Below are 141880 nucleotides of genomic sequence, written 5' to 3'. Positions count from 1 at the left end.
GGGTGACACACTGGACCATGGCTGCTCTTGCTCTGCCCAGGGCTGGGGCTGCCCTCACTCTGGCAGCTTCTGGGGCCCCCTGGTCTGGAGCCTGGAGCTGGACAGTTTGTGATCTGTGCCTGCTTGTTCCAAGGCAAAGTGCTGCTTCTTTCCATAAGCATCAGGGATTCTTCTTGGAGTACCGGACTGGCCACAGAGGTTGGGGCAGAGCTGCTCAGCCACTTCTCTGTCACATGGATTGTCTGATCAATTTTACCATTTTCATAGTTTCATAGTTTCATAGTTTCATTCAGGGTTGGAAGGGACCACAAGGATCATCTAGTTCCAACCCCCCTGCCATGGGCAGGGACACCCCACACTAGAGCAGGCTGGACAGAGCCTCATCCAGCCTGCTCTTAAACACCCCCAGGGACGGGGCCTCGACCACCTCCCTTGACAACACGTTCCAGGGTTTCACCACTCTCATGGTGAAGAACCTCCTCCTCACATCTAGCCTGAATCTCCCCACCCCCAGCTTCATTCCATTCCCCCTAGTCCTGTCACTACCTGACATCCTGAGAAGTCCTTCCCCAGCCTTCCTGTAGGCCCCCTTCAGATACTGGAAGGCCACAATTAGGTCACCTCGGAGCCTTCTCTTCTGCAGACTGAACAGCCCCAGCTCCTTCAGTCTGTCCTCATAGGAGAGGTGCTCCAGCCCTCTGATCATCCTCATGGCCCTTCTCTGGACACCTTCCAGCACCTCCACATCCCTCTTGTAATAGGGGCTCCAGAACTGGACACAGTACTCCAGGTGGGGTCTCACCAGGGCTGAGTAGAGGGAGAGGATCACCTCCCTCGCCCTGCTGGCCACACTTCTCCTGATGCAGCCCAGGATCTGATTGGCTTTGCAGGCTGCAAGTGCACATTGAGAGCTCATGTTGAGCTTTTTGTCCACCAGCACCCCCAAGTCTCTCTCCTCAGGGCTACTTTCCAGCCAGTCCCTGCCCAGCCTGTATTTGTGCCTGGGATTGCCTCGACCCAGATGCAGGACCCTGCACTTGCTCTTATTGAACTTCCTGAGGTTGGCTTGTACCCACCTCTCCAGCCTGTCAAGGTCCCTCTGGATGGCCTCCCTTCCCTCCAGCGTGTCTGCTGCACCACACAGCTTGGTGTCATCAGCAAACTTGCTGAGGGTGCACTCAATGCCACTGTCCATGTCGCTGACAAAGATGTTGAACAAGACAGGTCCCAGGACTGATCCCTGAGGGACTCCACTTGTCACTGGCCTCCACTGGGACATGGAGCCATTGACAGCCACTCTTTGGGTGCGGCCATCAAGCCAGTTCCTTATCCATCTAGTGGTCCACCCATCAAACCCATGTGTCACCAGTTTGGAGACCAGGATGTGGTGTGGGACAGTGTCAAGGGCTTTGCTCAGGTCCAGGTAAACGACATCAGTTGCTCTCCCCTCATCTATTAATTTTGTCACCTGCTCATAGAAGGCCACCAGGTTGGTCAGGCAGGATTTGCCCTTGGCAAAGCCATGCTGACTGTTCCAAATCACCTCTTCACTATTCTTTTGAGCGAGTAGTGACTCCAGGAGGATCTGCTCCATGATCTTTCCAGGCACAGAGGTGAGACTGACTGGCCTGTAGTTCCCTGGTTCCTCCTTCTTACCCTTTTTGAAGATGGGGGCAATGTTTCCCCTTTTCCAGTCTGTGGGGACTTCACCAGACTGCCAGGACTTTTGAAATATAATAGAGAGGGGTTTAACAACCTCATCTGCCAGCTCTCTCAGTACCCGTGGGTGTACCCCGTCGGGTCCCATGGACTTGAACACTTTCAGGTTCTTCAGATGATCGCGAACCTGATCTGCACTTACAATGGGCAGTTCTTCCTCCCTGTCCCTGGCTTTGACTTCCATAACATCAGGAGTGTGGCTAGAGGCCCTTGCAGTGAAGACTGAGGTAAAGAAGTTATTAAGTACCTCAGCCTTTTCCTCATCACTTGTGACCATATCACCAGTTTCCTTTCTGAGGGGGCCCACACCTTCCCTAGTCTTCTTCTTCCCATTAATATACCTGTAAAAGTTCTTAGTGTTCCCTTTAATCTCCCTGGCTAGATTCAATTCAAACTCTGCTTTGGCTAATTTTGAATTATTTATTTGTAAGTCATCTGCAGTAACAAATATTTATATTGCCTCCTGACCAGCAACTATTTGCCCTTCCCTCTGATAAACTGCCAGCCCCCTGTGGCAGCTGATGTTAATGACCTTAACTTTGGAGCAATACTCCGGGATGGTGAAGAGCTCTCTGCAGTTCCCTCAGCAGCCTGCAGAGCATCGGTGTTATCTTCAGCTCTCCTCCGGAACTCTTCCACGTACACTTTTATCAAAAAGGAGACTGCGCAGGCCCCACAGAGGTCAAAGCTATTACAGATCTTTTCCACAAGCAGTGCTGCAAGTCTCCAAACACTTGGCAGCCCTCCAGGGAAACTCTGAACTTGCATTTTTCATAGTTGATCCAGTTTTGTCCAGCATCCCCCCAAAACCAGGGTGGAAAAGAACTTCCCAAAGCACCCAGGTCTGTCAAGCCAGGCTTGGTGACATGGCTGTTGTATTGTCCCTGTTGACCCTAGAGAGATAAATACATCTGGCCAAGTAATTCATGGGACTGGACAAGCAGAGGGCAAGCTAGGTGCAAGACATTTTAAAGCACAAAGGAATATTTGTTCAGCATCTTTTCAGGAGTCTGCTGAACCTGTATCAGTGCAGAGAGCCAGGGGGCTCAGGCAGACCTCGCAGTGCTGCTCTGAGACTCCAGGTTTGCAGCAGGATTTTGTGGCTCTCTCTTTACCTGTTTTCCCCTCACTTTGTGAGATGCTTCAGAAGGTCCCTTCAGGCACTTCTGGATTTAAATGATGTAAATAGTGGTGTCATCTGTATGCTGTGCTGAATTCTCATTCCACCTGCTGTCTCACTTGTCGGCACGGGTGTTAAATGAAAGCGGTTCCTGCACAAGCCAGAATGGCACCCTGCTAATAGCCTTTGTCCTGCAAACATCTATGATTTATGTCTGCCTCTGCTCCTGCCTCCTCGGTCCCAGCTGGGTGTGGGTCTGTAGGGATGCTGCAGAACGTGGCTGCGTATGACCAATAATGTCACCCTCATGCCTGCAACGGTTCTGAGGGATGATGTGAGAATGACATTGCCTGCAGCCTCTCTGTCTGAGCCAATTAAACAGAGAAATTAAACAATGTCTGACTCAATTAAAAAGAGAAATTAAACAATGTGACAAACAGGAGACAATGGAGACAAAGCTCACTGCTGAAGTACCTCTAAGGAAGGACACCAAGTACGTGTACAGCAGCCAGTGTCTGGCCACGGTGCTGCGGTGCCTTCCCTGGGTCTGTGCCGTTGCTTCACCAGGGAGTGGGAATCATCTCTGGGTGGGGATAGCAGCTGTACCTGCTCTGAACCCATTCCTCAGGAGACATCATCTCCTTGGTCTGGCCTCTTGGTGCCTCCTCTCCTATGCTGTCAGTGGAGTCCAGCAAAGCCCTTTCTGGGGCAGATTCTTCTGGCTTTGTGGGCTGGGTGCTTGCTGAGGAGTGCAGGAAGTGTGAGGAGCTCACAGGACTGACTCTGGCAGCCAGTGTCCCTCAGCCTGACATTGGTGTATGGTCAGACCATCTTCAGAGCCTCTGTTCGTAGCCACAAACATAGCATCCAGCTTAATGTATGCCAGGAATCAAGGAGCAGTTCCTCCAGTGAGCTCCTCTGTTTGGGTTGAGCAGCAGCACTTCTCTCCCAAAGACAACAATCCACCACTGGAACCTTAAAACCCCCACAGCACTCCCCACTTCTCCACTCAGGGAGAGGCTATCTAGAGAGAAGGACAAGCCCCTCATGGAGCCTTCCAAGGAGCAGCTGGAATGTAATTTCCCAATAACTTCAGGGAAAATGATAAATCAGCACCTTAAGTTCAGCTGTGCTTGGCTAAGTCAGTTTACAGCAGCTTGTGATGGTGTCTGATAATGCAGGTGTGGAAGCTGCTGCATTTCAAAGAGCCCAACACCTTCTCCACCTTGGGAAATGGTTAGTGAAGAACAGACAGCTTGGGCACTGGCACCAGAGCCACCGACAGGTCTGCCCACATGCTGGGCACAAGCTGGATACAAGCTCTAGGAAATCTCTATTAGTCTGTGTGGCAGGTGGCAGGATGCCTCTGCAGGCAGGAGCACCATACACTGCCACCACCAGCAATCAGGTGATGGGCAGGAGGTAGCCACCAGCAGTGACCAGGCAGCGTGGCTCTTGCTCCAAGTTCTGCTGGGACTCTCTGGCCCAGGACTCAGCAGGTCCTTTGGGTCTCAAAACCAGACAGGCAACTGGAACTCATCTGGCTCCTTTCAGCCCAAGGTGTGACTGTTGTTAAGACTGTAACAGGCACAGAGCAGGGTTCAGCACCCTTGGAGAGGAGAAATTGATGACCAGACCATCACAACTCCTCTCTGTGTACTGCAAACCTCAGGCTTCCCAGTCTATTGAGTGTCTTCTCTCCTAGTGGAAGCAGCTGAGCCCAGCCATGTCTCTGCTGTATCTAATTGGTGCTTTCAACTGTAAGTAAAGTGATCTACTAATCATTCTGATCTCTGCTCAGCTCTCTGATCTAGATGTTGTTCTCAGGTGCGTACAGTGACAGCGCAATTAATTAATGGCAAGTTTATAACTGTGCAGCTGCAGCATGCTCTACTTCACATTTGGAGTTCTACTAGGTGAGTTGCCAGGGTCTGTCATTAATTCTGGCAAAGAAGAGTGATCCAAAATACCACTCCTTGACCTTTTCAATTTCCCCAAGTCCACAAGCAGACTGAGCACCAGGGATGAGCTCCGGCTCCTCTGAGGGCTCCTGATGGCAGTGGGGCTGCAGCACTTGGCACCTAGACCTGGCTGGGGGCAAGGGGCTGAGCTGTGGATCAGCATTTCCTGGAGCTGTTTGATTATTTATGGGCAAGTGCTGTGAGAAGCACATCATCCAGCTCGCTGAGAAAGAGGAGAGTGTGGGAGAGCACCTCAGGGAATAACCCAAAGACCTCTGCTAGCATTAACTATTCTGTATCCTTCGGTTTGAAAGGGAATTAATTAAACCTTCTGCTGCTGGGTTTTGATCAGTCCCTGCTGCAGGACAAGATGAGACCTAGCAGAGGAGCAGGAGATCCTCCATTGTGCACTCTTCTCAAGTGGCTGGCAGCAAAGTAAAGCAGATGCATCACAAATGCGATTTGTTTCTGCTGCTCCTTTTGCTCGTCTGTTTTCCACAGCAGAGAGGTGACATTACACTTTAAACTCAGCACCAGAGTGGCTGGCAAGTTCTTGTGTTGTGGGCAGAGATCTGCATGGTCCTTATGGATGGGTTAGGACACGCTGTGGGGAAGGGCAGGAGAACCTGGTAGGTGAGGCCCCTGCCCAGCGCCAGCTGCAGCCCTGGGAGCTGTGGGAGCCAGCTCTGCCCTTCTTTTCTCTCTGACGTGCTCCACGAGCTGTCAAATCTTGCCAGGAGAGCCAGTGGACAAAAGAGCCTCGTCTGTATGTTTTGTCTCCCTTAGAACAAGGCAAATATTTCAGTATCTGTTGAAGAGTATTTGCATTTTTATGGATAAATTCAAGAAAAAAGGCACCACGCAATCCCAATTTGCATCCCTTATTTCCATAGAAACTACAGGAGCCTTGATTGCTTTCATGTGCTTTTGATGAAAATTGAGTGGGGTATCTTTATCCTGCCATAAGGTGGGAAGAAAAATTGGCATTCACAATAATATCTAATAGTTCAAAGGATACTTTTGCAAAACAACTTGCTGTGATTTATTAAACAAGTTGGTGGTTTTCAAATAACTGGGGGAAAAAAAAAACCCCACCACAAACAACCCAAAAACTTTCTAGCCAACTTGTTGCAGGCCTCTGCTGAACCATTGTGGATGAACAACTCTGTGTGTGGAAAGGGGATGGGTCCCTGCACATGAGTGCTGCGTGTGAGCTGATCCATGTGGCTCCCAGGACTCAGGCACTGGCAGGGAGCAAGGAGAGAGTTTGGGTTTCCTGATCTGGACAAATGCTTGTGGCTGTGGAAAAGTGCCCAGGCAGTGAATGCCAGACAAGTGTGAGCAGGTGGCTTTGTGGTGGGATCTGAGACTATCAGGGGATGAGGGGCAGCAGCATCTGGGTTGGGCTTCTGCTGCAGCACGGGGTTCTGCAGGCAGGACCTTGCCTGCTCACCCTGCCCGACCCTGCCCATCCTGCTCACCCTGCCTGCCTGCTCTGCCCAACTGCTGTCTCTTCCCCACCATGTCTCACCTCTCCTGTGTGTGTAAATACTGATTGGACTTTGAAAACAAACATTTTCCTCTTTTCCCCTCCTCTCTTTCATCCTGACAGCAGGCCCAGTACCGTTGCCAGCCCCGCTGGGCACTAGGCAGAGGCTGGGGGCTGCTGGTTCCCACCATGAGCAGTTGGAGCCAGATCTCAGCTGCTGATCCCGAGCAGGCCAGATCTGCTCTGCTTGTGCTGCTTGTCCTGACACAAGGCCATTTATATTTGATGGTGTTTGGATGAATTATGCACATAGGCACTAAGAGAAATTTAATGATGGGTTTCGTCGTCTTGTTTTTTTTCCCTCGTAGATTTCAGCCTTTGAATTAAGCACCAGTTCACCCTCAGTGCTGCAGGGGATGAAGGGAACATGCCAGGGCCTGCATCCATCAGAGCTGCCAAGCAAAGTTAACAAGTAAACAGTAATCGCCCACAATTATTGCCCATTATGTGCTCTCTTCACCTGAGATCACAGCGAAGCTGGAATGCGGAGCCACAGGAGGGGCTGGGTGGCAAGGAGCTGTCAAGATGAAATAACAGCAAAAAGACCTGTCAAGCACCAGCTCTGTGAAAGACCAAAATCCTCTCCTGATGGCCCCTCGGTGCAGCTACAAGAGCTACTTCTGTGTAATTATAAATTGTCTGCAGGGCTTATCTGAGAGGTTCAGAGTTGACATTACAATAATAGGGTGGGTGAGCTTTATTTAAGGGATAATGTTCCTGGCAGTGGTGTATACATGGCAATAAATGAGTGTGGCGGGTGATTAGCGCCAGCACTCAGCCTGCCTGGTCCATGGTCCCTGCTCGGTGGCCAGAGGAAAAGGAGCCTGGCAGGTCCCTGAGTGGCAGAGAGACCCCACAGGTCTGGTGGGGCTTCGTGTGCTGCGGCCAGAGGGTGCCAGGTGGCTCTGCATATGGCCCTGGGGCTCCATGGGTGGTTACAGGACTCCACATCTGGTCACAGAGGTTTCAACATGTGTGGCCGTGGGGCTCCACATGTGGCTGTGGGCCTGTGGATGCAGCCATGGGTCTCTGTGCGTGACCAGGGGCTCCATGCTGGAAAGGCTGAGGTGTGGGAACATGGGATGGGCAGAGAGGTGAGCTGGAGGATTCATGTCACCTCGCTCTGCACTTGGGCTGGTTCCACGTCTCTGTAAAGCTGTCTGCCTGGACAACCTTTATAGCCGGCATGGGGGCAAGGGTAATGTTTTGGTGTGGTTTGTCTGACCTGCTTTAGATCCTTACTTTAGGATGAACTGAATTGTTCTCGGAATTGCCTTTTCTCTCCTTTTGCTGTAAAAGCAGAAGGTGATGAGCTCAGATGTGGACCTGCAAATCAGGAGGGATTGATCCTGTTGGATGCTCACTTTGCCCAGCATTTTCTCAGTGTGTGTCTGCTTCTGCTTTATTTTAAAGATGAATTTTCTAAAGGAGTGGTTTTCTGCAGTGTTTCCATAGAAGTATGAGTTAGAAAGGGAAGGTGCTGAGAACAAGCCTGGCACCTGGGCAGTCAAGGTCACCTTTTGTTTCCTTGAGCCAGATTTGCCCTGAAGGTAGCATCTAAGCAATGTTTGACTCCCTGCCAGCCTTGGGCAAAGCACTTTCTCCTGTCTGTCTGCTCTCACCCTGCAGCCAAGGGACACGACATTGAGGATGGGGTGGTGGTGATGTGCTACTGTGAATCCAGCTGCTGCCGGGAGGATGTGCAGTGGCTCATCTGTCTGCAAGCATGACAAGGTGGGGCTGGCTGCCAGCTCTTCACCAGGGGCAGCCCCCACAGCCTGCGAACAGGAGCCGATACTTGAATCTGGCACTTTGCAGCAGAGCGTAAAGAAAATATATCCTGGTGGCTCCACAGTCTGTGCCCAAAGCCTCCACGGGAGCTCAGTGCCCGGAGGCAGCTGTGATGCTGTTGCTGCAGAACTTCGTGGGAGGGCAGCTCACGGTTGGAGCTTTGCTCGGGGCAGCAGCCCCCAGATCCCGCGTGTGAGCTGTCGGGGCGCAGTGAATGGCAGGGATCCGTTGCTGGTTTAAAGGGAAGGGAAATGTCCCTGCTCCTGCACTCTTCAGACGTGATGGGGCAGGCAGGCTTTCCACTGCCCCTGGGGCTGGGCAGTGCTAAAAAGGCGCCGTGCCTGCTCCCGGAGCTCTGATCCCATCCCCAGTCAGAAGGGGGCTGGTTTAGATCGGTGGAGCCGCCAGGCTGGTCCCCCTTCAGGGGCGTTACTGGTGATATTAACTGGAGGAGATTCTACAGAGTAAGTATTAGCCTTGTATTATGTAGAATTTTTAAGTGCTTCATTAATTTACAATTCCACATTTTATTAAATTAATTTGCATTTTAATGAAAAAAATAAGTGGATCCAGCTCTCTTCTTGGAGTAGCAATAATATGCAGCCCGTGTGTGCCTGAGCTGAGGGCGAGGCAATGCCATATTCCTGCCTCCCAGGGGCTTCTCCTGTGTGAGGGGCCTGCCGGGGGCCTGCTTTTCTCCCTCCCCATGTGAGACATCCCCTGGCCCTGCTGTGTCCCTGGGGAAGCTATGTGCAGGGGTCTGCAGTGCTGAGTAGGGTCTCCACCAAAGCATGGGGTGAAAGGCTGTAGGACAGTGCAGGGGCAGGATGTGATGATCCTGTCTTGCCACCAAAACCACCTCTTACTGTGGCCAATGTACAGCCTCGTCCTCCTGGGCACACATCTTGTGTCCCTGATGTCAGGCTCTTCTCATTCTCCAAGAAATAAAGACTGTGACAGCAGAGCACATCAAGATTGAAGAGCCTCTTTATCCCCTACCCTGAAGAAATTAAAGAGTTTAGCTGCAGGTAAAACAAAAACAGTCCTCACTGATGGGCACTCTGTGAAACGTGCTCCCTTCTGACTTGTGCCAGCCAGCAGCCCTGACAAGTGTCCTCAAAACTTAGCATATTCCTAACTGGGGGTTGCTGCTCTTCAGGGAGACTGACATCATGGCACCCTCTGAGTGGCAGGTACCCAACCTGGAGCGAGGCAGAGCATGCTTCAATAAAGCAAATATATTCAGAGATCATCCCAAAATCACTGGTGTCAAGCAGCTTGGCTGGTATTTAACATGTGATACAGGTGGTGATTTTCTCTGCAAGGTGGTTTGGTTTGCTTTTCCTAGAGAGGATTTCAGACATGGTTACAGCCAGGAAGGTAAAAAATAAGATAAATAGATCCATCAGCCTCTCTGCTTCTTGCCCTCAGATCAATAGGTGACATCTTTGGTGCCGCCACAAGCTCCTAAACTCTTCCCTGGCACACAGGTGTTTCCTTCAAGGTCCTTCTGTACTGTTTCAGAGAGTAATAATTTAATGATTCTATTCTTCAGAGCCTCACTAGGCTAAGTTGACTGAAAATGAGATGCTTTCCACCAAACCATCTTCACTTGCAGTCTCTTTTCACGTCACATTTGCTGTTAGTCTCACAGGCAGCACTCCTGTGTGTTCCTTTTCCTTTTTAGACAGGTTAATTTAATAAGCCTTTTAATTTATTATTTTTTTTTCCCCCTGATAGCATCCACAGGTCTGCTAAGAGAGCCTTGACTCCATTACCTCATGGCTTACACGCTGTGATGACTTCAGTAACTGCAAGCCATGAATGCAAATCTTCTAACCCACGCAGCTGGTGCCTGTGGGAGCTTCTGGACTCCAGGAACACACAAACTGTAGTTCCTGCAACTTAGCAGAGGAACACCAGAGGCATTGTGTGTGTGTGTGTGTGTGTGTGTGTGTGTAGGGGTGTTAGAAAGGAAAATCAAGCAATAAACATCCAGAGAAATGAGACATTGAAACATTCAAAGAAATTGATACCATGGAAAGAAATAAACGAGAGGATGAAATCTCTTCCTGCAATAAACTGTCCATTAGTTGGGCCATCAGCATAACCCTAATCTAAAGTTATGAGGATCCATTACAGATATAATCAAATACAATTTTCTATATTCCATGAATCAAAAGCACCACATGTATTAACAACCTAGTTTGTCTTTTTGTTCCTGCCTTCTCCTGGAACAGTGTATATCTGATTTCTTGTGTTATATTGCTCTGATGTCTGCTAAGGGCACCGTGCCCTAGAAATTCACATTAAATAACTGAGAGTGAGCACTAGAAATGAAAAAAGTGAAATACTATCTAGACAGCTGGAAGTAAAAATATGAAAAGTGTTGCACTTACAGAAGGAAAAAAAGCCTGTTTGTATGACTTGAATAGACAGTTTGGTATAAAGAGAAATTCCTCACCCGAGATCAGACGCACAGCTGAGCTGCAGCAGGCAGCCTGGGACGCTGCCATCCGCAGTGTGCCGAGGAGCAGCCCAGGCGCTGCCTTCAGAGAGCAGCGAGGGTGTGGGCATGGCTGTGGAACCTGCAGGAGCACAGAGATCCTACACTTGCTGGGCTGGTGACCGCTGCCATCCCAGGACAAGTCTTAGTTTCACAACCAGGCCTGTATCAGGCTTTTAATGGAGACACTGCAGACGGGGTGACCGCAGTCAGATGTGGGCTGCAGGCTGCTGATGTGTGCTCTGACACCAAAGGATGCTCCTACCATTTTCCAGGTCTTGAATTCCAGCTTGTCCATCCTTTCCCTTTGCTTTGCCAGTTTTCCATTCTTCCCTATGGACTGGGTTATCCTTCTTCAGAAGCCTGCTGCCAGGCCCTGCCTTACTGTCCTTGCCCCTGCTCAGAGAGGGACCTATGCATGGTGCAAATCCCATCCTGTCCAGGGCATGGACCTGTCCTAAGTCTGCCTGAAGTCTCTGGCTCTCAGTACCCACTTCACATCATCATCTTTTAAATACAGATATAACTGTAGCAGGAGTGGCTTCTGCAGGTTTCAGGAAGACCTGCACTGTCCATAGCTTCGGCATTGCCCTTGGCTCTGGACCCCTCAAGTCTGTGTGACCTGAAGAGGGGGCCCAACGCAGGGGTTTTTGGGGTGGGCAGCAATGTCAGCAGGAGCCTACCCTCTGAAGCCATCTGTCCTTGCCATGTCATCAATTATCCAGCTCTTCACTAATCCCATCTGGAAAAGAATAAATCTCTTCTGACTCCCTAGCCTACCCCATTGATTTATCTGCCTCAGTTGTCCGTAGGTGCCTGTCCATGAGAAGGGATGCTTTAAATTATTTGTCACTCAGGACCTCTATGCCATTTCCTGCAGTATTCTATACCCACTTCCACTGCTGCCCTGCATTATTTGGCTCTACACAACCTTTTGGGCAACACCCTGTAGGGAAGACAGCCTCCAGCAGAGCACTCTGGCACTGTTCTGTTACCAGTGCTCTGGGTTTGCCATGCCTGTGGCTCCATCAGCCAGATAGACCCAGAGGTATCAGTCAGTGTTCTTGCTCCTGGGAGCCATCGCACACCCCAGCTCCTGGCTCTTGCCCTTTGTGATGCTTCACCTTGTGATGTGCTATGGGCAGCTGCTGGGTCCCTGAGGGCAAGTGCCCCCTTCATGGGCTAGCTCTGCTCAGACAGCTCAGGTGAGACCTGGGAGAGGTTTTGTTGAGAGAAGCAGGAGCAGCAGTGGGTCTGTCACACCAGTGTGAGGGGCAGCTTTCAGGGCATGGGGCAGGCTTGGTGCTAAATTCCAGGGCAAGAAGAAAAAGGTTCTAAAGAATAACATTCTATTGGTAGTTAGGACAGGAGTTAGTGGCCCTGTAATCAGCCTGAGTCGATTAATGGATGTGCTGAGAGTCCCACTGCAGGGGATGGGCAGTGAAAGCCTGCTGAGGGCATTGAGTGGGAGAGGGATCGCAGCCCTTGGCTGAGTGGGAAGCTGTCAGCAGCAGAGATGAGAAGGAGAGGCAAGAAGGAATGAAACCCATGTTTGGATTTCTTTGCCCAAGAGCTGAGGATCAGCCAGATAATGAAGCAGTGAGTTCTGAGGCAAAGGAAGAGCCTGGGACATGGTTAGCTGCTCATTAGCAGCCAGAGACGTGCGAGCTCCCAGCACAGACACTTTGCTCTGGCCGAGCCTTTGCCGCCCCTGCAAGAAGGGCTGGCACTCTGCTCCCTGCGGCAGCAGCTCCAGCAGTGCTCCTGAGCGGCAGAGCAGCAGCTCTCAAGCTGCTGTGCTAAAGGCTTGAGAAATTAATTTTGCCTGTCAGAGATTCAGATGTGAGCGTGTGAGCCGAGGTTCAGCGAGGTGTGCGCTAACCCACCTGGCTGCGCTCCAGCTCCAGGGATGCTGCTCGCTGCAGGAAGGGGAAGGCCAACAAGTACCTGCCTGTGTAAGCTGGTATTGTCTCCCACATAAAACATGCCCTTAATTAATAGCTAGCATGAACCTAAGCCACTATCTCTGTTATCAATTTGTGGATGTGGTTGGATTGTCTGTCTCCCAGGACAGTAATATCCCTTCATCTTGCTGCAAATTGCTCGCAGCATCCTTCTATTACACAGGCTTAATGCTTGAAAAATAGAGATTTAATACTCCACTATATCAGACTAAGTGAGGTCAAAGCAATTCATATTCACGATCCCACAGAGCTCCTGACAGTGTTTCCTGCCAGAGATGTGGGTGTGGAGGCAGCAAACCGGGCAGCTCTGGCCCTGCTCTTGGCTGTCCTGCGCCGGCAGGGACCCTGACGGTCCCCGCAATGGGTCTGTGGGGGCCAGCCCTGGGAGGAGAGCGGGTGTGTGGGGAACACTGCTTGTGGGGAACTCTGCTGCCAGGCTGTGCCAGTCCCCCCAGCCCCTCGCTGCTGAGGCCCCCCTAGGGTTTTGCTGGTTTGTGTTTTCCCAGAGAGGTGCAGCAGCAGCAGCAGCAGCAGCTCATGTTTGTGTGTGCCAGAGCAGAGCACGCCACATTCCCACGGTGCTGCCTGCTCCCCAGGTGCTGGGTGTTGGTGTGGGTTTAATAAGCTGTTTGTTACTGAGTTGCAAGCCAGTTTCCTACCAATTGCCAATTGTCACCTTGCCTGCTGAACAGAGAGCCTGGGAGTAACGCATCCTGTAGTTACATGTTTATTTTTGTCCTGAAATGTATATATTTTGTGGGAAATGAATAGCTGCTGTGTGTGTGAGCCTTGAGGGTTTCCTCCCCAGCGAGAAAAGATTTATCTCCAGGGACGATGCGTATATTGCGAGGACACATCCCTTCTGCATTTGCTTTTATGTGTGTGCCAGGACATGGGTTCCACCTGCAACTCATGAGGAAATATCTAAGCCCGTAAAATAAATGGGAAGTTTAAGTTCAGAGGGATTTATGTGCAGAAATTAAACATGGGTTAGGAGAAATATCCCTTTCCCTTGCACAAACCCAGTGTAACAGACATAATTCTCCTGGTGTGAGCTGTGTAGACCTGGAGCTGCTTCCTGCCAAAATGAGCTGATAAACTGAGCCTTGCTGGCTGGACCTTGGGGTTAGGAGAGTCTTGCCTGAAGCCTTGGCTAGGGGAAATGGCCTTTAATGGCACAAACCAGGGTAGTCTCTGCAGCATGGAGGATCTGTGGCCACTCAGGGGGTCCCAGTGCAGGGGTTGCTCCCTGGCTTTCAGGCCAGCTGGGATATGAAAGTTCAGTCACCTGAGAGGGGACAAGACAGAGCTCAAAGATCCTAGGAGCAGACACAGCAGAGGAGGGGAAGTGCTGCTCTGGGAGACAGAAGGATTTTGTCTGCCTGTTTTCCATGGCTGTGTGTAAGGACTGTTGCAGTCAGGGGCTTCTGATAACTGGCCCCATCCTAAGGCTGTGACCACCCATGGGAGGCTGCTGCAGGAGGGTCATTTGCAGGGGTCCTGGGAGATAGAATAGAATAGAATAGAATAGAATAGAATAGAATAGAATAGAATAGAATAGAATAGAATAGAATAGAATAGAATCAACCAGGTTGGAAAAGACTTTTGAGATCATCAAGTCCAACCTATCATCCAACACTACCTAATCAACTAAACCATGGCACCAAGTGCCCCATCCAGTCTCTTCCTAAACACCTCCAGTGATGGTGACTCCACCACCTCCCTGGGCAGCCCATTCCAATGGCCAATCACTCTTTCTGTGAAGAAAGATGCCACTAGAGCTGGTTCTATCCCCATCTGCTGGCTGCAGCCCTGTTCTGGGATGCTGGAGGTGGTACTGCAAAGGCTCTGTGTGTCTTTCCTGGGCTTAAGGAGCTCCCTCTAAGGAAATTTGTCTTGGACCTTGGGAAAGAGGACCTCTGATGTCTATTTCTTCATTAGCAGAAAACAGAGGGAAGTTTTATATCCCTGCCTTCAATATACCTGCAGGAGTTTCAAGAAGCCTTTAAGAGAAAGAGACTGAAGATGGTCTGTATTTCAGACTCTATTTTACCTGGACAGAAGCTGTAGATTGTGTGGAAAGCCTGTACTTTGCTTTGACACTGGAACAGTAGGGTTTGGGAATCGTGGAGATGGATCGTGATGGAGAACTGTCAGGAGGTGACCTGAGCAGGAAGGCAGCCAGGGGGCTCTGCTACCTGCACTCCAGCCGCAGAGGAGCATGTCCCGCTGGGGAGCACCGGTGGCAGAGCAGGTGCCCTCCTGCTGGCTGCTGCACAAGCAGGGCTTGGCACTGGAAATGCTATGGGACACAGAAAGGGGTGGTGTCCAAGCCTGAGGAATTCTTAGAAGGAAACTGCTGTGCTAAAATTAACTGGCTGAGCTCACAGCAACGACTACAGAGACACCTGGATTACTGAAGCAGGGGTGGCTGCACAGAGCCACGGGGGTTCCCTGCTGGGACCAATCTCCTGGTGACCTTGGGTCACACAGACGCCGTAGTGAATGGCACCTCTTCAGTAGACGTCCCCAGTGAGGGAGCTGTCGGGAGCGTGTGGTGTTTCCTGGGGCACAGTGACACACAGAGGAGCGGTGACAGGCGGCTGCTTGCTCAGGGCAGTCTGACATAATGGAGCAGTTCGAGAGCACCTCCACTACAGAGGTCAGCGGTGACGCAGGAGGGATAATTCTTCATAGCAAGCTCCTTGTGTCCTACAACTCCTTCTGTAATGGACTAGCAAATTACCACGCTGTTTAAAAGGCACCAATTTATAACATTTTGATAACTGCATGCTCCTGAGGCTACATCATCTGTGCCTGTGGAGAGGATGCATGAGAGTGCTCCCCTCCCTGCAACGTGGGCATGGCCTTGTAGAGACACAGCCACATGTGTCCCTCTGCCTCCCCACCACCTTCCCCTTGGTGCAGAGCTCATCAGACAGGCTCCTGGAAAAGGCCTCTCCCCCTTAGGAACAGGCTTTGTCTCTCCTGTTCCATTTCATTTCAATGTGTTTCTGGTTTGGGGACCCTGCTGAGGTTCCAGAGCCCACCCACTCTGACTGTTTCATATCTCAGCTCCCTGGAGTCCCCACAGGCATTGTTCAGCTGGGCACACTTGGCAATTCCCCTGTCACAAGGGAATTACTTTAATCCCCAACAGGTGTCCAAGTGGTTACTCCCACAGAGGAACTGCAGTTACAGTGAAGTGGCAGAGATCACTGAATCATTCTGTCCTCAGTTACAAAGCCCCAGGGTCAGCAGGCAGCTGGTTTTAAGGTCTCTCCTTACCTCTTGATGGGAATGCACCTTGGGGCTCCATTGTATGTGCAGCTGCCATTGTGTCTCTGCTGTGTTTTGACTTTTTGACACATCTTGGTGTCCCATTTGCTGTGCTGCCCCTCTACTGCTGCTGTTGTGCACTGATGTCTCTTCTGCGTGGGAGGAACCTCCACTTCTGCCAAGAGGAATGTGAAGACCTGAGTGCCTGAAAGATTTGCATGGCACCATTCATCCCTGTTCAGTAAATAAGCCCTCACCCCACATCATGGCAGCAGGTAGGCCCTGTGCAATTTCCTCCAGCATAGCTGATGCTGATAGCAGAGCTGAAGTACTTGCTGTGTCCTAGCAGGAATGGAGCAGCAGGACTGGGGCACACTGGCATAGGGTCTGGGCAGCTGGCCAGCGTCCCCATCACAGGAATCATTAGCAGAGCAGAGGAAAGCACTGGCCAAGGCTGCTGCAGTGCTTGGGGTGATGAAGTGATGTAGGTTCCAGTGGCTCCAGCCCGAGCACTGGGCACTGTTCTTCCCTGCAGAGTGGGATGGAAGATTGCAGGGGGTGGGAGTGAAGTGGGAAACTGGGTGGCAGTGCTAGGCTTGGAGGGCACATCTTCTGGAGACTTTGATGCTGTGAAATGTACTAGGCTCCAGCAGCTCATCCTCCTGGGTGCAGACGTGTGCTGGGCTGCTGAGAGTCTTCACCATGCGCTGTGCCCAGGCCCATAGCCTGCAGCTGATGGGCACCTGAGTGCCAGCGTTGGCAGCACTGTGCTCCTGCGTTGGAACCGCAGCAAGACCTTCATTAACTGTCTGCTTTCCCTCTGGAGTGAGGAGACTGCAGCATGCAGCAGAGATGGGCCCAATTAATCGGATGGCTAGAAGTGGTTAATGCACCTTGGAGAAGCGTGGTTTAATTGGGAGTGATTATTATGTGCTGCTCCTATGTAAAGAGTGTGAGAATTAGCACTAATGACTCTGCTATGAACATGACTTTTAATTGCTGCATGGTTCTGTGATTTAAGTCCTTTTCTGGGAGTGCTTTTGTTTCCCAGAGCTTTGAGGGGGGATGCTGATTGCAATGACACACGGGGGACAAATGCGGTGCGTGCCAGAGAGTTGGGGCTGTCAGTCCTGCTTGTGCCAGATCTCAGGGGGGAGCCAAGGTCGGTGACTTGCCTTTGAAATCTACTGAGACTGTCTCTGTTTGCAGTGTGCTCAGGGAGAAGCATTCTGGGCTGGTGGCATCACCCAGACCCTGCCTCCTTGCTTGCTGCTGGCTCCCCATTTGACTGAAGGGTGCTTGCAGCAGTTGTGCCCACCAAGGCAAAAGCTGTTCTCTGCCTGGCAGTTTGGCATTGCCTTTCTCCCCACATCTCTGCTGATCCAGATGTGATCAGTAGGATTCCTCCTTCCCTTGCTGTGTGCAGGCAGCGGTGGAAGCAGCAGCACACGTGCTGCAGGCAGTGCTTTGTAGCTGCCATGTAGGCTGTGGGTGCTGTGGGACTAAAGCTGGTGGTGCTGGCTGTAGTGGCCAAGTTCCTGAGTGTCCCCTGTGTCCCTGTGCTCACCCAGGGAGCTAATAAACACCCACTGTAGGAAAGATGGAACATTCAGCCTAGAACCTGCAAAGAAGACAAAAAAAATAAGGGGGAACTTCCACCCACCTGAGCTGTAGGACACTCCCAGTTCACAGGCCACTTGCTGCAGTGTCTTTTACAGCCCCTTGGGATTTGCTGCCACACAGGAATGGAGCTTGCACAAGTGGTGAAGGCATGGCTTTGTAAAGGCATGGAAAATGCCTGCAGCAGATAAGATCCGAGGCTGTCACCAGCACAAACGTGTCTGTGCATTGTTTGCCTGTTTTCCAGGCTCCTGGGCAACCAACAGTTTTTCTATCCCTTTTTTTCCCTGTCCTGCAATGATCTTACACCAGAATCCTCCCTCCCAGCAGGAGCAGAATGCACTGCTGGGTATGGAGTGAAAAAAGAGGAAGTACAGGGGCAGAAAGTTTCTGTTGGGTGTAAACCAAACCAGTGCCCACTAAGTTCCCTCTGTGCCCTTGACCAGACCCTGCATGTGCTGGGGGGGTCAGGGGTGGATGTTCCTCCTTCCCCCAGAGATGGAGCTCAGCAGCTCCTTGGACCTGCAGCACTGTGTCCCAACCTGCCCCAGCTCCACCATGCCAAGCTCTGGGCAGAAGTGAAGTGGGGAAAGCAAGGTCTGATAGGACCCTAAGGTCCCTGTCTGTGCAGCTGATGGCTGCCTGTGGGGTTGCAGGGGCATCAGTGGAGCTGCTGGGAACCTTGCAGTTGCCCAGCACTGCAGATGTGTCCAGTGCTGCTGTGCCCCTGTTTGTTCACAAATTTGAGTGGAAACAGAAGGTGCTCTTTTGAAGTACAGATGCCTCTCACAAGTTCTGCAGTACATACTCTATTTGAACTTGCTTTACAAAGTGACCTGTAAGATTTAGTCCACTCCCTTTGATGTTAGATATCATTTCTTCCAATAACTCTTGTTTTAGCTGTTGCTTTAAATTAAGTAAATTCTCCACCTGCAGGGCTGATGACCAGCCCAGACTTTCCTCTTGCTCAGGGGAAGCAGGATGCAGATCCATGGAGCTCATGGCCCAGCTCTGAGGGAGCTGAGCCATGAACCCTGGAATTCTCCAAGCATTGTTTCAGCTCCAATCCAGCTTCCCAGGGAAGGTGGTTTGCCCTGGCTGTGGGGGATTATCTCCTAACTACATGCAGATTTTCCTCTTTAATTGATTTAAAGTTGTTAAAAGATGTTAATCCATAGTGGAGTCCTTGTAAAGAGGATCTCAGCAAGCAGTGCGCTTTTGCTGCAAAGTCTGAACTCACTGAGGCTGCAAGGGACAGCTCCTGCCTGGTTCCCCCAAACCTAGAAGAGCATTGTTGAAATGGCCCAGAACATGCTCTGTTCCCTGCACCTGAAGGGTGAGAAATGCTGAGTGTGGAGAGCCAGGGCTGCCTAAGTGTTCTGAGATCTGGCCAGAGGCAGTGAGCTCAGGAAGGTGCTCAAGGGAGGATCTCACTGCAGCCAAAATTGCATCAGAAGCATGGGGCTGGTGCAAGCAGAGGTGAGAGGCTGAAGCCAGAGAGGGTGGGCTTCCTGGATTCCCACTCCAGGGTGCCCATACTCTGAGCTTGCTGAGTTCCACCATTATCTCCAGCACTGTAAAGATCTGAAGTTCATATGTTGGCTCTCAAGACTCTCTTCTGCCTGAGATGCTTGGGGCACCTCCTTCTTTGGCCAGACTCCCAGTGCTGACATCGCCTTCTTTGCCTGAATCCGTTGATGACAGCACATAGATAATTAGGGAAGAAAGAGCTGGAGGGTGAGTGGAGGTGAGATGTGTGAACACCTGTTATCACCCTGCCAGGAGCAGCAGGACCAGGAAAAGGGAGGAGGGGGAGGCCCAAGGCTCTCTTTATTCATTGGCACACTGCCACCATGCCTTGGGCACTCCTTCTCCTGCTTGCAGCAGCCCCTGACCCCATGAGATAGGAAAGTGGTGTCTCATCTGTTTCCTTGGCAGCTTGGGTCCCACGGAGCAGCTGAGTGGCCTGTCCAGCAGAGGCTGAAATTACATGAACTGGGGTAGCAGCATGAAGTGCACAGTTGGGTGCTGGGGTGACCCAGGAAGAGACACCCTGATGAGGACAAGGGCACAAATTTCACCACCACCTGGCAGGTAACAACAGCCTGAGGAGGGGACTGGCACCAGCATGGTTGTTCTGCTTCTGTGTTTCAAATGTGTGTGCGGCAGATGATTTAGTGCAGAGGGCAAAAGGAGGGACAGAAGGAGGGGACATGGATCTGAAATGGTCCTTAGCTTTGTGTTTGTGCCACCTTTCAGGTCCTTTACAGGTTAGCACAGCCCTACCACTGGCCCAGCATCTGCCAGAGGAGCTGGGAGAGACACAACCTATAAATAATGAAGCCCAGGACATGCTAGGTAAATTTAAGCCCCAAAGGAAAAAGCCCATGGGGACTCATCATCTTCCTTGGCAGGCTCCACTCTGCACCTTGTGTTTCCCAAGCCGTTGCTTCCGTCTCCAGCAGCAATGCATGGCATGGGCACAGCCAGACAGCTGCTCACGATCGCAGGCAGTGCTCAGAGCAGCAGCTTTGCCAGGCAGAATTAAGCCCTGCTTTGCTTATTTATTCACTGCAGAGAAAAAGGAACTCCTGAAGCACTGCGAGGAGGAAGAAGGGGGGGAATGGGTGTGTGTGTGTGTGCAGGAGAAGTGGGAGGCAGCCCACAGCCCCACTGCTGAGTGGGATCCTCACATGTCAGCCAGAGAGGGCTGACGGGAGCTGGGGGAGCTCTGCCTGTCTCTCCTGCACGCAGCCTGAGCTCCAGCCTGAGGAGATGATTTTTTATTTAAGTGCCTTTGAAATGCACACAGAAGATCCCCCAGACCTGAGGCATCTTGACAGGCTGCTGCTGGGGGGAGTGCGGGCGAGGATGGTGAGGGGCTCTGCCTCCCAGCCAGGATGCGCTGGGGCTGAGGATGGGGTTCTGCACACCTGGGGTGGGTGAGAGGGTGTGGGGGTTAGTTATGCCTTGCAGCAGGGCATTCCCTTTGTTTGCTCCTGCTCCCATAGGGGAGGCACAGGTGATGCTGTGAGGGGTATGTCCTCCCTGCCAGTCAGCACCTCCTTCCAGTGGGCTCCAGAGAGCTCCAGGCTGTGCTGGGCTGTGGTGCTGCCAACATATCTTCTGCCTCTCTGCTCCGTATTTTTGCTTTTGGTTTAGGCTGCAGCTAGGGACCGAAGGTGCCCGTGAAAAGCAAAGGAGCCAGCCTGTATCCACTGCAGCCCCTGCTGGAGATTCCACTGAGAACAGCGTAACTCGGCTCCTTCTAATTGATCTCTCCACCACCGCCCCAGCTTCTGGACCCACCCTGGGTACGAGACAGAGCTTCGGGCTCCTTCGTTGTGCTCGTGGCAGCAGACTCAGATACTGATGGCCCCTGGCCGTGGTCCACAGCTGAGCTCTCCTCACGCCTCTGGAGATGGGAAGCTGTTGAGAGGGTCTCGCTCTGTATGGGATCGATCGGCATGCCCGGGCCCGTGTGCAGTGCAGGTGGGTGGCAGGAGGGCTGTTTTCAGGAGTCCTCATCAGTATAGGGGAAAGGTAGGCAGGCAAGAGGGGCGCAGCAGTCGAAGGTCACCGAGGGACGTGGCTAATTGCGCCTCCACGGCTGCCCTTCCCCAGCAGGTACTCCAAGTTTTCCATCAACAATCTCTCCATCAGCAGGGATTCCTTTCAAACCCTGTTTGCAGGAGCCCAGGCAGGGAAGCTGTAACCCGGGCACTGCCAGCCCAAGGGAGCAGAGGGGGCTGTTCTGCCGCGGGGGGAGGCTCGGAGCAGCGAGTTTGGCAGCGATCCGCAGGGTCCCAATCCAGTCCCACCGGCAGCCAGGGCAGGGCACTGGCAGGGCTGCTCCTTGGAGTGCACTTGCAAAGTGAGCTGATTTAATAAACACCAGGAGTGTTTTCCCAGGCCACATGCTGAGCTGTATTCAAAATACATTTGTACGAACATCAATTTTTAATGCAATTTATGCCAACTGTTGTTGCAAAAAGCAGCCGTTAACATGACATTAATTCAATCACTGGAAATACAGTACGTGCTGCTAAATGAAAACATGTTATTAGTCAATTAGATTAACTGGATGTAACTCTTCCAAACACAGTGTATTATGGTTGCTACATGGTTAATTACGCTGTGCAAATTGCATGGCAATAAGGCTTTAGCACTGGACACACGCAAGTAATGCACAAGCGGGAAGGGAAAGGAAAAGGAAGGGAAGGAAAGAGAAGGGAAAGGAAAGGGAAAGGGAAAGGAAAGGGAAGGGAAAGGGAAAGGGAAGAGAAAGGGAAGGAAAGGGAAGGGAAGGAAAGGAAAAGGAAAAGAAAGAGAAGGGAAAGGGAAGGGAAGGGAAAGGGAAAGGAAAGGGAAAGGGAAGGAAAAAGAAGGGAAGGAAAGGAAAGGGAAGGAAAGGGAAGGGAAAGGGAAGGAAAAGGAAGGGAAAGGGAAGGAAAGGGAAGGGAAAGGGAATGGAAAGGGAAAGGGAAGGAAAGGGAAGGGAAAGGGAAGGAAAGGGAAAGGGGAAGGAAAGGGAAGAGAAAGGGAAGGAAAGGGAAGGGAAGGAAAGGAAAAGGAAAAGAAAGAGAAGGGAAAGGAAAGGGAAAGGAAAGAGAAGGGAAGGGAAAGGAAAGGAAGGGAAAGGAAAGGAAACTAGCTTGCAATTCACAGCTGAACTCTGTGAAGTTATTTGAAACACACATACATACTTGCAAGCTTGAAGTAAAGAGAAGAATTGTGCTGATGTTACAGTGGGAGCAGGGCAATTTGTGAATGAGACAGGGAAGCCTTTGCTGTGAGATCACACATGTTCATGAGTGCTTTCACAGCAAGTTTTAATCTGCTTTTAACAGAGCATTTTAAAGAGAAATCCTCCTGGCCCTGCTGAGGGTCTCCCTGTGCAGGAGTCTCTCAGCACCCACACAAGTGATGACTCTGCTACCTCCTCCTAGTTTGTGTTTTAGGATGAGTTTGTGCCCACATGCAGGGAATTGTGCCAGACTTTGGCACCAGGAGCAGGCATGGTGCCTGGTAGCTGTGCGATGTGCCACAAGCACTCAGCCCCCTGCATGCCTCATGTGCCACCACAGACACTCCTCGCTGGGCAGACCTGCAGCTCTGATGCCCCTGGGAAGAGAGTGCTGTTGTTACAGGGAAGGACCCAGTTCAGATCTGCTCAGGTCCCAGCACAAGGTTGGTGGCATCCTTGGAGGAACAAAGTGCCCTCAGTTCACCAGGGAAAGAAGACAGAGTGGAGTGATGGATGAGTACAACACAAGGTGCAGCAGGAGCTGCTGTGCCCATGGGCTGCTGCAGCTGTGCAACACTGGCTGGGCAGGGTGGGTTAAGCCCCATTCATGGGTGTCTGTGCAGGGCTGAGGCACTTGGGCAGAACCAGGGGAGCAGTGGGAGATGCACATCAGACACGATGGGCACAGTCTTTTAGCCATGCCTGTGCAGACAGGCCTGTGCCAAGAGCAGTTACTGCACTGTGGTGTGTGGCTGCTGGGGCTGGATTGTGCAGATGTCACCATGGGGTGTGTGGAGAATCTGCTTGACTCTTGCAAGAGCCAGTCCGTGTCTGTGCACACAGTGACAGCATCTGTGTCCTCAGATCCCCGTGGTGCTGGGGAGGTGGCTGGGCTGGGAGGTGAGATGTGCCAGTGGTGGGCACCCCACTGCCCTGCAGCTCCCCACAGCCCCCAGCCCTACCAACGTGAGTGCTGCACTGGCAGCTCCAGCTCCAGCTCTTGGAGTGCCCACGGCTGTTCCCCAGCCCCAGGAGTACCCAAGGATGTGTGCTGGTGTTAGCAGTCTGCCAGGCATGGGCTGAGATTTAATCTGGCACAGGCGGGGGGCACGGTGTGGGAGCGAGTGGGTGCAGTGGAGGAGAGCTTATTGGTTTCACCGGGAGCCAGAAGGATCTGAGCAGCTCCTCACTGCCGGCCCAGACACACACCAGCGCTCTGCTGACTGAGCCAGCGCTGACAGGGAGAGGTGATAAAGCTCTTGGAGATATTCCCCTCTCATCTGTCTCGGGTAAAGCAGGGGAAGGCTGGAAACATCAGAGGAGGCAAAATGCAAAAGCAATGAACCGCTCCTGACTCTCACTGAAGGCAGAAGCTGGTCCGACATGACCACTGGCAACAGAAAGGCTTCTCATGGTTGTTGATTATTTAGTGGCTGCTTAAGGGGCTGGGGGAGAAAGAAATCAAAGCTCCTGCTGTTTGTGGGTTGATGAAAGGACTGCATGCTGCCCCTCTGCAGCCCTTGTTTACCACCAGCCCTTACCTGCTCCAGTACTTGGAGAAATTTCTGGCTGCTTGCTCAGAAATAAAAGGAGCTGAGAATCAATCATTTGTTTACATTGTATAACTTGTTGGGAATCAATTGGCTCCACATGTTGCAGATCTGATTGCATTTTGTTAGCGGTCACAGGGAATGGTTTTCCCCTGACATGCCTGTGTTCCTGGTTTCTCCAATGCATCAATTGTACCAAGCTTTTAGGATAATTGAGACTGAGCAACAATCCCCTTTATAAATATTAACTCTGATATGCTTGGGAAGCTCTGCCTCTCTTGGATGAATTTTTAACTAGCTTTTTAATCTATCGCCTCTCGTTAGAGCAGCAGCAAGAGAGTTTTGTGGTGCCTGTTTCTGTGGAGCTCCAAGAGAGCAGTGTCCCTGCAGAACCCCAGCTCCCAAGGCAGGGAGCCTTCTCCTGCCCTGACCATCTGGGACAGCCCCACAGAGCTAGTGGTTTCCCTTCTCCCTTCTCCCTTCTCCCTTCTCCCTTCTCCCTTCTCCCTTCTCCCTTCTCCCTTCTCCCTTCTCCCTTCTCCCTTCTCCCTTCTCCCTTCTCCCTTCTCCCTTCTCCCTTCTCCCTTCTCCCTTCTCCCTTCTCCCTTCTCCCTTCTCCCTTCTCCCTTCTCCCTTCTCCCTTCTCCCTTCTCCCTTCTCCCTTCTCCCTTCTCCCTTCTCCCTTCTCCCTTCTCCCTTCTCCCTTCTCCCTTCTCCCTTCTCCCTTCTCCCTTCTCCCTTCTCCCTTCTCCCTTCTCCCTTCTCCCTTCTCCCTTCTCCCTTCTCCCTTCTCCCTTCTCCCTTCTCCCTTCTCCCTTCTCCCTTCTCCCTTCTCCCTTCTCCCTTCTCCCTTCTCCCTTCTCCCTTCTCCCTTCTCCCTTCTCCCTTCTTCTCCCTTCTCCCTTCTCCCTTCTCCCTTCCTCCATTTCCTTCCACACTGCCATGACACAGGCTGGGAGGCAGCAGGGACTGAGAGCAGTCATGAGGAGAAGGTCTGGTTTCTGCCAAGGTGACTGCAGTGAAGGGGAGAATTTCTGTGTGGATATTTGGAAATTCTGTTAGGTGGTGCCTGGGAGAAGCAGAGCCAAGCAATGGGCAATGGGAGACCATCCCTGTGCCCAGCCCATCACAAACTGCCTCTCAAATGATGCAGCCATCTGAGAAGGCGGCCAACAGGGACGATCTTGTGGCACTGCCATGATCTGACAGCAAAAGGATGGCCTAGCTCCACTGGCAGAGATCATTGTGTGGCCAGTCCTTTGGTCATGCAGGGTGCTGGGTTCCTCTTGTCCCTTCTGAGCCCAGAACAAGCCTCAGGGCTCTACTGGGAGAGGCTGCTGGAGCCCCAGCTCTTCTGCTCAGGTCACCCTGCAGGGAGCTGAAGGCTTGGGAGCAGAGGACTGTCTTGGCAGCATGGCTATGCCCTGGTCTGGATGTGGCAGCAGGCAATTCATGTTCCTCTCCTCTCCATTCCTCCCTATTGCCACCATGGTGAGCTGGGACAGCCGTATGTGGATCTGAGTGGGGTGAAGGATGAGGAGCACTGGGTGTTGGGCTGTGGCAGGCTCTGGTGTGGGTGGGTGAGTGGTGGGATGAGGCTGGGGCAGGCTCTAGGGGCGATTGGGATGGACTTGTCTCTGCCAGAGGCTGCGGTGCAGCACTGGGACCCTCTTCCCTTTCCACTGGCATTTGTCCACCTGGTTCTACAAAGCCTCGGGTCAGAGTCCAACAGCTTGAGCCCGTTGCAACTGAACTGTTTCTGTTCCCCCACTATCAGATGTTGTCTTCTTTAATATCATCTGAAAGTCTGTCAAACTGTGTGTATTCTTGTGGAACCTCTGTGCAGGAAGAGACAAAAGGAATCAGGGATGCTGATAAAATGAAAGCCCTGCTTTACATTTCAAATACTTTAACAGATTTTTCTCTTCTTCTTTTCTTGGATCTTTAATAAAAGCTTTCACAAGACTTTTATTTTCAATGCTGATTGCTTGCTAAAGGAGGTATTTATGAGGAGGAAGAAGACTTTGCAGCCAGAGGGTGTCCCAAACCAGGCTCAGCATTCTGGGCACCTAATCAGCTGCATGCATTCCCTCCCCAGGAGGCAGGATAGTTCCAGGAGAGCCTGGGCATCACCTGCCACCGTTTGCCTAAGAGGTACCTGAGAATGCACCCTAGGAGACCTGCCTCTTCCCCAGCAGCAGCTGTTTCCCTCCAGTAAGTATGAAAATCCCAGCTTGTTCCCAAGGGCAGGAACTTTCTGCCAGACTCCAGAGGGTGAGCACTGCCAGGGAGGGTGGAAGACCCCTGGTGAACTCCAGAGCATTGTGATATGGGCAGCATTGGGTGAAATAGATGCCCCTGGGCACGTGATTGTGCTCCAGGGTATTTTTTTTTAACCATCTGTATCATGCCATGGATGCTATTAAATGTTCTGCCAGTCAGTGAAAGTGCAGCTTACTCAGAGGAGTATGCAGAAAAATGAGCACAAAAACTCCATTTGATGTTTTTGCAGACCCTGGCACAGCTTTGTCCGGGTCTGTGCTCTCTGCTGCTGCTGCCCAGCAGGGCTGGCAGTGGGCAGAGGCCATGTGGAGGACGCTCAGAGTGTCCTGCTATGAGTGCTTGACTCCCAGGCTGGTGGTTACTCGTTGCTGTCTGTCCCATAGGTGTCTGTGCCGGAGCTGGGGATGAAAAGATGGTTGCAGAGCTGCCCATGGGCCACCCCTCTGTGTGGCCATGTATGGCTGCTCACAGCCTTCACAGAATCACAGAACATTAGGGACTTCAAAACATCATCCAGTCCAACCCCGCTGTCAGAAGAGGATCACCTAGAGAAGGTCACACAGGAACACATCCAGGTGGGTTTTAAATGTCTCCAGAGAAAGAGACTCTTTGGGCAGCCTGCTCCAGGGCTCTGGAACCTTCACAGTGAAAGTTTTTCCTTCTGTTCCCATGGAACCTCCTCTGCTCCATTTTGCACCCATTGCCCCTTGTCCTATCATTGGACATCACTGAGCAGAGCCTGGCTCTATCCTCCTGACACTGCCCTTCACATCTTGTTTATAAACATGAATGAGGGCACCCCTCAGGCTCCTCTTCTCCAAGCTAAAGAGCCCCAGCTCCCTCAGTCTTTCCTCACAAGGGAGACGTTCCACTCCCTTCAGCATCTTTGTGGTTCTGAGCTGGATTCTTTCTCAGCCATATTTCAGCTCCTGGGGAGGGCAGGTCCTCTCCTGGCTACTTGGCGCGGCTGCAAAATGTAGTGGCAAAGCTAAAGCAAGCAGACTGTGGAGTGTCGCATTTCATTAGCGCTGTGTGGAGACAGGCTGTCAGAGCCACCAACGAGCTAGGGGCAAAGCCTGGGAGTGACAGCGCTGACGTCTGCGCCCGCCGCCAGGCTGTGCTGCGGGCAGGCGCCGGAGCGGGGCTGGCACCGGAGCGGGGCTGGCGCACCTCCGCTCGCTGCCAGCCCTGGTGACGAAGTGAGGAGCCGCGCAAGGGCCTTTATTTGAATTGCCAGGATAAATTAACTTCTAAAGCTGCGCCGAACAAAGTCTGAAAAGTCTGTGCCGCGAATCGGGGGCATGAATATTCAGGCGCATGCACTCAATTGAATTAGGTTGTTGCAAACATATTTGGAGGCAGCTGTTCATTTAATAATCAGAGATAATCACAGAAAGAGACGACCGGTTACTCCAGCTAAATTGCACGGTTAAAATTATAATTGTATAACTCTATCTCAGCAATTAGATTTAATAGCTGTGAAAAACCCAGCAGAACCCAGTTCTGAGGGAAAGCTGTGATTCTTTGAATGGGGGAGAGCCAAGGTCAGGCTGGGGCTGCCCCTGCACACAAGCAGCAGCATCGCCTGAGCCTCGCCCATTCCTGATCCTCCCCCACGAAGTGCAGAGGTGAGGCTTTGAGGGCCAGACAGTCCGGTGCTAAAGCCAGCCCAGGCAGGAGTTAATTTTCTTGGCATTTCCTGTCTTCATTACAGTATTTGTCCCAAGAACAGATTCATTCCCCTCATTCTTTCTGCCTTTCCAGCCTTTTGTCACGGGAATGCATTTCACGGGCCTGTAATGCCTGATACTTGCTCTGAGTTATAGCTGTGCCGCACGCTGCGCAAGTTTGGCTCTCTCAGTATTGCACGTTTTGATTCTACCCCTGCAGGCTATAAACAACCCAAATTACCTCTTTCTTTAGCTTCCAAGAGGACTAATCCCCTGTCTAGTGCTTTATCAGTCAGTTGAGAAAGAGTGAGACCAACCTGCCAATCCAAACAGAATATATTGAAAAAAAATCACATTATCACAGTGCAGAACCTTGTTGTAACTCGCTGAGCAGCTCAGCTGGTGGAAACTTGGTGCCATGGCCACCTCCATCACTGTGATGAGACCAGCAGAGGATCCAGCCACCCACCCACCCTTCACAGAGTCATAGAATCACGGAATCATAGAATCACAGAATGGTCTGGGCTGGAAGGTACCTCCAAAGGTCATCTAGTCCAACCCCCTCTGCAGTCAGCAGGGGCATCCTCAACTAGATCAGACCCTTGTCGAGCCCCACTTTGAATACCTTCATGGATAGGACCCCAAGCTGGGCAGCCTATTGCAGTGTTCCACCACCCACACAGTAGAGAACCTGTTCCTAACATCCAATCCAAATCTGTTCTTCTCTAGTTTGAAGCTGTTGTGCCTCATCCTGTTGCTGCAGGCTTTTGTAAATGGTCTCTCTTCATCCTTCTTCTAGGCCCCCTCCAGGTACTGGCAGGCTGCTATTAGGTCTCCCCAGAGCCTCCTCTACTCCAGGCTGAACAACCCCAGCTTCCTCAACCTCTCTTCACAGCCAAGGTACTCCACTGGCCTCTCCAAAGGCCCTGCACAAAGCAGGGAGGAGCTGTGGACAGCAGGGTTGGTGCTAGACCACTGGTAAGGACTCTGCTCAACATCACAAACCACAAGGTGATGATGGGTGCTGTGCTGCTGGTGGGCTTTCAGGATCCCTACACCTCCAGCTGGTGTTGAGCCCACCACGCATGACAGGAGCATGGGCAGGTGTGTGTGGTAGGGCCACACTGGTGATGTGCTCCATGGGGTGGGAGCTGCTCATCCTGGTTCAGGTCAGATTCATCAGAGCCAGGCTGACCCAAAGTGGTGCCCTCCAGCCTGTGGCAAGCAGCTCCTCAGGTGAGCTGAAGCTCCTCTCCAGCTCTGAGGCCAGCGTGGGCTGCTCCAAGGTTTAACGCTTTATTAGAAAATGAGAGGTTAGAGCATGTTCCATAGGAGAAGGAAATTTATTGTTGTCCTGGCCCTGCAGCAAAGCAAAACTCAAATAACCCGTGTGCAGGGAGGGCTATAAATCCCCCGTGGCAATCACACCACTAAAAGGATGGTGACAGCCACAGCAAAGTTTGGCCAGTTCATATTTCTCATATCTGAGTGAGAAAAATAGCAATATTTAAAATGCTATCTCTGCTGAGCTATACAAGGGGGAAAAAAAACCCAAACCTGTAACCCTTCTCAGTGCTCAGCTTTAGGAGGTGTAGGAATGCAGAGCAGTAGAGGGTTCTGAGGCCTCCTCATTTGCCCCCTCTGCAGCTGGACCTTGTTGCCATGTCCAGGGGGCAACAGATTCCCTGCCTGGCAGGTGGACCACCCTGGTCTGACCATTTTGTGAAAGGGAAGGCAGGAGAGCTTCAGAGACATCAGGCAGGTGAATGAACCACTGAAGGAGTGCAAGAAGCTGGTGTCACACCACTGTGACTGGGGCAGCAAAGGCTGGAATCTGATGTCATCCCCTACCCCACTGTGATCACCCCGAGGACAGGAATGGAGAGAGGTGGTGTTCTTCCTAGCTGGGGCTAATGCCTCTGCCCCTGGAGACAATCCTTGTCACACTAGGAGCTCTAAGTGTTTCTTCCATTTAATGACTTTAGAATGAGAAACTCCTGCTTTTTTGTTTCTATTTCCAGGTGGTGTTGTTTTGAAGTTATACTCCTCCACAGACTAAAGGTCCTTGGCTGACAGTCAGTAGGGAACACATAGCAAAGGAAGCATTTCAGACCCCAGGCGTTTCAAGCACATGTTTTTGTTGTGTGTTCTGGGTGGAAGGAGCAGAACTCATCAGTTCTTCCTCCTGTCCCCAAACTGCTCATGTTGCAGGCAAGCTGGGCAGAATCTGTCTGAGACACCCTGAGTGGGATGAATGTACCTGAAGGGGGGTACAGGAGAGCTGGGAAGGGAGATTTTGCAAGGGCTTATAGTGATAGGATGAGAGGCAATGGCTTTCAGCTGGAAGAGGGGAGATTTAGACTGGAGATTAAGAAGAAATTCTTTAGAGTGAGGGTGGTGAGGCACTGGAACAGGTTGCCCAGGGATGCCCTCTCCCTGGAAATCTTCAGGGCCAGTTTGGATGAGTCTTTGAGCAACCTGGTCTAATGGGAGCTGTCCCTGCCTCTGGCAGGGAGGTTGGAACTGTGTAATCTTTATGGTTTCTTCCAACCCAGACCATTCTATGATTTTATGAATCTATGAATGTCAGTAGAGATCCTGGGACACCCTGCTGGGGATGAAGCTCCTGGGCTGCTTTGGTCTAGCAGATTTGTTTTTAAACCATGATTTTCCATGGGCAGAGAGCGCAAGGCACAGAGGGCAGAGCAGGAGGGGATGCAGCCCAGAAAGCAAATCACATCCTGGGCTGCATCAAGAGAACCATAGCCAGCAGGTCGAAGGAGGTGATTCTCCTCCTCTACTCTGTTCTGGTGAGACCTCACCTGGAGTACTGCATCCACTTCTGGAGCCCCTAGTACAGGAATGATCTGGAGCTGCTGGAGGATGATCAGAGGGCTGGAGCTGCTCTCCTATGAGGACAGACTGAGGGAGTTGGGGTTGTTCAGTTTGGAGAAGAGAAGACACCAAGGAGACCTTATTGCGGCCTTCCAGTATCTGAAGGGGACCTACAAGAAAGCTGGGGAGGGACTTTTTAGGGTGTCAGGGAGTGACAGGACGGGGGGGAATGGAGCAAAATTAGAAATGGGTAGATTCAGACTGGATGTTAGAAAGAATTCTTCCCCGTGAGGGTGGTGAGACACTGGAACAGGTTGCCCAGGGAGGTGGTAGAAGCCCCATCTCTGGAGGTGTTTAAGGCCAGGCTGGATGTGGTTCTGAGCAACCTGATCTAGTGTGAGGTGTCCCTGCCCATGGCAGTGGGGGGGGCTGGAACTAGATGACCCTTGAGGCTGCTTCCAACCCTGGCAATTCTATGATTCTCTGTGGCCGTTCCTGGTGCCAGACCTGACAGCCGTTAAGTTAGGCTCAGCAGCAGCCGGCACGGTGCCGGCGTGGTGCCGGCGCGGGCTCCGCAGCACGGCCGCCGGCTCCGCCTGCAGCCCCGCGATTCGTGAGCCCTCACATCTCTGTCGTTAGCCCTCCTTTAATCCAGTACCTCCCTCCAGCCCTGCAGCACCGGCAGGATTTATGGCTCTTACAGACCAATTTCGTTACCCGGGGTGGGGGGAAACCAGCATCTTGTATTGGATAGAATGGCAATAAATGGAATGGTCATTAATTTGCCATCTTGCCCCATGGTACCACTCCAACAGATTCCCGTTAATCACTTCTTGTTGTCACCTCTGGTACAGGGATGATAGCAGTTCGTGGGGACACTTGAGCCCGGGGGACGGTGATGGCTGCTGGGTGCGTGGGTAGAGTGACCCCCAGAGAAAAATTACCTCTGCCCCTGTCTCACAGTGGCAGGTTGACCCCCAGCCCCACTCCGTGGTCAGTGGGAGCCAGGGAGAGGCCAGGTGCCCATAACACTGCACTGGGTGGGAAAGAAGCAGTCAGCCCCTGCTTTTGGGGACCTGCTGGCTCACTAGTGCAAGAGGCATCTCAGCAGCAGAGGCTGATGCTGTCCCTCCCCTTAGGAGCTGTAGTTCAGAGCTGCCTTTTGCAGAGGCAAAGCAAGAAGCAAGACTGGGCTGGCTGCATCCTCCCAGGGACAAAGGCACCAGGCTGACACTGGTACAGGGCTGTGCTGGATGGTGGAGATCCTCACCGCACCCTGACCCTTTCTTTTGCACTGCAGACAGTCCAGGGGCTATTGCCTGGGGCTGGAGCTGCAGTGGGCTCTGTGCTGGGCACTGACAGAGATTGATCAGCCAGGCATGGAGGCTGCTGTACAGAGAGGGGAGGAAAAGCTGCTGCCAGCTGGGAGAGCATCCAGCAGAGTGGTGTAAAAAGTAGATTTTTTTTCTGTTTGCTTGAGGCTCAGAAAGCCCAGGAACATTGGCCTGACATCAAAAAAACAACTCAAAGTCTTCAGCAAAGCAAAAGCAGTGTAAAACACCAAGCAAAGGCCAGCTTTCCTATGTGGTCAAAATCCTTAATCTGGTCCAAAGTGAAGAACCAAACTCCCTCGCTGAATTTATGCTTTTTAAGAACATTAAGTGGCATCAGAGGGAGAAGCCCCCAAACCTCTGCTTAAAACTGTCCCTCAAAGCCAAATCAATTGGCAAACCCAAACTCAATCTGTGAGAAGTCTCAGTCTAATCAAATTTGTTTCTTTGCCACAAAATGTTTCATCTGAAGAATGTCTCCTGGCCGCTTGCTTCTATCTGTGTGGATCCAAGTACTTGGAATTTGCTGGAGATCATGTTGCCTGAAGCCTGGACACAGGCTGCCAGAGCCTCACCAGACAGAAGAGAACTGTGCCTGGCAGAGTTGTGTGCCCTGTAGAGCTCTGTACCTCGCAGAGCCCTGTGTTGGGCAGAACCCTCTGCCTAGTGGAGCCCTGTGCCCTGCAGTGCCCTGTGCCCTGCAGAACCCTGTGTGTAGTGGAGCCCTATGCCCTGCAGTGCCCTGTCTCCTGCAGAACCCTGTGTGAGTGGAGCCCTATGCCCTGCAGTGCCCTGTGCCCTGCAGAACCCTGTGTGAGTGGATCCCTATGCCCTGCAGTGCCCTGTGCCCTGCAGAACCCTGTGTGTAGTGGAGCCCTGTGCCCTGCAGTGACCTGTGCCCTGTGCCCTGCAGAACCCTGTGTGTAGTGGAGCCCTGTGCCCTGCAGTGTCCTCTGCCCTGAAGAACCCTGTGCCTAGTGGAGCCCTGCGCCCTGCAGTGCCCTGTGCCCTGCAGAACCCTGTGTGTAGTGGAGCCCTGTGCCCTGCAGTGCTCTGTGCCCTATGCCCTGCAGTGCCCTGTGCCCTGCGGAACCCTGTGCCCTGCAGAGCCCTGTGCCCTGCAGCGTCCTGTGTCCTGCAGAACCCTGTGTGAGTGGAGCCCTGTGCCCTGCAGTGCCCTGTGCCCTGTGTCCTGCAGTGCCCTGTGTCCTGCAGAACCCTGTGCCTAGCAGAGCCCTGTGCCCTGCAGTGTCCTGTGCCCTGCAGAACCCTGTGTGAGTGGAGCCCTGTGCCCTGCAGTGCCCTGTGTCCTGCAGAACCCTGTGTGAGTGGAGCCCTGTGCCCTGCAGTGCCCTGACATGCCCTGAAGTGCCCTGTGCCCTACAGTGCCCTGTGCCCAGCAGCACCAGATGCACACAGCTGGATCCACTGCTTCCACTCTGTGCAAATGCTGGGCACTGTGCAGTCTGCTGAGCAGAGTTCTGTGTGGCAAGCCAAGATGCAGGAAGTGGTCTCCATCCCCACATTTCCACAACATTACCCGGTGAATAACTGCTCTGAGAGCCTCCCAGCGTTCCTTTTATTTACACTTGGAATGACCTGCTCTCACTGCCTCTCTGCCACAAATGCCTAATTGAGAGGAGGGCAGCGAGCAGGTAGGGCTGATGTGAAAGTGCATTATGCTAAATAATTCATGACTGTGGCTGTGGCAGTGAGAGATGTAAATAGAGGATCCTGACTTTTTTTTAACATGCAGTCTGTGTTGGTTTATGAATTTTAAAAGAAGAAAAGTCTCCACTTTCCAGAACAGAACTGAAGAGTTTCCTGTTGGAGCTGAAGAGTTTGGTGTTCCCTGCAGCCCCATCCTCAGCAGATCGCTTCACAGGACTGACTGTGAGACAGCACAGAGCTGCTCGCGGACCTCTTTCTGCCTGAGCGTGTCAGGTCTGTGTCCCCCTGTGTTTTATCTCTTGTGACAGTTCCTGTGCCACTTGCAGAGCCAGAAGATGGAAACTGGCACCCAGGGATGAGAGTGCAGTGTCTGTGTTGAACACCAGCCAGCAGTGTGCCCAGGTGGCCAAGGCGGCCAATGGCATCCTGGCCCGCATCAGGAACAGTGTGGCCAGCAGGAGCAGGGAGGTCATTGTGACCCTGTACTCAGCACTGGTTAGGCCACACCTTGAGTTCTGTGTCCAGTTCTGGGCCCCTCAGTTTAAGAAGGACATTGAGACACTTGGACAAGTCCAGAGAAGTGCAATGAGGCTGGGGAGAGACCTTGAGCACAGCTCTGTGAGGAGAGAGCTGGGGTTGCTTAGCCTGCAGAAGAGGAGGCTCAGGGGAGACCTTCTTGCTGTCTACAACTACCTGAAGGGAGGTTGTAGCCAGGAAGGGGTTGGTCTCTTCTCCCAGGCAACCTGCAGCAGAACAAGAGGACGCAGTCTCAAGCTGCACCAGGGGAAGTTTAGGCTCCAGGTGAGGAGAAAGTTCTTCACAGAGAGAGTTGTTGGCCATTGGAATGTGCTGCCCAGGGAGGTGGTGGAGTCCCCATCCCTGGAGGTGTTCAAGAGGAGATTGGATGTGCCATGGTGCCATGGTTTAGCAGTCATGAGGTGTTGGGTGACAGGTTGGACTTGATTATCTTTGAGGTCTTTTCCAACCTCATTGATTCTATGATTCTATCCTTCCCTGGCACCTGGCTGCAGAGACCCAGCCCAGGAGACCCGAGCTGAGTTTCTTCCCAGCTGGGTGAAGATGTAGGACTGGTGGTGGAACTGTCCTGCAGCCCAGATGTGAACCCTGCAGGTGTCCAAGCTCTTCCTTCCTTTGCTGTTGCCAGGCAGAGCAGGGCACCCCAGCCTTCTGGCACCTCACCTAGGCTGTATGGCACCAAGACTCACACACTTGTTACAGCTCATGTGAGAAAAGTATTTCCTGCTTATTCCACCTTTTAATTCAACATCCTGTTTTCTCTTCCTTTGCTATGAGTGGGATGAGTGGAGCTCCCAGACTGCTGCTTCAAGACTGTTCATTATTTATTTGTTCTGTTTCTGCCTTGGTTTTCTGCCTCTCCTTATGTGAGAATGTTTCCAGCCCTCAATATGACTCTTGTTCCTCTCTAGTTCTTATCTGTTACCCTCCAGAGAGAGGGTAATCACTCCAGGAAAATTGACTTATATTCAATGGCAAAAAGCCTCATTAAAACCCAGTTAAGGTTTGCAAAGGTGTTTTCTATTCCTCAGGAATATTCAGCAAAGCTCATGCTCCCAACCACACAAATTGTGGAGTTCTGGTGCCCTCTGAGCAGGGCTGCAATGGCACATGGGCTCCTCTCCCTGCTGGGTGAAGGCAGGGCAGCAATGGCACATGGGCTCCTCTGCCTGCTGGGAGAAGGTAGGGCAGCAATGGCACATGGGCTCCTCTGCCTGCTGGGTGAAGGCAGGGCAGCAATGGCACATGGGCTCCTCTGCCTGCTGGGTGAAGGCAGGGCAGCAATGGCACATGGGCTCCTCTGCCTGCTGGGTGAAGGCAGGGCAGCAATGGCACATGGGCTTCTCTGCCTGCTGGGTGAAGGCAGGGCAGCAATGGCACATGGGCTTCTCTGCCTGCTGGGTGAAGGCAGGGCAGCAATGGCACATGGGCTCCTCTGCCTGCTGGGTGAAGGCAGGGCAGCAATGGCACATGGGCTCCTCTGCCTGCTGGGTGAAGGCAGGGCAGCAATGGCACATGGGCTCCTCTGCCTGCTGGGTGAAGGCAAGTTCTGTGCGCAGCTGCTCAGGGCTCTGCAATGTACATAGGGAACCTGCACTGCCCTAGAGCTCAGGGTGCTGCCTACAGTCCTGGCAGCTTTACTGTGGGTCACCCTGTGTGGATGTCTGGCACAGGGTGCTGGGGTCCTGCTCCCTGGGGAGCCTCAGGGTCCTGCAAGTGCGTGGTTGTAGCCAGGAGGGGGTTGGTCTCTTCTCTCAAGCAACCAACACCAGAACAAGAGGACACAGTCTCACGCTGCACCAGGGGAAGTTTAGGCTGGAGGTGAGGAGAAAGTTCTTCACTGAGAGAGTTGTTGGCCATTGGAATGCGCTGCCCAGGGAGGTGGTGGAGTCACCGTCCCTGGAGGTGTTCAGGAGGGGACTGGACGTGGCGCTTGGTGCCATGGTTTAGTCACGAGGTCTGTGGTGATGGGTTGGACTTCATGATCTTTGAGGTCTCTTCCAACCTTGGTGATTCTGTGATTCTGTGCCAGCCCAGTGGACCAGTCCTGTGTGCCATCTCTACATTCTCTGCTCTGGCCATGTCACAGCCCTTGTCCTTGGGGATCCTAGGACTGTTCCTTAGTGCTAGGACTGTCCCTGAAGCCTGTGGTACTACTCTGCTTTCTGCCTCCTCTCTCCCTCCCCTTGTTTTGCAGAGCAGGCAGGGAAACTGGCTTCTGCTTTGTTCAGGATCAGCTCCTCAGCACCAGGGTCCCTCCTGCTCCTTTCTGTGAGTGCCCTGGAGGTGTTCAAGAGGGGATTGGACGTGGCACTTGGTGCCATGGTTTAGTCACAAGGTCTGTGGTGATGGGTTGGACTTGATGATCTTTGAGGTCTCTTGGTGATTCTGTGCTTCTGGCTGCTCCTGGCATCAGAAGACAAAGCCAAAGCCAGCAGTGCTTTAAATGGTGAGGGCTCTGTGAATGAAGCTTCCCAAGCCCTGACCCGGGGGGCAGCTCAGGAGAAACGAGTTACGTTCCTGAAGCATTTCTTGAGAAGGGTGAGGCTGGAAAATTTTGCCTTAAAATAACTTGGAAAAATCAGCCTCTTCCCTTCTGCAGCAGAGGAGTAATTACCACTTGGTAAAGCTATTCATTTTTTACTTCTTTTTTTTTTTTCTCTTCACATTGCATATAAATACTGCTGCTCAAGAGTTCAGAGGCAGGGATTTTAAATCTAATCCACATTTAACAAGGCTATTAAAGAAAATGTTTAAGCTGCCAGAATTTAACTGATTACAATATTTAATAAATCTTAGCCAAGAAAAAAAAAAAAAAAGAGAGAGATGTCTTTTAGAAAGGGATGGGGGGGAGGAGGGGAGGAAAGCAGCAAGGAGCCAAGATCACATGGCTTTTATGGAGGCACTACTGAGAATGCTTTAATGGGAAATGGAAACCCAAAAGATGGCATAATCCTGCCAAAAAGGGCCCAAATGTATTATAAACATGTTTAAAGCTCCATTTGAGATTTTCTAATTAACTTGATAATGACACCAGCATCCTCTCCCTATCGGTCTCCTGGAAGGTTGGATGCGCCTCCATTGGTGGAGCGCTCATGAGAGGGGCAGGGAAAGCCACAGGGTTGGTTCCCCTCCCCCTCCCCCCCCTTTCCTTTGCCGTGGCTCTGGGGTTTGGCTTTGGGTCATAGTATCATAGTATCATTCAGGGTTGGAAGGGACCACAAGGATCATCTAGTTCCAACCCCCCTGCCATGGGCAGGGACACCCCACACTAGATCAGGCTGGCCAGAGCCTCATCCAGCCTGAGCTTAAACACCTCCAGGGACGGGGCCTCGACCACCTCCCTGGACAACCCATTCCAGGGTTTCACCACTCTCATGGTGAAGAACCTCCTCCTCACATCCAGCCTGAATCTCCCCACCTCCAGCTTCATTCCATTCCCCCTAGTCCTATCACTACCTGACATCCTGAGAAGTCCTTCCCCAGCCTTCCTGTAGGCCCCCTTCAGATACTGGAAGGCCACAATTAGGTCACCTCGGAGCCTTCTCTTCTGCAGACTGAACAGCCCCAGCTCCTTCAGTCTGTCCTCACAGGAGAGGTGCTCCAGCCCTCTGATCATCCTTGTGGCCCTTCTCTGGACACCTTCCAGCACCTCCACATCCCTCTTGTAATAGGGGCTCCAGAACTGGACACAGTACTCCAGGTGGGGTCTCAGCAGGGCTGAGTAGAGGGGGAGGATCACCTCCCTCGACCTGCTGGCCTCACTTCTCCTGATGCAGCCCAGGATCTGATTGGCTTTGCGGGCTGCAAGTGCACATTGAGAGCTCCTGTTGAGCTTTTTGTCCACCAGCACCCCCAAGTCTCTCTCCTCAGGGCTGCTTTCCAGCCAGTCCCTGCCCAGCCTGGATTTGTGCCTGGGATTGCCTCGACCCAGATGCAGGACCCTGCACTTGCTCTTATTGAACTTCATGAGGTTGGCTTGTGCCCACCTCTCCAGCCTGTCAAGGTCCCTCTGGATGGCCTCCCTTCCCTCCAGCGTGTCTGCTGCACCACACAGCTTGGTGTCATCAGCAAACTTGCTGAGGGTGCACTCAATGCCACTGTCCATGTCACTGACAAAGATGGGTCAGGGTGGGAATGTGGCCTCCAGAGAGGATCTGGCCACAAGTGCCCACCCTGCCTGCCCTGTGCCCACCTGGGGCACGCTGGGCAGTGGGGTCTTTCTGTTGGCAGCAAGAGAAAGGCAATGGACAAAGGTTGCTGCTTCCCAGGAGCTCTGGGCTGGTGCCAGCAGCTCCCAGTGCTGCTTCCCAGCTCCCTGCGAGGCTGTGCTGTGCCAGGTGTGACCACCCCCACCTTGTGCATGGATGTGCCCACTGGGGCTCTGTGCTCACTCACCTGGGCAGGGGACACCTGGGGAGCTCTCTCAGCTCCTTTCTCTCCCCCTGGGTGGTGAGAGGGGTGTCAGGTTTGTTGTCACAGAGGTGCCAGTGAGGAGCATCCTGGTGTGAAGCAGCTTCTTGCCCTCTGAACATTCTGCCAGTCCTCCTGAGTCCGGTTCCTGTGCAGGCTCCAGCTCCTCGCCTCCTGCTCTGCAGCACACCCAGATTCTCGTTTGTTTTCAAAGACACAAGGCTCTTTTGAACCCTCTGGAAGAAGGTGAGCAAATGAGGGCCCCTGGCAGATGCTCAGCCTGTGTTTGGGTGGGTGTCTGTAGTGCAGGTGCAACACAGGGAACCAGGGAGATGTGAACTGGGAGTGAGAGCAGCTGAGCTTTGGGATCTGCTTTTACTGGAGCTGTCTGGGACTGAGTGGTGAGTGCTAGGTGTGCAGCATCAGCTGTGGCTTGTGGTACATGTCCCAGGGGATCTCTACAAGGAGCAAGACTCCACCAGGTAGAGCCAGGTAAAGTGGAGTTTCCTGTCCTCTATCTGCAGGTCCTGTCCCATTTCATGGTGGCAGGAATAGACTCTGACAACATCACCACCTGGATGGACTGCTGGGGACAATCCCAGCAGGTGAAAGGGAGCAAGGGGAACTGGGTGCCTGTAGGGAGGTGCCAGCACTGTGGTGTTTCTCAAAGGCATGCACACAGGCAGGTGCAAGAGAGGACCCTTGCTGGAGCCATAGCTGTAGCAAGCAAGCCAAGACCAGAGTCTTGGTGCTGGCTGCTCTGGAAAGGAGAGGAAGGTGTCCTCGTGGACTGCAGATATGCATTTTGAGGCTGCATTTCTTGCTGGCTGAGTCAGAACTGCCCCTGAGCTGTGGTGTGTATTCTGTAGGAGATATTAACTGGAGAAAATCTGAGGTCAAGGTAGAGTCATATAATTTCATGCTTGAAGACTCTGGGCTGCAGCAGACACCTTACTGATAAGGTGCTTGGTGTTATTCCTGCTCCAAAGATCTCAACTGAGGAAATGCTTGAAGGGGGACTCATGGCTCTGTGTCCTGGCTGGCCCCTGTGGGGTATCTGCCTCTCCTGGTGCCACCTCCTGGGCAGTGCTGATCTTGCCCCCAGTCTGGGCAGGAAAGGATGGTGCTGAAGCAGTACAGAACCTCCAAACTTCCACCAGAGTGGACCTGAGATCATGAGCTGGCTTCCAGGGCTGCTGCTATGTGCTGCTCTCTGCTACTCTGGTCCAGGTTTTGCTGTTCAATTGTGGGCATCTTCTTGAGCCTGTGTTTCGAGACTCTTGTTCCCTCTCTACAACTTTTGTACCCCATCATGGCACGGGAGGGTAGCAGATGTGATATTTCTGCTGTGTGTCCCCACTGCTGTGTGTGTGAAGTTCTCCTGGCTCCTAACTGTGTCACCACCTCATGCTGGGACCTTCTGCTGTGTTGCTTGTCAGCACATCTCGAGTGCTTTGCAAGGTCAGTAGTGTTGAGGAGGCAGCTCATGAAGCAGCTGGCCCCATGTCTCTTGGTACCCAGGTCCTCTCTGGCATGTCTGCCTGGTGTGTCCCTGTTCATGACAAGGCTCAGTGGTTTCTAAACTGTGCTTGTCCCCAAGATGCAGCTCCTTGATGGGGTTTCCTCATTGACAGGCACTTCAGCTGCTGCCTAATCCATTTAGCATGGACCATGGTGTGGAGCATGATGCTTCCCTGGGAACACCGTGTGACATGGTGCCAAACACCTCACAGAAGCTCATTACATCAGTGTAATTGCTTTAATCAGCCCAACTTGTCATCTCATTGAAGGAGGAGGTGGGGATTGTTTGACAAGGCCAATTTTCCATTGCTCCATGCCAGCTGGAGCATGTTAAATCTTCATGGCTCTCCTTGCAAGCTGTCCTGTTTTCCTTCAGGCTGCAGCCAGCCCCTCCCCAGTAGAGCCTCAAACCTCTTATGGCCATCTTTTCTCTTCGGCCTTTCTAAATCATAGGATGGTTTGGGTTGGAAGGGACCTTAAATATCACAGAATCATAGGGTGGTTTGGGTTGGAAGGAAGTGACTTCCAAATGTCATCTAGTCCAACCCCCCTGCAGTCAGCAGGGACATCCTCCACTAGATCAGGTTGCTCAGAGCCTTGTCCAGCCTCACCTTGAATATCTCCAGGGTTGGGTCCCCAACTACCTCCCTGAGCAACCTGTTGCAGTGTTCCAGCAGCCTCATGGGACAGAACTTGTTCCAAACATCCAATTTAAATCTGCTCTTCTCTCATTTCAAACCATTGTCCCTTGTCCTGTCCCTGCAGGCCTTTGTGAAGAGCCCCTCTGCAACCTTCTTGTAGCCCACTTCAGGCTGTTATTAGGTCTCCCTGGAGCCTTCTCTTTTCCAGGCTGAACAACCCCAGCTCCCTCAGCCTGTCCTCATAGGAGAGGTGCTCCAGCCTTCTGGTCATTCTTGTGGCCTTCCTCTGGACCTGTTTCCTCAGGTCCATGCCCTTCCTGTGTTGAGGGCTCCAGAGCTGGATGCAGTACTCCAGGTGAGGTCTCACCAGAGCAGAGCAAAGTGGCAGACTCACCTCTCTCCATCTGCTGGCCATGTTGCTTTTGATGCAGATTGTCTAGTTCCAACCCCCTATAACATTTATTCCACATTTGCCCCCTTAGAGTCTTCCAGAGCACTTCAATTCCTCCCAGCCTTGAACAGAAAGGAGCAATAGGTTGGATGCTTTTCTTCTGCTGCTTCTCAGGTTGCATGGACAGGAATTTTTCAGGCATAGAACACTGAGAATCATTGCAGTTGATGTCATTGTCACATCCTCAGCTAGCTGCTGACTGCAAGCATTTACCTGTGTGTGACCAATGGGCACGAGGTTGAGTGCAGAACAAAATTGCCTGCTGAATGCCTGTGGAAAGGGCACATTCAAATTGGCATCTTTGCTATTCCCCTAGAAACAGCCTCTGGTGTTGCTGGAAGTGATGGTGGTGCCAGGAATCTGTAAGTTCTTTCTCCTTACTCCTGTCAGTACCTTCTGCTGTCCTGTAACCTTTGCTTCAAAAAGCTTCTGGCTTTGCCCAGCCATCTGCTGCCTCCTCCTATCTGTGTGGGCATCTGCATTTCCAGTGGCTTTCTCTGCTTCCTCAGGGGACAGCAGGAAGCCTTTCACTGAAGTTGCTGTTTTCTGCCTTTCCAGCTGGAGTAGGCTGTGGAGGGTGAAGGAATGTGTGTGGGGTGCTGGGCTCAGGCATCCTCGCTGCGTTGGCAGCAGCACATCACTGGCAAATATCAGCTATTGACCTAAGATGCCTGCAGGAGGTGATGGATGTGGCTGTGATGGATGTGGGGCATGGCTGGTGCGTGGTCACCACGCTCCTTTACAAGCCTTTGGTGACAAGTGTGCAGCCATTCTGGTACTGTACAAATTGTCTGATGCTTGAAGCTGTCAGACACAAATTCATTAGCCAGGTGGATTTTGAGGATATAATCTGCAAGATACAGCACTGCTGCCTGAAGTGTCTGCCAGCAATGACCCAGCTCCCTTAGCACTGCTGTGCCCCAGCCCTGGACCCTGCTCACTTGCCCTGGGCTCCTGCACAGCCACAGCCCCCCTCCACCCCCCCAGCCTGCTCCTGTTGCCCCATAATCAGGTTTTATTTCTCTGCTTTCTCCTCTGGCTCAGGGAAATTTTATTTGCTCTGCCACATCTCTCAGCAGTGATGATCTGCATTATTAAAACTGAGGTTTACTACTACTTAAAGTTCTAATCTGGGAGCTTTTTTAAGGACTGTAGGTCTGTTTCCTTGCCATGGTTTAGCACTTCAACCCTACAGCACAGCCTGCCTGACTTGATGCTGCTGTGGGAAGGCTTTGCAGGGCTGTGCATCTGCCCCAGATTTGGTCCTGATCAGACTCTCCACACTTGGTGCTTTGTCCCTCAAAGAGCAACTCTGTGTCATGTGCAGACTGGCTTGGCTCTGTTGGAAGGGTGTGGGTACCACTGGGTGTTTCTGATGTGGATGGAGAGGCCCCTGTAGCATCTCTGCAGCCTTTGACAGGTGCCCCCCAGGTGCCCAGGAATGGATTTGGGTCTGCAGGGTGTGCTGCTGTGGGCCTGGGGTGAGGGCAAAACCTGTGATTGGTTGGTGCTGAGATCAAGGGAGGAAATGTGACCATCACCTGGCTGCTTGTGACCATCTCCTGGCTGCTTGTGACCATCTCCTGGCTCTGGTCTGGGCAATGTAAAGCAGCTCAGACCACACATGGCTGACTTGACAACCATTGAGGTGTTCACCTAATGCAGCAGTTCCACAGCCTTGACAGATCCCCTGCCTCACCATGGCAGGTGCCTGAGCCCTCCAGCACTGGAGCCTTCCCCTCACCACGATCATTGTGTCTCTGAAGCCTTCCTCTCCTGCCACACTGCACAGGGCACAGTGGGGACATTTTGGAAGTAAAACCTCTTGAGGAGTGTGTTGCACCCATGGCACACACTGCCATGCCCAAGGGATCAGGCCTAGCCAGCATGGATTTAGGAAGGGCAGGTCCTGCCTGACCAACCTGATCTCCTTCTATGATCAGGTGACCCGCCTGGTGGATGTGGGGAGGCCTGTTGATGTAGTCTACCTGGACCTCAGCAAGGCCTTTGACACCGTCCCCCATAGCAAACTGCTGGCCAAGCTGTCAGCCCATGGCTTGGACGGGAGCACACTGCGATGGGTTAGGAACTGGCTGGAGGGCCGAGCCCAGAGAGTGGTGGTGAATGGTGCCACATCCAGCTGGCAGCCAGTCACTAGTGGTGTGCCCCAAGGATCAGTGCTGGGCCCTGTGCTCTTTAACATCTTTATTGATGATCTGGATGAGGGCATTGAGTCCATCATCAGTAAATTTGCTGACGACACCAAGCTGGGGGCAAGAGTTGATCTGCTGGAGGGTAGAGAGGCTCTGCAGAGGGACCTCGACAGGCTGGACAGATGGGCAGAATCCAACGGCATGAGATTTAACACATCCAAGTGCCGGGTTCTGCACATTGGCCACAACAACCCCATGCAGTGCTACAGGCTGGGGTCAGAGTGGCTGGAGAGCAGCCAGGCAGAGAGGGACCTGGGGGTGCTGGTTGATGGTAGGCTTAACATGAGCCTGCAGTGTGCCCAGGCAGCCAAGAGGGCCAATGGCATCCTGGCCTGCATCAAGAACAGTGTGGCCAGCAGGAGCAGGGAGGTCATTCTGCCCCTGTACACTGCACTGGTTAGGCCACACCTCGAGTCTTGTGTCCAGTTCTGGGCCCCTCAGTTTAGGAAGGAGGTTGACTTGCTGGAACGAGTCCAGAGAAGAGCAACAAAGTTGGTGAGGGGTTTGGAACACAAGCCCTACGAGGAGAGACTGAGGGAGCTGGGGTTGCTTAGCCTGGAGAAGAGGAGACTCAGGGGTGACCTTATCACTCTCTACAACTACCTGAAAGGAGGTTGTAGACAGGCTGATGATGGTCTCTTCTCCCAGGCACCCAGTACCAGAACAAGAGGACACAGTCTCAGGCTGCGCCAGGGGAGGTTCAGGTTAGATATTAGGAAGAAGTTCTATACAGAAAGAGTGATTGCCCATTGGAATGGGTTGCCCGGGGAGGTGGTGGAGTCGCCGTCATTGAAGGTGTTCAGAAGGAGACTTGATGGGGTGCTTGGTGCCATGGGTTAGCTGTTTGGGTGGGTTGGATTGGTTGATGGGTTGGACACGATGATCTTGAAGGTCTCTTCCAACCTGGTTTGGTTTATTCTAATTTATTCTAATAAAAGTACAGGGGAGCAGGATATTGGGGTGGCCTCAACTGCTGCAGGAGCTGCCTGAGGACACCTTGCCTGTGGCAGCTGCCCAGTTGCCTGAGCAGGACCATGTGTGGTGACAGGAGCCCAGGAATGGACAGCTCTTGATGAAGTTCCCTGCCCAGCAGTCCCTCCCCTGACTGCCTGCCAGAGCTGAAGGTGTCACTGCCCCCAGGGAGCAAACTGAGGCCATGGCTGAGGATAGCACCTCTGCTGCAGGCTCTTCTGTGCTTGCTGCTGTGTCCTGTTAAGCAGAGCAAAGCTGTTACCCTCCTGCAGGAGAAATCAGCCTTTTTAGAGCTCCATAAACCTCTGCCATTTTGCAGAGAGTGCTGGTGGAGCTGCTGGCTCTCCCTGTGCTGGCACTGATGCCCTGGAAGCAGCAAGTTGTGGCATAAAAAGGGTTTCCCTTTTTGCTGGGGGTCAGCACGGCCTGGAGAATGAGTAGACAGTGTTCCTTTCCTGGGGATCTGGGAGATCTGCTGCTGGTGGCTGTGCTGTCACTGCTGAGGGTTAATCATTCAGCAGCAGCAGCACCTTGCTGCTCGAGACAAAGATTGGACTTGTGCTGAAAAACAGTGGAAGAGCAGCGGAGGAGGAAAGCACCTTTGAGAGCAGCGGGCGAAGAAAAATGCTGCCACTTCTGTGCTGCTCTGAAAACCAAGGTGCTTTAACTGAGGTGTGAGAGCTGGCCGTGGAAGCTGGCTGTCCTTGTGCTGAATTTGGCCTTGAATAAAATCAAGCAAATACTGCAGGAAATTTTCAAAGCTAAAAAGTAGAGGGTTTTAAATCCCCCATGTCCCCTCCTGTGTGAGGCTGGCTGGGAATCTGTGGCTGGTGAGAGCTCTATTCCCTGAACAGGCAGCCTGGGTGTGAGTCCTGCTTCCAAGGGAAGGGCTGAGTCTCAACCTGCATCCAACTGAGCTCTGTGGGACTGGCTTCTCCCCAGCGCTGAGCATCCAGGGGGATCTTCCCTGCAGCTGTGGGGGGAGGAGGATGGGCTGCAGATGAGGACTGCAGCTTTTCCAGCCCCTCTGGACCTCATCCATGGCATTCCCTGCCTCAGTATGACCTCCTGGGGGGGTTTCAAGCCATGCCTGCAGGTGTAGGAGTTCTCCTGTATTGCCCAGGGACAGGTGCTCTGGAGCAACAAGGCGTCGATGCTGCTGCTGAGCCTCTTCATTGGCTCCTTCACTTATTAGCAGCCGTGGCCCCTTCCTGCTGTTTGTGCTCAGAATGGATTTTTATTGCTTAATTCCCTGTAAGTGAAGTGCTAGCAAATTGTAAAATCCGATTGCTTAACATGTAGCATTAAGTATTGAACTAGCAAAAGAATCAATTACAGGTTTGGTCACTGATTAGCTTGACTTTTTATGGAATTTAACGTCAAGTCTCATTATGATTCCACTCTTTAATTCAGCAAATCAAGCACATGTAGGGGGGATAATGGCTGTGGGTGGCTCTGCTCCAGCTTTCCTGCTGGTGGGATGCTCAGCACCACGCTGCCAGGAGGACCTGGTGACATCCTAACTGTACAGCCTTTGGAGCCTCCTCCCCACCTCCCCACCAGAACAGCCCTGGGGCTCTTCTGGGGCCCCCCAGTCCTGCAGGAAATGTGGCTGAGCCTCACAGTCTGGCTCTCTGTTTCTCTGCCCTCAATCCTGTGAATAGTCCAGGGACTGCTCTGTTAGATCAATGCAACTTTACCTGCAGCCTGGTGAGAGGCAGAGCTGCTGACCTGGCACCTTCTTGGTGCCCAAGCATGGTTTAGCATCCCATCTTGCAAAGCAGGCAACTGCCCATATTGTGGGCTTTGCAATCCGGCTTTATTTCATTACCTCTGAAGCCTGGGTGCAAAGCCACTTACACTTGGCATCTGAAATACTGATGAACCTTCTAAGCCTTTTGCCTTGGGGGAAGTGGGGTAAGAAATGGCTGCAGGGGGGTTGAAGGAGCCTTTCAGCAAAGGGCTGAGCTGGAGCCACATGGCAGAAGACTCAACCCTTGGTCAGATTACTGGAGTCTATCCAGGACCTTGAAAAACTCTGTCTGGCTTCTGGTAAAATATCAATGCAATGACTCAGGGCAAGAGAAATATTGAGGAGGGATCTGAGCTTGGGTTACAAACCCTGGCAGGAGCATTGAAATCAATGTAATTAGTGTCTGGTTTGCCCTGGAAAGCCGTCAAAGGAGGTGCATGGAAAGCAAGCTGTGCTTTCCTGGGAGGGGGGGGGGTGTCAGTGCAGCACCACCCAGACCTGATGGGACTGGAAGCAGCCTTCACTTCCCTCTCTGCACCTCCCAGTGCTGCCAGCTAGGGTGGGGAGGGCTTGTGCCAAGATGCTTTCTTCCCTTCTGCTCCTGCTTTTCTTCTCCTTCTCATGGCAGCGCTTGTCCTGCACATGGTTCCCATGCCCCTTCTGGGAAGAGTGCTGCAGACTGGAGCAGGGCAAAGAGGCCTTACACCATCCTGATGCTCCTCCTGCCCCGTGCAGACTGGGATCCCATGGTGCTGAGTCCTCTGTGCCCCTACTTTGGTGCTGTAGGCTGGGATCACCTGCAGCCTCCTGACTTCTCTCATCAGCTGCTGCTTTTGCTGACGGACAAGCGCAATTGGATTTCCAAATTACAGCAGCTGGGATTAGATCCAATATCCCTTTCCTCCAGCCAGACAACCCTTTAATTCCTTTTCTTTCGATTGTGTGGGGACCCTTTTGTGCATTTCAGACCCTTCGGCAGGAAATCTTTGCTGTGTGGGGGCTGCCGAGCGCTGCTGCTGCTGCTGCTGCAATAAACTGGAGCCACGGAGCTCCAGCACAAACAGTGGCAGCCTGGCAAGTTTTCCCTTCCAGCACTGAGAGTTCTGCAGGCTCCTTCTTGTCTGCCTGAGCTTGTGGCCCCTTCCAGGAGCAGCTCTGCTTGCATACTGATTTGGAACATACTTGAGCAGTCCCCCTATGTCCTGTGCACGGATGGTGTGGGAAATGAAAGCTTGTAGGAAATGCATCAGAACTCTGATGTCCTCCAGCAAGACATCTGGCTCTTTTTCCAGCCACAAAGTGAGGGCTAAACCAAACTGTGGTGATCTGGGGGTCAGCAGAGAGGAGGGAGGGAGAAGCTCTGCCTGGGCAAAGGGTGAAGAGCATGTGGCTCCTGCAGCTTGGAAAGGGGAGGTTTGGTTGATGTCCATGGGCACTGGGAGTGTGGTGCCTGCCCAGGAGCTATGTTATACGGTGCCTGCACTGTGCTGGGCAAGTTCCTGGTGCTGGCAAGTAATAAATAACAATAATGACTATGAAAGCACCATGCATGTGCCCCTCAGGCTCTGCAAAAAAACCTTCAACATCAAAATCCAGCCAGAACATTTCCCTCTTTGTCTAGTTTGCAGAACATGCCCACAAACCCAAGAATTTACCTAGACAAGGGCAATTCCCTAGGCATTTAAACAATGACTGAAAGCTGCTGAATTCATCCTGTCCTAGCAGAGAGGGAGTCCCCAGTGGGATCCCCTGGGACTTTGCACAGAGGCAGAAGTGGTTTAGGTTTGCCTAGTGAAAATCATTAAATGACACAGTATCATAGAAGGGCTTAGGTTGGAAAGGACTTTAGAGATAATCTACTCCAAGGGTCACCTCTCAACCAGACTTGGCTGCTCAAGGCCTCATCCAACCTGGCCTTGAACACCCCCAAGGAAGAGGCATCCACAACCTCCCTGGGCAGCCTATTTCAGAGTCTCACCACCTTTGTACTGAAGAGCTTCTTCCCAAGATCTGGTCTAAACTCAGCTTGAAACCATTCCCCCTTCTCCTATTGCTAAACACCCTTATGAAAAGTCCCTCTCCAGCCTTTCTGTAGGATCCCTGCAGATACTGGAAAGCAGCTCTAAGGTCTCCCTGGAGCCTTCTCTTTAAGCTGAACAACTCAGCTCCATCAGCCTGTCCTCACAACGGAGGTGTTCTAGCCCTTGGATCATCTTTGTAGTCCTCCTCTGGACTTGCTCCAACAGCTCTGTGTCCTTCTTATGAAATAGATACTTCTTGCCTCAGCAGCCAGCAGAGAGGGCGCCTTGCCCTTCTGCACAGTTGCAGAGAGCCCCACGTTCAGCCAAGCTTTCTTGGCACACATAGCTATATGATGTGTACTGCTTGGGATGACAAACTCTGGGATAGGTGCTGGAACAGGTTGCCCAGGGAGGTGGCGGGAGCTTCATCCCTGGAGGTGTTTAAGGCCAGGCTGGATGTGGCTTTGAGCAACCTGCTCTAGTGTGAGGTGTCCCTGCCCATGGCAGGAGAGTTGGAACTAGATGATCCTTGAGGTCCCTTGCAACCCTAACAATTCTATAGGTCTGGCCCACCCCCAGCCCTGTCTCTGCACCTGTTGATGACATCCCTGGGCCTCTCAGCTCAAAATTTTCAGCAGAGGAGCCCAGAGCACGTGCTCCTCCCTGCCCCCAGGTTTGACTTTCATATCATAGCTTCTCAATGTACTTCAGTCTGCGTGGTGTTTAAAATTCAGCGATGTTTGTCGGAATTCAATTACCCCTGAAGATTACACAAAGATTATCAAAGTTGTAAACAGCAGAATATGCTCAGAGATCAATGAAGCACAACAAAGACCACATTTAACAGGAGAAATAAAAGAAAAAGCGTGCTGGCAAACTCTGGCAGAGGAGCGTAATGGTGCAGGATCGTGCTGGAGGTTGGCAAGTAATTGAAATCTATGTTATAGCACAATATATTCCTGTGCAGATTTGCAGCCACGGAGCACAATTTCAGCTCTAATACCTGAGCAATTCATTTGCTTTAAGCAGACCCAGGCTCTGAGCTGTTCCCCCTTAAGCATGGCTGCGGAGCGCCCGTGCGGGCTGCACGCTGGCTGTGGAGCTGCTGCTGCGCATGTCCCAGCTTGCTCCTGGCACCCTTCCAGGGGCAGAAATGCTTCTCTGGAGGGAACTCAGTGGGTTGTGGTCAGGAGGATTACCCATAATGAAGCACCTTGCTGGTTTTGGTTTGTTGTTTGGGGTTATTTTTTTTTTTTGGTAAGAAGGTATTGCCAGCTCTGGAGCTATGCCCACGGGGTGTTGGTGGGGAGCTGCCGGGCTCAGAGCTGTGCCAGCTGCCTCCGTGGTGTGCAGGCACAGCTAGTCCCTGTGCCAACAGAACTGCCCTGCTCTGGGGCAGTGCTATCTCCTGGGGATAATGCCTAGCCCTGAGGAGGTGGAATGCCCTGCTGGGGCAAAGGAGCTGCCGCCTGAGGAGCCTGAGCTCTCCTTGGCCAGCTGCACCTCCATCGTATTTTGTGGCTCTCCATTGTCATTCTGGAGGCGAGGCAGCCAGCTGATTTCTCTTCTCTGTAATATATTGCCACTATAATACCAAGTCTAGCAGAACAATGAACTCTGGAGGATGGAGATACCTTCCTCCTGTTTTGCAAACTAAACATAATTTTTATTTTCACTCAGATTTGTGGCTGCTGCAGCAGGGAGCATGGGGCAGAGGGGAGGGGCAGCGCTGGATTGGAGCTGCGCTCCATCCCTGCCTCTTGCCCCAGGACCCAGCATCCCTGCTCCTCATCCCTGCCATCCCCAGCAGCATTGAGATTCAGGGGAGGATACCTCCTTTTGTCAGGCACTGTGGGGTTTCAGAAGAAACCCTTCAACCCAGATTAATTACTGTTATCTGTACCCACTGGGGCTGGGTCCACCTGCCTGCCTGATGCAGCCAGAAATTCTCATTCTCCTTCTGCCTTTCTCTTCCCCCCCCCCTTTTTTTTTCTCCTCTCCCTTCCCCTATTTACTTCTGCTTTAATCTGCATATTATCATCAGTGCAAAGACCTCTGAAATAACATCTGACAAATGATGCCTATTAAAAAAAACCCACCCTCTGCACTGTCCTCTTTCACCGCCTTCCAATTTGGTCCTGCACTATAACTATGCATCAATAGACAAGCAATATTATGTTAAGAACATGATAAAATACCAGCAGCTTCATAATGGCAGCAGCCAAATGGTAATTTCTGCTTCAGAAATTGGTCATTTATTTTGCTGGTCTGTTCTCACGTTCAAATTAGATGAAGTTTAATATACTGTAAAATTGAATGTATTCTATCCTTTTCAACAACTATGGCATGTAGGGGATGATTTATGGCCCTTACAAACCTTAAAATGTTAAATAATCTCCTTTTTTTTTTTCCACCCCCCCTCCTGCCTTAAGTCAGTGGTGCCAAGTAGTTTTAAGTAGGGAGAAGCAAAACTTTATTAGCTCCCGTCCTGCTCATCACTTTATTTTGCTGCGTTTACAGAGGCAGGAACAGTATTTAACATATTAGAGTGAGTTTTAGAAGCAGCCATATTAATTGGTACATTAATTTTGCCCCATTAACTGTAATTGGTAGGAAAGAGATTCTTTCCTGGTGAAACGCTGTAATTTGTGGTTTAAATTTTTAATGATGGCACTGCGGATGCCTACAGGGCAGGGGAGGGGGGAGGCGGGGGGCTCCTCTTGGCTTGAACCTCCAGCCATGGCTGGGCTTCCCTTGGCTGGTGCATTGCAGGGCACCCCCCATGGTATCCAGAACCATAGGTCCTGGGCCTCCAGCTTTGCTCCCTGCTCACAGTGTCCCTCAGCATACCCTTCATGGGGGTCTTATATCAGCTGCATCTTGTCTGAATCCAAACCTGCCTCCTCCTGTGCTTCCCCTACACGGAGTCACAGTGCTGGGTGCCATGGGCTGGGTGGGTGAGGGAGTGCTGCAGCTTTGTGTCTCTTGACCTGCTGCTTCCTGAGGTGTGCACTGGTAGGGTGCTGAGGGCACAAAGGCTGTGATAACCTCCAGTCATGGCTGCAGGCAGCGTGCCAGTTGCTCCTAGCTGATCCCTGCTGTCACCCTCGTGCAGCATCCATCTTGGCATCGTGTCTGCGCACTCTGGGTTACTCCAAGGGCTGGCAGAGCTTCCTGCAGCACCTTCCAGCTCTGCAAACACGAGGCTGCAGTATGGCAGAGCAGGAAATGAGATCCTCCTGTAGCAATCTGGACGCAGCAGCCCTTGGAGACATCCTGGCGGTCCCCTGAGGTGGGAAGAGAAGCTTGTCTGAGTCTGAGCTGAAGCTGATCTACAAGTTGCTTCCTGTGCATACAAGGGTATCAGCTCCTTCATGGCATAAGGAGGGGGGAGACAACCTCACCCTGGCCAATGTTACCCTTGGCAAGTTTCTGGGCACAGCTGGTTTGTGTGGTCTGGTGCCTCTGATCTGTTTTGGAGACAGCAGCACAAGGCCCCTCTGTCCCCACAGAGCCAGATCGAGCCAGCCTAGTGCCCAGCTCTGCCTGGGAGATCAGAGCCAGGATTAGCATTCTGGGAGGGTTTGCTGAAAATCACTGACAATGTGCAAATTCCACCTTGATTTGAAAACAGGCAATTATGCCTCTTAAAGTCAAAGCTTTTGAGTGTCCTGTGGCACCCAAAGCTTGCAGAAGTAGCTTGTGTACATTCTGCTTTCCTATATGGCTGGTGACAGCAGCTCCCCCAGTGCATGGGGAGGTGGGTGGGCTGGAGGCTGCCCTCTCCTGCAGAGCAACTGCTCAGCTGGGTCAGGAAACAGTTCCCCTTCCCCAGCCTGACAGCACATCAAACCCTCTCCCAAGGTCTGGCCTCAGGACCCCAGGGAAGTCTCTGGGGCTGCTGCCCTGCTATGGGGTGATGGATGATGCAGGATCAGCCAAGGAGCAGAATGAGGGTGACTTCCTCCTGGCTTGTAGTTATTTAAAACCAACTTGTCTCCTTGCCCTTAGCCCTTTCTCTGTTTCCTGATCAGCAGCTTGTCCCTGAGGATAAGCCTCAGAGCAGCACAATCTCCTGCAGTCCCCTGGAGCTGCAGCCCTGTGTGCCAGGATAATAGAGAAGCCTTTTATTCTGTTTATTTGCTCTATATAATTTTTCCTGCTCTTGCTGACCCTTCTGGGAAGCGTTCCACCCTTCAGTCTCTCTGCTGGGTGCCAGAATTGTTGAGCTTAGGCTATATTTGCATTTCATATCCTAGTTAAACCAACATCATCAAGGTCAGAACACACTGTTGAATTGGAATAGGCTACAAGACAGCATCCTCCTCCTGGTGCAGAGCAGAGCAGAATCCGGACATCCATCCCCAGGAGTGCCTGTCCTTGCCCCAGCCTGCTCCCAGTAAAAAGGAAAGGGATTCTGCCCCTAATCCTGCCCACTGGGGGCCTGGCAGCTATAGGGGACTGGACAGGGGCTGCTCTGCTCTGCATCTTGGAGGCTGCATCCCCAGGGTCTGCTTGCAGACAGCCCTTGGCAGAAGCAGGGGCTCAGCAAGGGGTTTGTCCCTCAGCTCAGAGGACTGAGGGCAGAGCCCTTTGCTCAGGCCTGCTCTGGGCATGGCCTAGGGGGAATGTGGGGGTTTTAAGACCACACCAGCCTGATTAGTTGTCTCCTGGGCAAGGCTCAAAGCCCCAGCAATGCCACCCCTCTCCAGGAACCTCCTGGGCACTTGAGTGACATGGTTGGGCACCCACTCCTGAAGGGATAGCATGCAGATGTCACTCCCAGACCTCTGCCCCTCTGCTCTGCTGGCCCTGCTCACCACCCCACCACAGACAGGGTGGTCTCTCCACTTGGGCTGTTTTTTTCCCCAACAACCCTCCTCCAGACCTTCAGACAGCTCAGCCATGGCCACGGGTGACAGTCCCTGCAGAGGGGGCAGAGGAGCCATGTTTAAACACTCCTGTAAAAGGGTATGAGAACCAGGCAGAATGAGAGAAAATGCAAGAAACACGAGAAGCAACTCCCCCTGCTCCCCAAAGGAGGCTGGAATTGGTTTCAGAGCACAACCTGAATGCAGAGATGCTGATGTGCATCTCCTTAATGTGAGGCGTCTTCCTACAAGCAGGCTGGAAGACAGCAGCTGTATGGAGCACAGAGCTACCCCTGGAAGGAATTTTACCTCCGTGCAAGCAGCCTGTCTTTCATTAAGGAACATTTCTTACAGAAAAAAATAGCTGGATTTCTGATGTGAAAAAACAATTCTGCTCAAGACTGAGAGCTGTTTAGAATAAACGCCAGACACTCTGTGATGGAGACATTGCACAGAGACTTAATGCTGGTCACATCTCTCTTCTCTGCCAGTAAGTCAAGGATGTGTCTTTGCTATTGTATTTGGTGACTCATCTTTCAAATAATCATCTCTGGAAGAATTTTGTGCCAAGATGAAAAAATGCCTGGGTTCCAGAAGTGTTTGTGTGTGTCCGTGAGCACAGCCCGGGAGGGGGCTGTGGGGCAGCTCTGCTTGCTCACCCTCCTCCTCCCTGCCCCCCAGCAAGGCCAGGGTGCTGGGGGTATGGGTGGGGAGGGAATGAGCACAGATCCTGGCAAGAGGTAGTGCTGCCTTGTGCAGGTCCCACTTACCAAGATTTGGCTAGAGAAGAGGGTCAGGATCAGCCACCCCCAGTCCACTAGCAAGCCCAAGGTGTGGGGCAGCCAGCAGCTCTCTGCCATGCCCAAGTGTGCCCACCTGCCCCAGGGCTGGAGGCCAGGACCATGCCAGCATCCTACCAGCACCTGGAGATTCCCTCATCCCCAGCAAAATATGCAGATTAGCTGAGTAAGTGGAGAGCTGTATGCTAATTAATTCAACACACTCGCTGTTCCCTAACATCAAACCTACACAGGGAGGATGTGCTGGCATCCGCCTCCCCTGCAAAACGTTACCTGGCTGCTCGACAGAAGTTACACAAAGTTATTAACCACTCGACAAGGTGAAGAGAGAGGAGCTGCAGGTGCTGCGTGGGCGAATCCCCAGCAGCTGTGCCCATGGAGAGAGGAGTCCTCGGTGGCACCGGGGAGGCTCCGGCAGCAGCTGCGTGCCTGATGATGCCGAAACGTGCCAGCAGTGAGTTATTTGCAACCCGCAAGAAAGCCGAGTGTGAGCGGCCCAGAGACCAGCACGGCCAAGCAGCACGGGCTGCCAGCACCACCTCCATCTGCTCCAGATCATCTGGGCAGCAGGTGATGGCATGGCTGGTGTCATCAGCACAAGCACGGTGGGGACAGAGCTGTGCTTCTGCAGGAAGCCTCAAGAGCAAATCCTCAGGCTGCTTCTCCCAACGCGTGTGTCGGGGTGAGGCACACTCCCGTCAGAAATTAACACAGCCCTGAAACGTGTCTCTTCGGGCAGTTCTGTGCCTCAGCGGGGATAAAGCAGCCTTCGATGTGAGAGAGGAGATAACATAGAGAGGCTTCCTTACAACGGGAGCAGACCCAGGCACTGCAGCCTGCAGGCACCACCCTGTGTCACTGCTTCTTTCTGCCGCCCTCCAGGCACACGGCTGGTTCAGCTCCTTCTCTGCTGGGATAGGGGCTGGCACCTCCAGTGCTGCAGGCCTGGCTGGAGCCAGATCATCAAGTTCTTCCAAAGGGACCTGTGCTGCCAAATGAGTGCCAGGGCTGCCAGTCTACCCAGGACACAAAGCAGCAGAGGCCCACAGCAGGAGCATTTGCTATCACCTGGGCACAGCTGGGAAGAGAGGCTGGAAGAGGCAGCTTCAAAAGCGGGGAGAAAAAGGCTTTAGCAGAAGCAATTTGACAGCTGCAATCAGGCCAGGAGCTGAAGGAGCTGGGGAAAGAAAGACACAGCTGGGTGGAGGAGGACTGGTCGCAGGCAGAGCACAGCTCCTAAGAGATCCTCTGCATGAGCACACACATCCACAGCTCCAGAAGGCCTGCACTCCTGCAGGCATCCAGCATGGACACAGCCTGAGAACGTATTGTTGGCCTGGCTCTTTGCTGATACATTCAAAATGCAAAACACCTCTCCACCTGAAAATGGGAACTGCACCTGGCTGAGGCCAATGGTGTGACTGCAGTGAGGGTGATAGAGCAGCCTGCAAGGTGCCTGGGTGCACGGGAACATCCTAAACACAGCTGGGTTCTGGCAGGGCACAGGCTTTGTTGAGAAGGCTCCTTCTCTACAGGTGACACCTCCAAGAAGGTGCAGCTCAGCTTGTTCACTCCATGACAAGGGGGAAAGAGTCTCCTCTGCTGCAGGGTTTGAATCACAGAATCACAACATTTCAGAGGCTGGAAAGGATCTCAAAAGCTCATCCAGTCCTATCCAGATCCTGCCAGAGCAGGATTACCTACACCAGATTACACAGGAACACATCCAGGTGAGTTTTGAGTATCTCCAGAGAGGGAGACTCCACAACCTCCCTGAACAGCCTGTTCCAGTGCTCTGTCACCCTCACAGTGAACATTTTTTCCTCATATTTATTTGAAACTTCCACCGTTGCCCCTTGCCCTGTCATTGGGCACCACACAGCACAGCCTGGCTCCAGCCTCTTGGGACTCACCCTTTACATATTTACAAACATTGATGAGGTCACCTCTCAGTCTCCTCTCCTCTAAGCTAAAGAGCCCTCAGCTCCCTCAGTCTCTCCTTGTATGGAAGGTGTTCCATTCCCTTAATCATCCTCGTGGCTCTGCACTGGGGGGCTCCCAGTCTGCCTCTTCCTCTGCAGCACTGGTTTGTACCCAGTACCCTCGGGGTGCCTGACCCCTGTGTGCTGGTCGTGACTCCGGCTCGTGCCACTGGCAGCTCTTGTGTCTTGTGGTTAAAATAATAAAGTGGATGCTGCAGCTTTTGACAGGACCCAGGGTTGATTTCTGATCTGAGAGCTCTGCTGCTGCAAACAGAGCAAGACAGATGGACAAGCCAGTGGCATATGCCTCTCCCTCTCTGAGTTGCATGAAAAGACATTTTCCCTAATAGAATGGGGATGAAGCTCACAGTTCTCAGGGCATTGGAGTGTTTCTAATGTATGTCTCTGGGAACATGGGCTTGGCTTTTGGTGTTTGCTGGTGGTGGTGGTTTTTTCCCTTTCTGAGAGCAATTCTCATATCGTAAAATCTAACAAATCTGCTTTGCCACACAAGTTGTCATACCTGCAAGGAAAACACCAGACTTACAATTTTATTATTAAATCTTGCTGGAAGGAAATGTTATTTAAACTATTTTCCTATCTTGCCCTGTAGAGATGGCTCTCAACCAGATGGATGAGCCAAGTGATTGCTGGTGTGTGTGCACTCCAGCTCAGGAGCTGGAGCTCTCCAGAAATTGCAAAGTCCCTCTCAGCAGGATCTCTTCTTCTGTGAACTCTGACAGATTGTGTGAACTGGAGAGTGGCCAAACCACAGCCTGGGTAAGGAGCCTTTTTGCACAGTCACTAATGAACTGCCTCTGCAGGCTGCTGTCACGCTAGGCAGAGGCTGTGGTGGTGCCAGTGCTCAGGATTAAGAACTCGCTGCAGTTGGCTCAGGAGATGCAGCTGGCTTTTAAGACAAAGCAAACTTTGGAGCAGTAAACCTTTGCTGGGCAGTAAACTATTGCTAGACAAACAGGTCAGCCCACAAAGGGCAGCCAAAATCATTGGTGCTTGGACAAAACAACAGTCAGTTGCTCAACCTCCTTCAAGGAGATCATCTGCTGAGAGTCACTCAGCTTCATCTGCCAGGCTTCACAGTCACATTACTCCAGCAGTGCCCACTGCCCAAGTGCTCTTGAAGCCATGGGACAGTGTGGAGCAGATGGTCACAGTGTTGAGAAATTAGATTAAATTAGCAGGAATTAACTGTGGGGCTGAGGACAGGGAAGGTGCTGACCCCCTCCTTTCCCCCCTGCTCTGTGCCGGTGGCCGGGTGCCCTGCTCCTTCTCAGAGAAGGACATGTCAGGGTGCCATCTAGTGCCAGGCTCTGAGGGACACTGGGGACATGGGTGCTGCTGCCCAGGATGTGGCAAGAGAAGGACACCCACCTGTGTGGAAGCATGGAGCAGGTGGGAATGCTTCTGTCATCTCCCATAGCATGACTGGGATGTGCTGCATGGTCATGGACTACACTCCCTTCCCTTCATCAAGTGAGGAGGGAAATGGTGCCACTGTGTCCTGGGTGCAGAAGGCAATGGTTGCTTTGTCTCATAATGCACAAGCTCCCACCACTGTGTGGGATGTCTGCCCAGGCTCTACTCCTGACCTGTGTCTCTGACCCTGCCCAGAGCCCCAGACTTCTCTGCTCCCAGGTCCCTCTGTTGCACACTGAGGGGCAGAGCATGGCCCAGGCAGGGAGCACACAGTGACTGCATCCTCAGTGTCCCTGACACGTGCTGGGGCACAGCAGGAGTGAAGCAGATCCTGCTGTGGACCCTTGGACCCAAGACCCTGCTAGTCAGGTCCAAGGACACACCTGGCTCTTGCTGTGAGCAGCCCATCTGCAGCAGTGCCCAGGCCACCAGCTTCACTTCCACATGCAGGAGTCCCATAAAAAAGGAAACACTAAAGGGGTTTGGCCAGTGCAAGTAAAAGCTGCAGGTCACAGACATGGTGACAAACCTTTAAAACATTACTCAGAGGGACCAGTGTCCAAGGATTTGTCATCTGAATGGAAAGATTCCCTGAGAAAAAGCTGAACCTGTCAGAGGACTTGCTCTCAGCTGCTTATTCTGCTCAGATGAAATCCTTCAAGAGGGGAGAGCAGACGCCCTCGGTGACCTGTGCATTCCTCACTCCTTTCATCAGCTGCAGCTTCCTCTGTGGGTGTCTTTCTAGTAGGTCAAAACCCATCCATTAGCTTTCCCTTGTTAAACCAGGGCTGAAGCCCAGCAAGGCTGGGTGCTGTGTGGTGTCCCTGGGGAGGGGGACATCGGACTGCCAGCAGATCTGCACAGGGCTGGGCTGGTGGTGACCATGGCAGCAGCACTGCTTGGCTGGCACACAGCAGGGTGATGTGAACTGCCCAGTGTGATTAGGGCTTCCTCACCCCTTGTCTCCCACTGGGAAGAGTCTCCCTCTGCCACTGCCCTTCACCCATGGCTGTGCTCCATTCCACCTCCACTTTTGAAGGGCTGCAGGCCTGGGCAGCACCAGCCCTCTGGTGGCACACTGGCCCCCACAGACTCTCAAGACAAGCTTTGAAGGATGCTTACAGCATTAATGGGTGTATTTATAACTGTTTATCTCTGTCAGTTGGGTGGAAAATTGCCAGCTGTGTCATATGCCTTCATTACACAGACATCTCTCATGTTATCCAGATCAGTGCCTCCTGCAGTGTCAGCACCAGGGAGAAGTTTGTTTCTTCTGTGTGGTGTTCGTGGCACCTGCTTTGAGAGCATGGAAAGCAGTGTCCTGGAGACAAGTCTCTGTACAGGACAGGTCTCAGTGCTCCACTGTTCTGGATATTAGTCTGGAGGAAGGAAAAGGGAGTGGCAGAGCTGAGAGGCTCCTACCTGGGGCTATAGAGCTGCCCAGTCCATCTGGGCTGGGCACTGCAGCCTTGGGGAGCAGAACCCTGCCCCTCAGGCTGGTCACCAGGGATGGAGAACATGGCCAGGCACAGGGAGGATGGATGGAGTGGCCAGCATGGAACTGGGCTGGTGCAGCTGGGGTCGGTTGGCTAGAGCACAGCCACCCTTTCTCAAGGCCATGATCTGCTGTTGCCATAGTACCAGCATCTATGGGGCAAGGAACCTCCCTGGGGCTGTGTCCTGAGCTCAAATACAGGTTATAGTGCTCACCACTGCCTAAGGGTACAGCATTAATTTACCCTTCTTCAGAGCTGTGAGATCCAAATGAGCACACTACTTCAAGACAGCCACTTCTGTGTTTGTTTCCTGGGGCTGATGCCACATGCCACTCACTGCCACTTTGGAGGCATCAGGAAACCCTCCAGCTGGGACCACTCACCAGCTGTGAGAAGTGCTGAGGAAGGTAAGAGGCTCCCAGCCGGGCAGGGGTCCTGGGAAGCAGACATCCTGTGTGCAGGAGAGGCACCTCAGAGTCGTGCTGATCTCCCTCCCAACACAGAACGAGGGAGAAAGATAAGAATAGCTTAAACAGAAAGAATTTGTCTCCAAATAAAATGGTTCTCCCTCGTTTCCCATGATACAGTGAAATTTCTTCATGGCCAGATAGTCAGAGTCGAGTCCATTACACTCCACGCTTTTTGCCTTGAAACATAAATAGCTGCATATCATATAAGTGTTTGTTATGAGGAAATGTGTATGCTGGAAAAAGTTAGACATTAAATCATTATTTCATGCAGAAAGATATTGCTAAAGGGAGAGGATTACTTACTATATTAATTCTGTCCTTCAGCTACCCGTACATCTCTCTGCACATAATGACTACAGTCACCAAATGAGTTGCTGAAGCAGTCCTGGCTCCTCTCACTTCCCATTTCCTCGGAGACTCCGCAGATGGACCGTGTCCCTCCATGCCCAGGTGCAGCACACAGGGCACTGAGGCATCTGGACTGTGAGGCAAAGTGCTCTCCTGCAGACCCACCTCTGAAGATGAGAAGAGGGGAGGGGATCCAGCTCCAGGCCTTTTCCTTCCTTCGCCACACAGCTGCTGGGGTACAACAGATGTCAGCCTCCCCCTGAGGGGCTCCTCAGCCATGCTGAAGTGACCCTGACCATGAACCAAAAACGTATCTTTTCCCTGCCAATACTGGAGCTAAGCACTGGCCATGCAGCTTGTGAGTGCTTGTCCTGCAGCATGGTGAGTCAGCAGCAAAGAAATGTCCCCGTCCCAGTGCTTGGGGTCTCTTAGCTGTGCACAGCCCCTGCTGCCCCCCTGCTGGCTCCCAGCGTGGCATGAGGTAACACCTTGGCCATGGTCCTCTGGGAGTGCTGGAGTCCATGATGCTCCTTTTCTGGGGTGTCTGGCATGGATGAGGTGTCTCCTATGTGTCCTGGAGCAGCTATGGGGCTGGACATTGGTGGCATGAGGAGCTCTTTGCATTCTTCAAAGCCCAAATGTCTTCTTTCTCTACATCCCAGAGCACCACCAGGGTAGAGCAGATGCCCCTGGTAATCTGCAGGTAAATCCTTCTGATGTGGCAGCTCCTGTGCCTGCATGGAGTGCATATGTACAAGTGTTCAACTCCTTTGGGCTACTGCATTATGCCTAAAAAATCCAACATACCCCTGTTGGTGGTACAAAGCAAGAGAGAAGAGACCCTCAAATCATTTCTTCTGATTTCAAGGTTTGTACATGAAGTCAGAAGAGCTTCTTAAAAGGCATCGAGAATTTGCTGATTGTTTTTTCCCCCAGCAAGTGACTCACAGAGGTCACCAACCCCCACCAAAAAACCCCTCCAACCCTGAGTGAAAGGCATCAGGAAAGCTGGAGAGGTGAGAGGATTGTTCTGTTTCGTGTTTCTGCCTGGCACAACTGGGACACAGCAGCCTGTTGGCACAAGGGACAAAAGCCACCACACACACAGGGGTCACAGGAACCCAGCACAGGGCAGGGGGCTGGAAAAGGGAGGCTTGGGGCTCTTTTTTTGTGCTGACAGAGCTCTAACAGGTCATTGTGGGTTTGTAACCTGACCAGCTAAGTAATCCCCAAGCTGCTCTACTCCTGGCTCATGTGTCAGAGGAGGACTCATTGTTCCGGCATGCGAGAGCTGATGCCTGGTGCTCTGCTTTCCTGTATCTGCTGATCCAGATGCAGAGCTCAGAGCTGCACAGGGGCTGGGGAAAAGCAGTGAGCAACAGGGTCTTCTATCACCATCTAGTATGTCATCCTTATTCAAAGGGCTCTGTTTGAGACCTGGCATCGGCACATACAGAGCATGTTGCATCTTTGCTGGTACCTCTTCAATCTGCTTTGCAAGACATCCTGGAGGATGTGACCTTGGAAGGCAGGTGGAATATCGAACCTGCATAATCAGAGCATCTCCGCATCAGTGGCAGCCTGTTGGGTACAGGGCAGTTAATAAATAATGAGGATGTCAAAGATAACAGCAGGAAAGTGGAAGCAGGGAACAGCTTTGCAGCCAGCTTCCTGACAGCCACCTGGAAATGTCCAATTACCAGGCACTTGCCTGGGACCAGCCCAGTTCCAGGACTGGAGCTTTTGTGGTGCCAGCAATGGGGCAGCCCACAGCACCGCGGCAGCCCGCAGCACCGAGGTCACAGCACATGGTCCCCAGAGTGGAGGGAGCAGGTGACTGCTTTGCAGAGCTGAGCATGTCTTCTGGGGAGCAGATCCCTGGAGAGGGCAAAAGGCTCCTGGCTAGAGTGATGGAGAGAGAAAACAACAGCCAGGAAGAGCAATGCTGGGAGGTCCAACATGAAGGGATGTGCAAAGGGTGATAATGTCCTGCATGAAGCAGGGGAAGGAGACCCTGCAAGGGACAACTGGAGCAGCTAAGCGTGGGACTTGATTCCTCAGGGCTTGCATGAGAGGGATCCATCAGTCCTGCCCCCATGCCGAGGCAGCTGCTCGGGATCACGGTGCCTGCTCATGCTGGGCTTTGTCTTGAGGGCAGAATTCTCTTATGCCACGCCTCAAATAGCAGCATTCTGACTACTTCTGAGGTGTGCCCGATCTTCTGACCGTCTTTTTAAACAGCTGGTAAGAGGGGACTGCTTTCCAAACAGCAAAATGTGCACCAAAAAGGCTCTTGATTTGAATAATAAGTATTCCATCCTTGTTTGGTAAATATACCCAGTGTTAATGGTGCTTAATGGTGCCTGTAATTGGTGTCTAAAGTTATTTAAAAGTAAATTTACTAGAAAATAATTAGCAATTTTATAGTTCACTACTTCCTAATTTTGTTGATAAAAGTTTCTCAGTGGTTTTTTATCAGATGCCACAATAGGGCCGTGCTGTGAAATGGCTTCTTTTTCCTTTCTTTTTTTTTTCTCCCCCCCCCCCCCCAAACTAGCAGGAAATTGTGCACACAAAATAGGATGAAAAAATAAAATTTCCTCCCTAATTTCTTTGCCTGGCAGCTGGCCCTCGCTTGCCTTTTATTATCCACTGATTTATCCTCCAGCAGCAGCAGCAGCAGCAGCAAGCGAAACTTCCTGGGCATTGTTCAGGGATTCGTTCTTGGTGACCTTGGGAGGTGCACCCCCGGCTGTGAGGTCAGTGGGGAAAGCTGTAGGACCCACTGCAGGGCCATGCCTGCTGTCCCTCATCACAGGGACATGGACACATCCTGCTGTCCCCCACTGCAGGACTGCAGTTGAGCCAGCTCCAGATCTGGGGGCCAGTGGCTGGCCCTTCCCTAAAGAGGAAAGCAGGACTTGTGCTCTCCATGGGTGCCTGACCTGATCCCATGCAGGGGATCTCTGGGGATGCTGGCCAACAGGCTGGGAACTCCCCCACCTGGTCTAGGTGGTCCTGGTCCCAGTCCTGGTTCTGGTCCCTGTCTAGGTCTAGGTACATGTCCTGACTCCATGGGTCCCTGACCTGATCCCATGCAGGGGATCTCCAAGGATGCTGCCCAACAGGCTGGGAACTCCCCCACCTGGTCTCAGTGGTCCTGGTCCCAGTCCTGGTTCTGGCCCCTGTCGAGGTCTAGGTACATGTCCTGGCTGTGGGATGTGCCTTTCCTTGGCCCCTTTGGCACTGGTGGGGCCATGTCCTGCTTGGCGGCTGGACTGGCTGGGGGTGGGTCTTGGCGAGTGCCCACCACGGTTGGGCTGCTGACAGGGTGTTGGTGCTGCTGGGGGGAGTGCAGGAGAAATGGAGTCAAGAAATGCAGCTGCTACAACATTTTATTGTTTAGTGCTGTGGGTTCAAGTGTTCAGTTCAGGATTTTCATACTCAGGTACAGAGTGACACCGACAGACAGAGACAGGTTTGGGAGGAGGTGTGAGCACAGCAGTTTGGCTTCAGAAAAAACAAACCAACCCCTAACTCTCCATTTCCAGCCTCTGAACCACGAAGTACCAGCTTTTCCAGAACAATGAATCACCCAGTCTGTGTATAAAATTAAATATAATTTATGCTTTGCTAATTGAAATCAAATACAAAATTCAATTTCCTGTGTATTCTAATGCTGACATTTAAATAGGTTTGTTTAAAAAAAAAGGGGGGGTGTGGGGGAAAAGTGTTATTAACCTGACTCTCTCTCTCATCTGGCAGGCCACTGGCTGGCCAGCCAGGATACAGCCCCTCTGCCAGCCCCTGCTCAAGCGTGGCAGTGTCAGGGCACAGCTCAGGAAAACAGAACAGGATACCAGCACCACCACCCTGAGCCCCCTGTGCCCCCCAGCCCATGCTGGCTGGCACATCCTGCTCCCTGGTAGCACATTGGTGGCACCTGGAGGGGTCCCATTCTGCCCTGCTGGGGTGGTCACTGTCCATGGGACAGTGGAGTGGGGCCTCTTCTCCCAGCCAGGTGCTCAGCAGCTCTTCCCAAGCTGGAGATGGCACCAGTATCAAAAATAAACCTCTGGAGATATGGCAGAAAGAGCAGGAGTGGGAGCAGAGGCAGTGGGGCAAGGCATGAGCAAGCCCAGAACCACCAACTACGGGGTGGCTCCTCCTGGGGATGGGGCCTGCTGTGGGAACCCCTCTCTGGATCCCTCCTCCATATCCTCGCTCCAGCTGCAGGACTGAGCCCCAGGCACGACTGTACCAGCACACACCATGGCTTCCCCAGAGAGGTGCTGCACTCAGTCGTAGTTCTCAAACACACAGGTTTGAATCTTCTGTCCTTTCAGTGAGGGGCATGATGAGAAAAGTGACAGTGGTTTGATGGCAGCTGGGGACCAGAGCTGCTTCCCAGGGAAGCCTTCCTGAGCTGCCCAGGAAGAAATGATGGGGCAGAGCTCAGACCAGACCAAGGCTGGGCTTGCAGGGAGACCTGCTGGGTAGGGAGGGAGGTCTCAAAGGCTCTTCCAAGTACAATGAGACCTTGATCAGAGAAAAGCTGCTCCTGGATAAGCCATGGATGAAGGTTGACTGTCCCAGCTTTGGCCATGGAGGCAATGCCCAGTACCATGCTGATGGCTGTAACAGCTGTGGTCATACGCAGTGCCAACCTGCCAGGTCCTGGCCATGCCCTGAGCCAGGATGACCTTCCCTCATATCTGAGCCCCTCCAGCAGAGCCAGACCCACTGGTCCTGCCATCTCCCCCAGCAGGCTCCAATCATAGCCACCAATGCCAGTGGTGTCATGGCTGCAGCAGCCTGGGACAGGCAAAAATGTCTGAATATCCCTGTGGTGAGGGGCCTGGATGAGCCCCTTGTCCTCTGCCTGACTCCTTCAAGCAGCTTGCACCAAACTGTGGAACAGCAGCTCTCACTTAGGAGCTGAGCTGACATTTCAGTGAGACACTGTGACATAATTCCCATTATATACTTCCAATTTTCATGTCATAATTTGGGGGGTTTGTGAGTCTGTGAAACCTGTGTTGTGTCAGGAGCTGTATTTTAACCTAATCAGGCTAATAGGAACTAACAGGGCATGAGCAGGGACCTTGCAGCGCCCCTCCAGCATGGCCCACAGCGAACACGTTCCAAATGGCTTCAGTTCTTTTTCATCCAATCCAAGGCACCAGCACCACTTCACGGCGTAACGAACCACACGACAGGCCACGGAACCCAGAGCTGGCTCAGCTTGTTACCCAGCTCAGCACTGATTTCATTTGCTTAGCTGGATCAGCAGGCATTTCTTGCCCCTTTAATCAAAAGTGAGTCTCCCACAGCAATCTCACACCACAGCTCTACTGCCTTCCAACAGCCAGGGACCTGCCACCCAAAAGGGGACGAGGGACACAGCTGCACTCCCCTGGAGCCATCCTCACCACGCATTAAACCAAAGCAGGCAGCCAGTGATGTTTGAGTGCCATTAGAAGTCACCCAAGCAAAAGAAACATTGCAGCAGCAGCAGCAGCAGCTCCATGTTTTCTTTTATTTCCCTCTCTCGCTGGTTTTCTCTGTGTGATGGCGATGAAAACAGCGCAGCTGTGGCAAAGCACTGCTGGTCTGCCCTCCACTGCTTCCAGTGTGCAGCTCCTGGCACCTTGCTGGATGAGCCAGTTGGGATATGGATTTATTCTGCAGAACCTACCAGGATTTGCAAATGTGGTTGCCTTGGTCATTTCCCCTAGAAAGCACACATACTTGTGCAGAGCCATGCTCACCCTCAGAATTAATTGCCGAGTTGGAATTCTGAAGTAGAGGTGAAGCTGCTCCCCCGTTCTGCCAGCCTGACTGTCAGCAGCAGGCAGCACAGATCTTGTTTTCAAGGTGCAAATGAAGGGCAGTGCCAGGGACCCCAGGGGTCGGTCCTGCCCAGACCCTACACTGGGGCTGTCCCCACACCTCTGCCCTGTGGTGGGCCACCCTGTGCCCATCAGGAAGGCCTGGCTCCAAACCATGGAGCAGGGCATGGCACAGCCTAGCTGAGAGGAGCTACAGAGGCTCTGCACTGTGCCTCGGCAGCTTGGCTGTACAGTGAGGCCCCAGTGTGCTCTGAGCAGGTGCCTGGGGGTGGTCCCTGGATGTGGGGGTCTGGGGGAGGCCCCAGTTCTGATCTCACTGAGCATCCCAGCAAAACAGGAACAGCTCTGTTCCAGTGGTGGGGATGCACCCATCAGCTGGAGGAGGATCAGGCCCTGGTGTTTTGTGGCACTTGGTAAATAGGAGTTTTAGTGCAACAAGTAGTTGAAATGTCTGGTGCAAATGAAGTTCCTGTACATAGTTCCTCTGCAGCATAACTGGCTTTATTCCTTCCACACACAAGTACCAGTGTGCATGTGAATGCATGTGTCCTGAATTCACCAGATCTGATGCTGCTGTTTGGGCAAAACTAAAAGCCAGGGCAGGAGAACTCAAACCTCTGGGTTTGTCCCAGTGCTGCTGGGTTTTGTGAGCCACACTCCTGCTCAGCTGGATGTGGCAGGAGGTGCTGGTCCTGCCTGCCTGGCTGTGAGCGGCACACCAGCAGCAAAAATGTCGACACAAATGCCTCCTTCTCCTCCCAGCCACCCCACTACTCCTCAGCCCATGTGCAACCTGAGGTGACATGCCACTAAGGTTCCAGAGCTGGAATCTTGGAGCAGCTTGGGCTGCAACCCTGAGAGCGCAAGAGTCTTGCGCTTGCAAGGCTGAGCCTCAGCGCCGAGCGTGTTTTGGGTCTGTAAGGACGGTTCTCATCTCAAAAGAAAAGACCTTTTGTTTTCCTGATCTTGTGGTTCTACTTATCACTTTCTTCCTGCTCCCACTGGAAATCCTGGCCTGTCATTTGGTAGAACATGACATTGAAGGGTTTGTAAAACTTCCGCAGTCTGTGGATGACATCTGGGTCTATTTTGGGGTGAGTTCGACCCTTGGACTTGCCCAAGCAGCGGGGAGCACTGCTGTCCTCTGGCTTCTTTAGACAGGGGAATCCCTTGGTTTTATTAAAATAAAAATGTTTCTCTGTCACAATCCTCTTGAGGCCTAAGAAGTCCTGAACTTTGGCCATCTCCCCTGCTGGGTCAGTGATGAGCCTCTCGCCACTGACAAAAAGGATCTGGGAGAGGGGGAAGTACTGGAGCCAGTTCTCCAGGTGCAGGGCATAGATCCCGATGCGGATCGCGCTCCAGGAGGCATCAATCAGCCCCAGGGTTCGGTTCTTGAAGGCCAGCACCTCAAAGGTGGGGATCTCAGGCTTCTTGGAAAGCGTCTGGGTGTAGTCAGAGATGGCCCTGGTGACCGGGTTCCTCACCACCACGATCAGCTTCGTGTCCTTGGCCATGGAGTGAATGCGCTTGGGGGCCTCGTTGGTCACAAAGTAGCTGGGGGTCTTCTCCATGGTGATCTGGCCCTCCAGCGTCTTGGGCATCACATTCCTGCACAGAAGCAGAGGAGGGGTGGTTAGCAAGGGGCCGGGCACGGGCAGACACCTTGGTGTCCCTCCTGCCCCATGCAGGCGCTGGCAGCACGTTCAGGAGGAGGACTGCTGCCACACCGCCCCAGCGACCAAAGCACTTCTGGCTTTGTCTCTTCTCAGGCCAAGCGTTAAATGAGCCTTGGTAGCACACTGCACAACCCCTTCACCACGGGCACGTGTAGATGGGAGTTAATTGGCACTAAACCTGCACAATACCTGTCTGCTCAGCAGCCAGCTGCTGCCAGGGGCTCAATTAAGCCCATTCACTTCAGAGCCTTGTAGCAGAGTGGTGCAGTTAGGATTACACAAGACCTTTTTGTTATGATGACATGCTTTTAAATGTCTCAGCTAATAAAACTTAATACAGAATAAGATCCCTTGCTTCTAGTACAATAATTAAATTTATTTACTATCTTGTGTGTAAGAAAGAATGACTTTTCTTTTATCTCTAATTCACATGCTCTGTCAATAATTAATCGCTGCTGGGTTTTGAGCTTCCCGTGCAAGCACTTTTATTAGCCAAAAGGAATTCGCCTGCTGGATAAATTAGCATGGAGCAAGAGTTTCCTGGATAGCATATTACCATTTGTAAGGTGGAACTGCAGCCAGATAGCATTTATATCTAAGGAAACTGAAGAGGTAAACGCTTGTCCCAGCTGCCCCCAGTTAAAGATTATCATAACAAGCCAGAAGGTGTTAAATGATGTCCCTGCAAGAGCACTACAGCCGCTTTCACAGCTCCTCAGTAGGTGTCTGGAGGGCAGTGCCATCAGCCAGGTTCCCACCCACCTTCAGCTCTTACATGTGCCACCGCCATTACCAGCCCTAGTCATGCCACTGTGCCCCCCTGTCCTGTAGGGCTTCACTCTGGGCCCCTGTTTGTCATCTGTAGCAGGGATGCTAAAAAGAATGGCAGGGGTTAGAAGGGACCAGGGTTCCAGTTTGTTCCTGTTGTTTCTGGTCTTGTTACTGGGCACCACTAACAAGAGTCTGGCCCCATCTTCTTGCCCACCCCAGCCTTTATCTCTTGCTGAGCACTGAGAAGATCCCCTCTGGGGATGCTCTTCTCCAGGCTCAACAGCCCCAGGGCACTCAGCTTTTCTTCCTCACAGAGATGCTCCAGGCCCCTCAGCATCTTTGCAGTCTTTGGTGGACTCCCTCCGGTAGTTCCCTGACTCTCTTGGACTGAAGAGCCCAGAACTGGACTGAGAACTCCAGCTGTGGCTTCCCTAGGGTAGAGTAGAGGAGGAGGAGAACCTCCTTCAACCCTGCTGGTCCGACTCCATGCAGCCCATGGACACCGCTGGCCCTCTTGGCTGTGGCAGCACATTGCTGGGTCATGGTTAACCTGGCTTCCCCAATATCTTTATCTTAACCTTTTCAAACACCCCTGCCTAGTCACACCCACACAAAATGGAGTTTGTTTAACTCCATTTGTTTGTTTGTTTGGCTATTTTGCCCCAAAGACAGAGTGCTGCAGGGTGCTGTGTTTGGGAAGGACTGACCAGGTGCCCTGCAGCAGACACAGAGGAGGACAATACTCAGGGGCTTGCAGGTTCTTCCCTTCACATTGCAACTATTTTTAGTGCAAACATATGGTGAGGACCAGGGAACAGTGTCAACAGGCTGCAAATGGTTCTGTGAGAGCACCTTGGCCGCTGGCAACCACAGTGCTGCTGACGTCAAAGCACCAAGCTCCAGGATGCAGCCATTCCAGGAGATGTGCAGCTGAGCCTGCAAATGCAGTGGCTGCCAGGGCCCAGCCAGCCTGGCCTGCAGAGCTGCCTCCTGTTTGTGGCTCCTAAATCACAGAATCAGAATCACAGAATGTTAGGGGTTGGAAGGGACTTCAAAAGATCATCCAGTCCAAGCCCCCTGCCAGAGCAGGATCACCAAGAGCAGGTGACACAGGAACACATCCAGGTGGGTTTCAAATGTCTCCTAAGAAGGAGACTCCACAACCTCTCTGGACAGCTTGTTCCAGTGCTTTGCCACCTTCACAGTGACAAAGTTTTTTCTTATGTTCATGTGGAACCTCTTTTCCTCCAGCCTGCACCCATTGCCCCTTGTCCTACCACTGAGCAGAGCTTGGAGTCCTCCCAACACTGCCCTTCTCATATTTAAAAACATGAACGAGGTCACCTCTCAGTCTCCTCCTCTCCAGCTAAACAGACCCAGCTCCCTCTGCCTTTCCTCATGCTCAGCTGCTTCCCACAGTCTGGGTGCTTCTTGCTGGTGCAATCATTTAATTTAGATGCTGCCAGGTCTCCCTTCAAGGTGACAGTGAAGGGGGGTTTGGTGCTGCCACAGGGCTGCTCATGCCTCCAGCCTTTTTTGGATGAAGAGGTCAGAGGGTCCTTTGGCTCTCCATCTACCCCCCACCCCTTCCTGCAGTTTTCCTGTTGAGGAATCTCCAATTGAGTCCTGGCAATGAGGATTTTAGAGGAGCAGGGCTGCAGGCCTCCAACTCACACATTTCAGGGCCAGCACAGTGGTGGCCAGGTTGTGCTAGAAAGCTCATCCCTCCAGCATTGTGTCCCAGTGGCATTGTGTCCCACCAGAGCTGCCTTCTCAATGTGGCAAGGTGTCTGCAGTCCTGCACACCCATCTTGTCCTGCTCTCATCCTTTCCATGGTGCCCACAAAACAGCAGTGTGGCTGTGTGAAATCTCCTCTGCAATTTTTCCTCTTTTAATATATTGCTTAACCAACCTGGAACTGCTAGAAATTCTGCATGGAAATTAGGTCTCAGCCTTGGTATGACAGTGGGAGGAAGGACTGAAGGGAAGGAGAGTTGGCAGCTGCTGAGGGCTCAGCACTGCTCCATGCAGCTGCTCTCACAGCCCCAGTGCCAACTGCCAGCTTCTGAGGAGAGCAGCAATCCACCTCCAGTGAGGACTGGCACTGGAAAGCACTCTGGCTGTGGCTGCAGGAGGTTTCCATCCCTTTTGGGATGAGCACTGCCCCAACAGCCAAAATCCCTGCCCCGAGGAGCATCCAGGAGTGGCAGTTCCTGAGGAGCAGCAGCAGCCCAGCCGAGCAGTAGCCAGCACCCGAGGCTGTGCAAGAACAGGCAGAGGAGTGAGGCAGAGAACTGACACCAGGGAATAAAGGCACTTCCAATCCAGTACCTCTGCCCAGGGCACTCCCACAACAGGTTTGTATTGAACCATTAATTACCAAAATCAATGTGTTACTCTTCTGTTCCTTGCTCCACAAAAGTTATTTTATCATCAGCTGCAGCTAGCATTGGTCTGCCCCTCCTGTGCCAAGGAGCCAGCTGCAGACCCCTTCTGCCCTGCTGCTGGCTGCCTGAGCTAACCCCAGAGCTCCCCCAGTCCCCAGCTGCCACCCCAGAGACACAAGTACAGCCTGCATGCTGGCTAAGCCATCTCCTGCCAGGCTGCCTGTCTTGAATGCTAGCCAGTAATGAGAGACCCTGAGAAAGGACCAAGGTGGTCCTGTTGTGAGATTACTCTGCCCATGCTCCTTTCCTGAGTCCCATCACTGAAGATTTAATCAAATACTTCATCCACTTCATGGAAAGTTTTGATATGTTTAATATTCCAAGTCTCTGTAGTTGGAGATCTAGAGATGGTGACCAGTCCCTCCCATCTTGCTAAATCCTCTGCTCAAAGACATCAAACAGAAACAGGGTCCACAGACTTGTCTCTCTGCTCAGGCAGTGTTCCTCCTCCACTCTGCCTCTGCAGTCACTGCTGTCCTGCTCCATGAGGGGAGAATGCACCTCTCCACCTTCTCCCTTTATCCTAATCTTCATTTTACTCCACAGTAAAGCTTGAAAAGGACAGGCCAGCTTTGAGGCTCATTTCTCCAGCTCTCCACAGGAATGCTGAAGGTCTCAGCTCCTGACAGGCTCTCCCATAATATCCCTTCGAGGCCAGGAGCTTGTCTGGTCTTCAGCTGACAATGGTGGTGAAGCTCTGGGGAGGCTGACCCGGGGCTGTCCTTACTGCTTCTGTGAGCTTGGATCAGTGCTTGGAGACAAGAGGGACAAATGGAACCACCAGGATGACAGCAAACCCACATTATGGGCACAACAGGGAACTGCCCTGGTGTCCAGTCACCCTGAGACACATGCAGCAGTCCTGCACACTTGTTTGTGCTTCTAAGACAGGAGAAGCTGTTTTCCTGTGCAAGTGTCTGAGCAGAAGGAGGCACTAGGCAAGCAGAGTTGGCTTGTGTCTGCTCCTCTGAGTCAGACACCCTGGCAGTAAGCAGCAGGCTGTCAAATGTCAAAACGTGGCAATTATGAGATGCTAAAAGCTCTGCTGGACTATGAGCAAAGGACTCTCAGACAACAGGGCTCATCTGTTCTGCCCCTAGGCATGACATAGACCTGCTCTGGCCTACCTGGACACATCTGCTCTACAGTGAAGCTCCAGAGAGTGGGGGACAGGGAGGCCCTGGGTACTCCCAGGTTGGGGAACACTGTGCATGGCCACCTAGCACCTCAGCTGCTCCCTGGACTGGTCTAACCACAGCCTCTGGCTTACTAAGGCTTGATAACACATCCAGGCTCTCCTAGCTGACAACACTGTTCTGCAAACAAGTAACTGTGGAGGCTCAGACCAACTGAGGGCTGGCTGGGTCCCTGCCCCTTGTGCCAGTGCTCTGGCTCTGCAGCTGGGTGTTACTGATGGGGTCTGTCTGGTGCTTGCTCCTGCTTCCCCCCACCAGTATCCCCCCAGAGCTGGGATCCATCTGCAGCCCACAAGGCTGCATTTGCTCTGTGTTATGGATTATGTCTGTGATTCATGGGGTTTTAGATGACAATGCTTTAAGAGAGGCGAAAATGGATCAGGAGTCAAAGTTCTGCTACTCTCCTTCACTGTGCTGCCATCCCTGTCACTCCTGCTGCTGGCAGGGGCTAGTGACAGCCTGGAGTGTGTCCACCTCTCCTTCCTGGCACTGCCATGTTCAGGAACAGCTCCTTCATGGATAGTTTGGTAAACAAGGATTTTGATCCCCTCTAGGGTCAGGGCAAGATTATTGCCTTGCCTTCAGTATTATATTTGCTTAGTTGCTACTTTAAATGATGATCTCAATAAGCTGCTGCTAACAACCCAAACCAAGCCCAAACCTCAAAGTCTTCTCTCTTTGATGGGGACACTCCAGACCATACACTGGAAGCAAGTTGTAACAGCTGATGTTCAAGTTATAAAGCAAACACACCAGGGGTTTAGAAAAGAAGCAAGAACAAAGTGTTAATTACAGCAGCCCCTTCAGATGATGTTATCACAATAAAGAGGAGCCAAGATATTGCAGAGCTAATCATCTGAAAGGGTTGCCACATTTAAGGACTGTGCTTAATTTGGTGCACAATAAAGACAAATGGATAGCTGGGCTGGCACTGAAGAGAGACAGCAGGGAAGGGGTGATCAGGCTAAAAGGGGAGGAGAGGCAGATTCAGCTTCTGCTGTACAGTTTTGAGGATAATGCTGGGAGCTGCAGCCTGTCCTCGAGGCACCCCTGGCCCTGCAGAGCACTGGAACCCTGCAGCTCTGGTATGCACAGGCAGAAATAATAGAGTCAAAGAAAGGTTTGGCTCGGATAGGACCTTAGAGCTCCTCTATTTCCAAGCCCCCTGCCACGGCCAGGGACACCTTCCATTAGACTGGGTCTTTCAAAGCCCCATCCAACCTGGATTTGAACAATTCCAGGCTTGGAGCCTCCACAAATTTTCTGGGCAACCTGTTCCAGTGTCTCACCACCCTCATGGAGAAGAATTTCTTCCTTGTGTCTGATCTAAATCCAGCTTCTTCCAGTGTGAAGCCACTACCCCTTGTGCTGTCACTCCATGCCTTTGTCAGGAGTCCCTCTCTAGCTCTCCTGGAGCCCCCTTCAAATGCTTTTTCCCAAACTGTGCCTTGCTTCAGAGTGACATTCAAGGTGCTCCCTTCCCTGGGCAGGCACCTGGACCTCCTTGCTGAGCTCCCACTTCACAGAGGCAGTTGTGAAGGGGACTGGTGCCTGTCAGCCCCAAGAACCAGCATGTCCTGTGCATCCTGTTGCAGGCAAGAGCTGTTGCCACCTGCACAGCAGAGAACACAGCTGGCTCCTGCTTCTGAGAGTCACAAAGCACAAACCCCAGGCAGCCAAGCCTCAGGAATGCTCCTCAGAGCATGTAACCTTCACAGAGCTCCTGCCCTGTGCTCTGCCCTGATTGCATGTGCTGGCAGATGCCCTCAGCTCTGCCTGCTCAGGCAGGTTGCAACCCTGCAGATCTCTCTCCTCTGGTGGCTGCTGCTGGGCCATCAGCAGTGCTGAGCCAAGGCTTTGCTCCTGGGGAGCACTGCACAGCCTCCTGGACTCACTTTGGCTTTTCTTGCAGCATTTCTTTCCCTTTCAGTGGCAGATTGGTTAGTGAAGAAGCCTTGCCATGCTGCTGACCATGCATGATGCACTTCTGCAGAGCAGCCCAGGAAGTGAAGTGTTGGAATGGGACATGCCTACTCATGGCTCTGCTGCTGGTCTTCACTCCCCTCCTGCCTCCCCTCTGTCTCCATCACTACCCACCCAAAAAGAAGGGTGATGACAAGTCACTGGAAGGAGCTCCACCACCATCCATCACCAGTGGCTCCTTTTGCTCAGCTATGAGGATGGGCTCCCTGTCTTTGTGCCTGTTAGCAACACCATCTCTGTGCTATGCAATGCCAAAATCAAACTTCTGTTGCCACTCCTGAGCTTGGAGCCAGGAATGACCAGATACGTACCACTGGGTGCTTGCTTGGCTTCTGGTCTGTCTGTCCTTTCCTATTTACTCCACAGCACTGTGTCCTCGAGACTGAGGGGTGCGCTGCCCGCCCCCAAGAACTGCTCCAGCTCTCACAGTCCCCCAGTTGGACAGGAGCCTGCCAATGTCATGTCTTCCAGTCTTCTGCTCTGTGCCGAGGAAGGGCCCCTGGGCGCTGTGCCACGATGGGCAGGACAGCTGGCTCCCGGTCCCCTCTGCTTTGTGGCAAAGGCCAGCTCTAAGCCCTCATTGGGAAAATGTGCTGTGGTAATTGTCCTTAACTGCTGACTTCAGACAAGCTCTTTATTTTCAAAGGATACATTTATAAATTGGTGAATTTGCATGTTGCCAAAATCCCCTTGTGCTTTATTTAAATCCAGATTATCTTGTTTATTCCTTCACTCACAGCTGTCATTTATCTCTGTGTAGGCAGCTTGCGCACGATGTTGCAGGTTGCCTGCAATCCCTCTCAAAAGGGCTCTTTGTTAACTGCATTTTCATGTTCTCAACAAGAGGAAAAAAAAGAAAAAAGACCACAGCAGCTCCCAAGCCTTGGAGAGCCACCGAGAAGGACAGGGATTTGCTCAGCTGCCATGGGAAAAGAGGCAGCGGCCAGGTGCTGCGGCAGAGTCACCTGCCCGTGGCGCTCATCTCTGCTGCTCCTCAGGGTGCAGCAAACATCTGCTTTTGTCTTCTGGAAAGACAAACACGAAGTAATTTTCCTTTTTATTATTAACACATTCCAGTATAATTGCTTGAGCTGTCAACTGTGACCTGCCAGTAATTCAGCAGGCGTGGGACTTTCAAGGGGAGAACAGCATCGCAACCCAAGCCTGCAACACGCATTAAAAGCAGAACCTCTTTGCTGTAAGCCCCCGAGTCAAATCTCTTGTTGAATTTGTTCAAACACAAATTTACAGCTGAATTTACATAGGTTTAATGTTTCATAATCTTTTTGGTCTGTGAATCTATATTCAAGACCGAGTGCATTAGCTTAGAAATATTGTGCTTAACGCTGAAAATAATTTTAATCTCTCCAAAGTCCAATCCTTTGCACATCACTAAACCCCAGAATCCAATCCCTTCTAATAAGAGACACAAAACTTGCATCTGTCGCTGCCTAATAGATTCATCCTGCTCTAATTCAAACAGCTTCCACATGTCTGCTCAAAAACATTAAATGCAAATTGTAAAGCACTCTCAGAAAAGCGGGTGCCAGATCAGAGTGGGGCTAAAGCAAAACAGATCTCCCCCAGGAGACTCACTGGAAGAGTTTAATGGTTTGGAAGCTGGTGGCTGTGGGAGAAGGGGGTGAACCACCCTTCTCTGACTCGAGCTCTGCTCTGGCAGAACTTACCACCCCAAATTAAGGGGTCCTGGGACTGCTGGTTTCCCTCTCCAGAACCAGCAGCTTTGGCTTGTTACAGAGTTTGTAAAGCCATTTGTTGTCCAAGCAAAGCATTCCCTTGAGGGGCAGTTGAGATGGCAAGGAATCTTCCTTGCTCTGTCCCAACAGGGCCCCGTGGAGCTTCTCCTTAGGGTCTCCCAGGTGGTGTAAGACTCATGAGCCTAGGACATGACACTCAGAGCAGGATCAGCCCTGTCTCCCACTGCAGTAGGGGAATGGGGAACAGCTGGGGCTCAGTAGCATCTTGGTGTCCCCAAGCATACCCCCAATGCTTCAAGCTCACTCTGGGCCAGCCCAGCCCCAGCCCTGCGCAGCAGTGGCACAGGATGGAGAAGGGTCTGCGTTGCCATACCAACACAGGTGCCTGTTGAGTAACTGTGGGTGGAGCTGATCCGAGAGTGGCAGCATCCTGTTGCTATGGTAACCAAGATGCCACACTGGAAATTGTGTCCACAGCAAAGTTACCCCACAGGAGGCCAGTCTGTGCAGCAGAGCACCAGCCTGAGCTGGGGCACAGGCTGCTGGGAAGTGCCAGTGGGCATCTGTGCACTCACAGCTCCTGTCCAGGATGCCACTAGGCCTCATCTCATCCCAGGTGCCATCCCAGGTGCCCCAGCATCTCCCTTCCACTGCTCCCTCCTTCCCCATGCTGCTCTTCTACTTTCCTGGTAGAGGCCAGAGGATTCTGTGCCTATCCTTGCAGCAGATACTGAAGGACAGGGCTCTGCTCCAATGACATCAGGCAGGTCAGGCTCACTGGGCACTGCCAGCACTGGATGGGCACACAGCTGAAGGAAGGACGTGAACATCACTGGAACCACTCTCCCAGATGCTGAGGAAAATGCCTTTGGAATTGAGTCTGTTCCTGATGTGATTTTTCATCTTCTCACTCAGCAATCGCGGTGAAAGGGATTCGGTGTCTCCACAAAATGCAAAATCTTTAACGGCTCATTGGCATCTGCTTAAGTTGGCCTGGATAAGAAGTGACTCCTGAGAGCCCACTATTGATTCTGTCAGGGATTCAGAGGTTTTATAGGCATCGCTCAGGATCTCTTTAGTACTTGTACCTTCTTAATGGCTCTCGTTGCCGACAGAACCCAAAACATCCCCCCGCGCGCCAGGAAGCAGCTGAAGCGGTGCCAGGAAACGGAGCTGTGGGAGCAGGGCTGCTGCCCTTGGCCAGCCAGGCAAGCCCTGCCAGCCAGCCTGTCCACGGGTCCTCTGGGACCTTTTAGGAGGTGGGGAAGACACCAGGGCTAGGGAAAGAGGTGGGTGAACTTCACCCAGGAAGGCTCCTCTCCTCCTACCACTATGCAACAAAATCAGTGGGCAGCTGGCTGAGTAGCAGACAAAAATATAAATATGCTCTGATTTCACTGGGACCATCTGGCTCCTGCATGATAGGCAGGCAGGAACACGATAATCATGGAGCAGGGAACTAAGCTGATCCATTAAAGTCTTTTAGCAGAAGCAACTATAGAACCTGTATTAATCCAGCAATGCTTTGTGAACAGACATCACAAGGTTAGATCCATTCAGCTGCAATTAAAAATAACCCTGGCTGTTCAGGCTGGCTTGGATAGCTCCTACAGCACGGTGTTCCCCAAAGACTCTCATCTATATAGATTGTTGATGCTCAGACAATGCAATCTGAAATTATGATCTTAATGCTAAATCTTGCTTTCTTCTGTTCTTTCCTCAAGTGGATCTCCTCTGGGATGTGGCTGTCGCCTTGTGCCAAAATCCCTCACCTATCTGCCTGCACAGCTCACACACAGATTGGGCAGGCTCAGATTAAGAGTGCTGATGTGGTTTCTCTGCCCTCCTAATGGGGGGGTAGGGGTGTGTGTGCCCATGACTGCCACCTTCTCCACCAGCAGTCATGGAGAGTGCCCAGGGTGTGCTGACTCCTGAGCTGCTCCCCCGGGTGGAGAAGCCTGTTCAGTGTGACATCGTTTTACCAGGGATAAGTCTGGCCTGATCTCTCCAGTTTTAGTGCAAGATTTATGGTTGGTCAGCACTCAGCCATGAAGCAGGTTATGAGCAAGGCTGGAAAGGCACATTTCTAACCCCTCTGCAGGCAGAGTTGTTTTGACTAAGCCTGGCTGCGGAAGCGCTGCAAGCCGTTCACTGGGAACCTCACGGTGTTGTCTACCAGCTTTAATCACTGCATTAATCACAGCTAAGGCAAAGCAGCTCTAGTCTGAGTGTCCTGCCTCTTGCATGTGTGCTGGAGCAGGAACATGCTGACAGAGGCAGTGGTGAGTCCTAGTCCTTTGCCTGGCAATGTGCCACCAAGACAAGTCCAGCTTTCCCTTCAACATACAGGTACAAGTCCCTTCAGTGCTTGCAATTCATGTTCCACTGTCACAGGAGGAAGGGAGAAGACCTGGATGTCCCTCACTGGGAGTAAATCCTCAGAAGGGGCTGAGAAAACAAGCAGCCAACCCAGAGAAGCACATCTACACTCTGGATTTTGAGAGCTTCACTTAAGGGAGGTCTCATCTTGCAGAAGGGGTTCAGACAATTTGGGGAGCAAACAGAAGCCATTTAACGAGCAAATAAACACAAACTACTACTTGGGGTGTTCCAATAGCCATGTCTCAGTCACAGGTGAAAAAATAGATTATGAAAATGTGACAGCACAGAGCTGTACCTCACAAGAAGTCCCTTTTTCATGTAGTGGAATTTCCTTCTCTCAGGTAAAAATCCCCACCAATGACAGGGAATAAGTGCAAGCAGCACTGCTGCATCGTGCTAAAAGCTTTTCAGGGGAAAGCAGTAAATGTAAATATAAATACATTCCACTCTGCAGAAGTATTTTGGCTGTTATCCTAACCTAGTGCCAGAGTAATAGGCAAGCTATCAACAGCTGAAAAAAAAAGAAAAGAAGGGCTGGGAATTGTTACAGAGGGACGACAGAGGAGCAGTATCTGCAGAACAGGTTGAATAACAGAAGTAATTTTACATGTCCTGGTGTTGAGCTCTGGTACTGCCAGTGGCCAGGGAAAGGAGAGGAGTCACCCCCTGGCACAACCTCCCATAAAAGCTGGCACAACTACTCCTGGCTGGGCAGATGAGCAGCCACAACAGAGCCCTTCTGCCTCCTCAGACCTGGGCAGTTATGAGCATAGGCCCCTGGCAGGAGGTGACAGGCTCTCAAAGACAATGGATGCTGATGTAGCAAAGCCCCAAGGTTCTCAGTCTCTCCGCCTAGATATTGGGTGGCCAGAGTTCCCCAACTGCATCAACCTCTCAGCTGTCCAAAACACAACACCCCATTTTCAGTCTGCAGCAGGGCAGTTTTTGCACCCAGCCCCCAGCACTTCCCTCTCCATTATCACTGCCCCAGCCCCCTTAGCAGCCTCTTCTGGGCACCTCCCACTCTGTCTAGCCCCTGACTGCGGCAGTCTCCATCTCCAGAGCACCATCAAAGCATTAAAAGGTGACACTTCACTGCCCTGATCCCAGTCAGATGAGCCCCATGGTGGCCAAACACCCTCAAAAGCGACCACCAAGGACTGCACCAATCTGAGATCCCTCCACTCCTACCCAGGAGCTGCTCCTGCCCTGGGAACAGCCAGGCTGCTGCCGAGGGCATAGCTATTTATTATTTGCTTCTGTCGATTATTTTGGGGTTTAAGCTCATTTATTATGTATGCAAAAATGGTAATACACTGGCATCTGAATGTCTTTTAGGCATACAATATCCTTATTATTCAAAGTGGTTTTTCCTCCATAATTGAATGGTTTACCTTATTATTACTTTATGTTAATGACCCAGCATTTCCATTTTTCTATAGGATGCTTAATTGTAAGCAAAGTGCAATCAGAGTCAGAGCTGCTGTTTGTGACTGACAGCTCCAGAATAGCAGCCAGCATGGCAGGGGCAGCACCAAAATAACCACCGGCAGGGAGAGGGCTGCCATGGCAAGCGCCCGGGAAGCTGCTCCGGGCTGGGACAGAGCCCTGTCCTCTCCTCATGCAGTGACAGCTTGGGCATTAACACAGACAGAGTGCTATTTATATCAGTTTGTACATTTAATCAGTTTTTTTGCAGTTTTCAGCGAGATGTGAACTATATCCCTGTCCGAGGCATTTGGTTCAAATCAGCTGAGACAGAGAATAATCAAGATTTATGATTCTCATTCTGACTCGGATCACACAGCCGCTGCAATTGGCACAGCCGAGCTTCCTTACCAAACCCCAGTGACATCCCTTCCCAGTGACATCCCTTCCCAGTGACATCCCCTCACTCTCCCCACAGAAGTGATTTAATGTCTGTCTCGGGAGCTGTCAGAACGCTGCTGCAGCTCCAAGTAACAGCAGCTCCAGGCATCCCCCTGCTCCCGCCGCACGCAGCCATGCCCTGCCCTCCTGGCAATGGCACCGCACGGGCACCACCACGGAGGCAGGGGCTGTTGGGCACCAATCAATAAAACAGCACTCTGCAAATAAAAGGGATTTCATCTCCTTCTGCCTCTCAGGACAGCTGAGGGCAGCCAGAAGGAGCAGCCTGTGGGGTCTGACCTTCCTCCCACAGAGCATCCTCACAGGGGTGGACAACACCATAGATTCTACACATGCCAGTGTCCACCAGTGACACCTGCCCCTCTGCTTGGAGACAGAGCCAGCCCTGGTCTGCAGCAGGGAAGGACCACGGGAATGGCCCAGGAGGCAGTTTGCAGCAGTAGGAAGGGCTGTCAGTACCTCCAGCAGACAGCTCTATTTGCAGGGCTCAGCATGGGGCCAGGAGCCAGAGATCTGTGCTCCCTGTGCTCTCTGAGACCTCAGCTGTGTAGGAAACGTTTAGGTCAAAATTAAATGATCCAAAGGCAGCTCCATTTCAAAAGAGCCAGTGAAGGAAGGGTGGCAGTGGAGAGGCCATTTCCAGGCCATTCTGAAGGCAGATGTGGTGTGCTGCTGGAGTTGTCTTTTGGGATGCTCCAGCAGGCTTTGCCACAAACATCTGCTCCTGTCAGCACGAGGTAGATGTGAGCCCAAGCCAGGCAGCTCAGCAATGGCTGCAGAGGAGGCTTTTGGCATACCAGGTATTTTTGTGCCCAGGAGAGACCCCACAGGCTAAAGCCACACTGCCCAGCAGACCTGGACAAGATCCCTCCTCAGGCAGGGCAGCACAAACATCTCAGCTCATAAACTCCATCTCCTGTGCAGTGGAAACAGAGTGATGGGGCCTGGCAATACTGGTGGAATCATCCCATGAACATCCCAATGATGGCAGCTCTGTCCTGGTGCAGCAGGCACTGGGCAGGGAAAGAGAACACAGGCTCATCTCTCTTAGGCACAGCCTCAAAAGGAGAGCAGAGCAAGAAGCCAGCCATGGAGGGAGAATAAACCCAATTTACTTGCAATACGGGTGTGCACTGGTGGCTTTGGCAGTGCAGGTGTCTCTTAATGTTGTGTTTTCTTCAGGGCTTGTTTAGCCATCTTCTCTCTGTAGCCATACACACTGTGTGTGTGCACAGAGGTGCAGGTGCCTGTTAGTGTTTTACTTTCTTTGGGGTTTGTTGAGCCAACTCTTCCCCATACACAAACACAGCTTAGATCTAGCCAGGACTCTGAAATTCACACATCAGTGTAACATTCAAGCAAGTGGGAAAAAAAAGCAGCCTGATACCCTGCAGTCAATAGAGTCAACAATCCCTGGTTTGGATAAACAGAATTACCAGCACTGAAGAGCCCTGGGCAGCACTGCACACTCTGATTAGTGTAAATGCTAAACACAAACCAATTAACACTCTCTAAGTCTGCTTATCTCATGTCACTTAGTGCTAAAATAAAGCCCAACACTAAATACACATATTGATTTAGCCATTAAATCTAGCAGCACCCAAAATAGCTCATTATATTACTGAGAAACAAATGAAGTCACCTCAATTTTCAGAACCTTCTGTATTATGAACAATGCCTTAATTGCTCCATCCAGCACCAAAGAGCTCCTACAGATGCTGAGAACAGACTGATACTGCTTAGCCTATAAATGAAACCCAGCAGGACCATGGGCCAAGGTGACAAAAGGGCATCCTGGGCTACCACAGGTGGCTTCACTGAGGAAACAGCCTGCTGCTGTGCCATCAGCTCACAGAGCCAGGATACAGCCATCACCACTGCTAAGAACACCACTGCTCTGCTGGTACCAGACACAAGCCACGGCCATCAGCTGCTCTAAAGAGAAGAAGACTTACCACATGGTCCTGGCAAGCCTCACTGACAGCTGCTGCCTCTTCCTGGAGTGCAACCAGCACCCACAAAATGCCATTCTTGGTCCCTGAAGAACCAAAGCTGCTGGTGGCTTGATGTGGGGTTTCTGTGCCTGGTAATTCAGATGCCATTGGAAACTGGTGTGTGGGAAGCTAACGACGGGAAGAGTCCGTCTGGAGAGCTCTGCCCTGAGAGCCCCCGGAGAAGGCGGGGATGGGAGGGGTGGATGGTTAGCAGGCAGTGCCTGATGTTTACACTCCTAATTACAAGAGCTAATTCTCAGGTTTGGCCAGGTGTCCCTTCTGCAGACAAGGTTAATGGGATGTGAGAGGCCACAGCTGCTGCCGCACGGAGTGAGGAGGCCAGGCAAGGGACAGCAGCATTAGTCAGCCGGGAGGCAGGCAGAAATGGTTATCTCAAGCTGTTTGGAGGCATGGATTAAAAATAAATCTCCCTAAGTTTAATATTCTGCCAGTCAGCCCCTTTTTGTAGGTGGAATCTATTAAAAAATTATCTTTCTGCTAAAACGCTGAAGTATTTTTGACATTTAACAGCTTGCTTCAAGCAAAAAAGTGCAATAAATACACGGGAGAGCTAATTGGCTCCAGTACACCAAACATCCAGCAGTCATGAATAAGTCATGCAGTGCCAGCTCGAGAATGGCTCCAGCAGACCCCCAGCACCTCCTGGGCCCCCTGGGCACAGCTGCTCCAGTGTCCCCTGTTCACCAGGGTGATGGAGAAGGTCCCTCTGAGATCCGGCAGCACAACAGAACCAGCCACAAGAGTGAGTGTTTGGGCCAGAGCGTACAAGACAGGGGACACAAGCTGGGATTTGGTCTTACCAAAGCCTGTACTTTGAGGTACTTAGTTTGCTGCAAGATGCAGAAGGAGCAGCTTGGCAGTGTAGCCTTCTCAATAAAAATTAATGCTTTAACAAGAAGCCAAATAGCTACAGCTAATGTACTTCAGAATGAGATCTAAATTTTATTCATAAGCATCAGTGTCAGGACTAAAATAACAGTTTTATGGACACCATGAGCATAAACAGCTCTGCTGATTCAAAAACAGAAACTGCACTTCTGAATGAAGCAACTCATTCATTTGGAACAAAAGCACCATTTTAAATACATGCCTCAAATAAAAGAGAAAGCCAGAGACAATATTCTCCTTGTGAGCCTGCTTCCAAGAAAGGCATTGCAGAGGAGAAGGGGCCAGCTCCTGGAGAGAGGGTAGCCATTGGGAATGTGCTGGGGAAAAGGAGCAGCAGGCATTCAAAAGCTGCCTGGGACGTGGCAGGAGGTGGGGCGGATGTCATTCCCGCCTCCTAAATCTTCTATGTGTGGACAAGAGTCCCAGATGGGAAAGAGGAGAGCTGTGGAAACCCTGCTGAGTTCCAGCAGTTGGGACATGCCAGCTCTGGTAGCTGTTGCAGCTCATTGAGGTGGATTGGACCACATTTAGGTATTTCTCTAGGCTCCTAAGCCCCAGCTCCTGGTAGCAGGCTCAGGCATGGCCAAAGCCTGGGGTAGCAGAGGAGCCATGGGTTGGAGATGGTCAAGGGCAAGGGAGACTGAGGAGGGACAGTGACAAAGGGGATGGAGCTCACTTGGAAGCCAAGCCCCGAGTCTGCACTGCTCGTCTCCTCACAGTGCTTCTCATGAGTGTCTTTCCTGGCCACCTTCACCAATCCCCCCAGAGACCCCAACAGATGCCACCTGAGGTGCCTTTGTGGAGGACTGTGAGGACACCTGCCCTCCCCTGGCACATGTGATGTGTGTGAGGGCCACGGTGTCACTGTGCCAGCCAGAATAACCCCAGCATATGGCCAACACTGGGTGAAAAACACATTGTGCATTCCATAAGGAGTCTGGGAAGCATCTGGCTCCTAACGAAGCCATGACAGGCTCTGGGCAGTTAATTTCACAAGGCCAATTAGGGCCATGCCAAGAGGAAAAGCACCAGCTCCCAGCACCCCCATGCTCCACAGGCCATCTGCAACTGGAAACAGGACCAAGCAATTGCAGTCAGTGCTGGAACGCCTGGGAGAAGTGATCTTCATCCACCCCTGAGCCCACAGAGCTCCCAGCTGGGATAAGTCTGTGCTGGGCACTCCTGCCCTGGCAGCTCCCAGTCTCCTGAGAGCCTCCTCAGCTCTCCCCACACCGAGCTGGTTCCTGGCACTACCGCGCCTCCCGTAGCGGGGGCACTATATCTGTGGCCACAAATGAAAGATCAATATTTATTTAATACACACACACACACACACACACATTACCCTTTAGAGGCCTTTCATTGTAAATTAATCATCATTAACTGACAGTAATTGAACATGCCGAAAGCTCTGAGCAGGGCTTTCCCCTGCAGCGGGAGGCTCTGGCATGGCAGGGGGGAGCAGGATGGAGGTGGGATACAGGAGAGGGACTGGGTGGGAGCTGCTGCCAGCCTCACACACTGGCCCTTCCTGGGTATCAGGAATGCTCAGGGCACTTTTGACAGAGCTTTGCAGCAGCTCTGGACCAGAGGGACAGAGTTCTGTGGGCTGGAGACCCTCAGCAGACTGACAAGATAAGGGAATCACCCTGGGAGCAGGCAGGGACTCCTTGCCCTGCTGAAGACCCCAAGACCTTGACAGGACATGCTCATGCTTTAGCCCCAGTCTCATCTCCCATGAGGAAAGGCAGTAGCGTCCAGACTGGAACCCTCCCATCATCAGTGTGCCCAGCACAGGAAGCTGAGAAAAGTGAGTGAAGAGACTGCTGCAGAAGGGGTGCATGGGCTGCACCCTGCTGCCATCCTGGGGCTGTGGGAGCCCCAGGCAGGGAAGCTCCCTTGGGTAGCTCACTGGATGCTCAGTGGCTCACTGCACGCTGTCTGCAGAAGGCACAGCCAGGGATGGGCTCTGAGCCCTGGGGATGCCTTTCCCTTGGGAGGAGAAGCTGCAGCTCATTTCCTTCCAGATTTTACAGAAACACAAAGCAGAAGTGCTGGTGCCAGCTCTCCTTCCCTCCATCCAGGCACGTGCTGCTGTGGGGCAGCGCAGGAGAGCAGCCAGGGGGGCTGGAGAGACGCTTGGGCACCAGCAGAAGTGTTCTGAGCACTATGTTTTAGACAAGCAGCACACTGGAGGGCTTCTGAGATACTGGTGTGGTCCCCAGTCTGGGGCTGGAGCAGCTCTATGCTGCCTTTCTGGTGCTACAGTGATTAAACAACAAAACATAACCTAGTCCTTGGTGGGGTGCAGGAGAGCGTGGCTGGTCCCCAGTGCCAGCAGGCTGTGCAGAGTGAGCTGGCAGAAAGAAATGCAAATTCCCTTTCTGTGAGGATGACAGCAGCTCCAACGCTGACTTTATTAAAATGCAGAATTATTTCAGGGCCCTTTGTTTAGCTCAGAGCCTGAGGTAATTTATGCGGAAGGATGGAGCAGTGAGGGCTGTGCTCAGCTGCCTGGCACTGCCAGCATTTCTTGGCTCATGCTCCTGGTGAGAAAGCTTTCCAGCTCTGGAAGGAAGGCCTAGGAAGCACACAGTTTCCCTGCTAGCTCTCACTGGAGAAGCTTTCCTGTACCCACAGCTCCTATATACAGCTCCTGGGGACCAGGCTTTAACACAGAAGCTAATTAAGTTCTCACTTAGCAAGCAGGCTGATTGCTGCTGCTCCTCTATGCCCAAGCCTGCCCCTCAGCCTGCCCAGAGAGCAGCAGCCTGATGGAACTCATGGCCTGGAGGCTCCTGCACAGCAGAAGCCATCCCTGAATGCTGGTGCACAGTGTCGAAAGTGCCTTCCCTATAGTCACCTTGGGACACCCCCAGTATCACCCCCAGCCTGGCAAAGGAATTGATGGAGTTCTGGGCAGCAAGGAGCAGATCTGCTCCCACCCCACTGCTGGCTGCAGCCCTTCCCTGCTGTGGGTGCCAGCTGCACCTCTCAGGTGGGACCTGCAGAAGCATTGACCCTGCAATCACTGGACTTGGCATCACTGCTGGGCCTGCCCCAACTGCCCTCAGCTGGGCAGTTCACAGATTTTGAAGCCCATGAATTATTACTTTTATTTGGACTTGGAGACTTGCAACAGGAAATCAGAGTCACTGCCACCTCTGCTCAAAATCTGGGGCTTGGGTGGCTCTTCTGCAGCTTTGGCTTCTCTGTCGAAGAGAGGTTGGTGGCAGAGGCAGGGCTGGGCACTGCGGCAGCACAGCAGGGATGCTCTTGGGCATGGAGACCGATGCCAAGCACTTCACCTCAGCCTGAGCATCATCATGAAAGCAAACAAAGGCTGCTGTAGCTTGTTGACAGGAAGGGTTATTGAGATGAAATCTTTGCACCAAGTTACATGGTCGTGTTTCGAGGAGCTTAAGCTATGTCCAAGATCAGGTTGGATGAAATCCTTGACTTCTGCTGCCGACCGGGATGTCTCATCTAGGCCGATTTGCATTTCATCTGCATACTAATGCTGGGCTTATCATCAGCAAGAAACCCTCCCCAGCTCATTGGTGCAAAGGTAAACGTCTGCCATGGAAAGCAAACAGGGAGTAAGGCTCCTGCCTGCGCTGCTTGAGCAGAAGTTCCCCGTGCTGCGCGTGGGATTTGCCATATCCTGACTGACACCGGGACTCTGCCACCTAATCCTGAGAGCGGCGTGTCAGCTGCGGCCGTGTGTGACACAAAGCCAGCCAAGTTTGTCACCTGGTAAAGCTGCTACATCCAGACAGCATGGGTAGAGCAGAGGGGCTTCTAGAACAGGGGAAGGAGCAGGTCAGTGAACCCAAGGCTTCTGCCTCTGTGCAGGTGGGCTGCAGATGGAGACTGAAGAAGAACCGTGTTGTATGCTTCCTAAATGCCACCAACGCCCTGCACACATCCATCACCAGCAGCTGGTAACAGGTGACAGGAGGAGGAATGAGGGTGCCAAGGCTGGGACCAGCCAACCTTCTGGTGGGAGAGACTATTCTTAGGTGGGTATTTGGATGCAGCCCAGAGGAACCTGCCTTGTCACATCTGAATTCCTCTCCCTGTGGTGGCACAGTGACAGAAGCCACCGTATGGTGCCGTGGGAGGGAGAGCTTCCGCCTGCCATTGTCTGCAGCGGATACCAGACGGCACACTGGGTGCCTGCCATCGGCGCGGGCAGGAGGGTGGGCATGCAGGTGGCACCCCGAGGGGCACTGGCTGCTCGGTGCCCAGTATGAAGCCCCATCTCCACCATACCCCAGCCACAAGAGGACATTACACGCACAACAGGGACCCTGGCTGCAGACCACCATTCCAAGGCATTAAACACCCTGTTTAACTTCCCAAATGCTTCACTCCATGCCAAGCCTCCTCACTTCGAGTTCCTCTGCATTTTGATCTCCTCACCACACATGCTGCCAATTACTGTGCAAAATAATCACGTTAATTTCCAACTCCGTCAGCAAACAGCCAATAAAATCTCTGGTGCTTGCCAAGAGCGGGGCCCTGGTGCTGGCAGAGGGAGCGTGGTGCTGCCTGCGGAGAGGCTGGGGAGCAAGACTGGGACAGGCTGGAGAAGCCCCAAGTTGCATAGAAGAAAATGGCCACAGCCTCAGTAGCAGATGGTTTCTGTACCAGGAGCAATTTCACTCTAACCAGCAGTGCCACTATGTGCCATGGGAATGCCACACTGTGCCCCATCCTACCTAAAGCAACTGTCCCTGCACACTGCATGCCACTGTGGTTCTGCCATTACTGCCACCCCTCTGAGCTCATGCCCATCCTAGTTTCCAGCTGCCAGGGACAATGCAAGCAGCTCTGATTCCAAGAGTGGGCACCACATTTCCACCAGCTTCTCCAGAGGAAGCATCTCTCTTTCTGTGGTTGGAAGCTCACCGGAAGATTCCAGCAAACTGAGGGTGACCCCACTGCTGACTGGCTGCAGAACCCTGATACTCAGCAAAGGGCAGCCCTGCCAGGCCCTGGCTCTCTGCTGCCTGCCTCATGTCCACTCTGCACCCTGGGGAACAGCAGCCTGCAGGCCCAAGGCTGAGCAGCAATTTCTGCCATCGCGTGGGGTTCTGCCAGGCTCCAGGTATTTGCTGCGCTTTCTGCAGCTCTTGGTGGTGGACAATGCTCACTGGAGGCAGTGGGACAGGGACAACTTCCCTGCCTGGGATGGAGCTCTAGGGCACAGCAGTCTCCACCTGCTTGGCTGGGCACTGTGGGGATTCTTGGCAGCCTCACTCCATGTGGACACGTTTCAGACTAAACACATCTCCAGTTTGGAAGTGCCTGGGGACCAGCAGTGATGGATGGTAGTGGTGGCTGCCCTGGGCAACCTCAGGCTCATAAGGAAAGATGTCTCCTTCCTGTCAGAGAAGAAAAAAGCCATAATCCACCCTAACTGCTGCTGTGATTTTCCTATCCATCACAGCAGCACCTTATTGCCACTTGCCTGGGTCCTGTTACTGCTCCAGCAGTGGAGAAGATGTGGGGCAGCTGGCAGGGAAGCAGTGCGAGCAAACTTATGGGCATCCCCTGCCCCCTGTAATGGCAGACCAGAATTCTTCCTTTCTTTGGTATTCCACCCTGGGTCAGCAAAGTCTCTAAATTCAGCACCCTCCCCTAGATCAGCTCCAAAGCCTTTGGGAACGTGTAGCATCTTTGAGTACATCTACAAGTCCTGTTTGCCAGCTGTGACTAGAGATGCTCAGCTCAGCGTGTCATCTGCTGACAACTCCACTTGCCATCTCCATCTCACCTCCTGAGGGGTTACAGAAATCTTGAGGCTGGGAAATGGGGCATGCCAGGCAAAGTCTGAGGAGCTAAGCCTGGATCCAGGGATGGCTGCGGGACCTGGGGATGCCAAACGGCTTGTCAGACTCCCAGAGATATGAAGTGAGAAGCCGTGACACTGCAAAGGACCTGGGAATAGCTTCAGCATTGGGCTGAAGTTTCAGAATCCTCATTTTACAGTGGGGAAAGAGTGTCTGTGTGTCTGCCCGTGTCTGTGTGTGCAGACATGTCTGTATGTCTCTGACAAGACAGCAATAATGCAGCAGCAGCAGCTGCCAGATGGTGAGCAAAGCAAGTGTCCCTGAAGGAGCATCTCCAGCCTGGGGAAGGCACCCCCTGTCTCTCCTGCACTGCTGGCTGGGTGTGAGGGATGGCCCTGCAGATCCTCAGCAGCAGGACTTCATGTGCACTAGGTTGCTTTCAAGCACCATAAATCCAGCTAGCTTTGATGGGTTTCTGGAGAGTGGCCAGCCTGGGTCCACACTGGAGCTGGGGGTCTCTGGCCAATGGTGCTCCCAGCCCCACTGGGCCTGAGGGGTATCTGGTGGCTGGTGGCTGCCCCCTGCACAGTCCCTGGGATGCTCCATGCCTCTCAGCTCCACACAGAGATCCTCAGTGGGCAGCAACAACCTGTAGTGGATGCAGAGCTGCTGCCAGGAGCAAACCTTCAGCCTCCTACACAGCTCCTCTGTGTTTGCAGACACAAATCCTCGGCTTGTCACATGCAAGGGTTCAGCTTTGCCAGCCAGGCTTGGAAAGCACCCTCCAGAAGCCCACAGCTCTGACATGGACAGTTTCATGTGGTACCACTGAGTGCTGAAGCTACACCTGCCTCAGCCACTGCCATGAAAAACACCTGTTCCAGGACACTGCCATGAGCCCCTCGGTGGAGGTGTAGCCCCCACAGCTCCTCACCCCACCTGCCAGCCCCCTGATGCAGCATCTGCCCTAGCTCATAATTCCCAAGCCTTGGACCTGCTTCTGGAGAGCTTGAGCCACCTCAGCAGGAGCCACTGAACAAAGCTCCAGGAGATTTCACCCTGCCCAGGGAAGGGAAAGAGCAACTTCTAAAAAGTTAATTAGCTCTCTGTCAATTAGCTTACACTGAAGAAGGTAATTACCTTATCACATACAGCACTCCTGTGCTCCAGGGAAAGCAAACACTCCTCCTCCCTGCCTGGCACATGCTGTCCCCATGCTCAGCTACCAGCCCCACCATCCATGGGGTGCTGGCCAGCACTGCTGGTCAAGTGCTCCTGACTGTGGGCTGCCTTGGGCACAGCACCCATGTGCCCCAACCCACACTGTGCCTCAGCCAATCAGTATTTAGCACCTGCAACCATCAGGACAAGAGTGAGAACCAGATGCATCATGTGACCCCCTGCTCTGCTCTCTATGGCACAGGTGGGTCAGGCCTGGACTGTGCTCAGCCTCCTGCTCATGTGCCGGGTCCTGCTCTCTGCCTGTGGAGGTTCCTCCCCTGCTTCTCCACAGATGTTTCTCCACACCCTCCCCAAGGGCTTCTGTCGTACAGCCTGCAGTCTAACAAGCCCTGGGTGAGGAGGGACACACCACGTGCTCCCAGGTCCCATTCCAGTATTCTGGGCAGTATTGTGTGGTGAGCTCTTTGGTGCTTTGCAAACGCTGCTGCTTCCCAGGCTGCTCCTGTGGTGATGTCTTGGCACACCCACCAAAGGAATGGTCCAAAGTTCATGGGCTCCATCTCCAGAGGAAGACATCCTCCTCAGAGTGGGGCTGCCTTGCAACAGGTGTGGCCAAGCAGTGCACAGCAGGCATGTCAGGATAGGGAATCTCCATAAACAAATCACACAAACTAAGAAGTCTCCATTGTAATCCTATTAATGCATCTCCACACAGGTTGGTATCTCCTGAAGAACACTTCCCATTAAAGAAATCAATTTAGTATTCGGCTTCCTTCCTGTGGTGCATATTGAAGTGGGATTTGACAATGATGGAAAACAGATTTGTGTTAAATACTGCCAATAATGTCTCATAGCTCAAGGTTACAGCTTCTTGTGAGCGACAGACGCTCGTAATCCAAGGCGCTGAAAACACTGCACTCCGCTATCAATTATCTGGAGTTATTAGGTTTTAAAATAAACTGCACATCCGGACTGCAGGCCACATGTTTATTTTACATTTCCCTTGCAGGTGCTCCCCCCTGCTCTGTGCTTTCTGAGGCTTTCTGTGGCCGCCAGCCCTTGCAAAATGCAGCACCAGCAGCAGATCTACCCAGCCTGTGGCCCTGAAAACCAGAGCCTGTGACCTTGGTGCCCCCGGATTTTAGACCTGCATGGAGCTCCAGACCTTAGCCAGGCTCAGCAGACAGGTCATTTCTTGAGTCTCTTCTGCTGGGCTAAGTACAGAGTGCAGTCTTCAGTGTCACCAGCGGTGCTGGCACTTTCAAATAACTGGTTTTCTTCCTCCAGTTTCTCAGCAGCTCTCAGAGCAAAGCAGTTTGCTTTGTGTCTTAAAACCAGGCTTTGATGCCTGACAAAAGCTTTCTCTTCTTTGATAAAGAGAAATGAAGCTAAACATTATCAGATCCTTTTTATTTTCCTTGAGAAGAAGAGAAACCTTGCAGCAGGGGCACAAGACCTTTTGGAGCACCTTTTCATTTTGGGACTGTGGAAATATTGGCTGATCTGATGTCTGCCTTGTGAGCTCCCTCTGCCAAGGAGATGCCCAGGCAGAGGCACAAAGTGACATGGACCCTGCAGCAGCCGGGTGCCCAGGGGTGTGTAGGCAGCTCAGCTCCAGCAATGCCACAAGGGAAAATGAGGCAACCTGGGAACTGGGAAGTGTAGGATGGACTGGATTTCAGCCCCTGCTTGGACGTGCAGAGCATTACACATCTACAGAGGAGGTACTTTGAGTACCATTGAGCAAAGCCAGCAGCCAGGGCTGAGGACAGAGGTAGAACACAGGTCCATGTGACAGGTAGGGTGCACAGAGGAGCCAAGGAACCAGGAACCCTGTGTACCCACTGCCAGGCTGCTTCCCAATTCCCACCCCACTTTGGAAGCCAATGAAGCCATACAGAAGCCCTGTCCCTTTTCTGGATCACATTTTTGAGCAGTGTTCCCTGGGACAAGGAGTCTATAGCACGAGTCCTTATGGACATCACTTTGGCCAAGCAGTGGCAGCAAGGTCAACAAGCTGTGGGAAGGGCTACAAGGGTGGGCAGAAGGCTGCAGCTAGCTCAGGCTGACTACAAGGTGTTCACAAGCTGGGGCACAGCCACATCTTTTAGAGACCACAAAGACATTGATTGATCCTACAAACCCCAGGGTAACAGTGAATATTCTTGGTTGCTGTCTATCAGCACTCCATTAAGCCATTACAGATCTACAGACATTTCTCCTCTATGAAGTGCTCCTGCATCAATGGCAACAGCCTGCAAATATTCCAGAGGCATAAACAGAGTAATTAATCAGGGTGCTGTAATGGCAAGAAATTAGCATAAGGAAAACAGACTGAATATCGGAGAAAGTTTTCTGGCAGCAAACCAGGTTAATCAGAGAATTGCTATGGCAGGGAAAGGGGAAACTCCACAGCATGGCACAGGTCAGAGATCCCTGGCAGCCATCCCAGAGGGAATGCACAAACGCTGTCTCATGAGATGGGCAGGATGACCCACACTGCTTTTCCCCATATCAGTCACTGAACAATTTCTAATGATGATTCACTGCTCTGAGTGAGGCACAGTCACTCACAGCTTGGCTGGCAAGGCAATAAGGTGCTCACCAGGGTCCCCCTGTTCTGCCACACCATTTGCTGCCCAGGTCTCTCCATGCCCCATCCTGCTGCGCTGCCACAGGCCTGGCAGCAGGTTGCACTCTCAGCAGCAGGTTGGTCCTTTGCAACAGGTTGGTCTTTGTGCACACTTCAACGACCTGTGGACTGCCCCCAGGGCTAAATGCTGTTCTAGGAAGGAGGTGCTGCTGCAGCCTTGCCTGGGAGCAGAGGCTCGCAGAGGTGTGGTGGGACAGTGCTGGTCCCACACATGTCTGCCTGAGAGCTCCTCAGAGCACCATGCAGCTCCAAAGAACAGCCCTGCTCCTGTGTGCAGCTGCCAGCAGCAATGCTGGGCTCCAGCCAGCCTTTGAGAGAGCAGGCACTGCAAGGTGAAAGAGTGAAATTACCCCAGCTCATAAATTCTACTTTTACAGAAGCTTTTCCAGAAATGTGAGCACACTGTAGTGAGTGGAAGAGCACTGCTGTGCCTGTGGTGACATCCTGGGCACAGTGAACTCCACTGCTGAATGCACAGATCTTGGGTGGGGCTGAACCCCCCACACTGGTACCCCATCTCCCTCCTGCTCCAAGCCCCAACTGTGTTCAAAGCCTGTTTGCTGCCCACGGCCATGAGCTGTCTGTACTTCTCAGGATGACACACAGTGCCCAGCATGCCTCCTTTAACCATGAGGATGTTGCTATCCTGCACCATGGTGCCTGGATGTGCTAGAGCCAGAGCCCCACTGCTTCCAGATACGCTCTGCAACCATAGAACCCAAAGCAGCTCTCTAGAGCTGGAGCAGAGAAATGAATACAAATGGTTGAAACACAGGTTGGATATTAGGAAAAAATTCCTGAAAGAGTGGTCAGGCATTGGAAGAGGCTGCTCAGGGAGGTGGGGGAGTCACCACCCCTGGAGGTGTTCAAGAAACGTGCAGCCGTGGCACTTGGGTATGTGTTTTAATGGCCATGGTGATCTTAGGTTGATGGTTGGACTCAATGGTCTTGGAGGTCCTCTCCAACCAAAACAATTCTGTGATTCTGCTGCTGCCTGCTCCCCCAATGCCTGCAGAAGGCTCTGCCCTGCCTGTGATGATGCTGGAGGTCGAGAAGACAAGCAGCTGATGTTACAGCAGAGGCCAGGAACTCAGTGCAGTAACAAGTGTCACTGACACAGTCTGGGAGTGCCCCTGCTGCAGCTGCAGTGGATGGCAAGGTTACCTCCACCTGCCATCAGCGGGCAGCAGGCGCTGGTAGGACACGTCCCCTCCAACACTGACAGATCATTTGCTCCGCGCGTCCTGCTGTAAACAGATGTCCCTGTGCAGCAGAGCAGCCACCCGAATGCTAAAGCAGTTTGTTCCCGGCGCTCCATAAAGATGTTAGATTTGTTCCCAGAAGTTAATCTTTAAAGATTTTTAGAGCGATCAATACCCAGTGGATGTATGCAGAGCAGTCTGAAGCAGCAGCCAGGGGCACCTCCCAGCGCAGCCAAGATCTCTGCTGGGCAGCGGTGTCTGTCCCTGCGGCTCGGCACTGAGGGCACCACAGAACCAGAGGGACTGGGAAGCTTGGGACGCTGAGCCCCACAGCACTGAAGGGATCAGGGAGCTGGGATGCTGAGTTCCACGGCTATGAAGGGGTCAGGGAGCTGGGATGCCAAGTCCCATGGCACTGGGGGGGGGATCAGGGGGCTGGGACACTGAGGACCATGGCAATAAAGGGATCAGGGAGGTAGGATGTCAAGTCCCACAGCACTGGAGGCTCTTCAGGGCCATCAAGGACCTAGACAACACTAAGCCAGGTCAGCAGCCATGGGGATTCTCAGGGTCCACCATGTGCTGCTGGCAGAGGACTATATCTTCACTGGGGTTCCCACATGCCCATAGTGAGCCTCAGGCTCTGGCTGCTGCCCATTTCCTGGGCAGGCTAGGGGCACAGCGATGTTTGCGAGGAGAATGGGGAAGTTAAGATCCAATCTGGCAGGCACATTAGCAAGGAAAGGAGTATTCAGTGCCAAGGAACTGGAGAACCACTTCATTCGCGCTGGGCAACCAGCGTGGTGCAGGGCTGTGCTGCCAGCAGGGACGCCGTGTGCCGAACAGAGCCTGCCGGCTTCCGCAGACCGCATGGAGCAGCCCGGTCCCACGGTGGCTGCCGGAAAACTGCAAGTCCTGGCATAGGCAACGCCTCGTCAGCCTCACGCAGCTCCTCAGAGCTTCCTTGAGTCCCTGCTCTTCTCCTTTGGAGAGGGAACCAGCCCAGGCACCCTGGTCCCTGCTCCAGCGCTGCCCCTGGCTGCCCGGGTCGGAGGAGCTCTGGGCAGTTCCCATGCAGATCCTGGCCCTTGCATACGGCACTTGAAGAAAGCCAGGATGTGAACGTTTGAGCGTTTCAGGAGAACCCCCTTGGGTCCCAGCAAAGCCCCTTCCACCCTCTGAGGAGAATTTCCATATTCATGAGCCTTATCGCTCCCCTCAAGCTGCTGTGAGCGCAGCCATTCACAAAGCAGCACCACGCAAAGATCCCGGAGCCATCGGGGAATCATTAATGCAGCTCCTCAAAGCCTCGCTTGCCCTGCGTCCGTCCTGCGTCCATCCTGCGTGATTTCAGCTCCTGTTGGTCCCAGGGTGCTGCCTTCATCCCAGCGAGGCCAGCACAGCTCTGACATCCCTCAGCTGGCAGTGGGATGAGTCCCTGGGCTACCTGAAGAGTGGGTACTCACGGTATCCCACAAGCACCACACCTGCAGGACTGCCTCCTTGCTCCAGGGAGGGTGGCAGAGGTGAGGTGCAGGAGGTGCCAGGTGCCAGGACACATGCCATCTGAGGTCCCTTCCAAGCCCACCAATCTGTTACTCTGTGACCATCTCTGTGGCACTGAGCCATGGGCTCTGCTGGGTCGGTTTGGGAGCAACCAGAGAGCTGTGGAACTGGGGATCAGGGGAGACCTGCACTCATGGGCTCCCTGCTCACAGTGCTGCCAGTTCCCCTTCCCATGCTGGCGCCTGCGCAGACAGCCCTGCTGCTCTCCCTGTGCTGTTCTGCCGCAGGCTAAATTAATTATTTCTAATAAACCCATGTTTAAATTACAGAAACAGGCAGGGGCCAGCAGATTTGAGGGCTTCTCACTCCATTAAGCTTCCTGTAGTCAGATGTGGGCCAGGAAAAGCCCTGACTGAAACCTGTCATGGGCTGGGATGGGGCCCACAGTTCCCTCCTCTGCTGGGTTGACTTTCACAGCCGAGGGTCTCAGCCACCTCCTTGGGCCTGGGGACAGCCCTAAGGCATTCAGTGCATGCCCACTCACGTGTCTTGGCTCTGGGAGACCAGGAGCAAACACTTCATCTGGTCTCTGATAGAGGTATAATGGAGATGTTCCAGGGACCAGGAGCTGGAGACAAACTGGCAGCTGCCTGAGAAGGGCTCTCAGCTCCTGTTTTGGGGCAAGTGCAGGGACAAAACTCACCAAGGAAAGGAGTGGGTGTGCAGTCAGCACTGCTGAACAAGGTGTTCCTAAGGGCAGCTGCAGAACCCACAGTGGCAGCGCTGCTTGGCACAGAGAGGTGCTGGCAGACATCATGGGGGAAGAGGTTGAAGCTCCCAGGTAGGATTTATCCTCCCTGCCCTGGATATCTCATCTTTGCCAGCCTGAATCCAGGTGAAGTAAGAGCCCTTCCAAGGCACAGGTTCATTTCAGCATGTTGCAGTCAGTGCAGCTCTGCTTGTCCAACTTACCTCAACTCTTTCCAGATGGCTTTTGGCTTTGAACTCCTGTGCAGCGATACCAAAAGGACAACAATCACTTCTGATCCTCTTTTCCTGAAGGCTAATACCAACTCATCCCATTTGCCAAAGGATGGTGCCCATCTTTATATAGCCTCTGTGATTTTTCCAGCTTATGCAGATCATTTTTATGCTCCTCATAAATACTGCCATAAACTTTCCTCCCTCTGCCCCCTTGGAAGTGCATAAAACCTGCCAGATAACCAGCAACACCCTCTGGGGACATCACAGCTGAAACAGGGCAGCAGCTGCTGGGCAGGTCTCTGGGGACTTCTCAGGAGCTGGCACCCATCACTCACCCCATCACAGCCCTGAGCAGGGGAGAGGGGATAGGCACAAAGTGAGGGAGCCTGTATCTCTGTAGGCTAGAATCACAAAATCACAGAAGGGTAGGGGTTGGAAGCGACCTCTGGAGATCTTTGAGTGCAACCCCCCTGCCAAAGCAGGGTCACCCAGGGCAGGTCTCACGGGAACACATCCAGATGGGTCTTGAAAGACTCCAGAGAAAGGATGCTCCCTGCTTTGGCTGCCATCTGGGGAGGTCTCCACAGGAATGTTTCTGGATGGGGAAGTGCTAGGGAGCATGTGACTTATGGACACAAAGGGCCAGAGGGTTTGACATTGGCTCCTGCTCTCACTGCCCCGCGGCCTGCCCAGCTCCTGCGGGTACCCGGCAGGTCCAAGCCCTGTGCACAGAGCAACCAGGAGGGTTCATGTCTCCTGAGGAGAGCTTGAAACAGAAAAAGCTCTTTCCCTATGGATGAGAAGCCAACACCTTGGAAACTGGTATGATCTCTCAGTGTGTTATTTGGGGTCTGCAGAAATGCAGCTTTCCCAGATTTCAGCCCTCTTGGTTTTGTTTTTATTTTCCCCATACTAGGTCTAAATTAATTAAGCCTCCAAATTCTGACTCATTTTCAAACCTGTTCATTAGAGCAGCTGGAAGAAGATGTTCTGTTACCAATGCAACCTTCTCCCCAAACACTTTACAATCTGAAGGTTCATCAAAATCAACTTGAGTTTGCAAACTGTTTGGGTTTTGACTTAGCAGCTTTTCTGTGGCAAAAAGAACGGTTAAGAAACGCTTGCAGGCATCTCTGCCGCGGATTCTGGGAGAGCAAAGGGGCTGGCACAGATCTCTGAGCCTCAGCCAATTTCTCCAGCACTGGTTTCTAAGCATCCTTCTTCCTCTTGCTGGAGTGCAGACAAAAACTGCGTGTTCTTGTAAAAGCCTCCAGCCATAAAGAAGACAAAATGGTGCAATGTTTAAAAGAGCACAGTCTCCCAGCTCTGGCTTTCTGTCCTTGGGGTTATGCACTGGCAGCTTGGGCCACTGCTGGCCCCATCACTCTCAGGACATCTCTGGCTGAGCAGTAGGAAGATACCACCTTGGGAATCTGGGTGCATCATCCCCAGACACCAAGCAGACCTTTCCATGGGGGCAAATTAATGACAGTCCCCTCCCTGGGAGCAGAAACCTCTTGCCTCTACACTGGCTGCTCTTTCACAATGGAATGAAAATGAGCTCTTGCACCTTCCCTTGGCCTCTGACAATGAAACTACCAGAGCAGAGGCCCAGAATGGTTTTGGTTGGAAGAGACCTTTAAGATCATCAAATCCAACCATTGACCCAGCATTGCCAGATCACCACTAAACCATGTCCCTCAGCACCACATCCCCATGGCTTTGAAACCCCTCCAGAGATGGGGACTCCACCACTGCTCTGGGCAGCCTGTTCCAGGCCTTTACAACCATTTGGGGGAAGGAGTTGTTCCTCTTAGCTAACCTAAACCCGACCTGGTGCAATGTGAGGCCATACAGACACCTCTCACTGTTGGGAAAGGATGCTGACACAGGAGGATGCTGACCTGGGCTCCGGGTTGCTGGTCAGCTTTGACAGCGAGCCTTCAGGATTTTTAGGTTGCCTTGCAAACAAACATTCTGGTCCCAGAGACCACCCAGGATCTGTAGGTTCAGTGCTGCACACTCAACTCCCTCAGCAAACATTCCCCAGCTTGCTCCCCGCCAAGAAGCAGCATTTAGTTTTTTTCCAGGAGGTGTCCTGTCCATTCCAGGTGCCTGCATCCTGCAGATGACAAATCACTTGCCGAGCGTTCGGGCTGCACAGCATGTCTCTGGTTGAGCTGAGATTTCACCCAGAACCACATCCCCAAGAGTTATTATGGGTTTCATTAGATTAATGATTGCAGAACCAGCAGCAGCATCGCAGATGAGGCGTCCCCGTTTGCATTCCCATACAGTAGCAACTGGTTGCATGGGTTTGCTTAAATCAGGACCAGAGACGGACTGGAGACTGACACAGCCAGCCGTGATTTCTTGCTGGCTTGAGCAGGAAGGAGACAGATTTATGATGCTTAAAAAATACCAACTGGCCTGGGAAATGGACAGAAATCTTCATGGCCTGTGCATGATGACACACGAAACTTTAACCCCTTGCACACTATGGCCTTCCTCCCCGGCTATCCTCAGAGTAGGCTGGTGGTGGCCCCCTCTTCCTCCCTCCCTCCCTTCCCCCTTAATATAATGGGGTGAGGAAAGCAAATTAGAAAACATCCTCTCGCTGCCTAGGCTGTCATCTGTGCTGCTAACAGTCATGAGCAGACCACATGGTGGGCATGCTGAGATAAAAGGAAGCTAAGAGATTGTTTGTACCGTTAATACATCTCATGATAAATGATGTGTAAAGTTTTACCGCGAGGTCTAAGGGAGGCTGTGAGCAGGGAACACCAGCTGAGGGAATGCCAGTTTGGGGGGAAGGGTTGGAAGGCAGATCTGGGGAGGCTGGGGAAGGGTTGGGAGCAGCCTGAGCCCAGAGAAGGGAGAAAGGAAAGGTTTATGCTGTCTCTGCCAGGTCTGTGTGACACCCCAAAGCTGGACACAAGGCATTAAGATGCCAGCTCTGGTTGGGGGGTGCATGAGGGTGACAGGGACATCACACCCACCCTGGGGTGGGGAAGCTGGAGACTTCTGCAATGGCTGAAACACAGAGGCAGCCATGGCTAACCCCAGCATCAGGATGCTCTGATGGCTTTCTTGCCTTACCTTTTGAATTTTTTCCAATGCCATGATCCAGAGTAAATTAAATAAAGTTATTTTTCATCCTGAACCCTTCCCTGAGATCTCTGGACCCTCCTTCCATCTGGGAGCAGAGAATTCCTAAGAGTCATGGGGGTCAGAGGGTTCCAGAGCAGGAGCTGCCAAGGTCCTCACATGGGGGCTGTGTCTGCAGGGTGGGTGCCAGGCAGGGTGGGCTTCCAGACCACTTACACTCTTGCTCCTGGAGCCGTCCTCTGGAAACTGCTGAGCTTCTCCTTGACAAATATGGGTGAAACTCAGGGCTGCTGCTGGTGTTTGCCAAGGTTTGCTTGAGGCAGCAGCCATGCAGCAGCAGAAGGGATGCCAAGAAGCCTACAGTAGGTCACTGTGCCCTGGCGAGCTGGAGAGAGCAGAGCTGGGGTGGGCTGGTGTCTGGCCAGAGCTTTTGTTTGAGGCTCTCAGCACTGCTCCTGGAACAAACCTGAGGGTCCTTGGAAGCTGCCACCCACCTACATCTGCTTCTCCATGCTGCATCTACTGGTACTAGATCCTGCTGCTTGGCTCCTGACACTGGTGGGAAGACTCATGGCTGGTGGCACCACAAGCCCCTTTCTCAGTTGGGGCTGTTGAGATTCCCAGGGCAGAGGATGGATGCCACAGCTATCTCATAAATACCATGCAAACACGAAGAGAATTGAGCAAATGATAAAATGGAGATGAATTTTTGGGAGCAGACAGATTGAATAAAGAAACAAGGCATCCAAAGATGCAGTTTATGCCCAGGCAAGATCAATCTTGACAAGGACCAATACTTTATGTGGAGCAAATAACTCACTGCTAACAGATCTGCACATCTGAAATGTGCTATTAGGAAGAAAGCCCTGGCTTCCCCTACATCTCCTCAGAGTCCCTGACAAGCACAGCCTCCTCACCCTGCACTCACCACCGCCTTGTATTTAAACATCCTCCTCTTTTCTGCCCTTCTTCTTCCCCAGCAACTCTCCTCTCCCTGTTGAGCCTGTTGTGCTGATAGCCTTGTTGCTCCAGCTCTTCAGAGCAGAGAAGCACATTCCCCTGATGTTCCCCAGCACTGACATCCTCCATGCACAGACTTTGGGTCCTGCAGTGCCCAGTTCACATGTTCCCATCATCCCTTCACGCCCAATGCTGCACCATACCCACTGCCCCAACCACTGAGGGCATTTCCCTCCGCCCAGGGGATGCTCTTCAGCTTAGCAGTGCCAGCTCTGCTTGTGTGGTCACTATGCATTGAGACAGCTCGAGTCCACCTCGCAAGGACACAACGTGCTTAGTGACTTGTGAAAACTGTGACCTGTGGTAGTGGGACCCAGACTGTGGTGACTGGGAGTTGGGACTCTTCACTGTCACATCTTTAAGGGACTAAGCCACCAGACAACCCCAAAATTCCAGTTTTGGGATCTGTGCCTTGCAGGCTCCCGGCTCCCAGCGTGAGCTCTGTGCCAGACCATCTGTCTGCGCTCCCCTTCTCCTTGCCACAGCCAGAGATTTGCACAACCCAGCACATTTAACTGGCACTGGAATCTTCCTACCTGGTGCGAGGGCCCTAAGCCTGATCTGCATTTGGGATTGCGCTAAGCCAGCAGATCTCCTGCACATTTGCTCTTTGAAAAAGCATGCTATGAAAAGCTCTGGCAGGAGGGCCCATAAAGGGGAAGCCTGACATCTCCAGCCTGCAGATAAAGCTTTGCACCATGCAAGACATTTTGATATTTTATGCTACCATTTGGCACCGCTCCAGAAGAGCTCTGAGTTATCTTAAGCTTTGTAAATGCAGAGCAAAGCATTAGCAGGGGAATTGTTCCTAAGTCAAGGCGCGCGGCAAAAAGGGTTCTTACAGGGTACTCTCCCACTGGCTTTGGGGGATAAGTGCATGCTTACACCCCCCGCCCAGGGAGACCACAACTCACTAAGCTGAGGGGCTTACCCAGAAACTACAGCCAAGCAACTCATCCCAGCTCCTAAGTACATAAAAGCATCCAAAAGTAAAAACCCATCTCAAACTCTGGTGATTAATTAGGATGATGGATGGGGACACAAATCTGGTCACGCTGCTCCTTCCGCATGGATGCAGAGGCTGTTCCGAGGAGAAGAAGCTGAGATGATCAGAGCAAGATGTTGCTCTGGATGGTGCTGGCTGAGAAGGTACAGAATACAGAATTAAACAGGTTGGAAAAGACCTTCGAGATCATCAAGTCCAACCTATCACCCAACACCATCTAATCGACTAAACCACGGCACCAAGTGCCTCATCCAGTCTCTTTTTAAACACTTCTGGTGATGGTGACTCTACCACCTTCCCGGGCAGCACATTCCAAAGGCCAATCTCTCTTTCTGGGAAGAACTTCTTAACATCCAGCCTAAACCTCCCCTGGCACAGCTTGAGACTGTGTCCTCTTGTTCTGTCACAGGTTGCCTGGGAGAAGAGACCAACCCCCACCTGGGTACAACCACCCTTCAGGTAGCTGTAGATGGCAATAAGGTCTCCCTTGAGCCTCCTCTTCTCCAGGCTAAACAACCCCAGCTCCCTCAGCCTCTCCTCAAAGTCAGGGCATGAGACCACAGCTTCCAAAGTCATGCAGGAGGCTCCCGTCAGTGTGAGTGACCAGGGACGCCTTTGCTCCCTCCCTGGGCTGCCTACATTTGCAGGAGCCCAGCAGCTAAAACTGACAGTCTGGAAATAATCTTGAAGGAGAGAAGCGAGGCAGCTGCTCAAAGGCTTCTGCCAGCCCGGAGCCGAATCTGGCTTGGGGAAAGGTGCTACAGCAAAGGAGACCCTGTGTCTGATCAGGAAGCTCAGTCAAGAGCTGGAGCGTTTAAACAGCAGCAGCAAAGGAGCTGGGAAACAGAAAACAGGAAAGAGCAAACGGCTTGTGCAGGGTGGAAATGCGCTGCTGGAGGAGGAGGACTGGAGAGGGAGGATTAGCCAGCTATAAATACAAGCAGTACCGAGTTAAAAGGCTAATTAGAATAGCAAAAAGAAATACAGCAGCACATTTCAGAGACCATTTCCACTAACAAAGGGTTTCTCAAACCTGTTTGCAGGAGTGAATATGAATGAGCAAATTGGATCCCTATGAAATGATTTCAAGAATTGGAGGAGGAAAAAGGTAATGGCAGGTCTCTTAACAGCCAGTCAAGCTCCCTGACATCTTCATTTGTGGCAGAGGGAGAGATGACAGTCCTCAGTTTGCATGTCCTGGGAGCTAAAAAGAGCCAGTACCAAAGGAAGAGTTTGTGAAGAGACAGGCACAAGTGGGCATCCTTCCCCTGGAGAGAAGTGAGCACTCTCCTTATTCTAGGCTGAACTGGAAGGGTCTGGGGGTTGCCATGGATCTGAGATGCCCCTGTGATGCTGGGCACAGGGGCACAGCCTCTCTGCATTGCCATCCCCAGGCTTGGCCCAGCTGCTCTGGTCCCAGGGTCACCCCAGATGCACACGAGGCAGCTTCTGGGTCATTGGAGCTGGCACTGAGCAAACCATGGGCTGTGGAAGGAAATCAGTGGGCTGTGGGCACCCATGGCCCATAGCCTCAGCATAGGCCCAGCATGGCTTTTAGCTTCCCCTAAGGCTGAGCAGATGGCCCTCAAGTTTCCAATCTGTTCAACACACAACATACATGTACCTATCTATGTGTATAAATACAACCCCCCCTCGACTGGATGCCCCCACCTTGTCCTGCAGACACGGCTGCACTGCTGCAAGGCTGCTCCATCCCCAGCCATGCCCACCCTGCTCTCTGCAGCAGTGGTTACAGCATTGCTGATAGCACTTGGCAAGGCATGTGAGCTGCCAGCCTCTCAACAGTCTGCTCTGCACCCTCACCCAGCTCAGGTCTTCTGGCAAAAGCTGTGACCCACATATGATAGTCCTGCAGCCTGTCCTAGGCTCGAAGGGATGCCAGAATGGCCATGAGGGAGGATCTCTCTCTCTTGCCCAGCACACTCAGATTCTGCCCAGTCTTTAGGATACAGGAGTTCAGCCCTGCAAAGAGCCTGCAGCTAGCCTGAGAGAGAGTTTGTCCCACACATCAGCTGTCCAGAAGCAGCATGGAAAAAGGAGACTGTCACCAGAGCAGAGGCTTGTTTGGATTCACATTCTTTATCTGGGCTTCCAACAGCTCAGCAATGATGGGGTCCTCCAGACCACTCTGCAGCTGGAGAGCAGGGATTGGTATCCCCATATCTCACATGGAGGTAACCAGCTGAGGATAAATGGGATGACTTTTATTCTTCTTCTGTTCATGATATCACTGGTGGCTGCTGTGAATAGAGCCACAGGTCATGATGACATCAGGACAGTAATGGGACAAATGGGTGACAACTGGGGATGATTCAAGAACCAGAGATGGGGCTGGGGGGCAGAGGTGTTCACAGGGAGCAAGGGCAGAGTGCTGCTGTCTCCTCCCTGGCAGACAGTGTGAGCTGGCAGTGAAGGGGACAGCGTGGTGGCTGGGGACAGGGCTGCCTGGCTGGGAACTCTCCAGAATTAAACTAATTGCATTGCCTAGGAAATGATCACAGCAGCTCAGATGTTCTGCTCCCCTCTGAGGATGCAGAGGGGCTTTATGAGCACTAATTAACTCCGACTCTACAACATGCCTTGAGGGCAGGTACAACCAGACCCACAGAGGGGGAGCAGCAGCTGCAGGTGCCATGGTGAGGTGATGCCAAGGTAGTGTCCACTGCCTGGGAGATTTCACAGCAATGGGTCCCTCCTGGCTGTGATTACAGCCCAGGAGCTCCCACTCGCAGGACTCCTCTCTGCCCACCCCAGCTCTCTGCACTCTCTGCACACATGCCCCCACCATGTTCATCAGGACCTCCCAGAACAAACATAAGGCCAAACTAGAGTTTTGCTGATAAACAGCCACCAGCTGCAGCCTCTTGTCCTGCCTGCATCAATCCCTCTGTCCTTTCCTGACACCCTTCTGTGTTCCCTTGCTCTACCCTGAACAGCCCATGGGGCCTTGCAGGTCCACACCTGACTGCTCCAAACACCCTGGGAAAATCCCGGTGCTGCCCATGAGGCAGTCTTGCCAAGGCAGGAGACAGCACACTGGTCCTGGATGCTCTATGCACTTGGCCCTGCATCCCTGTCCTCTCCTCAGTCAGGGGGCTCCAGCCAGCCAGGAGCCTGCGCTCCAGGCAATGTTCTCTGTGGTGTGAAGCAAGGGGCAGAGAAGCAGAGAAGTTCACACACATGCACCTAAATAAAATATTTTTAAGTGAGTTTCCCATGAGGTGCCAGCAGCACTTTATCTCATGCTGCCTTTGCTGGCTGATCGTGTTGTCACTCCAGCTGGTGGGGACAGTGGCTGCCAGCAGGAAAGGACGATGGCAATGTCTCCTCTTGCCTGGCAGAGCTGTGCTGGCTCAGCCCTGAGCACTGCTCTCAACCCTGCAGGAGACTGGCTCCTTGCAACAAGCAGCAGGGTGGCATCAAGAGGCACAGCAGCAAACGGGTGCAGCCCCAGCCTGCTGCCCTGTGCCCAGTGGGAGCAGAGTGCCAGCTACCAGCCACTAGGTTCTTAGAATTTTGTTCAGAAATCAGGAGTTCTGATGTTTGGAACTGGTTTTAGCCTTCTGCATCACAGCACCCCTCCAGCCCTGCCCAGCTGGCAGGCTGGAACAACTGCCCCATCCCTGGAGTCACAGAGTCATTGAATCACAGAACTCTCAAAGGCACACAGCTGCACACAGCCTGATACTGGGTGGCCAGCTGACCTCTGTCCTAATCCCTGGGCTGAAGTTTGAGGTTATTAGGGGAAAACATCAAACATTTTAGGGAGTGATTCCTTATATGCACAGGGATGCCCTGACCTGTGCCCTGGACATGTCCCCATGGGCACTGGCATAGGCAGGGTACCAAGCAGGGGCCCTACAACGACCCCCCATCCCCACTGCTCCATCACTGCCGTCAGTCCGGAGTGTGGGAGGCTTTTGCATGGAGCAGGGATGCCTGCTACAAATGTCAGCTCTAATGGCAGGCTTCACCTTAGCTGGACAAAAAATCTCTGTGCCCTGTGGCAAAGCCACTGCGGCTGAGCTGCACAAACTCACTGGGTCAGACCTGGCCATTTGCAGTTTGCACTTTCTTCGTGCAGGGAAGAAATAGTTATTTCCCCTAATTACAAGTTAAATGCCAAATAAATGCCCTATCCTGCATGGTAATTGCAGTGTCACTGAGTGATTAATTCCTGCTCTACAAGCTGAGAATCTGCACAACGTTTGCAAATGGCAATAACCTGGCTCCCGAGCCGCTGAGCTCTGCACGGCCCTGCTGGCACTGCCCGTTTGCTGGGCTCTGGTGACCCAGCACTACGGGTGGTCTTCAGGCTTGCCAGGACACATCTGCAGCAGGACACTGGCTGACAAAGGCAGGCTGTTCTGCACCAGTCCCAAAAGCTGTCCCTCGCCCATGGTGTCCTGGCATGGGTGGTTGAGCTGCCCAGGCTGTATGCCTCACACAGCACCAGCTGCCTGCACCCCAGCCCACAGCAAACTGTGGGAGCACATGGGGACACCAACAGTCCCCATGTCCCCATGGAGAGCTCTGACTGGTCCCTGGGGCTGGAGCAGAGCCTGTCCAGTCCCAGGGCCAGAGCACTGAACTCTGTGTGGGCTCCTGGTACAGAGCCAGTCCTCAGCCCCAACAGCTCTCTGTCCAAGGGGCATGCCAGCAGCGGAGGCTCCTTGAAGCTGCCGATGCCACAGCCAAGAGATAATCACGGCGCTGATCGATAGGAGACTGAACGTTAGAAGTGATCCCCCAGCCGATTTCAGGTTCCAGTAGCGGGCAGCAGCCTCCCCCTGGTGACTTCTGCAGAGCTGCCGTCCTTACCTGTACCCAGCCACAGGGCTCTGGCCCTATCCTGCCCCACGCCCATGCTCCCAAGAGGTGGGGAGAAGGAAAAGCTGTCCAGTTCAGCTTTACACGTATGTGAGAGTCTCAAACTGTGACACTTGCTAACTACATCCGAGAAAACAACAAAAGGAAATTGGAGAGGAAACCTCAGCATTCAGTCTTCCTTCCTTCCCCTCCCCCATGTTGTTTGGGGTTTTTTTTTTCCCTTTTTAAAAGGAAATAATTTTTTAGGCATTAAAAAAAACCTCCCCAGGGGTGCTGCCACAAACGTGGTGTAACCTTGAATTCCGTGTGGCAGGGCTGGCTTTCATTATTTATTAGGAAGATCAATTAGAATATTCTGTTTGCAGAAGACTATAGTCCAATATGTACTTCAAGCACTAACAGCTAAATACATGCTTATTTAAAAATCAATCTAAAAGTCAAGGTTTCCTTTGTAAATCCTTACTACAGGTTGAAAGAAATAAGAAAAAAGAAGAAAAAGGCAAAAAGCTGTGAGTGCTACCACCTGCTGAAGGCTGCGGTCTCAAGGAGACGCTCACACGTGCTGAGACGTCTCAGGTGGGAACAGAGAGCAAAAGGCAAACAACTGCCAGAGCCCCCAGCACAGAGGGCTCCCGGCGGGCACGCGTGAAGGCTGCCGGCTCCCATGGGTGGGCATCCAGGGAGCCCCACACCAGGGAGGGCACCGACGGCCCCTGGCTCTGGCAGTGGGAGAGTGCCAGCAGTGCCAAGTGACTCACGGCCGGCTCCCAGCACCCTGGCAGAGGTTTATCTTTCATTGACTGGCCAGGGCTGACACGGAGCCAAAGCCTGCGCCTGGCAGCCCGGCCCAGATCCGCAGTGTCCTCGCCTCTCTCCTCGCAGGAGCAGGTTTCCAAGATTAATTGCCATGTATTATTTATTGACCTCAGCCACGACCTTGGCCTGCCACGGGCTCCTTCACCACAGCCTCCTCAGCAGCCACAGCAGCAGTGGCAGGAAGCAGCTTTGGCAGGGCAGCACCGGTGGCACAGGGTGCCCGGTGCAGCCAGCCTGGCCATGCCACAGGGCTGCCTGACAGCCCCAGAGACACCAACTGCTCTGCTCCCACTCCATCCCCACCCTGCTCAGCCATTCCCCAGCTGCAGCCAGCTCCTGCTTTCATCTCTTCCCTGCCGCAAGCTGGGCGTGCGCAGCCAGCTCCCAGGTTCTCCTGATTTCTTAAGCTCTTTCTCTTTCGTCTTTCATTTCTAAATCTTATCTCCAGGTAAAAAGGGTATTTGATGGGATCAAAAAGTGACCTTTAAGGAGGTTAGCAGAGCCTCAAACGCTATCCTGGCAAGTTCATGCACACTCGAGCGCTGAAGGGAACAGCTCTCTGATCTCCTGCTCCTCAGTGGAAAAGTTGCTTCCTAAAGATCTCTGCCAAAAGTCCCTACAACAAGCTAAGAAAACTTTCTGAAAAAGCCACAACCTAAAGCTGGGCACAAGCTGTCCTCCAGCTGCTGAGAAAGCAATCATCAAAAACTTCTGACATGGTTCTTCCCCTGCTCAAGTTCCCTGTCTCTCGCCAGTCCCCTGTGTCCAGCAGAGTCCTGATGATCCCCCACCTTTCACTCAGCCACACAAAATCACTCAAGTGCCTTCAGAAGCATGAGAGCTGTGGAAGGACGTGGGACAGAAGCAATCAGAACAATTAAACAGTGACTAATGCCTGGAACTGCATCTGAGCTGAGCATGGGATGCAGACCCAGCAGCTGTCCCCCAGGCAGAGGCAAGGTAACACTGCACGGGGACCCCTCTGGCCCCAGGGGACACAATGGCCCTGCCATGCTGAGACTCCCCAAGGCCTTCCCAGCAGTGTTGTGCCCTGCACAGGCCGGAGCACCTCTTGGTCATGCTGGGAGAGATGTAGAGAGGAATCAGCAGCATGAGCTGGTGGACAACAAATCCCTCCCTGAGGAGATGGCACCACTTGATCTGCAAGTCAGAGTCACTCCATCCCTGGGCAAGACCAAGACTTGCAGACCTTTCCTAAGCACCTTGTGGTTAAATTCCAGATGGGAGAAGAGCAGCCTGAGCTAAGGGATGATGTGGGCACATGATGAAGTGGCTTCCACCATGCCATGGGATCAATGAGCTGCAGCACTGCATCCCTCCAGGGTCCTGGCAGATGGAGACCAGGGATCAGGAGGTCAGGCCCATACTCTCCAGTGGCAGCTCAGAGCTTGCACTGGTGGTGACAAGATCCTCATGCCACCAGCTGGGCAAGGGGACACATGCAGGCTCCTCTGTCCACAGTGGAGCTTGCTGGTGCCTCTGCCTGCAGCAGGAGACCCAAGGCAGAGGGAACAGCCAGGAGTGCAGGATTAAACAATTCTGTGCCACTGAGCAGGGCTGCAGCAGTGCACAGCCTGTGCTGTGCCACTGCCAAGCACCAAGCACAGTGGGCAAGGGCACAGGCAACAGTGTGAAAGCTGCCTGTTCAGAGCAGTCAACCCACCACCAAGATCATGTCCCCTCCACATCACCTTGCCTCCAGAGAGAGGGACAAGAGGATACCCTGAGCCATGCCATTCTCTCCAGCCTCCCCATGCAGACCCGTCCTGACAGCAGCTCGTTGCAGGGATGGCAAACCCAGCCCAGCAGCCAAGGGGTTAAAGTGCCTCGTTATTCCTTTCATACCTGGGCTCCACTTATTTGCAGAGCCCATTTCCCAGAAGCCAAGGCTTCTAGCAGCAGCTCTGCTGTAGAACCCCTTATTATGGATTGCGAGTTCCTTAAAGGTCAGGGAACACAACACAATGGAACGGTATCAGTGAGCTCAGCCACTTGGTATTTTACTAGGGGAACCCATAAAGCAGATTGTTTGCTGCAGAAAACATACGCTGGATAATAAAGTCGCTGTAATTGTCTCCAGAAACAAACAATCAGTTCGGGGGAAAACGCTGCGGGCATGGGGGTGCCCAACGCGGCCTGGCCGCAGGCGCTGCTGGGCTGTATTGCACCCTTCAGGCTGCAGCACCTAAAATGCATTGCCAGAGAGCTCGTAGGGAAATAAACCATTTCCCAATGTATTGTTGAGAGACAAATACTCAATATTCCATCTAACGAGGGCGTGCAGCTGGCGCTTAATCTCAGGCAGCATGGAGCAGGCCGCGGCTCGCTCCCCCATTAAGGAAATGTAGAATTGATTGTGAGGATGATTGAAGATTTCTGTAGAGCACAATTCCCAGGTCTGTGATGACCCCTCCTTTTTTTTTTTTCCTCCTTTTTTTTTTTCTAATTTGCCTGTAATCTACTCAGACAAATCCTTTTATCACATTTATTTCCTTTCCAAGTTACCACCGGGGTGATTAATTACTTAACTTTGCAGTCCTACTTACCCTGCTGTACACACCAATTTTTCTTCCTATTAAAACAGGTCTCCATCCCAAACAGACACCTTTCCCTGTTAAGCTCCTTCACCCACTGCTAATAGCTGCTGAACAGTTTCCTCAGGACATGCCCAGCAGCCACCCATCCCATCCTGTCCCATCCCATCCCACGGTTTCACATCACTTTGAGATGCAGCAGGCACCGCTCATCGCCCTGCTGCCCACTGCAGAGTGGCTTGGCCCTTCCATGGGGAGAAGAAAAGCACCAACCTCCTTCTCCAAGAAGCCAGGAGCTTGTCAGACCGTGGGGGGTCACGGCTGCTCTGCCAGCCTGGAAATTCTCATTTGGTTCTAGATTTAATCTCATAATGAAAAAGGAATTGGAACCAGTGCAACTGTTTTACCCTTCCCTAGTCACAGAGAGGGGAGGAAAAGCAATTTAAAAGAACCGACGCTGCCTACACAAAGGCAGGGCTGCTCTCACCCACCTTTAACACCTGCGCTGGCTGCTCACCGGCTGGGGGAGCGGAGGAGGAACGCTCCCACCCCCCTCCCTGAGCGTGCCACCGCGTCCCAGCCAACAGCAGCAAGGCACTCGCCACAGAAAAGCAATTAGATTTAAATCTAGTTTCCTCTTTCTGCCTTGTCTTTTCTCTTTTCTCTACTTAGATGCTCTTCAGTGTAGTACCTAATATGATTTGTGTTGAGCACAGTGTGAAACAGGAATGATTTATGGGTCTGTTAGTACTCCACAGCTACCTGACGCCATCTCAGCCCCCCAAAAGGGCACTCCAAGAGCAGATTGACGAGGGAGTCCTGGCATTACATGTAATTATTTGTGTACCCTGCCCACATAATCATGGTTATTCTGGCTCTCACGATGCTTGAGCGCTTTCCTTGTGCCACGCTGGGCTCTGCTTCAGCAGAAAACAGGTCTTGGACCTTCAACTGGCACCAGCCCCCGCTGCCCCACTCTGCCTGCTGCCAAGAACAGATCTGCTGGGCTCTAATTGTTTCAGCTCAGATGAACTTGTGCCTCAAGATGGGCTCAGTCTTTGCATGTCATTGCCCCTGAGGCACTAGGTGCTCAGGCACCCACTATACCCAGCTCCCACAGCATGCCGGGGTTGCAGCAGCTTGGGTGCCTAAGTCCTCCTGAAAGTCCCTGGGATAGGTCAGATAGCACCACGGCTGCCAGAGCAGCTCTCCCAGGGACGATCCCGCCCCTCTGCGCTACCAAATGCCCTTCATTAATGCTTAATGCTGCCCCAAGAACATCCCGGGTCCTCACTGCAGCCACCGCTGCCAAGGGGCAGGCAGACAGCACAGCCCCCTCCCTTCCTCCAACGTACAACCAGAAGCCAAATGAAATAATGAAAGAAACTCATTTTAATGCCACAGAGGGAATTGTTTTATTGCTAAAGCAGCAAATAGAACTAATTGAATCGGCTGGGGAAAAAAAAAAAGAAAAGGGAGTGAAGGAGAAGAGAGGTGCAGTGCACCGACAGAAAGGGCGAGCGGGAGCCTGAATATTCATGGACCTGGGAACTGCAAATCTGTGAATGCAAAATATCCTCAGAACTGATAACAGTGCCAGCACTGATGGCAGTGCCCAGCTCCAAAAGTGAGCAAGCAATGTTTGCATTTACAAGATGGGGTTTTAAGTAATATCACGGAGCAAATTCTCTGGCTCATTAGGCTGCTCTGCACCACCCCTCCTGAAACAGGCCAGCCTGGGAGTGAGCACAGGGGATACCGCATCCCATCAGCAGCTACGCACAGGGCAAGGTGCCCACCTTGCCCCTGTCTTGCCTACCGATGGGCACAAGTACCCTGAGGTGCTCCACAACCTCTCCCTCCTTTCAGTGCCACCCTCATGGGCAGCAGACACTCTTGAGACCATACTGCTGCCCAGCAGGGACGGGATGGTGACCTGGCTGCTGCCTGCCAGGTGAGGGGCTGTGGAGGTGGCTGTGACCCTGTTGCTGCCAGACTGAGCACAGGCTGGCATGGCTGCAGGGCTGGGCACCTCATCTCAAATCACGTCCTGTGTCCCACACCACCAGTTAAGCCTGCCACAAACCTTTAAGTTCACTGTTTTCAGTCAACCTTCATATTCAGTGGCCACATATATGTAGTAGTGTAGAGGGCTGCATTTTAATTAAGGCAGTGCTCATGTTCTTCATTACAGCACTAAGTCACCCAGCAAGGAGCACCAAGGATATAAATCCCCTTAATGAAGAAGGAGCAACACGTTCTGCTTTGTACGTTTAAGCAGAGGCACCACCACACAAAATGACTGCTCCAAGGAGAGCAAGAAGGTGCTCCAGGAGAAAAGCTGGATTGGACATGCCATTGACTACACACCACCACCAGCAGCACCAATTCAGGACTACCATGACCTCCCTATCTGCATCCCAAGGGCACAAGAAACAGCCTGTGGCACCTCAATCTGCTTGCCCTGCAATGAAACCCTAAGGTCCACCTGGGCTGTGTGGGTTTGCCAGTGGGTTGTGCAGTGCCCAGGCTCCTCCTGGAGGCCCACACCATAGATAGAGGGGAAGATCTGCAGCAAAGACCCCCATGGCAGGAGCTCCAGCACTCAAGGGCTCCAATTCTGTCCTGAGCTGCTAGCGCTGTGCAGCCAGCCTCAGAGCTACCATGGGGCTGAAACATGCACCTCTGCAGAGCCCCCCAGTCTCTCCCCATGGCAACATCCCCAGTCCTCATCCCCTGGGAACAGTGAAGAGCTCCAGGCTCTCTCCCCTGCCTGTGACATGCTCCAAGCATTAGCAGAAGTTAATAGGGGACACTGGCAGAGCCACACTGCAAGCACCTCACCAGGCTACCTGTGGGCAGGACCTTGACCTGGGTAGCAGCATACTGGCATCCACTGTGGTGCCCTGTGGGGACCCTGGCTGCCAGGAATCCCTGCTCTAAACACATCACCCTGATGTCATAAGCAGCTTGGAACTTACACATTAATAAATGGGCTCCTCCAAGGCTCTGGCAAGGAGAAAGCACCTCCCCACCATCACCTGCCACCAGCAATGGCTGAGGAGCTGCTGTCAGGTCTCGAATTAAGAGGGTGGTGTTGGAGATACAACAGGTGTCCCACAGAGACAGCCATGTCCCAGGACCAGGGCCTTGCAGAAAATTCTGTGGGAACAGGGCAATAATAAACTCCCTTGGTGTAACTTCACCAGCAGTGGCTCCAGCAGAAAGCCTGCAGTGATCTAATAACACAATTCCCCTGCTGCCACTACAGCCTCCAGAAAGCAGGGGCAGCCTGAGCCTTAAATCCATCCCAGCTCTTCCTCTGTCATTAATTGTCAGGCTATTTGTACTGCACATTTTACATACCAAACAGACATCAAGTTCAAGGTGGCCTAGGCTGCAGAAGGGCCCTCTTTTAATCTCCCTAATTCTAAAGCGGTACCAAACTTCACTATTTTCTGTACACTTACATCTAACACTAGCACTAGCAATTTAGGAGCAATAAAAGTCAAGCTCCCGCCTCACACAATGACCTTGCAGCTTTATTTCCAAAGTTCAATCAGTTAACCTAGGAGAGCAACAGCTTCCCTACAGTGAGTAATGATGCAGAATAATATTTAGATAGAGATAAACCCCTTTTGCATAGGAAATTGCATCACAATTTGCTGGGTCTCCAAAATTCGCAGCGAGATGCCTTAGTTTGCCAATGAAGTTATTGCCTCAGGCATTTTTGCACAGTGCTTTGATTTTTTTCCGGGGGTTTCTGGAGGATTTTGAGCTGAGTAAGGAACCTTTGCTGCTCCTGTGCAGCAGACCCAGCGGCGCTGCCTGCCCTCTCCTCCCACGCTGGTTCACCTGGCACTGACCGGCTGCAGCAGATGAAGAGCTTCCCAAAAAGTGGCTCTGCCCTTAATTGAGGAGGAGGCAGATGGGCACTGCCCATGTTGCTGGCTGGGGACTCTCAGGGCTCCCCTTAGCATGCTGGGCACTGACAAGCGCTCACCCTGTGAGAATTCAGTTCCCCAGGACGGAGGACACCAGCGCACGCAATCACAGCTTCCTGGCTCTGCTTTGCCCAGACATTCAATCTACCTTGGTCAGCCACTAATTAAGATTGGTGAGCAGAACACTGCCAAGGCCTCCCATCTGCTGCCAGGGCCTGACATTATTCATTCTCCCCTGCCCATGGGGGGAGTACCAGCCACCACCCAGTATCAGCCACCACATTCACACCTCCCTCCACACCTGTTAAAGCATCCCCATGACTCCCCAGCCTCTCAGGTTCACACCCTACTGGTGATGACAGCAGTTTGCTTTCCTCTGTGTTCTTGACAACTCAGGCAGGGGAGGCAGAGCCCCTTCTGGGGTACCTCTATGCCCTGGGATTGGCTGGTTCTGCAGCCACCAGCCCCTTGGAGCAGCAGGGCAGAGGATGGTTTGTAATGAACACAGCTCAACTAAATCACCCCAAACCAGCTGGGAGGTGCAAGTGTTGATGGTGTAGGCAAGCAGCAGTGGGATCAGTGCCACTGCTCCCCGGGGGACAGGTCCGATGGGGATGAGCCAAAGCCCAATTAAAGACCTCCAGCAGCAAGGATTTCAGGATCCATGGTCTGCCACCAGCATTCCACAAGTCAGCACTTTGGACCCAAAAAGGTTTTAAAGTAAGCAGGGCTGGAGCTGAGCAATTAGCAAGGCACCCCAGTGGCACAGCCCCTTAGAGCCACGGTGAGCTGGAGGAGGCTCAGAGGTGGATCCTAAGCAGGGGACAGCAGCTGAGCCCCCAAGGTAGTCCCACAGCCACTGGAGCCTTGTGCTGAGTAGCATCACCCCGAGCGGGTGCTTTGCCTCCTCCTTGGCTGGGCAATGGCAGCTCCTGCTGTCAGCTGCTGAATCCAGCACAGGTCTAACACGGCGCTGAGCGGACGTTGGCTTTCCACCAGCATGCTGGCTGCTTGGCTTAATTATATGAATGTCCATCATGAACAAATAGAGAAAGGGCAGAGCTGAGGCTGAAATAAAGTTATTTGCAGATGTGGATGAGGGCTAATAGAAAGTATATTCTATTACTGTGCCCATCTCCATGCAAGATGAAAGGAGATATGCTCCAAAACAAAGCAGAGCTGTGAATTTGGGCTTACCACAGCACCACTGTTCCGCTCCGACCCAACGTGATTACCCATTAATAAAGGAGGGAGCCAGGTCCATTGCAGCCTGGCTCTGGAGGGAATGGAAATCAGATTTTGGCTTCAGTTACAGCAATCTCCATAACACAAAACAAAGCCTGGCAGCTGGCGTTATTTTTATCTTAAGCCAGCTCTGTTTAGTAGGTCTGCGGTGATCATTGATGTCCTGTTGCTATTGCCTCTTCTCCCCCACCCCCCCCACCCCCCTGCCTCAGTTTCTCCAGGCACTGACTAGGCTGGAGGGCTGTATTTTGAGAGGATCCTGCATTCCTTAGTGGCAAAAACCAGTGGTGAATTTTGCATCCACCCTCAGCATTTGGCCTGTTTATATTGCCGAATAAATTCTTTAAAGAAGTACCGTACTTCACAGGAGAGCTTGTCAAGGTAAATACCTTCATTTACATAAAATGTGACTAGCAATTGAAATGTTAAAGCCATAAAGAGCAAGTTTATGATCCATCCTTGATGCCTGGATGTATAATATGACAAGAGGGAAAATAGTGTGGCTTGCAACGTTTACTAAATTGGTGTGTTGACTCAGGGGATGGAAATGGGAGATTTGACAAAACAGGTTGGAGGGGGTTTGAGGTTGTGGTTTGTTGGGGGGTTTTCCCTCTTTTTTTTCTTCTTCTTTTTTTTTTTTCCCCTCCAATAAATACGAATCCCTTCAACAGCATTCCAACAGTTGGCTGTTAAACACTCTCCTTAGACTGGAAACAGCAGCTACCTAAATAAACAAACAGACTGCAGGGCGGGGGACTGCATGGGAAGGAGCTACCCATTCAAGTGGTGCTCTGGGGATGGTCACCTGAGATCACAGGGGACAGGAGCCCAACCACACATGCTCCTCCAGAAAAGTAGAAGAGATACCCACAAGCCATTATGTACAGCAAGGTCCGAGCAGCAGCTCCAGCATATGGCGGCTTCATGGTCCCAGAGACACTGAGCTGCTCCAGCATGGGGATGGAACCTGTCCCAGCCACTCTGCCTCCCCCTATCCAGCAGCTTTGCTGGAGCTGACCCTCGCTCCTTTGATCTAAGCAGGAATTCCTCACGGTGACTGGAATTTAGGGGCTTCTTTTCAACTTTTTTAAAATTGGAGAAGAAACCCATTTAAACCACTTCAAATCCTAAATAATACTTTAAAAAATGTGAATAGAAAGGATAAACTGGACCGCTGCCTACATACATAGCAGGGTGAAATTATAATATCCACACTTAATGCTCTGGAAAGTTTGATCGTGCATGTTCCTCACCTCAGCTCTGTGCGAGCGTTCCAGCCATTCATTCACACCCCTACCCTTCTCAATTCATTGAAACCACTTCAAGCAAAAATCATTTGAAAGAAATTACCTCTGTGTATTGCACCACAAGCAGTGAGAAATGTCCCACATGAGCCTCTCCAGCCCCCAAAGCAATAAAATTTCTGCTGAAGTGCATGATATAATGACTCTGGGAAGGAAGTCCCCATGACAACAAGAGGTAAGAGAAATCCATGAAAAGCAAAGACTCCGACCTCTCTCGATACAAGGTGTCACCAATTTGTGCTGGAATTTTCACTTTGAAAACCAAAAGCCTTTGTCCATAACTTTCTTTGAGAACCTGTTGTTCCCCCTTTGCTAGGCTGGGCTTGGAAGAGAGCGGAGCAAGCCTCGCCAAATCAGAAGCTGAGCAGGGGTCAGGCACATCATTTAAACCTTGAACACAACCAACCAACCCTTCACCTTTCTCTTCTCCGGGGAGGCTGCTTTTCCCCAGACCTGTTTTGGGGGGTTCTGCAGCATCCACAGGCTTGGGCAATGCTGCAACCACAGGCAGAGCAGAGCTCACAAACTTTGACACTACCCCGAACACTTAAACCATTAGCAGCAAAGCTCTGCAGCCTTTACTTAGTGGATTATTGAGCAGAAACAGAGACTGCTCTTGAAAGCACAGTTCTTTGGACAGGTTATTTCAGGCCTGGTGACATATGATGGTTCCCCAAGTGCTCCAAGGGATGCTCCACAAGTTCCTAGAATCACAAACTGGTCTGGGTTAGAAAGGACCTTAAAGATCACCTAGTTCCAATGCCCTGCCATGGGCAGTGACACCTGCTAGAAGCAGGTACTCAAGCTGAGGGAAGAGGCATCTCTGCTGTACTTGGCTGGTTTCTGAGCCCTGGATTCACAGCCCTCCCAAGCACTCCTGCCCAAGGTGCTGGGCTGCTCCTGCTCACAGGAGCTAGGCACAGACCAGGGAGAGTAGGGCAGGACCCTGCTGGGTGTGGCGCATGGTGGCCTGAGGGAGTGGTGCCAGCCATGTCTCTGCCAGGGCTGAGCAGGACAGGTGCCCAGGATCTACAGCTCTCAGCTGTGCCATCTTCCCTCCCACGTCTCTCTCTGCACCACGTGCCCTGCAAACACACAACCTCACCCAGTGGCAGCCAGCACTGAGGGAGCAGGCATCTGGAGCCCTCCCTGACAGCGCCTTGTCCTGGCACTGCTCTCAGCCTCTTTGCAAGAAGAGCAGGCACAGCATGGAGGGGCTGCGGGTGTTGAAAGCTGCTGCCATTCCCATGGCTACAGCTGAGTAGCCTGTGGATAACCATCATCAGGTGATGACACACTGCAAAAAGGCTCGAGTCATTCCTGCATCCTGTCCCTGAAGCTGAAACCAAGGGGAAGGCTGGGAGAAGACCCTGATGCACACAGGGCAGGAGACCCCCAGCACTGTCACACAGTGCACTCACTATGGCAGCTCTAGGTGAAGGAGAAAATTGATGCCTGATGCTAGAGTGGGCTCTCTCCAGCACCCAGATGGGCAAAATACAGGCATTAACCAGCAGTGAGCCTGGCCCCTGCTCATAGCCTCCACCTTATAATCCAGCTCAGCCCAGAGCCTCCACCAGCTTCAGTGAGAGCCTGACTCAGGCACCAGAGGGAGGTCAGTGGTGCAGGTATGGGCTCACTCTGTGTGGGAGACTTGGGCTAGGAAACACAATGCATGTCTCAGATGTTTAGCAAAGGCAAAGGGTTCAAGGTACTGAAAGTACCACATTACACAAACACTAGTGCAGTCTCCAAGCCAGATTCATCCCAACACACTGGATCCACAGAGCAGGGAGGCAGCTGAGTCACTACATTTCAGCAAAAGCCAGCTCACAGCAGGTCCCAGAAAGAAAATCAATACCCTTTCCCCAAGTTCCCAGAAGTGCAGAGGGCACAGAACGCTGGGAAGGCCTTTTGCAGAGCAATCCAGCTGTCAGCAGGCTGCTGCAGCGGTGCTGGTCGTTAGCAGCAGACCCAATCCATCTGTCCCCTGCAGGAGCCCTGTGGTGCCCATCAGCACAGGCTCATGGCTTCGATGACAGCTGTTTGATTTCCGACTATGCTGAGCTGATGGGAGAGCCACCAGCACTACCCAGCAACACAATTACAGCTCCCAGCAAGGGCTGCACCATGTGAGACCAGCTGAAACAGCCCTAAGCCACCACTGCCCAACCGATGCTGAGGGATGCTGGGGGGCAGGGGGCTCATCACATCTCCTCAGACACAACTGGCACCATCTCTGCCAGCTGCTATCATGAGAAGAGCTGGGTGCTTGGAGGTGGGATGAGCCTGGTGCACACAGGGATGGCTGCACCACCCCAGAGTAGGGCACAGAGGAACAGCCCCACCAGCCCCAGAGCAGCACAGGAGGGCAGGTGGGACATCAGCAACCCCTGGGAGGAGCAGAACTGTCAGATGAGTGTCCTGTCTGCAGGGACATGAGCAAGAGCACTGGCTCCACAGCCATGGCCAGCTGCTCCTGGAACCACTGGCTTGGAAGCACACGGTCATTGCTGGGAGAAGAGCTCCTTGGCATGGCATAATTTGTTACTTGTTGAAGGCAGCAGCTGACAGAGCACCACATGGGCCTGGCTGTTGGGGAGAAGGCTCCAACAAACCCAGACAGGAGGCAATAACAGCATTAGACATGCAAACCCTCTGCACACTCATTGTGGTGGCTGCTCCCTGCAGTGGGGCTGTGTCACACACAAAGCTGCGCCCTGCACAAGGGCAGGAGGTGACACACACAGGCAGAGTGAGAGGAGAGTGGTCTCCTTACAGAGACCCTGCTGCAGCTTCTCTGCAAGGGATCTGCTGAGATGGAGGGAAGGAGAAACCCAACATGCGCATCCAGACTCCTGTCACTCCTGACTACCTGGAACAGTCCTCAAATCAGTGAGGCTTCAAACTCCACAACTGAAGTTCACCACTACCAGAGACTCAGCACTGTGGAGACCACACATCTGTTAAAACTGCAAACTGGTTTTCAAACCAGTTATGAATTTCCAGTTTTCTGCTATACAGGAGATGTCAAGACAACCCTAGAAGTGACCAGACAGACCTGCACCACCCCATGGTGCTGAGCCTGCAGGCAGCTGGGAGCACCAGGCTCAAAGCACTGTGCTCTTCCACCTAGCCCAGAGAGCCACCAAGATGCTGAAGCACTGAAGACCACTGTGCTGGTCATTTGCACAAGCAGAACAGTCCAACTAAAGCACCAGCCACCCCAGTGCCAAGAGCCCCCACTCTCCTCACACAGTCCCCGAAAAGCATTTCTCCTCTGGCACCTCCAGACTGGTCACCAACAGTCTGAGCACCCAGAGGTGTCCACATCCACACACTTTACACCATACCATTGATGGAACCACTGACAAACAGGCAGTGTGGTGGCTGCAGAGTACCAACAGTGTCACCTTCCCTTTTCCTCCCATCACATAAAATCACACAAAAGCCAGGGCTCCCTGCAGAGCCCAGGCATAGCCCACTGACACATGGCCTCTCCTAAGGCTGTCACAGCAGACCCCAAACCCAACCCTCCAGCACCACAAGGAGACAATTTTGTCAAGTGTTGGATGCTGTATTCAGTGTGCAGTTCCCATTATCCACAAAATCCTCTCATGCTCCTGCACTCTTGTGTCATGCCCAGGCAAGAACCTCAGGCACATCCCCAGCATCCCTTTGGTTTGTGCTGACAACACACATTTGTAGACATCAGCTAAACTCCTTCTGTGCTCAGAGGCCTCCAAAGTCTCCCCATCGTTCTGCTGTCATTGCTGCATGCTCAGTAAGGCTCTCACAGTTCACCTCCAGCTGCAGGGTAGCTCGGGGCAGAGCTCACGGCATGGGCCATGCCCACTGAGGCATGAGCACTGTGCTGCAGGGGGCACATCACCCAGGCAAGCACCTCCAGCCCAGCCTGGCCAGAGGGGCTGTGCATGAGGTTAACCCCATGGCTGGGCTGAGCAGGCAGGAAGAGCTGCCCCACATCTGTGAGGGAGCAGAAGGACACTTGGGCACTGCCCAAACACCAGCTGCAGTTCCTAAGGGGCAGGACAGAGCATCCTGTGGTTCAGAAAGGATGGGCAGGTGGAGCCACCAGCCACTTCCAAAAGCAAGGCAGATCCCTGCTCCTTACCACAACCATCATCCACAGTAAGACCAAGTCCTGACATATTGTAAGGGGTGAAGTCAAGCAAAGTTCATCCCCAAAGAGACAACTTACTGGCAGGTACCAGTGTCCTGGACTTGGAGAGATGAAGACCCACCAGTAACATGTGTCAGAGAGGAGTGTTGACAAAAGGAAAGGCTCATAGCCACTTCCCAAAGGCTTTAAGACCATGTAACAGTGGTCAGCTCATACTCTGCATTAAGGGGCAGAAGAAAAGCAAGCTAGGAGATGCATCCACAGCAGTTGACGCACAGGCGGTGTGAGGCACGGCATAAGGGAAGCTGTGCCCCTATACCTGTCCTTCTGACAGCCTGAATTGGGATGTATGGACTAACAAATCTCAGGCACACAAACAGCTCTGGCAGCACAGCACCAAAACAAGCCTGTGTGGGGAGAACTCCAGTTTCTCTACAGACTTTGTCTGCTGAGCTGAAGGGACCACAAGCAGCCCATCCCTCAGGGTCACCAAGAGCACAGCCTGGACCACAGAGCTGGAGTGATGGGCACACCCCAGCCACCAGGCAGAAAGCTCTACTTGCACCTACTTGTTCCTAACCACTGTCCTTGTACAGATCCTGGACATAGTGTCTACGATTGACTAACCTCAAGGCAGCAATGATGTGCGAAACCCAGTGTGGAACACACTCAAAAATTGGTAGCGTTTAGGTGCTGTCTTACAGGGGAGAAACTAAGGTGGGGAAACTGCTCTTCTTCCCTGTAGCTCTGCCAGACTGGAAGATGTTCTGTGCTGAAAGACAAAGCCAGGAATCCCGAGGGGCTGCTCCTTCCTCATTTCACTTCATAAGAACAAACTTGGCAGTAGTAAAAGCTAACAGTTGAGAATGCACAAATAAAGCAGCGTTATATGCAAAATATAAACAAGTGGTAGAAGTCCCTGTTAGGAGCTGCTGGTGTAAACACTTCAGTAGCTGCTGCTTTGCTTACAGAAAATTGACATTTCTGCAGAGAGGAAAAATCTCCAATTACTCTGCCCAGGACTCAGCTGCAGGCAGCCAGCCCTCAGTGCACTCAATCAGGGGATCTCAGAGAAGGTCAGAAGAAATAGCTGCCAGCGGGGAAGGCAGCTTCCCCCACTGCTTTAGCTCATTGTTTACATGGCACCAAGCACACCAGCCTCCTGGTCTGTGACACCAGCACAGCACCAGGGGAAACCCATTGCCCCCACCAAGGCACAGGTCACCAGCACTGTGTGACCTGTGTCCTGTCCCAGCACTGCTGGAAAACTTTAGCAAGGAAAGAAGAACACTGCTGGGCTGGGCCAGTGTGGAGATGGCTGGAGGTTAAACCACCAGGGCACATCCTCAGTGGCAGGTGCACCAGTGCCAGTTACTTAACCCATGGCCAGAGCATACATCCTCCGGCCAGCTCTGACCCTGCCTTCCCCCTCCTCTCTACCAGCACAGCAGAGCACCAGCAATGAGCTAAACAAACCACAGAGCTACTGCATGGATGAAAAATGTCGATGTGCATTCTGCAAGCACAGACCTGTGGAGCCTTTACTCCTGGTGGAGCTACTAGAGGCTCACCAGCCCTTTCCTTGTAAGCATGAGTCTAGAGGCAAAAGCAGTTGCCTGCCACATCCAGCACTTCATCTTCTGCCTATTTTGAATAAAACCAAACCCTTCATATGCTCTCCCAGCAAGTTTCTAAACTTGTTTTTTCAAGGCAAGCTTTTCCAACAGCAAAATTCAGGGAAACAAGACACCATGTCTGAAATTAGGTATAGAAGCATCACAACCATAGCTGATCCTAAACTGCTTCCCCACACTGGTACAGCTCATGGGGGAACACTCAGAGACAAACATGCTCTCTCTGTGCTGATCTCCACTCTACTGAAGCCCCTCCAGAAAACCCCTCAGCATTTTAACACAGCCAAGTGGATGCTTCACCACACAAAGTGTTCCTAAGGCTTTGCATCCACAACTGCTACAGCAAATTGCCTGAACCTCCTTGCATTCAAATGCCATCGACTTTAATGAGTGACCCCAGCAGTAACTAACTCACTGCCTCTGTTTATTCTCCCTTCATGTTCAACATGCTCAACACTTCCCATACTCAGCGCAACACAAAGACACAACTTCCCAGCTCAGCCAGAGACTGTTTCTTAAAACAACACAAGCATGGGTTGCTTTTAAGAGTAAATTTCAGCACCACCAGTGACCTGCAAGCTCCACTGAAGTGCTGCAGTGGCTTTAATTTGAGATTTTTAAAGAGAACCCCCCGAGCTATCACAAGCCATTGATTTACTGAACCAGCCAAGGCATTTAACACTTCATTACCGCCGCCCAGCATCTTCTAATAATTAGGACTCCTAATACAAGGTTTCCTTAGCTGTGTCACACAACAACATGTGGAGTCTTCCTCACGAGCAGAATTGGGTCCCATCAAGGGGAAGAACTTTCTGATATGGGACTTGTTGAATAAAGAGCAAATCTGAGCAGTGAAGTGAAGCCTGCAGCTCACTGAGGAGCCGGCACCACTCTTCCCTTCTAAGCCCCCAGCATCACCTGGAGCAGCTTCCAGCCTTGTTTATTTCAGTAATTATTAATTACTGACCTATTTACGCCGAGTGCAGCTCAGCTGCACGGTCTGCCCGTGAGCTCCGTGCACGGGAGGTACCGAAAAGGGCCTTTTCCACACATTCTCTACTTTCCCATCACACAGCCGCATTTCACATCGCCGCGGCTGCCAGGCGAGGCACCTATCCGACCCCCGGCCTGCCCCGACAGCGGCCCCGGCTACCGGGCTCTGCACCTGCCGCAGCCCCGGTGACCCCCGCAGCGGTCCCGGGACCCGCCATCGTCCGACGCCTCCGGTGACACTGCCTGGGGTTCTGGTCCCACTGCCCTGCCACTGCTGGTGTCCCTGTCCCACCATCTCGCTGCTGTGCGGGGGACACCGGAGACCCTTCCCGACCGTCTCCTGGGAATCCCCGATTGCCGGGACCCCCCCCCCATCCCGGCTTGGACGGACCCACATCCCCCTGCTGTACCACTCACCTGTACCACTCTAGCCCCTTCTCGTAGTTCCTGTCGAAGAAGTGGGGCTCGGTGCCCACAGCACGCACGTCGGGGTGCGCCCGGATTGCCTCTAGCAGCGCCCGCGTCCCCCCCTTCTTCACCCCGATGATGAGGGCTTGCGGCAGCCGCTTCTCCCCGTAGTCCGGCGTCGTGCTGCCGCCGACACCGCGGCTGCCGGGGCTGCCGGCCCGGCTCAGCTCCTCGTCTGTGGTGCTCGACTCCTGCGGGTCTCTCTCGAAGGCTCCGCTCTGCGCCGTTATCACCTCTCCGGGAGCCAGCGGCGACTGCGGCCAGGAGCCTGTCACCCCTTCCCGGCTGCCGTTGGAGGCCCGAGTCGGTGCCGCGGAGGGGGCCGGGGCGGCGGGGCTGGGGCTGGCGCTGGGGCGCGGGGCCGCCGTGCCGGGGAGGACCCCGGGGGGGCGCGGAGCCGCCGTGCCGGGCAGCGCGGCGGGGGAGCGCAGCGCGGCGGGGCCAGTGCCCCCCATGAGGCTATAGCACAGGTAGGTGAGGCAGAGAGAGAGGCTGCACATACAGAGCAGCTTTCGCGCCGGGGGCCCCTTAGAGCCGCGCCCGCCCGGCACCCCCGGCGGGGCTGCGGGGGGGGACATGGCTGCTGCCCGCTCCTCGCCCCGGGCACCGGGCGCACATGGTGTCAACCGCCGCCCGGCCACCCCAGCCGCATGGGCCGCCGCTGCCCTCCCGCCCCGCCGCCGCCGGGGGGGGGGAGCCCCGCATGGCACGGTCGCCGCCGGCCCCCCCGCCGGGCACCGGGGCTTAGCGCTGCCGCCCCGGTGCCACCGGCCCCGCGCTGTTGCCGCCCTGAGTTCCTGCTGCTAAACTTTGTGGCGGGTGGGAGGCGGGAGCGCGCTCCCGGCGCGGGGAGGGCCTGGACCGCCCCCGCTGCCGAGAACGCGCCGGACCGGGGGGAGCCGCGCCGGTACCGCCGGGCCGCGGGGAGCCGCGCCGGGCGAAGCGGGGCAGCACCGCGTGAAGCAGGACATCACCGGGGTCAGGCCAGGGGCAGCGCTGAAGGAACGGGGCAACATCGAGGGTATTGCCGAGGAGAAAAGCCGGGAGAGCGCAGAGCCCCGGCGGGGCACCTCCGTCCCGGACGGGTCCCGGTGTACCAGGGACAGTCCCCAGCAGCCCCCAGCCCAGACCCACTCGCTGTGCTGCATCCACCCGGGCAGGAGCGGTACCAGCCACCCTCTGCAGACCCTGCTCCTCATCTTCAACAGAAACCACCGAGCCAGGGATGGTCTGCTTCCCTCTGCCCCTAGACCATATCTGCACTGACACCCTCTCGCCCTGCTGCCCCTTGCCCGAATCCAGCTCTCCAAACTGGAGCATCCAGACAGGTCCACTGGGACATCCACCACCCCGGGGTCCCCTGGCTCTGAGAATCTTCAACAGTGATGGGCTTCACCCATCAGCCTGCTGTTTCCTAGGAGCTTGAGGAGAGGTGGCAGAGGGAGAGCAGCAGCTTTTTTGCTGGTACAGGGGAGCCAAGGGTCTATTGAAGCCTGGAGGGTTCAGAGTTTAGGTGCAAGGAGTTGCACGGGTAGGTAAGACCAATTGAACCGTCACATACTGCTCTCTAGGACCTCTACCTCCAGCCTTGGTGGAACATACTGGGACTGGGAGCCTCTCCCTTCACAGTTTTTGTGGAGCAGCCACCATCTCTTCTCAGCTCCACATTTTGTCACTTCCCACCTCAGTTCTCAGCTTCAGCTTTGGCAAGGATTTTGTGAGGGGAAGAAATGAGTTAGTGTCTGAGTTTCCTCTTGTCCCTCATGCTAGGGCATCCCAGGATTCTCTCCATCACAGGTGTGCCACTGGGACACATCACAGCTCTTGGTATCCTGACCACCATGGTCCCTCTCAGCAGAAGAGTGCTGGCATCGCTAGGGCATAGCTGTGGTACAGAGATGAATTGAGGACTTTTAAAGGTCATTTGGTTCACACTCCTTGCAGTGAGCTTGGTGTCATCTGCAGGTGAGCTGAGGGTGCACTTGATTCCACTGTCTGTGTCTCTCATGGGGATACTAAACAATACTGGCCCGAGTATGGACCTTTGAGGGACACCACTTGTCACTAATATCCATCTGAATACTGAGCCATTGATCACTACCCTCTGCATGTGACCATCTAACCAATTCATCATCCACCAAACAATCCACTCATCTGATCCCTATCTCCAGTTTGGAGAGGTGTATGTGGGGGACAACTGTGTCAAAAAGCCTGACAGAAGTCAGATAGATGACATTTGTATCTCTTTTGAGCACTGATGTAGGAGGCTACTAGGCTGATCAGGCAGGATCAGCGCCTTGAACTGCCCTGGCCCCATCCCCACACCTGGACAGTGTCCTATACCCTTCCCAGGACAGCTGTCCCTGCTTCCACTGCCCTCTGCAGTTCCTTCTTCCCCTTCAGTTTGACCAGCAGGTCTCAACTTGGCCATGCTAATCTCTTGCTGTCCTTGACTGTTCTCTTACTCCAGGGATTGAGATCACTTGTGCTCTACGGAAAGTGTCCTTAAAGATCTGCCAACTGTGCATGGTTCCCTGAGGGCCATTTCCTAGAGGATATTATTAACAAGCCTGAATTTTTATTTCCCAAAATCCAGGCTCCTGTCTTTACCCTTGCTCTGTCCCATGTCCCTCAGGATCATTAACCCCTCCAGAGCAACCTGCCACTGGAGTCTCAGCCGTGCTGTTCCCAGGGCAAAAGCAACATCTGAGAAAAAAAAGTAAGTGCCAATATTAACTAGAGACTCAGAGCTGAGAAAAATAAAATATTAATCAAAAAGAGGAAGAGCACAGACTTCCCATAATGAACCAAAGCTCAATGCTGCTCTCAGCTGGACATGTGTTCTCTCTGTGCAGCTCCAGTTCCAACGGAGATTATTTCTTCATAATATATTTTTTATGGCCCGCAGGAGACCTCTGAAATGCAGCGTCTTGTGTCCTGTAAATCATTGCCTGTAACTGGTAGATTCCTTCTCAGCTGCATTACAGTAATGTGACTGTGAAGGGACTAACTGGAGCTGGCAGAGGCACCATCCCTCCCTGCAGCTCTCCGCCCAGCTGCTCTGAGAGGGGCTGCCCTGCAGCAGGTGCTGGGCCTGGGGTGTCCACTGGAGCTCTGCTGACTCTCTCAGAGTGATACGTGGCCCCTGCCCAAGCTGAGCCCACTCAAAGGCTACTGCGAGACAGCCATCAGATCTGAATCTTAAATGAACATCCTGAGTAGGTGCAGCTTGGCTCATGATAGGAGGACATGCTGGAGGCCCAGGGACAGACTGATGTTCTCAGGAATCCCTGAGCAGGGTGAGCTTGTTTTGCTGCTCTGCTTGGCTCATATGCAGGGGTCCTTCCACACAACTGTTGTAATATGTATGGGTCTGCCTTGAGAGAGCTGAGTCCTCCTCATGCTCAGAGATACATTCATTCCAAACTGGAGAACCCTATCCATAAGCCTGTTCTCAAGTTTTCCAATACCCCAGGAAAATAAAAAAGAGATTGTTTTCAGTTCCAAAAATGCCAGCTACAGCTCAGAACAGACGCCCTTTAATGAAGAGTCACAGTGCTTTGGTCTGCTCTACACTGAGCACACATCTAAACCGCAGTGCTTAGCGAAGTGCCCTGCTCTGACACCCTCGTGTCTCCTCTCCTGTGATGTGCTGCACAGAGGACTAATAGGATTTGCAGGCAAATCACACACAATGCAAAGACTATTTCTTCCCAGGCACCAGCTTCCAGCCCAGAGGAAATTTTACAACCTGAATGTAAAGCCTCTAAAACAAATGGCTTAGCCTTAAATGCCTGCTGCCCAGGCTTGGCTCATTTTACCCATCAGAGAGTGTGTATTTCTCCTGCGTGGATGTCAAACGCATCCATGAGCAGAGCTGAGCAGTATCGAAGTGTCTGGTGGTGCTCAGCCGGTGGATGCAGCAGGAGCTGATGGAGTGTAACACTTGATCTGACAGTTGTGCTTTTAAGGGCTCCTGTATTTACATCACCTACCTGCATGCTTCTCTTCACAGTCATTAGCAACGAGAGTGCTCCCCAAGCAGTCCCCAAGTGTCCACTCCAGCAAGGCCAGCTGATGCTGTCAGCCCTGTGTGGGAACTGCCAGGTCGGTCTGGTGGATCAGGTAGCTCACAAGCCACATTTTGGCAGGGAGCAAGACAGTTGCTTTGGAGAAAGGTGGAGGAACTCCACAGCGGGCAGCTGTGGAGCAGCTTCCCCTCAGATACAGGTTCTTCTAACTGCCCATCCATTTAGTGTGGCTGTCCCAGCCTGAAGGACATACCTGTGATGTTCTTATTTCCCCAGGGACAGCAGCACTGAGTTTTGTGCCAGTCTTGCTTATGGGGATGTGTGACGATAAGCCATGGCAGGCAGCTGGCGCCCTGCCCTATACTAGCTGGCAGGGCCTGATTCTGCACATGGTGAAGGCAAGGTTCTGATCAGACTGGGAAGCCCTTTCTCAGATGTTGCCAAACCTCCAAGCAGCACAAGGGTCTCACACCCCTGGCTGGTGCCAGGCAAAGCTGATGGCTTGGCTCATGAAGGGTAAGCAGAATTCTGCTCCCAGGCAGAGACAGCTGCAGGTTGGTTTGTGCTGTTCAGACAACAGAATGTCCACCCTTCTTACCATCTCTGCTCCAGGAACATAAACTGGGAGAACAGGGGCAGAGTCAGACTCCAAGGACAACCTCCAGACAGAAGAACTCATCTGAAGAGACCTGAGCTTATCTATCCCAGTGAGAGAAGGGCTGGGGAGCGCTTCCCTGCTTTCCGTCCCATCCACAGAAGCAGATGAACAAGGATGGAGGAAGATGGCCTCAGATAGCAGTCAGTGCTGGTACAACTCCAGTGAGGTGTGAACTGGGACAAATACCTTCTGGCTGGAAATCAGCTGGTTTCTAACTGTGGGAGCAATGTGCTTCTGGAACAGATTTCTGCAAGGAGTATTGGGGGCAAGGCACACAATTAGTTTTAAGATTGAGTTTGAAATGGACTTTATAAGGTGGTTGGCAGCAGTTGCAGGGAAATGGGATTTGATAGCCCAAGCTGTCCCTTCCAGTTCTAAGCTCCTGTTGTGATTCACAAGCACCAACCTGAGAAGTAGACCTCTGACAGGAAAAGGGTCTGTGATCAATCAAAGGCTGAATGAGACCCATTGATGGGAAGTTGGAATTAGACACATTTGAGTGAAATGAAAAGTGTGTGTTTAACCAGGGCAGTAATTTCCTTCTGAAACAATTGGTGAGGGAATATGGCAAGTTGCCTCTCCTGGAAGGCTTTACAAGGCAACTGGGAGTCTTCTGGAAGAAATGGTCCTACTGAACTGAAGATGCTGTCCTAGTGAATCTCTACGTGCCTCTGCTAAGAGTTAAGCTTCCAGAGGCCATCACCTTTATTTCCTGACTTTTAAGGACACTAGAAATACTTCCTCTCTTTTTTCTTTCTTTTTTCCAGAGAACTTCAGAGCTTAACCTCTCAAAACTCCTCCTCCCTCTTCACTTGCCATCAGAAGCAGTGAAACACTTTGAAGAGAGTTGGATGAATTCACACCATGCTCTGCCTCCTTCAGGGACTGAATGAAGTTTGTAAATATCTAGTGACTAGGAAACAGTAAACATGCAGCGGCTTTTCAACTCCAGTCCAAGGAGGCACTCAAGATGTTTTCCAGTGTCATTCCAGACTGTCAGAGTGTTTTCCTATTCATGGAAATAGCTTCAGGTCTAGAATAAGTGTTTGTTCTGGTGGCTTTTAGTAGTGGCTCCTGTGACCCAAACATTGCAGCCCAGGACCCTGCATTCATCCTCCTTGCCCCAAATTAACAAAAGGTATGAGGAATGCATCTTTGGGTGAGCTGCTGGGAAACCAGCCCCCTGCTTCACAGTTGCTATGAAAAAGGGAGCAGTTCTTCAGCTTGGTAAAGTCTCTGTGCAACAAATGTGGTGTAGGACATGGTGTATGCAGCAACTAGTCCTGGAAACGTAGCCAGGAAAGGTGTGGAGTCTGAGAGCTGCACACTAAAGGAGGGAATGGGAGAGGTTAGACAAGGGACAATCATGCATGACTCGGGCATGGGAATGAACTAGATGGTCCCTGAAGGTCCCACCAGCCCTCAATATCCTGGGAAACCTGCTCCCACCCTGCAAGCCCTGGGTGTGGCTCAGGACTGAAGGCTCCAGCTCCCCCCACAGCCACCCGGGGTCTCACTGGTGAGCTCAGGAGCAGGCTGCTCTTCTTGTGGGAAGGGCATGGTGGGACCTCTCCCATCTGTCAAGAACATACTCAGGGTAAGTGGGTGAGTGGCTCTGTCTGCACCATGTCAGATAATCTGTTCTGGTCTCTTGCAGTATGAGGACCAGGGCTTGCAAAGGAAGCCCTTTGCTGATCACAGAGCAGGCTGACATGGCAAAGCCGTGCTGAGCAGTGTCTGCTGGCTGTCTCCATCCTCTGCTGGAGTAGTGGTCGTGGTGGGGAAGGGGAAGGCAGCAGCTGCAGAGAAGCCATCTCACCTCTGCATGGTGGCTGAGTACAGGCAACAGAGAGGGAACTGAGGCAAGGAGGGTGCTGGACAGGGACTGGCCTTTGCCTACAGCTAGGCTCCATGGGGGTGCAGGTCCCCCTGAGCCCCAGCCCAGAGCCCTACCAGCCAAGATGCTCTCCTTCTCCCTTCCCATTGCACACTGGATCTTAGGCCATGGAGCAGACCACTGTCACAGTGCTCACTTCCTCTCTTCTCTCTGGACCACCTGGAACCAGCAATGCTGTCAGTTCCAGCTGTTAAATCAGAGCTGACAAACCTGCACCAGAAGTTGATCCCACATCATGACCCATGGTTCTCCAGCACCGTCCCAGACACAGTTCAGTACCTGCTGTCTCTGGCCTTGCACTGAGGGACAGCCACCACTACCTGCTGATCATCCCCTCATGGGTCAGCACTAGTGGCAGTGGGGGTTTTCATGGTACAGAGCTGCCCCCACAAATCATCATCATCAGGTTTCCAGGGCCCCAGAAAGAAGCTTTCCAAGACTTGTCCATTATCTACCACCCTTCACTGGCAACAGCGATGCCTGATGTGGGTCTCTCTAAATCATCCCCATTCTTACTCATCCTCTCCCTGTAGTCCCTCCTCTCCCCCTTACCTGCCACTCAGCCAGGCCCTGCCAATTTCAATAATTTAATCTCTGCTCATTAGATGGATCCTCCACCTCCCTCATCATTTCTGTAGCTCTTCTGTGAGCTGCCTAATTTATCACTCTCTGCCTGGTAACGAGGTAGCCAGCGTGTTCCTGCTGCGACTCATTCTTCAGGAACACCCATGCCACCTACTCTGCAGGGCTCTGCTCTCTTGACTGCTTTGGGACTCTGTCTTTTAGGAATTTGAATGATTGTACTTGAGATTTAAATAGGACTGGTACGTGGGCATGACTATTCATTCACTAGACTTCGATGCCACATCTGCCTTCCTTGGCTCTGGTATCTTCTGTAGTCTAGAAGGAGAAACCTCCGCTGATGTGTCCCTAACTACTGTGACACTAACACTCCCTGAATTCCAGATGGGGAAGTGGACTCTGCTCTGTGGCTCATCTGACCAAGGAGGCAGCAGGCTGTGAGCAAGGCAGCAAACTCAGCCTGGGATGGCATTAGTGAAGGCTGATGTCACATCTTCTCTACCAGAAATGGGAAGTTCTTGCTCTCTCATTTAGAAAGATCGCTGCAATGTTTGATTTTGCAACCCTGCCTGTTGTTTCACCATCATCTGGCTCCTGCGAGCTGCTGGCTTGGGCTCACCTGCCAGCAGCACCACAGACACCCCTGGGAGCCTGCTTAGGGATAGAGCCATCTCCTACCACCCCTTCTTCAACAGCTGCAAACCAAGGAGAGCCACAGCCTGCCACACAGAAGCAAGGGGACATTGCCAGTGCCTGCCAGAATTAGAACTGGGGTGCAATCTTAATCTCCACCAGCACATCCCTGGGAGGTGGAAGAGACAGGCAACAGCCATACCTCCCTGGGGTAGGTCTCAGAGCATCTGAACCTTCTTTAGAGGCAACAGAGAAGAGAAGCAGCAGTAGCCAGAGCACTTCAAATGGTTTAGTTCAAATGAAACCCTTACTGCTCACCAGCACTCAGGACTCCTGCCCCTGAAAGTATTCCTTGGTGATGGCAATTCACATTCCATAGCTGCAGTCCTGCTCTGGCATGCAGAACACCAAAGAAAAGGAACAGGAACCAAAGTGAGTGTGCATCACCTGCTCACAACTCACAGCCAAGCCCCTCTGATCAGTGTGGCAATCTGAGTTCATCTCCTGCTCTGCCAGGACCCAGTAAATGGATGCAGGGCACAGGTCCTCCCAGCTGTAGGTGGGATTTCTGGGCAGAACTGACTCATGCCAAACATTTGGCTTCATTTGGGAGCAGAAGAGCCCTGCAGTGAGCCAAGTGACTGACATTTGTGAGCTTGTGTCACTGCAGGACAGGACATTATCTGCAGCTAAGCAGAGTCCTTAGGGACACTGGCTCCTCTGCAGGAACCACAGCAGGGCTGCACTCTCATCTCCTGGGCTGCACTCTCATCTCCTGGGCTGCTAGCAGTACAAGCTGCCCATCTCCAGCAGCCCTCACCACCCATCCACCGCTATCAGAGTGGCCAGTGTGGCCCAATTCCACCCTTGCTGTGGAATTAGCTCATCTTCTGGGACCTCCCAAACCTACAGGGATGGTCTTGGGCTGGCTCCAGGCTAGAGGCAGTGTCCAAGAGCGAAAGGCTGCTGCCCAGGGCTCAGGACATGTCAGGGGGAGGGTGGAGGGCAGATCTGGAAATGCCCTTGCAGGGATAATCAGACCATTTGCTGCAAGGATTCCCCACCCTACTCTTCCTCTCCCTGTCCTGCAGATTGCAGGAGCTGTGCTGGTGCCCAGTGCTTGCCTCTGCATCCCCTGCCTTGTTCCCCAGTTCCAGCTGTGCAGCTGAGTGATGCCACCGGTCCTGTCTGCGCTCGGTTTGTCTTCCACGATGTGAGAATTGACAGCTCATAAACCTGAAAGAGAATTTGAAATGAAAAGGAAAGTAAAAAAAAACCAACCCCAACCCACAGTGCCAAAGCAGGGGCTGGGTTTGTGTATTTGTGTCTTGTGGTTCAGAAATCCACCATGCAGGGCACTGGAAACAAAGCTGCTGCTTAAACAGCTGCGGAAAAAAAACTTCAGAGTCATCTGAGCAGAGTTTCTGAAGACTGGGATGTAAAGGTCAGAGAGTCCTTGGCAGCCCACAAGCCTCTTTTACAGAGGAGAATCAACTCTGGTCCTCGTTATGGAAAACAGTCAAAATAATGCAGTGATGCTACCTCCAAGAGAAAATAGATAGAGCAAGTTATTCCATCTTCCCTTTCAGCGATATCAGGTTAGAGAAACTGGGCTATTTACAGAGAACATTTTGCTTCCAGTGCTTTTGAAGTAAGTGAATTTTGAATTAGTTTAAGTGCAGGATAAATCAGTGGAATAGGAAGATCTTTACACTCCAATAAGATGCTATTACTCATAAGCATATTGCACTCTAGCTTGTGGACTAAAGCTATCAGTGCATGACAGGACACCAAGGGCATGAAACACGGGGGATCCATGAGAATCAGCAAAGCACCTTAGCTGAGAAGAGGCGATTTGGGGTAGTGATTGGTGAGGATGGTAGCCCAATACTGGGATGATCAGGACAGATCCTCTCATCCTGGGTGCTCAAGGCAGCCAGGAAAATCCCAAAGCCCTCCCAGGAGCAATCTGCATTACACCAAGGGCTGAAGCAGGAGCACAGAATGAAGTGTTGTGATGTTAAGGACATTGTCTCCACCTTACTCTTGTTGACCACATCCATCACTCTGGTGTGGAAGAACCACAGGCAGGAGCTTGGCCTTTGCTGAGGACATCAAAACCATGTCTGGTGGTGGGGTCTCCTTAAAGAGGTTTTAACCTGTCTTAGAGCAGAGGATGTTAAAGGCACAGGCATAGGGAAGAAGAGAGGAGTGGTGGCTGCTGCAGAAGGAGGAGGATCACCACAGGGGGCTTGAATAAATTATGATTTTTCTTTTTTACATCAATGACCTTACTGGACCTGGGCAGCTGGATACAAGGACACTTGGCATGGGAAGCCCCATGTGCTGCTCCCCACTGCACAGGTCATTCTAACCATGGAACAACATCAGGCATGTCCTGCTCCTGGCAGCACAGCATGGAGCTCTTGGTGTCTCCTGTGTCAATTGGTATGAAACAAACGTGACTTGGGGTTGGGTCTAGGGATGGCCAGGCATGATCAGACCATATCCACACTCTCAGCTACTGAGCAGGACATGCATGAGGCAGTCACTTCTGGCCCTTGTCTTTGGACATCTCTCCAAAGAGCCTCCCTGGGTTGCAAGTCCAGATCAGAGGCTGACCAGAGTCATGGTACCAAGTCTTCATCACCCACAGTCACAGGTGGATTCTCAGAGGAAAATGAGCAAGCAAAGAGCAGAACTGGCTTTGCAATTTCTACCATTTCTCTACCTCTTCTCAATTCCAGTGGGAAGGAGCATTTGAGGTGAAGGCATTTCCATGCCTTAGGACCATGCTTCCTACCTGTGACCCAGCCACTTGTATCAGAGCAGCATGCTGATGTGTCTTCTGCTGAGATGTCCAGTGGGCTCCCAGCTGCTTTCCAAAGACTGGCCAAGGGACCTCCTCCTAGGCTCTTGCCTGGCTCTTATATCTCCAGCTCTGCAGCAGAGGTGTTGGAGAGCTTTCTGGGAAGGGAAACAGCCACACGCTGGATGCAAAGAGGCACGGAGAATCCCTGCTCCCTTGACATCTCTCACCCTACTCCTCACAAGCTGCTTGGATTTTGTGTCAAGAGGGTGATTCTGCAAATTAAATTGGTTCTTGTCTCCCCTTCGTTGGCATAGCAACCCAGGAGGATAGATGGCACAGCCTTGCTGCAGCTCTCATGGCTGGAGACACAGCCTGGCTCCCTGGTGCCGGGGCTCCTGCTGATGTAGGCAGATGGTGCAAAGACTCCTCACGGAGCGGCTCTGTGGGTGACGTGGGACCCGGCTCCTGGGATGGCTGCCCAGCACCTGGGCTGGCATTCCATCTGGCTGAGGGGCTTAGCACAGCCTGGGCACCACAGGAGCAAACCCTGGTTGTGGGAAACTGCTGCCAGGGTCATCAGAGGCTCTGGAGCCCCCAGGAACAGCCGCAGCAGGAGCTGCACAATGGCACAGTCACCTCCTGGCTCCTGGACCTTCCAGTCCTTGGCAGGCATCTGCTTTCCCCTGCTGTCTTAACAAATGAATTTAAGCATTTTCCAGCTCAGCAACTAGAGCCTTTGCTAGTCTTGCATTTGTGTTTGATTAATGAGATAGCCAGTAATTTAAACATCTCTTGAGGTCTCTGTCTTTCCTGAGTAATTCTGAAGTTATTGCTGTTTACATAGAAGAAAATCATATTGCCTCGCCGAGAGCATTGCAGTGGTGATAAGAGTGGAAATTGATCCTCAAGGAGCAGAGGCAATGGCACTTTCATGGAGTTTCAGTGAATTCTCATTCTTTCCTGGAAGAGGAAAACTCCTTCTGCCCATCCAAAACCCATGAAAGCATGGGGCAGTTCCCACCTTGTGGATCCCTTTGGCTGCTGCTTCCTTGGGAGAGGCACCAGCAAGCCAGAGGGGCTGGGACCCACAGTCATAAGAGTCCCTGTGCTAGAGAATCCTCCAGGCTGGGGTTGGGAGGATTAATTTCCAGGAGCAGACTGGTTGTCAGACCCTCTTGAGAGAAATCCTTTTGCAACATTATTATGTTAAAAGGTTTTAATTATTAGGGACAGGTTAGGAAGACAGCTGGGATTTGCCTTCTGTTGTTCCCACCAGGCCTGATCAGCCCTGGTTGTTTTTTTCACGTGCTACCACTGATCTGGAATAATCCCCTGGGTCAGAGGAGCCAGGCAAAACCTAGCCTGGAGAGATGGGGCAGAGGGAAGGCTTGTGGGACACTTCTACAGGATCAGGACTTACTGCTGAGCAGGAGGGTTGGACTAGATGATCTCTAGAGGTCCCTTCCAGCCCCTAACATTCTGTGATTAGCTGCCCAGCACACCCCAACACTGGGCAATGGAAGCTGTGTTGCCTGAGGGCTCCAGAATTTAGCTTTGTTTGTCTAGCTCTGAAACACTGGAAAGAAAGAGCCTGCTCCAATGCTGCCCACCCTCCACAGCAGCCCCACTCAGGACCCTTCTCCCACCCTGGAGACCTGCCGCCTGCGTCTCCTACCTAGCTGGGGCAGAGGCCAAGCTGTTCCAGAGGAGCAGGACTGGTGTTTGACACCCCCTGCTCTCCCACAGCTCTCTCGTGGCCCCATATGAAATGATTTCAGTTTAATGAGCTCAGTTTGCTGCTGATGAATGGAAAACAATTTTGCACAGGTTTCTTCTTCATTATAAAAACCTTCTGGTCTGTGTCCTCACTTCTCAAACCGTCTCTCTGTGGTCATCTTCCTTCTCTCCCCTCATATTGATGATACAAATCACCCTTCATTAGCCAGGAGATCAAACCCCTCAAGAGTACCTTATCCCCAGCATCTCCCCAAGGAAGATGCTCTGGGAGCTCCTCCCTGTCTCTTCAGGAGAGATGCTCAGATTTCCTACCATGGTATGAGGCTGAGTTTGCTGCAAAGCAGCATCTCCTGGCATGCCCAGAGCACCTGCAATGGGGCCACAGCTGGCAGCAGCTGAGCAAGCCATGGCCTTAGCTCACACAGGGAGGGCAGAGCAGCCCCAGCCAGGATGGGCAAGGATGCCCCTGGCTTCCCAACCTCACCAGCACTGTGTCCTCCCACCAGCCTCCTGCATGTCCAATGTCTGGGCCAGCAAGGTACCCACAGCCCCCCTTGATTCTTCTCTCCCACACCCAGCAGATTCTGAGCTCTGCAAAGCCCCTGTTCCTCCAGGTGCCAGCTGCTGCCTCATGGAGAAAATTCCCTGGACTTTCCCCTTCTGCTCTGCAGGGATCCCCATGACAGAATTGTTACAGCTCAGGCATAAAGCAAATATTAATTATCTGCATTATCTCCCAAGCAAAATAGCCAGTGCAGAGCATAAACAACCTCCAGGCCTCCTGCCTGGGATGGGCAGGGCTGGTCTCAGCTGCCCCTGTGCTGTGGGGTAGGAGATGCTGCTCCCCAGCAGTCCCTACAGCCCCTGTCGGTGCTCTCCCATAGTAATGGGCAGGCTGCAGCCCCTCCAAGCACCACCATGTCCCCTGCCTGGTCCCAGCAGAGACAGGTGCCCACTGTGCTGCCACTGCAGACTCCTCACCTGTGGGGAGCCATGGATGATGTGAGTGACCACCTCCAGCCAGCCCTTGAGCTGTCCCCACAACAGGTGAGTTCCAGCAGAGGACAATCCATCTTGCTGCCTGCACCTGATTTACTGCCACGGGCACTTGGCAACCTTTGCCATTTATAGTCAGTGGCAAGCTCTGGTTTCCAGTTAGTTTTCTGCTTCAGCTCATCCTAGCCCCTCTCTCCACCTCTTACATTAATGCAGAATCCATGTAGAACTCATCCTGGGATGCATTTCAAGACACCAACCATGCTAGTTTTCCCTCCTCAGAGCAGCACAAAGCTTCATTTAAATGAAAACTCACCAATTACCGTGTCACCCTAGCCAGCATCCTGTCCAGTAGCAGTGTCCCCAGTGCCACAGCAGCTGGTGGCACTGCCCTGGGATGGCTCCAGTCACTTTTGATGGGAATCCATGTGAAATAAAGCAGGATAGGAGCTGTTAGCTTGCAGACAAATGGAACACCTCCAGCTACAACCCGTGGCTGTCCTTCTGAAAGCTCTTTTAGCATCCACCTGAGGACCTCCCTTGGCCTTCCTTGTGCTTGAATCAATGGTTTGCTGCCTCATGCTCCAGTTGCATGGAGCATATGGGAGTGGTCTGGATTCGAAGGGTGTCTACAGAGTCAACAGCTCCTGGGGTCTGTGGTTCTAAGTAACTCCAGGTGTGGTGGTTTCAGCCTTAGTAGGAGACTCAGTCACACCCAGGCTAAAATCTTTGCTGTTTTGGGAAAGAGAGAAGGTGTAAGAGGGGCATTTCATAGGGAAAACTGCCCTGAGCTTCATCAGGTGTGATGAGCAGTCTCCACCTTCACTATTGGCAAAGCTGGAGCCTCCTGGTATGAGGAGCACCTGGCTGTGGGCAGGGAGCTGCCTGCCTCTAGCCCAGACCTGCCAGCAGCAAGCTGTGGTGGGTGGTTGATGCTTTCCATCAGAGTGAGTGGGAAATGGGCTTGCAGCTGAAACAGCAAGGAAAGGAGTGAGGCAATAGCTGGTGGTGGGTTGCATCACCCTCCTGCAGAATGAGCAGGGCTGAGAAGCTGAGAACAAAACTGAAGGTAAACACAAGATCTGTGACCATTCTCCAAGCTTTGCTGCCTGGGAGCTATTTGAAGCCCTGGTGGGAAGTGCCTGCAGACAACATCCTGGCTGTGGGCAAGCCCCATACTATGCCCAGACCCCAAGGGCCTGGCATGAAAGACCCCAGAGGGGTCAGGGGAGTGCTGAGCCCCTGCCCTGCTACTGAGGGCAGTTCTGTGAGGGTCCTCATTTGGAAACTTGCCTTGTTGAGGGGATGTGAAGGCTCCCAACAGTAGCTCCAGCTGCTCCCCACTGCTGGGGCCAGGATGGCAGTTGTGTGCTGCAGGATGAGGTTTCTCTACAGAAAGTCAGGAGCAAACAACAAACATCACTGCAGGGAAAAGCTGCTTCCCACATTTTGCACCAATTAATATTCTTTTGGAGAGCTACCCATTGCTCCTTTGAGAAAGGGACAAAAGAAATATCATTGACAAGTTTTTCAGCCTCATTACAATATTCTGTACATCAAATGTGCTCAGTGTACCAGAAAATACAGATGTTGCAGCTGTCATTTGGGATACTCTGATTATCCTTTTATTTCTAGCTTTGTTCAAAATAAATTAGCTGGGGTAGTCTGTTCAGAGAGATAATTAGAGCCAGGCCAAACACCAGAGTGTGAGGAGCCTTCTCTAGGTCACAGACTCAGCTGCGGCCAAGCCAGGCCAAAGACCTCAGCATGGGGCTGCACTTCCCATCTCATCACACTGGGACCCTCTCTTCTCCTCCCCTCCTACAGAAAATATCAAGGACAATGCAGATCCTGTGGCAGGACTGCTGGGCACAGGCTCCCTTTGACACCACAAGCACCCTGGGCAAGGGGCTGTGCACAGCTCCAGCCTTCACAGGGTGCTCCCTGCCCACTGTCACCAGTGAGTTGAGGGAGGCAGAGTGAGTCTCTGGGGAAGGTTTGCCCTGGGTTTGGGGGGAAGCTGGGGAGGTGCTGTGGGTGCAGGTGAGCTGGGGCTGGCTCTGCCCAGGTCTCAGGTGAACCTTTAGGCTGGGAGCTGAGGCCAGATTTGCAGCTAATTAACAAATAGATCCAGCACACTGTGGTGCATCACTAAATGCCTCTGTTCCAGTTATTAACCCTGCTCAGTTTTTAACAATCAGAAAAGTGAAGACATTTCCTGCTCTTTAGGGCTGATGTTACCTCGACAGCTGTTGAATGCCTCAGTCCTGGCAGAAGCAAATTCCTCTGAATTAAGACTGCAGTCAAACTCTGGTTTCTCACTCCAGATATCTGAAGCCTGAATGATTAGATAATCCAGACTACAAATGAATAAAGCCTGAGGAAACAGAAAAACAAGGCACTCCACTGAGGTCCCATCCCATATGTTCTGACAACAGTAGTGCACACAAATGCAGGTGGCAGTGCGTGGCAGCAGGCTGGTGGGCAGCCTGGTGGCACTGGGGTCAGGCTGTGGCTCTGTCTGTGCTCAGTGTGCTGCTTTTCAGAGCTCTCCCCTCCCTCCCTCTGAAGGGGGAATCCCTTTTCCTGGTGCCTGCTCCAGGCTGATTCCAGAACATGCTGCATGGAGCAGGATGCCATTAATTAGTCTCTCACCTCTGCTAGGAGCCCCTGCTGCAGGTTGTTAATGCTGCTGGCACTGCTCCTGCTCCTTGCCTGACACTCCCTGCCCATTGCTCCCTGCCCAGCTGATTGGCATAGATCTGGCTGCCCCACACCCTGTGGCGGGGTGGTGGGGAGCTGCAGCTGCTGCCTGCTGAATGAAATTACAGTTCATAAAATGTCATGTCTCAGGAATCAATGGCAAGCACAGGCTGAGCCTTTTGAATAGTGTGGCTCTGGCACAGGCACAGTCATGGCAAGTTGGGCTCAGGCTTACTTGGGAACACTCAGCTGCTCCTGGGACCTTCCCTGCTGAGGGGCTCCTCAGGTAAGCTCAGCCCAGGAAAGGTGAAATGCTTGTTTCAAAGCAGCAGTGCAAGGAGCTCAGGTCTCTCAGGAGTCTGTTGGCACCACGGGGAATTAGAGAGGGGCAGGAGCAGGGTCCAGCTGCCAGCTCAGTATGACAGCTGGGCCCCAGTCCCTGAACAGGGGCTGCACCCATGTGTGCAGAGGAGCTCCTGTGGGTGTAGCTGCTCCAGGTGGCACACGAGAAGCTGGGCATCCCCACCTGCAAGAGGATGCATGGGCTGCACAGGTCTCTCAGTCTTCTCCCACAGGCTGGGGTTTTCTCTTTGCCAGGGACAGATGCTGCTCAGCTGCCTCCTCCATGCTGCTGTGTATCTCATGGGTCCTGGACATCCGCATGGAGCCGGTGGGATAGGCACCAATGAATACCCCAAGGTGCCAGGTGTCTCCCTTGTCAGGTGCCCCAGCATGGCAGGGAGGGATGAGCAGACCCCACCCCAAGAGGCAGCTGCAATTTGAGATTAATCCCTCAGGAAGGGGTCAAGCCCCCTGCCCAGTGGCAGGGTGCAGGAGGAGGCAAACTTCACTGCTGGTGCTCAAGTTGCAGCGTCCTGGACACAGAGACATGAGGTTCCCAGGATGTTTTCCCAGGAGAAGCCCTGGCTTGGCTGTAGGAGCCTTGGTGCCAGCTCTGTGTGCCACAGTGACCAGGGGACACTGGCTTCAGTTCCTAATGCCTGCTTCAAATCATCTTGGCCCAGAAAAGCCAAGCAGTGAAACCAGCTGAGGAGAGGCTCAAAAGAGATGGTTCATGTGCAGGACACCCTGCCTGGCAGCCCCAGGGCTCCAGCTAGTGCAGGCACAGAGCGGTGCCAGGCAGTGCCAGGGCTGGGTGCTCCTCAGCAGAGCAGAGCTGGCTGCCCAAACCTTCATAAATATTCCTGGTGCAGGCAGGCCTGGCTGGGCTTTGATCGCAGCTTTTGCTGGAGAGCTTTCGCAAGGATCTTTATCATTCAGTGTCTGTGGGAAATGCTTCCCAGAGTCTCAATTCTGCTATAGAAAAACCATTTATCAAGTGCCCCCCTCCTGCTGATGCACTGGGCAGGAGTTGCCAGCATGCTCTGACAGCCTGCCGGAGCGATATGATAGATCTGTGGCTAATAATCAATCGATACTTTTGTTTAGGCCTCTGTCTATCAGTCTGGCATTGTGTGAACTAATTAGATGATAAAATGTGATGAATGTGTATTAAAGTCAGCTTCCTCCTGTTAGCACTCCAGGGACCCTTTCCATTTTCTAGCTGACCTTTTAGATCTCAGCTTTATTGTACGTGAATGCAATTAAATCAATTTGTCAGATATTTGCATTGCTCCTGCTAGTTCAGAATTCAATTAGTCAGTGTCACTTTACCGTCCTTGTCACTGCCTCTGCACCAGCTTGGGGAAAAAAACCACAACAAACCCCAAACCCCAGCCTGCTAAGACCAAAACAAACCCTGCCAAGGCTCTGCTCCTCTCTCCGTGGCTCCTTCCCCCCCGGCTGATGCTGTTTACTGCTGCTGGACCCACGCGGGAGGTTGCACCCCGAGGGTCCCCAGTGCGCTGGAGCAGGAGGGGAGTGGTGGGACTCAGCTGGGCAGGAGAATCATGTGGGTCTGATGGGGCAATTAGCAGTTGCCCCTTGTTACCTGTGCCGAGCAGAACCTTGTCTAGCAGAATTATTCACACAAGTAGAATGAAACTGCAGCAGCCAGCTCCATGCTACAAGGGTTTTAAACAATATTCAAATGAGAGCCAACCTTGGCAATTATTTTTCTTCCTGCTGTTCTAAAGTGATGGCTCCTTTATCCATATTTTATCAGCCAGCGAGGAGCTCTGATAGTTAAGATTCTGTTGCTTGCTTAGATCCAGGAGAGCACATCCTGAGCCTGTTTGAAATTGGCACACAGGGATGTGCTTGGCAGCCGGGGCTCGGCTGCTCCCTTGCACTCGAACTGGGGGTTGGTAAGGTGAGGCTGCTGCTGCTGCTGGCCCTGACACTGGTGCCCTCCTGGGACTTCCTCGAGGCTGTTACTGGGCACAGCAATGGCAGGGGTTGTGTTTGTAGGAATGGCTGTGAAGCATCAGTGAAAGGGATGGTGGTGAAACAGGAGGGGTGAGCAGCCAGACCTGGTTGGGATAGGTGCTGAAGGGCTATGTCCCTCTGTGAGGGTGGGCAGTGGGCAGGGGTGGGTGCTGGGGGCTTGTCTGGGGCAGAGGAGTCAGAAAGGGTCAGGGTTGGGTGCTGGAGGCAGTTCAGGAGCCAGGACTGGGTGCTGGTTGTCAGGGCTGCTGCTGTGGACAGATGGCAACAGAGCTGGCAGGGGTGAGAACCAGGATGAGGTACCTCATATGGACATATCTTTGGTTCTTTGCTCCTCAGCACTGTGCCCCTTGTCTTCTCTGGTGCTGGACACTGTCTCCACACTTGCCCATGGATGGTGCTTGGGCAGGCAGGCACATTTGTCCTTTATCCCCTTGGAGGTAAAAATTTCAGTGTGAGGGTGCAAGCACCAAGTCCACTACCAGAGTAATGTGCTGCAGACTCTCCTCAGTCTGGGCTGGGTTCAACCTCACCAGTCCCCAGGTCCCAGCCCAATTCTGACCTGAGCCTCCCACCACACCGACCTCATGCCCTGACAGAGGTCTGTCCAAACCTAGCCCTGGAGGGCTCTGAGGGACATCATCTCTGGAAACAGCTACCAAGGGCTCTGCAGCACCGGGGGTTTGCAGTCGGCAGCTATTGCTGGGGCTTCCCAAACTGGTAAAATG

The 141880-nt window shown here is 52.6% G+C and overlaps 1 protein-coding gene across 1 annotated transcript; it reads right to left on the bottom strand.

Annotated features, from left to right (window-relative positions):
* Positions 1-62928: 62928 nt before the first annotated feature.
* On the bottom strand, positions 62929-123335 carry HS3ST4 (heparan sulfate-glucosamine 3-sulfotransferase 4). Its single transcript, XM_068146927.1, has 2 exons — positions 122707-123335; positions 62929-66985 (listed from the first exon to the last, which is right to left on the bottom strand). Exons 1-2 carry the CDS (start codon positions 123333-123335, stop codon positions 66349-66351), a joined length of 1266 nt encoding a protein of 421 aa, XP_068003028.1. The 3' UTR covers positions 62929-66348.
* Positions 123336-141880: the final 18545 nt, after the last annotated feature.

This window comes from Melanerpes formicivorus, unplaced genomic scaffold, assembly GCF_026170545.1.
Source record: "Melanerpes formicivorus ecotype bairdi unplaced genomic scaffold, bMelFor1.0.p_v2 SCAF_14, whole genome shotgun sequence".
Classification (NCBI taxonomy): domain Eukaryota; kingdom Metazoa; phylum Chordata; class Aves; order Piciformes; family Picidae; genus Melanerpes; species Melanerpes formicivorus.
The sequence above is the reverse complement of the archived record's forward strand: the minus strand, read 5'-3'. Positions and strand labels throughout refer to the sequence as shown.

Coding starts and splice junctions, on each gene's coding strand:
- HS3ST4 (XM_068146927.1), bottom strand. CDS start 123,335: ATGTCCCCCCCCGCAGCCCCGCCGGGGGTGCCGGGCGGGCGCGGCTCT. Junction 66,986..122,706: donor AAGGGGCTAGAGTGGTACAG/GTGAGTGGTACA, acceptor GCTTCTGTGCAG/GAATGTGATGCCCAAGACGC.